Consider the following 144,179-nt stretch of genomic DNA (forward strand, 5'->3'; position numbering starts at 1 on the left):
GAACTCCTAACCAGTGTTTCTTCCAGACATGTTTTTTGGGGCGCACTGCGCCCCGGAGTTCTGAGAGTGCCCTCCTGGAAAAGACTAAAATAATACGTCTATAATATAATAATAAATAGAATAGTACCAGTAGTGCCCACCCGGAATATTACGTGTGCCCCCCGGAACACTAAGTTTGCTTCCCCGGAACATTGTTTCTGAAAGAAACACTGCTCCTACCATGTTGACAATTTAGTTCTACTTTCAAAATCCTCCTTGTGGGGTATACATAAGACAATTTTATATTTGTAGCCTACATGAATGTATGTCCGAGGCACATATTCATGTGTTAATGGCTTTGTACAGAAAAAGAGAAATATACAAGTATAAGTTAATATTGTAAAAGTTAGCAATTAAATTGATTTATTTTCATTTTATCAAGAATAGAAGGAGTTAACTAACGGATGACATATTAAGCAGAAACCGGTAAAAAAAATAACAGTTAATCTTAACTAAGTTAAGTAAACAATTCGTTATTGACGTTTGAATTTGGCAAAATGCTTTTTAAGGTTAGACGGATTGTTAGTTTGTTGTGAATCCTTTCAGGTCCTCGTGTCTCTCTAAATTCTGGCAAAGTGTACATTATTAGAGTATTTCACACTTATCATCAAAATTCTAGTTTAAATGAAGTCTGGGCGAGGTTGCCTAATAATTTGACGTATATCGTATGTATGCACACAGTAAATAAGGAAAATACCAAAATTTTGTAACAATGTAAAATTTCTTGATTAGGATGTTATGTAAAAGATATATGTAAGTTCGAGTAAATTCTCTTACCGTCTGGTCAATCTAAATGGTTATATGAAAATTCTTCCTATTTAAATGTTTTGTAAAGATTAGAAACTGCCTATAGTCCCAAAGGAAATTTATTTATTTATTTTTATTTTCTTGGACTAATAAGTAGAATATGTCTTGACTTTACCATTTTGGAATAATTACAAGAAAGGTTTCTAAGTGTTATATAGTAAACGTTATCGTTTTTAAACTTGTTTCTGCAAATCAGCAATTTATTTGAAGAATGTTTTGGTAGATACCTGACTGACTTTCTTTGCAGGTAAAAGTGGTTCAGTGGAGTGCTTGGAGTTTACACGTGCACAAACAAAATTTCATTTATACTGGTGTTAGCTAGCTTTGTTATCTATCATAATTTAAATCAAGCTTTAATTTTTCCTAAAACAAGGAGCACTAAAGTCTCACTTGTTTAGACAAAGCACTACACCACAAAATTTCTTCTAAACCGGTTAACTAACAACATCCACACATACAGTAAGATGCTTGTATTAACAGAAATCTTGCTAAATACAGAACCTGTTTGGTACACTAGTATTCAGAAGTAAATCCTTCCTGTCATCTTTTATTATTGGGTCAATCCATGCTAAGTGATCGAAAAATACAAGTTGCCGCTCGACCTTTCCAAGTTCCTTTTAAACAAGATAACGTGCCTAGCGAAGGCTTTACATTGTGAAGATTATATTAGTGAAAATTAAACGAATATAATTTTACAACTTAATATACATATTACTAAATGTTGAGCTCCCCGTTGCTATGTGGTCAGCGTATGCGCCTTTCTCGAACGAGGTTTGATTCATGGTAGGAGCTCATGTGTTTCAAATACGACGTTAAACTGTAGGTTCACGTCTTGTAGAGCTTTGCTCCTAAACTATAATCTAATTTAATATTACTAAATATTTAAAAAATGAAAGACTTACCAAGATGACGTCAATTTGGCAGTCATCAAATCAATTTTATACTTTCACTTAATCCAGTGGATATTAATATAACAATTACAAGATACACGCGCATATAAATACTCAAAAACAAGCACATACACACGTACACACACAAATATGAACACTTCAAATCTATTTACATGTGGTGGACTGCGCTGCATCAAGCACTCTCATCTTCGCCATCATCTTCTCATGTATCTGCATTATTTGATTCATCCACAGATTTGTTATTTGTACGCATGATTCATTTTAGCATTTTCGGGAGGGTTCAGGGTTCTTTCTTCATTTAAAGAGTCGGTTCTTTGTATTGGAAAGAGAAGCAGGGGAGGAAGGGGGAATTTATACTTTATGAAATGATAACATTTTAAGAAATATATACAAAACATGCCGCTTCCGACGCAGCACTGAAGCATTTCTTTTGGCGGTGTATTACTAGTGGACGATCATACTCCCTCCCCTCTCAAGTTGTAAAGTGAGAAGAAACAGAAACATCCCAAATAACCTCACACTCAGGGTTTAGTTGACAATAATAAGACTATGGGTAAGTAAACATCTTGTGCAGACTCACGTTTTGCTTATTTTTAAACATTTCTGTGCATTCAACAATACAACAGCGGAAATACTAACTGGTTTTATTACTCTAACCATCGCTTCAAGTAAAAGGTATAATTCCCAACGGTCAGTGAACCATCTAAATTTTCGTTCTTTTTCTGTTCTCCAGAGGAAAGAATGAGATTTTGCCAAGATGCTAAAGTCAAGATGCTAGATGCTAAATGGGAGTGAATTATACTAGATCTAGCACCAAGATGCTAGATATGGCTTCACTGGCGGGCTTCGATATCTACTGAAGTTTCTGCCAAAGCATACAAAGAAACAATAGCACAATAGTTTCGATAACATCTGTGTGGTCCTTCGGTAGGCTACACAGCCGGTAAGAAGCTCAATCCTAATTGTAAAATTGGTAGGAGGAAAAAATAGTTTGGACTGCACCCGTGGCCAAAACAAAAGACTCGTAGCCGGCTGGTATAGATAATTGAATTCAATTTCCAGGTATCCATTTACTGAATGCCCATATCGTGTATGCATGCATTATTTAATAAGTAAATAAATTACACACACAATTATTTATGTCAGTGATAAACGGTGTTCATTGAAAAAAGACTTCTCCAAACAATGAAGATTAATCTTAGACTGGAGAAATGGTTATCCTTCGTTTTCATTATCATTTGGCCATGAAACAAACTCCTGACAGATATACAACCCCTATATACAACTATGTGATGTTGGAATATATAACTCATATGGTATGATGCTTTACTTTTTCAAAAATTTCAGTACTTCTAGTGTACCCCTAAAAATGTAATAAAGAACTAATGGCCATGTTTTTTTAAAAAATATATTCAATTAGAACTGGACAATTTACACAAAATTTGGAATCGACAAATGAAAATGGCACGTTTCTACCACTTGTGGAAAATGAAATGAAATCTTTGAGTTTTACGTCCCACGGTTATGCCGGTTAGGCTAAAGGAGACGGTGATGATGAATAATGAATGAAATGGTGAAATGAAGAAAGTGAGAGGAAACGGGAGAACCCCGAGAAATCCCACGCACACGGTGTTTGTCCACCAGAAAATCCACTTGGCGGGGGCTGGGATCGAACCAGGGACCCCAAGCACCGGAGGTGAACGCTCTACAACTGAGCCACCGCCATTCTTGACCATTCTTGACCATTACACATAAGGAAACCTGTACAAATATGTTATTTTTAGTTTTTAGAAAATTCCAAAATTGACTATGATCCCTCGCTACCTCGTATTCCGATAGAAAAACGAAAGATTTATTTGCTAACTTTTCTTGTTTGAGTTCTTTTCATAGCTTACAAAACTACTATTTGTGAAACGAAACATCATCCCTACCGTTTCTCTACTTTTCTTTCTTTCTTTTTTTTTGTGATAGGACTTATATTAATTTTTTTCAATAATATTGGACGTAAAAAAAAAACAGGGATAATTTTTGTTCCAGAATTTCTTAGAGGAACACTTATACTTATCACATTATAAATAATTTCATAGAACTTGTGAACAATCGTGTTAAAATCCTTCAGATATCTGAGACAGTCCGAGTTAGCCTTTAATAATTCATTGTACCCTTTAGTAAAATTTGCCTTTCTCAAGTTAAAACCATGTTAATAGTTTTGCAGTTTATCTCTTATTAATGGAATTCAAATACAATAGGCCTTCCAATGAAGCATGATGCCTGTATTCACACACCAAAGTGTGCTCTTCTCTTTTAATAGAGGCGACATCAATGTTAGTAATTAGTAAATACAACGTGCAATCATACTCATTCTGCATATTGCTAACCGAATTTAAACCAAATAAAGTTTTAGAACCTGAATTTATTTTTGGAAGATTAAAATCTCCCATCAAGGAATAATGCTTCCTACTGGGCAATTGGATTCAATAAATTGACAGAAACTCTCATAAATTATTACTATTTGTAACAAGTTTGTACGAATACATTCAAACCCATCATTATCAGAGTTAATATGAAAAATATTCCATGATTTTTAAGTACCGCTAATAATACCCATCAACCTTTTGACTTCCCAAGATGTTCAGGTTTCCTGTTTGGCTAAACACGGTATATCTGCAATCAAATCACACAGCCTACTTTGAACAATTGCAATCAGTTTTGGTTTTAATTATTTGATAGCACACTTGTAAAAAAAAAATGTTTGCTCCTAAGACAATTTACATTCTGAAACTATAGCAAAAAGGGTTTATTTCTCGTTCTGGTTTTGGTTTCATTACTATCATTACTTTTATTTTGAACATGATCACAGGTTAGATTATGTAGATGAATATTGTTGTTTTTACTTACATGTGGGTCAATCCACACGAAGTGGTCCAAAGGTGGTTGCTCGACCATATCCAGAAATTATAAAACTTTGAGTGTGATGAACCTTGTGTATGAGAAGGTCAATAACACTATTCACGTTGACGTATGTACAAGTGTTCCCGAATGGCGGCCATCTTTGTTGTCGGTGGGATGTCATTTTTTGCATTTGCAAGCGTTCACGAAAACTACAGTTGCTGAGGCTGTACGTATCACACAAACTCCAAACAAAAACGAATGTTTAGAGAAGAGACTGAGGTACACGGTGAACATATAATCTTGCTTTTAAATATGCACGCTTGCAAATCAATACATGAAATTACCAGAAAAAGGTACAGAAAATTACAGTTTTAAAACGGCTGTATTTTTAGAATGGCATAAACTGAGGGATTCATAAGTTTTGTGCTGAATACATTGATGTAAAGAGTCTGCAGAAATATCCACAGTTATTATACTACAGTTGGTGTCGTAGATTTATGGGAGTCCGAAAGTTGAAGTTTGTGATTTTGATCCATGTTTGGGGCTTAATATCTCAGGAGGGCAAAGTGCTAAAAATTGCTGCTTAGGCCACAAAGTAATTCTGTATGTGCATAAACTATTGCCGAAAGAATCATGACTGATGTTACATGGAGAAAAAAAGTGAGGGCATGGTAAAATCACGAAAAAAGCACGCGCGTCACGATGGTCCTAGCAAGGAAGAATTTAAATATTTTGATATGCTTCATGCTAGATCTCAAAAACTACACATGGATCAACAATTAATTACGCTTTTGTTTGTGTTCAGTTGTGCAAAAGCTTGCAAGTAGCGTTTGTTCCATCTTTGTAGCTCCATGATCATTGCCACGTCTACAGAGTGGTTAATTTATCTTGACCATCCGCTATAACGGTCAAACCAAAAGAGAGAGAAAAGCGAAACTTTGCACGAAGCAACTATAAAAAGTGGGACATCTTTGTCTGTATTAGACAGAAAGACTCAACATACAGTTTTGCCAACACAACATAAAGTTATATTTTTTCAAATGGCACTACGTCAGATCATTACATATTTCAAATTATCGTGTCAAATGTAAACTTAAAGGGAGCAACAGGATTGCGCACATTATAGATCCCGAATTGCGCACAAATCTCTGTTGGTCTTTCTGAACACAGATTTTTGCCCAACGTTGCCACAATGGTAGATTTAAAATCTGTGCGCAAAGAAGGTTTTCCTTCAGACTAGGATAGAAACAGAAGTTAGAAATAAAATTCATACTATATTGAGGATTAACTAAATATAATTTGGTCAGTAGATATAAGAAGTCATGATACCTCCAAATTTACAATCCAAATGTTAAAATTTTCTTGTCTCATAATCTGAATCCCTTTGGAGTTCTAGTATGTATTTTTAGGTACTAAAGTAGCGTCTTCATTATTCGATTAAAAAAGAACCAATAAAGCTTTTTATTTTTTTTTTCAAGTCTAGAGGTACTGTAGAACACGTTACGTATGGTTTCACGCCTTCCTGCGTCGAGACAGGAGGTGATGACATCATAACTTTTAAAAAAATATTTTTGTTAGGCCTATTTTCATTATTTTTTGGCGGGCTTACTTTCGCACCTAGAAGATTGAAATTTTGTACAAACATTCAGTCCACCGAGTACTATTTATTAGATTTTTTCGGATCTCTGCGTTAGCACAAGGTGGATCCAGAGGGACAAAAAGGTACATAAAAGGGATTTTATGGTTTTAAAAATCCCTTTTTCGCGATTTTCCCGCCTGAGATACATGATGGAGACATGTGAAGGGTCCGTTTGAAAGGCAGTTTTATTCTGAAGATAATAAAGGGCGAACTATGATTCTAGGATAAATAGGGATGTCTCAGGAAATGTTCTGCCTGAGATCAAGGTATTTTACAGTAATCTGGGGCATTGTGGGGATTATTGATATTTTTCCCGCCCTGACTGTTCAAAATAAACGCTTGAAATTTTGTACAGACATTTATAGCACGGCCAACAAGAGATGGTCTCTGACGTTTCTTACCACATGCGGTGGGACATTGCAGCCCCTACTTTGATACCAGTGTTACCAACCACGATCACTCTGTTTTATGCCATTAATTAAATTGCCAGTACAGTTGCACCGAAAAAAAACTTGACACGCGAGTAGTGGCAATGTCACTGCGAGCTGTCAGAGACGTTCTCTTACTGGACGCACAATAGTACACCCCTTAGTGTTTTTCAGTTGAGTTTTAGGTATCTCCATTAACACAGTGGGGGTCCAGAGGGGTTCAATTTTTTTAAAAAAAAGAAATATTTTCAAAGAAAATTTCCGATTTCTCTCAACATTTCCCGCCTCAGAGACATGATAAGGAGATGTGAATGGTACCATTTGAAAGGTTGCTCTATTGTAAAAAGAAAACGAGGTATGAACCATGATCCTATGATAAATAGAGATGATGTTGTAGCCGCTTGACTGAAAGTCTCTAATTTACCTTAAAAAGCCGGAATCTATAAGGGTTAAGCATTTCATACTGCTTCAATATAATGTTATGTTTCTTTAAATCTTCCTTTTTTTGTGTATTGGTATATCCTTTCGCAATTGATCTTAATTTCAATTTTGTTTCTGATTGTATCTTCAACAAAGAAGAGATCACCTGTTAAATATCTGGACCAAGTGAATACAATTATTAATTGTAATGTTTGTGAAAAGTTTCCGCCCTATTTTTGTTCGAGGAGATACTGAGGGTTCTGAAGCCCATATTCTAGGTGGGAACCTAAATAAAACAAAGCAAACATTTATGATGACGTTCTTAATGTTAATAATAATAATAGTAATACACTATACATACTTCCCACTACTAACCAAGTTTTATGGAAAAATTGAAAAAGAATAATTTTCTCCATTGTCGTAAAGTTTTGCTTTGGTAAATTTATTGAGGTCTGTCGTTAACGTTTTGTCATATAATAGGATACTTATTACAATAATATGTGCGATACAATAAACTTAAACCCGGGTTCGATTCCCGGCGGGAGCTCATGTGGTTCGGATTCTACGTTAATCAGTAGGTCCACGTCTCATATAGCTTGGCTGCTGAACGGGACGTAAAACTCAGTCAACTCAACTCCACAATAAACTTAAATTACAATATTATTAGTATAATACAACGATGTGAGTAAACTACTTCCTCATATTATTTACACTGCATTCCAATATAATCCTTGCAAAATTACACGATTTACTTATTAATAATATGGAATCTGTCAATATATATCTTAAATAACCTTCCTAAATCTAGTTAGAATATATAATTAGAAACAGCATGATGTAGCTATCTGCTAGTTTTATTACATGCGACTACGACTATGCACAGTAAATACTATCATTGTTCGTACCTAATGTTACTCGCACAAGTTAGGACGATAATCTTAGCTTCTTCATTTATGAATAGTAACTTTTCTCCATCATAACTAAACTCAACTTCTCTCTCAATCATTTACTAAAGCAGCCTCTGTAATATTTCTCGGAAGAACTGGTGTGAGATCTTCTTTTTTTCGAATGCAGTATATAGCTTCTCTATCCTTATGTGTTAATTCCTCTGTATTTTCTAAATTAGCTCAGTCCTTGTAATTTTATTCGACTCTTGGTTCGGGTATTCCGCTGCTCTTTACTTACAGATTTACATAACAGAAGAGAAAATATTTTTTATATGACAACATTGCTTAATTTTTCTGTGCGCAATCCTGTACATAATGACAGCTTGTCAATGACTTATCAGAAAAAAACTGATAAAACTGCAAAAGTGTGCGCAATCTCATTGCAGCCAACTTAAAATACCACTTATATTATTCAGTGTTGTAAACTAAGGATGTTATAGTATCACAAACATCCAAAGTTCGGAAGCCTCTATCGCAAATGCAGCATAACGGAGACGCACAGTATAATGAACATCAAAAGTAGTTTAGTGTTAAATACCATGGTCATGGTATAACTTGTTTCGAATTAATAGGAACGAAGTTACCAAGGCTTAAAAATTTTAATTTTTTGAAAGGATTTATTTTGAAAAATGCTGAGATAAGTATCATATCTAGTTACTTGTGTGGTTTGTAATGGATGTGTAAATTATTTTGCCGTTTACAGCACTTCGATATCTCAAACCGTTCCGGAGATACGATAAATATTGCTGAAGTTTGCAACACTGCTTAAATCGTTTAATTCTACAAAATTGTAATTACAGCTAGTAAAAACTATTGCTGTAATGCTATAGAAGAGAAGAGAAACAACAATCATTTTTTCCCCACAAATACGCCATTTTCAGCAGGATAGGATAGGTAGGTGTAACGCAACCTTGTGAACACATTAACTTCTGTAACTGGGATTGTATTTCAATGATACTTTGCTGACACATTAAGCCTTAATACCGCGGTCTAGTTCGGCGATGGGCGATGGGCTAACCCCCTTACCAAATAGACGTGACAATGATCACGGAGCTAGAAAGATGGATCAAACGCCACTTGCAAGCTTTAGCACAACTGAACACAAACAAAAGCGTGCCTAATTGCTGAACCATGCGTAGTTTTCGAGATCTAACATGAAACGTCAAAATATTTAAATTATTCCGGGCTACGACCATCGTGACCCGCGTGCTTTTTTCGCGTTTTTATCATGTCCTCACTTTTCTCTCCATGTAAAATCAGTCATGATTCTTTCGGCAATAGTTTATGCACATACAGAATAACTTTGTGGCCTAAGCAGCAATTTTTAGCACTTTGCCCTCCTGAGATATTAAGCCCCAAACATGGATCAAAATCTCAAACTTCAACTTTCGGACCCCCATAAATTACGATACCAGTAGCATCATAACTATGGATATTTCTGCAGACTCTTTACATCAATGGTATTCAGCACAAAACTTATGAACCCCTCAGTTTATGCCATTCTAAAAATACAGCCGCTTTAAAACTGTAATTTTCTGTACCTTTTTCTGGTAATTTCATGTATTGATTTGCAACCCTACATATTTATTTAGAAGCAAGATTATATGTTTACCGTGTACACTCATGTCCAAAATTATTGTCGCATGTCTATAAATATGTTGTTGTAGGAACATAGTTTGATAACAAATTCGCCTGGTAATTCTTATAATGTTAGTATGTGTATAATCGGCAAAGACATGTATTTGGCAAATTTCATGTCAAAAAAGCAGTAAATAAGAACAATAAAACGAAAATAAAACTTTCTTGTCCATTTAGCAATATTTTGTTTTACTCATTCTAATTTTCGTATTTGTAATTGTTTTCCTGTGAAATTTATTCCCGATTATACACCTAGTATCAGTATTAAAAGTAACGTGCAAAATCATCATCAAATTATATTCTTACAAGAAGACAGTTATAGATACGCGACAATCATTTTGGACATGAGTGTACTTTAGTCTCTCCTCCAAACATTCGTTTTTGTTTGGAGTTTGTGTGATACGTACGTCCTGAGCAACTATAGTTTTCATAAACACTTGCAAATGCAAAAAATGACATCCCACCGACAACAAAGATGGCCGCCATTCAGGAACACTTATACATACGACAACGTGAATGATGCTTTTGACCTTCTCATACACAAGGTTCATAACACTCAAAGTTTTATAATTTTCGGAAATGGTCGAGCAACCATTTTCCTCATCTTTGGACCACTTCAGATGGATTGACCCATGTAACAGTCGGTCGTGGTATTTTTCTCATCTGGTGTCTGACTTAGGCTTGACTAAATTTTCACTCTGCACCCGTTGTCTTGATAGGGAGGGAGATGATTTTGGGATGAGCCTATTTTGGGGTTTCCTTACTGACAGGTGAATAACCGTGACCTCCGGCTTTTCACCTGGCGACACAAGTGTCCTATTGTTTTCGCACTCCAGGTGTTTTCGATATTTTTCATTATCCAACTCCCATAATGCAAATTTCCGCCAGTCTATGTATAAGTGCTTGAATTGCTTATATGCATAAGATCTCGCTCTTCCCGTTCGTGTTTTACTTTGTAGAAGTAGTCCTGTTCAATGTTTGAGCTTTTCAGCTTGCTCCTATTTTGTAGCACATTCTTTATTTTCGGTTAAAAATTTACATATTATAGGACGATATCTCATTTCGATCTCTTTCTGCTATCTATGGTCTCGATCGGGATCAAGTTCATTTATTTCCTCTCAGTCTGTTCCGTACCATCTCAGAAATTTTATTATCCATGTTTCCCATGTTTCATTAGAACATAAATTCTAACGTAACTTGTAACGTTCTAACGTAACATAACTTAGAACGTAAGTTACGAACGTGTTTCATAATTTATCCCATAAGAAACTAAATCTTGTATTCTGCTCTTGTTTCCTAAGTCTTCTATTTCGTTTTCTAGATAACTCATGTAGTCGTGCAATTAACTAATATCCTTTGAAATTCTTTCGAACTTGCCCTCAATGTTTTCAAGTCTATCTACTAAAAGAGCCACAGTATCATTTAATCGTTTCACTCCTGATACAACACTAGCATTTGAACTACCGACTATATCTTTAATTTCTGCTACATCAGTTTTATGTGAGTTAGGAGTCCCGGGTTCTCCTCTATTCCTGAAATCATTAGCATTGCAAGAACCACAAAAGTATACGCATAGTGTACTTTGTTCGATTTTGAGTTACCACCTACACTTGTATTACTACATAATACTTTCTTCCCTACATTTCTGAACAAGCCAATTCTGGCTGTCCACGCATCTATTGATACTCCCACGTTACCCTTCACTGAACACCAGAACGTTAAGCAAATACGCAGTTCTCTGCGAAAATTCAAGATTTAATATATTTAGTATATAATAATTTTACTCATTTATTGATTTACTTATTTACATTTGAAAATGTACTCTGAATCGAAACTTATACAAGTACATGCTGCATACGAAGATTTGCTGCACCTCTGACACAGGCTGAGTTTTATATTCAGTGGACTAAGTGAGTGGTGTATTCACTAGAATGTTAGTTTATATTTTATTGATATTGCGAAATTGTTTTACTTATCATACCGATACCACATATATTTATTTACAGAAAATGTGTTAAAACTAGCTCATAAGTATTATTGGAATTTTGAAATATTGCATTTAACAGAACTATAATCTTGATATAAATTCTGTGTTATACAAGTGTGAACCATACCTTTCATCCGTTACGTCTTAATATATGATACGCGATCAGGTGCTTGGAGAGTCTTGATGTAAGTAGGTGTAACTAATACTTTATCTCATAGGTTCTTTTTATTTACAGGAGAGCCAAAATCGATGGGTTTCGTGGAATCTTCGGCAGTGTTTATGTCCGTTCTGTTTATGTTGGTGACCTTACCAGTCTCGATTTTCTTCTGCTTCACAGTGCGTATTTTTCAATTTCGCCTTCTGTGATTCAGTTATTTTTAAGTGATCAAGTTACCTGGTAATATTAATGTTTCCCAACTAATGACAGGCTGACAATTTATTTATTTGTATTATTCTATTCCACCCATATTTAAGGGTATTTTTAGTTAATAGTTAATTTGACTTCTTCCAACATATACTACAAAACTAATTGACACTACTTTCATGAACCGTCGAACCGAACATAAGCGTGTTAATAATCATTCTGCTATTCGAGACTCTTTGCTTCCAATTCATTTCTCACGATTTGCTATGGTAAAATACATTAAATGTGACTAAGAGTGGCTTTATTCCAGTGCCGTGCCATGGGGAGGAGGCAAGCGGAGCGACAGCCCCGGCATCGAAGTAAGGGGCCGCAAAATTCGGGAGGAAAAAAGAACAGAAAAAAAAGAGAGGAAAAATTACTTGGAATATTACTAGTATGTACTTAAATCCTTTTCCTGGTTTAGGAAGTGGTCTTATAATGTTACACATGTTAGAAAAATGCGTGTGCATATATATATATATATATATATATATATATATATATATATATATATATATATATATATATATATATATATAGTCTATAATGGAAGGGAAAAGTAATAAAAAGTGCTCAAAATCAAGGAAAAGCAGAGTTTAGTTTTGAAAACTTTATTACGTTTCGTGCCAACCATGGTGGCGCTTCGCAACTGGTCTGGCGACCTCACATATATATACGGGGGCGCCGTCGTATACTCTCGCCCCGGGCGCTGATTTTCCATGGCACAGCACTGTTTTATTCGTCTCAGCTGCCTAGATTACCGATGAAACTTCTATGAGATTTGGATTTTCCGAGATCATCTACAAATAGAACGTTCGTAAATAAGTTCTTACTTTCGAATCAAGATGTCCTATGTTTTAATCTGGCTGTCTTCCATCCTGACAGATTTCTTAATGACTTCCCTTTCATGTCATTAAGAAAATGCTGATATGGTGGTTACTATATTTATCTGTTTTACACTGTTAATTATACAAGTGTGGGAAAGCCTTAGATATGTCTGGCACTTTCTGAAAGTACGTAAATTTCGGTTTATTTAAAGTTCTGCCATGACAATGAGTGAGGTCTGTACATATCCAGCAGACTTAGTGAAATGTAGACATCTCAGTACGGTAGGGCCCAGTTAGGCAACTGCAAACAACTGTACACTCATGTTCAAAATGATTGTCGTATATCTATAACTGTCTTCTTGTAAGAATATAATTTGATAATTATTTTGCAGGGTACTTTTAATACTGATACTATGTGTATAATCGGGAAATAATATTTGTGGTAAATTTCACAGGAAAAGAATTATAAATACGAAAATTAGAATGAGTAAAACAAAATGTTGCTAAATGGACACGAAAGTTTTATTTTCGTTTTATTGTTTTTATTTACTGCTCTTTTGACATGAAATTTGCCAGATACATGCCTTTACAGATTATACATTATAAAAAATACCGGGCGAATTCGTTATCAAATAATATTTCTACAACGACATATTTAAAGACATGCGACAATAATATTGGACATGAGTGTACATGTCACAAGTTATCCCTCTAGCGTAAACCCTCTTCATCGAGAGACATGCAGTAGTGTCATCCGTGCGGTTCGCCCGAACCATCTGTGAAAATTTCTCACATTACCGGAACCAGTGTCTATAGCTCTAGATCCAGTGTTTGCAAAGAAAAAATGTTCTGTAATACATTTTTGAGCTGCATGGCTTAATCATTGTCACTGTTAATAGTATCGCTGAATTAATAATAATGTAAAATGTATATCGTAAGAAAACTAATACGAAATCTACTTAATATACTAATCATAGAACTTGTTAATTACTAATTATAGAATCAGTTGTTAAAAGATGTAAATGACACCACATGTAATACAGATGCACATGATTTGCAATGAGATTTGTTATTGCACCAATCACAATATTAAGTTTCTCCCATAACACTGGTCTTTACAAGCTTCAGTATGACACAACTCTCAGCTCTCATACAATGCTCTCAATCTGTAGCGTAACTAACGGACCCGCAACGAAGGGGGGCCCCCGGCAAGAGAGTTCACGTTTAAGTTTCGAAGATTAACTTCATAATATTACGATGTTAAAATCCACTTTTCAGGTTTCAGATTATTTTACACCTTTTCCTCAATACTGCTCTATGGTCTAATATTTCGGGTCAGTGTCCAGAAATCAATTCAATTTACCGCGAACACTCTGTTCAAATATAATTTTTTTTTAATAAAACATAAATCATTAAATCACTAATGAGTACATTGAACACCACATAGATCTTTAAGGCTTACAAATAATTAAACAAAATGAATTTAGCGCAGATTTCATTTAATATATACCGGGTGATTCAATAAGATGTACCAGGCCTATATCGCAGCTAATACTGCACGTAGAGCCTTCAAACAAAAAATCGCATTACCAAATCGTATGTGTCGAATGCAATAAAAATAGTAGCGAGACCAGTGGCGTCTCGTGAATACCTCCAACGGGAGGCAACTTCAAAATTTGCAATGGAAAGTGGTATAACTGTTGGAATCGTTCGAAAAGACATTAAATGTAAGGCAACTTTAAGAGGACAAATTTTGTCATATCCTTTCCCATTTAGCCGCTAGAGGCGTTGTTGCAGACTTGTATCTGACTACCTAGCAGGTCTTTAACTCAGTTAATAATGAACATAGAGCCGTCAAACAATTGAACTACCAAATCATATGTGTGGAATGCAATAAAAATAGTAGCGACACAAGTGGCGTATCGTGAATATCTCCAACACAATTTGGTAGTTCAATTGTTTGTGTGACGGCTCTATGTGCATTATTAGCTGAGTTAAAGGCCTGCTACGGGTAGTCAGATACAAGTCTGCAACAACGCCTCTAGCAGCTAAATGGGAAAGGATATGACAAAAATTTGTCCTCTAAAAGTTGCCTTACATTTAATGTCCTTTCGAACGATTCCAACAGTTATACCACTTTCCATTTCAAATTTTGAAGTTGTCCTCTCCCCGTTAAAGGTGTTCACGAGACGCTACTGGTCTCGCTACTATTTTTTATTGCATTCTACACATACGATTTGATAATGCAATTTTTTGTTTGAAGGCTCTACGTGCAGTATTAGCTGCGATATAGGCTTGGTACGTTTTTATTGAATCACCCGCTATATATATATATATATATATATATATATATATATATATATATATATATATATATATATATATATATATATATATATATATATATATATATATATATATCATTATGATGATAAAAACTTAATTCGCGGTTTACTTGATGTGTTATGTAAAGATCACGGAGAATGTTCATATAAGTTTTCAATTTATTTAATTTGTGATATGTGCTGGAAAAGGAATAAAATAAATCAAATTAGTGAATATCAAAATTGTTCTATACTTTTTATTATTTTCGAGAAAGTATACTGCTATATATTTTACTAGTTTAAGGTGTTCTATCTTTGTGAAATCTGTAGAAATAAAACATAATTTGACCTTAAGGTAAATGTAGTTTTTAGTTATATTTACTATGAATCTGATATTGTCGATAACGATTACGTAACTATATTTCGCATGGTACTTCATGACATATCCATAAAGAATATATTTAAAACTACACTACATTACACAGCTACACTATTATTCTACTGCATAATATCCACAAACTAGCGTGTTTACAACAGGTATATCTTTTGCCATAATTCGAATCTAATACTAGCTCATTAACTTCTATATCACATACTCATGTTTATGACTTATAGTGAGACATATATTTATATGCTTTTAGATTATTGAATAAACTGCTTTAATAATCATCAAATTGTATTTCTTTCGATATTACACTCCTATGTATTCCTTTAGCATTTATCTATTCCACCTTTTCTACTCCAAAGGAATATATCTCTGATCTTAATCCTGGCATTATCCTTAATCCTATCTTAATCGTTAACAAATTCTCTCATTCTCTTACCATTATTATCATTTCTTATCATTCCTAATACTCTCTTGTTTATTAGTGGTATACCATTTTTATTGTTTTCTTCGTAATCACTTGAGTCGGATTAATAATTTCTTTTAAATATTTACATATATCACCTGACTCTATTTCGTATATAAATTTATCAGTGTTTATATAACAAATATTATTCCCATACTTATATTTTATAGTATTATAACAGAAATCATACATTAATAGCTTTGATAATTCTAATACACTCATACCCACATATATCGGCTTATTAAAAGTATTTCTTTTCTCACAAGTATTTTGTTCTGTAACCAAAGTTAGGTTTCACCATTAGTTTTCCCACTTTTTGGATCACATTGTGATTGGATAGGCTGCCCCTTTCTCAAGCTTTCCATTGTCTTTCTAACTACACTATTATTCATTAAGTTAGAGGAAAGTCGGGTATTGTGGAATACCTCGGGTAATGTGGAATACCAGTGTTTCAGCGGTGGTAGTGGGTAATGCTCAGCGAAAGTGTCCTGTGCTGCCCTGCCAAGGGCAATATAGGCTTCCATGAAAGTATGAGCTTGCTGTTGTTGCAAGCATCGCAGTGCGAGAAGAAAATCTAATTTGTGAGAAATGCTAAACTTTTGAAGGTATGTATATTTCACTTACGTAATGTAACTTCTTGTGCATGAGTGAACGTTATAATTATGGTGCTAAGTAACAAAAATGTGACATAGGAAAGGAACAATGTTTGATGTGGATTCTGCCAATCAGTTGAAAGTGAAGGGTTAAAATACCAATGTGGCGGATGGCGGCTAAAGTGGAATGCTTGTAGGAAGGATAATGTGGAATACTATTCCACATTACCCGTCAGTTATCCCTTTCAGCATAGGGAGTGAATGTTCGACCTTTTCATTGTCTACATGATTTGTTTCATTGTTCTTTAAGTAAATAAACGGAAGCTTTCTTTAGTGATAGTTTATCAACGGCGACACACTCACAAATAACTCAGATGACCCTTGAAAGTGTGGCAAAACAGCCGTCGAAGATTCCCGCCAGCTTCCGACAATAGTTTCTGGGACCATTCAATCTATCTTAGGAACAAGTTCCCCTGCCATTTCAACTATGTCACGAACAAATCTTCCTCCCATTTCATACAGTTCTTCTGCGTCAACATACACACAGACACATTCAAGCAAGTTCTCTCAGTTTCGCCTCAAGCTATTTCACCGGTACCCTCATTAACGAGACGCAGCTTTACTCGAGGCAGACCAAAGTCAGCAGCAGCTGTGATAATATCATCACCTTTCAGAAAGAAAGTGGAGACAAGTCTTAAGCATACAAAACGTCCGTTAAGGGGCAAACTTTTATCTACATCCGAGCAGCGAGAAGTCTCATTTGCAACTTAGAATGAAGAACCCGATAACTGTTATGACAGTGATGCTACAGAAAGAGCAAATGCTCAGTGCCCCACTCCTATAGGAAAAATTCCGAAGACAGTTCACATGAACAATGGAATCGGTGTCTCTCGTGTAATCAATGGTGTCATACTGATTGCGCTGGAGGATACAGGGTGGACTTCATTTGTGATGACTGATGACTGCTTGTAAATTTCACACACCATGCAGTACGTGTTATTCACAATTCGTTTATTATTTTGGGTATTGTTTGCCTTTTTCAAGCTGCTTTTACATTGTATACTCATATGCACTCCTTAAATTGAACAAACGTACCAGTTGACGTCCCATACCTTCTTTGTCGATTATCTATTTCAGTAGTCATGAAAATATAGAATGTAATGTCAACAGTTATTTGGAACAGGTGAAGGACAATGTGGAATACTATTCCACATTACCCTCCACTTTTGCATGACCTCAAATTCTGTCATTTTTTGAAAATGCTTGTCAAACACAGTGAATATAACGTGTGTAGCTTCTACAGTATTGTTTTCTTAAAGAACATACATCACAGCGCATTTTAACATAAAACTCGTTATTGTGACTTCATTCATGTCTCTTGTATCATTGAAAATAAAAACAGTATTCCACAATACCCGACTTTCCTCTATAAATTTCTTTTCCAAACTTATTCATAGCTTTTGTTCTCATTTCTGTACTTAAATCAATATATCTTTCTGCCAATCTGATTTCATAAATTCTAAAACTCTGTGCATCTTTTTCAATCACAATCCAAGTGATATATGCAATTTTAACTTTCGATAGTGAATAACATACCTTCCCTTATCGTAAGGTATTGTTAGTAGTTTTGATTGTTTTGATCCTGGTGGTGCTATATTTTCTGGAGCTAATAAGGAATCTGAATGTTTGTTATGTGCTTTGAATATGCGTTACCTACTTCTAATATGTAACCAGTCTCTGAATTATCTGGAATGTTCATTATATCTTCTAAGGACTTGTCTATTTTAAGTTTTCATAAGGCATATTAACTCATAGTCCAACCATACAAGTTTATTGCGTCTAAATAAGTTTAATATGTCGAACATATCTTTATTATGATCTTGTATATATTTGTTATCTGGTTTTACACTGTGAAATTTCACCTGTTATACCCTTCCCTTTCCTATCGGTATTTTATCATAATCAATAAACATTTCTCACTTATTTTTGTTGTATTTGAAATCGCATTCGAGATACACCGCGCAGGATTTAATGCATATGCTTGAAAACAAACATCTTTAAAATTTTTGAATATGTGTACTACAATTAGTTCTGTTTTGTGTGTAAAGTTGAGTACACTCTGTGAGGTTTTAATATGAAATGATTTCCAAACATTATTTGCTTGTTCACAGACTTTATCCTTTATATGAGTTTTGGTAGGTTTATTAAAGAATTTTTCTCTTGGAGCTCTTTGTGTTTCTTTTATTTTTTCTATTGAGTTTATATAATCATATCGATACATACACTTTTTAACTACTAAATCAAATTGTTAACTGAAAAGTACTTTGACGTTTCTTTAAATTGTTCTGGTCTTAAATTACTCGCTAATTCTGCTAAATTCTTCAATTGAAATCAAATACTATCAATAAATCTTAAATGGATTTCATTTTCTTTACCTATCTTTTTGTATTTCGAATATGTTATATAGTTTTCTTGATTGATTGCAATTTATTTTATATGATTTGTGTCATCAGCTAATTCTTTAAGAAACAGTTGAATACTACTTAATTATGAATAAATAAGGGAACAAAAACCATTTTACCTATTCCGATAGTAAAAATTGCAATAACTGTGAGCTGCAATTCGAAAACATTCCAGTTAAATGATCATGATCTGTCATTCTTACTTTAATCGAATCAATTTTATACATTTTCTTAATCGTTTCTTGTTTTCTTCTAAATTAACTAAAATTTCCACTTTATTCTTGAAAATGTATGTCTTCTTTTTTTAACACATCTATTTCGCTTTTCAAGACAGTTACTAAATCATTTAGGCTTCTATGACAAGTATTCGACTAGATATATATTGTTTCTTTAATTACGTAATTCATTATTGTTTCTTCATCTTTAATTAGGTAATTCATTTTATCTTTGTCATTTATCATTTTATTTCTATTGCTTCTTGTAAAATTTCAACAAACTTTTGCAGCATCTAATACAAGTAACAGAACTTCTATAATCTCCATTTTCCTAGATGATATAATAACAAAAACGCGTTGGAAGATATTTTTGATATTTTGTCGTTTCAAACCAGGCCTTCTATTTTCATTTACTCAATAAAAATTCAAAATCAACAGTTATTGTAAATCGAACTCTTAAAGATAGAATATCAATTTCATACTCTATTAATAGGAAAAAATTAATTCGAGCAACTTCAGGCTCCTTACAATAAGTTCATCCTCTTTCAATTGTTTTTCACTTCTGAAGTATTTTGTTAAGCATCTGTCGTAGAAGTATAGTTTCTCAGTGTGTTTTTACTTGACTTCTTATTAACCTAGAGAAGTACTTTGTCATATAAAAACGATCATTTTATTATAATTGATATATACTAAATTAATATGTTTTCTTGCTTATTTTTATGATTGGAAGCGGATTCTTATATTTTTTTATCACAAATGTAAACATTTATTGTTATATTTGTTCTTTTTTCAACTTTTGATATATCTTTTAATTGTGTAGCGGACGCAATACTATTGCAGTATTTTTCTAATTCTCAAACAGTGTTTTATAATAAGAAGGTGTTTGAAGATGTGATAAATTATTTATACGTTTTAAATTAAGGGAAGTTCCCCAAAGAGTACGCACTTAGTCTTTAAACACGTAACGAAGAAAAGGGAAATCACCCAGAGTGATAATTTCTATCACAAATCTTTATTCATTCCTTAAGGTCAAAATTGGAGGCAAATATAAAGACAGTGACGCAATAGTTACAACAATAGACGCATTGTTATAAAACAATGCATTTGCGCACTCTTGAAGGACTATGCCTCTAAGAGTACGCAATGTGTCCTCCAAGAGTACGCATTTGCTATGTGAGAATAATACTATTACAAGGCAGCAAACGAAGATGATATTACACAATTCAAAGAAAATTATGACAGAAATACGAAAAGAGGTACAAAGTTTTTTGGTTTTGCGAGAAATTGACATAAATTATGTTACAAATATAAGTGTAACATCAAAAGTATTCAAATTCTTGATAATGAGGGATACCAAAATATAGCCTACAATTAACCTAGGCCTAGATTACAAAATAAAATTGAAAACTGCAATTACAATTACAATTACAAAATAAAATTGAAAACTGCCAAATTATACCAAAGTATAATTGACACTGCTTTTAAACTAAACAGAAACTTATATGCGCAAATAAAACAAATAGAACATTACAATAAAATTATGCATCTAAAAGCTGACATTTATATGATCATTAGCAGCTCTCACTCTTAAAAACCCCGAGGCCCTCATAATTTGAACAGGCCTCATGCCACCACTTCCTGCAGGCATGACACTGCACCTAAACGTTGCTTCTGTGGATGCAAGTTGCTTCTGTGGATGCTTCAAGTTTGTTTTAAACGGTGGAAACGTCATAATGTCGAACTTCTTCCCTGCTCTGTACACCTGAGTGTTTAGGAAGAGGCAGACATGCTGACAATGTACTGTTACTGGTTCATTTGGAACATCTGATGTTGTTGCACCATTCTCTTCGCTGTCAGCAGAGCAAAGTTGTTGATCAATCAGTGCCGAAAGTTGGAAGTCTACTTCACTCAAGACGTCAGGATTGAAAAAGTGAATCCCTGTAGTTTACACGAACTCCTAGCTTTCTCAATTGTTGCAATCCCTTCGTATGCAATGTGGGTGATGCCGGAAATGTCCCTTTGTGTTATTCTTCCCACGGGTGATCAATGGTTATTGACCATCCATTTGTCACATTCAGCTGCAAAGGCAGTCTTCAGAGGCCCAAACCTCTTGTCAAGGGACTGCAGCATGTGGCTTGCATGCGGAGGAAGAGAAAGAAAGGTAATGTAATTATCCCTACAATACAGTACTGCTTCCAAAGTGCAGTGTGTGGTGTGGTTATCAAGAACGAGCAACACTTCATCATTCTGAGTTGGCTTCACGAGGTGAGAGAAATGTTTCAACCAATCCGAAAAACGTTCGCTGGTTATGTATCCAAAATCTGAGACCAGAGGTAAAGTTCCTTCAGACCCATCTTCATACAACACTATTTTCATTCTATTTCTGAGAAATATGACGGCTGGAGACACGTAAACTCCAGTTGGAGACATGTAACAGAGAACAGTAATCGTCTGTCTCCTCTAACTAGGCAACTTTACCCACATGCCTTTTACCAATTGCCGAAAGTACTTTTGGAATTTTATTTGGGAGAGTTAAAATTCCATTTTCATCCATATTAAACATTCTATGAGAGAGAAATTGTTTGTCTTGTAACACTGCCTGAAAGTTTGTGAAGAATATCGTGTATTGAGTTTTGTTGAAGCCAATTATTTTTCCAAGGCTGCACTTCTCCGGTGAGCGCAATGTTATTATTCCTTTTGCAAAATAAATATATCCAATTCTTTCCGGCTTTCTTCTCTCTCTTGAAGTTGTGTTGATCTGATTTCTCTCTGCATAGTCGAACTCAAGGTCCATCAATTGTTGGCATGTGATACCGTAAAGCATAGAATCAAGGTCCCTTACGTACTAAGCCAATTCTTGTTCTTGCAGAGAGCTAATGTTGGCTTTATCCGTCGCACGGACGTTGGGACAGTTTCTGGAAAAAATTCTAAAAAAAGGAACTGTAGCTAAACAAAAACCATTAAAAAATCATTGCAGTATGTTAGACTCTTTTCCGAGGTTAGTTCGCATGCAGTAGGTTCAAATTTGCCACTTTCTGATCCTGAAAGTAATCATACCCACTTTTCTGAGATTTTATCCTACTTCATTCACTTCAGGAATAGCGTAATGCTATAATGTAAATCATTGGTGATTTCACATTAGTATTACTTCAGTGAGCCATGTAAATCGCCAGCGATTCACATCATACCTAGGCCTACCTACTTTCTCGGGCTATGCGAATCAACAGTGATGCACACTGCTATTGTTTATATTAGAGAAACCTATTCATTTTGCCTCAAAGTAATCCCGCAGTGTCAGAATTGGAAAAGAATCTGACAAGGTGATCTTCTCTGATAGTCAAATTCAATTGTCTACACAGTCCTCCAAAAGTACGGCATCGCCGGTCCCCAAGAGTGCGCGCGTACTCTTAGAGGAATCGCACTCATTTTACAAATCTATCGCAAGTGTGCAGTAATTTCCAGATATGATGGTATTATCTGTCTTATGCCCAAACTTGATTGTGACACCTAATATTTGATACTAAGTTCAGAAACAGAATACATCTGTATTCAACTAAACACAAATTAGTGGGAACTCAATTATTACACTGGAAGTATCAAAAATTTTTATTTACCAATAAAACGTAGGGCACAGATGCTGGCAGCAGACAACTTACGTACAACCACCTTTCATACAACGACGCTTCTGCAGGAATACAAACAAACAACGTACAGCGTTGCCAGATCTGGCAAATTGTTGATCGTACTCTTAGAGGCCGCGCGCTCTTACGTTAGAGGAACTTCCCTTACTTGCAATGGAATACAAGAAAAATGTATTATCTTTCTGTTTAACATTAATTACTGCTTTTTATTTTTAATTTTTTAGGAAGGTCACTATAAGAAAAAAACTTTTGGTGATACATATTTGTCTAATCTAATTTCTAAATATTTAATTTGATGTAATGTCCATCCTGAACCTCTACCTTAAAACTAATTAATTTCTCTTTAAAAAATTATCGAGCCGAAATATAAAGATTTTCGTAAATTTATTCTTATAAATATGCAACTGCAAGTATGTTTATTTTTAAATCTGGTAGTAGACAGTAGAAATGCAATAAATGAAATATTTAGGGACTTTCTACTATTGAGGTTTAGATGGGATTTTTAGTTTTACATCGTGGATAAATAGGGGGCATGTGCTGTAATATAATGGTGATATTTGAACGATTACTCTTACCTTAATGGCAGACAAGGACTCATGTCAGTGCTTTAACTAACTTCAATTACGAGAAGAACTATAGCTTTCCAAAACAAAACAAAAAAAAATGATCTTTCCACGTTTCACGTTTGATTTCGTTAATTGTATATTCTTTTGTAGTATGTGCAGGAGTATGAAAGGGCTGTTATGTTTCGATTAGGCCGCCTGAAGACGGGAGGTGCTAAGGGGCCTGGATTGTTTTTCTATTTGCCTTGTATTGATCAGTTCATCAAACGTGACCTTCGAACCTCCCACTATGATTTTCCACCGCAAGAAGTGAGTACTTTACATTACCATTTGAAATCTGCATTAATCCATGAAATATCTAAAGATATAATTGTCTTTCCGTAATAGAAATTACAGCAAATTTTATGGTAAAAGTGTAGTTGTACTTTCATATGTAGATGCTAGTAATATCAGTTTGAATAACGTGAAGATCGTTGAATTTAAGTGTATTCTGTAGTGTATTTATTCAAAGTACGTTTGTACCTTATCTCCTATACAGCAAACAATGGCTGTGCAAAGTCATGTAGTTATGCTTACAAAAACAGCTGGAAAATAACGATTTTTTTCTTAAGTGCGCACAATTCGACCACTTTCCCCTACTACTCTGTGGCCCGTTGGCGCCATTTTTTGAACATCATATATATATATATATATATATATATATATATATATATATATATATATATATAATTGAAAATTTCTACACTAAACTGTCGATTCTAGTAGATTTTATTTATTGTGAATTGTGTGTGTGAATTTTGCCACCCTTTTGAATATCAATCTACATGTTAAAATAAATGTTCCATTTGTTTAAAAACTCGTTATTAGAACTAAATTGTGTAGATTTTAACGTCATGTTGTTCTTTTTCTTTTTTCTTTCTTTTGTTTTTTTTAAAGCTTTGTGCTGGAAGTAGATGATGTTATGGATGCACACTTGGAAATTTTCTTTATTGATGACAATGTATTTCTATTTTTACAACAATTGTCTACTTCTTCTTCTAAATCCTTGTTTTTGAAGGCTGATTGTGTTTTTTGTTGCTAACAGGTGCTTACTAAGGACAGTGTGACGATTAGAGTTGATGCCGTAGTGTACTACAAAGTTTTTGATCCACTTCTGAGTGTTACACAAGTCCGTAATTACAGGTATATTTTACTACTTTTTCTCTTTTTTAAAAGTAATTATTACGTTTAGTGGAGGCTCTTGCGGGAAGCCATATTGACAAGAAAAAACTTCTATAACTACAAGTGAAGAAAACCTATCTAATGTATTAATTGTTGTATGCAATAAACAGAAAGCTACGTAAGTTTTCTTCCCTTATTTTATAGCGATAAAATTAACTTTATATCAAAGTGACTTACCTCAAGAGCCACCACTGCTTACGCTCTAAAATCGTTTTAATATGAGAAAAAATTGCGAGGAGTTAGAGTAGAAGATATAAGCTATATTTTACCTTCAAAGAAATAGTTTCTTCTTCGGGAATGTAAAATTTTATTTTAATACAAAAAAGTTTCATTTTAATACTAACTGAAACGCAAATGAAATTTTAATGTTCAGAAACTAAGTAAAATAGTTATGCAGAATTTTACTTTAAGAGCCTGACATACTAAAAAAAAAAAAAATACAAAATTCACCATTTTCCTTTTGCTTGTTTCTCGTAAGTGAAAGGAGATAATGAAATGCACTTAACACAATCATACATAATGTTATTCTACAACAGAAAGTATGAACTTGAAGAATTTTCAGTGTTGACATTCATAGATTTTACAGTATTGCCAGAATAACATTTCCTCCAAAATCTAAGTTAGAGCAGCGACTAGAGGAAGGAGCTCAATTGCATTTGATTACGAATCCTATGAACTACTTTTTAAATAACAGTATTATTAAATTTTAATGACTGTATGTTAAAACTATTTTGTTTATTACGAACTAAATACAACTATTATTTAAAAAGTAGTTCACAGGATACCAAAACAGAAAGATATGTAATCAAATACAGTTGAGTTCCCTCTAATTGCTGCCTTAACTTTGATTTTGGGGGAATTGTTATTCTGCCAACACTGTAATTTCTATGAATGGCAACACTGTATATACTTCAGGTTCATATTTTCTGTTCTAGAATAATATTATCTATGATTGTGTGATAAGTTGCATTTCATTATCTCCTTTCACTTATGAAAAACAAGCAAAAGAAAAATGGTAAATTTTGTATTATTTTTAGCATGTCAGGCTCTTAACCTAATAAAATAGTTCTACAGAATTTTATTTCAACTAAATAAAATACTTTTTCAGAATTTAAGTTTCCTTTAAAAAGAGAGAGACAAAGAAGAGATCTTCAATTTTAATTTAGTAACAGAAAAGAGTGGCACGCCATCTCGGTACATTTGCAAATTCGCTCTTAAATCCATACCGAAAATCCGAAAGAATCGGATTATCGGTAGCTGAATGATTGAATGCCATTCCAAAATACAATCCCTTGAAATGTGTAACTTTCTGTACTTTTATGCTGATTTCATATATTGATTTGCAACCCTGGTTATTTATTTGGTCTAGGAATTAATTCCTGCGGCTGGACAAGATATGGCGCAACGAACGGAGCGTCCCACAGTTCCGTGTATCCACACATGTGTTGCAAACCCCTGTCATCGCGTATCGTTCGTAGTATAGGGCAGTGGATTAAAGCGTCAACAACACCAGTTTGTAGTTAAGTGAACATGGCGCAATTTGTGCCTGATAAAGTGTTTTTGCGGGGTGTCCTGCTGCATTACTTTAACATGCAGAAAAGTGCGACTGAAAGTCATCGTATTTTGGTGGAAGTGTATGGTGACCATGCTCTAGCTGAGCGAACGTGTCAGAAGTGGTTTGCACAGTTTAGAAGTGGTGATTTGGGCTTGGCAGACCAAGAGCAAGCTGGACAGCCAAAAAAATTTCAAGACGAAGAATTGACAGCATTGCTCGAGCAGGATTCGTGTCAAACGCAGGGACAACTTGCAGCAGCATTAGGCGTTGTTCAAACAACAGTCTCCAAACGCTTGAAAGCCATGGGAATGATTCAAAAGATGTCACATTGGGTTCCACATGAATTGAAAGACAGAGACGTTGAAAGACGAAAAACCATTTGCGAATTGCTGCTTCAACGACAGAGCAGAAAGGGGTTTCTGCATCGAATTATTACGGGTGATGAGAAGTGGATCCATTACGAGAACCCTAAACGAAAAAACGCCTGGGTGAAACCAGGTGAACCAGGTCCATCACAACCAAAACGAGATATTCACTGTGCAAAGGTTATGCTGTGCATATGGTGGGATATGAAAGGTGTGGTGTGCTATGAGCTGCTGCAACCGGGTGAAACTATGAATGGAGAACGTTATCGACGACAATTAATGCGTTTGAAGCAAGCTCTGGCCAGAACACGACCAGAATGGGAGAACAGACATGATAAACTTATTGTTCAACATGATAACGCTCGCCCACATGTCGCAAAACCGGTCAAAACCTATTTAGAAAATGTCGGATGGGAAGTTTTACCCCACCCGCGGTATTCACCAGGCGTTGCTCCTTCGGACTACTACTTGTTCGATTGCATGCACAACGATTTGATTGGACAGCGGTTTACTTCTTCAGAAGATATCGAAACATGGGTCTCTGACTGGATCGCTTCCAAGGATGAGGACTTCTTTCGCCACGGAATCCGTACATTGCCTGACAGATGGGCAAAAGTGGTGGCTAGCGATGGACAATATTTTTCTTAAGGTATTTATGTATTTTGTGTTTGTACTACAGCTTCAATGTGTGCGTACCAACCGCACGAATTAATTCCTAGACCAAATATTTAGAAGCAAGAGTATATATTCTACGTGTACCTTAGTCTGTTCTGTAAACATTCGTTTTTGTTTGGTGTTCGTCTGAGTCGTACACTTCCAGCAACTGTAGTTTTCGTAAACGCTTGAAATTGCAAAAATTGGCACTCCACCGACAACAAAGATGGTCCCCCATTCAGGAACTCTTGTATCGCGGCGGACATGTCATTGATCAAGTAATGGCGACTGCTCTGAAACAAATGCAGTGTATGAGACTATGCCGAAGATTATTGACTTATATCATGATAAAAGAAATACGAAAGATGTTTTGAAATGAAGAAAAGTAACATACAACTTTGCAAGCGGAGGAAAAGAAACTTATCACAACCACACTAAAGACGAATCATTTACCGCGTAGTGATCGTGGTTCAGTGGTCAAGGCGCTCGACCAGTAATCTGGAGCTTCTTGAATCGAAACTTCGTCGGGGAAGTGTTTTTCTTTCTTACTTTAGAATTTGTGCTGCCGATGACACATGTTTTATTATCTTCAAATATTTGAATGGTCGGATGTTTCAATACTTGAACTATCAAATCTTCAGGAATAATAATAAACTAATAATTATTATTATTATCTCGTAGAAGATTAAAAGCTAGGAGCTAATTATCGCTCAGGTCATACCATTATATGCAGAAACGTGAAACGGAATTTCTCATCTCCTTCCTAAAACAAACAAAATAACATAAGCATTACCATTTTACATTCGAGATGGGACAAGGCTAACTCAAATTATCGTCTCGCTTTGGAAATGAAAATCGAGACGAGACGAACAGTATCGTAAACATTTCTCGTCTTGTCTCGATTGTCGAAATAGTGTGTGTCCATTCTTTAAGTAACAATTGCTCTGTAGACTGAATCTTATAGGCTATTTTGTTACTTTGTATTTCAGAGCTTGTTGAATTTTGGTACGTGTAGGTATTTTTGTAGCAATGCTTTCATAATTACCTCTGCAAATCCTAAAATTGAGTTTATTATATGCCTTACTGTTGAGTGATATTCAGCTGTTTTTATTACAGGATTTTCCTTAAAACATACAGTAGAATATTTTCTACATGAAACTTTAGTGCAACGCTTTCCTTCGTTTAAAATTTGGGTAGTTGCAGATGTGTGTCTTGAAGGTACGGAACCCCTTCCCCGAAATCTCTAATTTTAAGTAAGTTTTGCCAAATTTTAGGACAACTTGAAAATATTATTATTATTATTATTATTATTATTATTATTATTATTGTTATTATTATTATTATTATTATTATTACTGAATATTTGAGGCCTCAATATTAAGTCCTATTAAAATGCAAATAAGCATACTGAAGTTAAGAAAAATGAAAAGAAATTTTTTGGACCCTCTATAAGGATAAATTGCCTTATAAAAATACTTTGGAAGGAAAAGAAGGGAGAAAAGGTGTCAGCTTCTGGACAATACGAAAATCGAACCTTCGGATACCTTAACAGAAACTAAGTAGGATTTGTCTTCATCACGATACATAGTAACGCCTAGTGTTGTAAAATTTCTGGAAATTTTGAACCGTTTTTTTTTTTCGGTTTCTTTCTGGAAAAATTGGGAATATAACAAAAATCTTTGTATTAGGTTAATTTTACTAGTAATAGAACCTTCTTTTTTTTCGAACGCGTGAAAAATGTAAGTTGAGAAATTTCAATATTGTGAATATTTATAAAAGGAGCATTCGAAAATAAAACTGCTGTAATTAAAGCGCTCATTTCCTTTATGTGCCTTTTATTCGTTTACTCCTGGTTGTGCATTAATTATAGAACTTTTACAATTGCATATACATGTACTATCGTGACGCGTTTCTGTTGCAAATGTAGGGCTCTTGAATGAAACTGAGTTCTTAATGTGCTCTTTGATCTGGTGAAATTTTGTTAATTTTAACCAAATTACTTCTTAAAAGAAAGAATAGTAGATAAATTTCACTAATACTGATGCACTAAGACGTATAATTACTATTATTTAATATTCGAATAAGTACTTTATTAAACTTTATGTACAGAATTTTGTATGTAAACAAATACCTGTTTTCTAATGTGAAAATTATCTACATATATAAAAATGAAAGTGACTACATTTGTAATTTAACAACTCTTGAACCACCAGACTGATCTCGATAAAAATTTTCAACAAAATTTGGATGAGGTTCGGGCCTGGAATGGCCTTTACCGTTTCACTTTGAAAGTGCAACTTGGAGGAAGGAAGTGCGTATATTGAAAATAGCCAATATCAGTGTCGAATCCATAGTTTTTGGGGTCGCTGAAATGAATAGTAACACTTCTGATGCCGTTTAAATCAAAATTCATCCTCGTAACTTGGGGTCGGGGGAGAGGGGGGATATATATATATATATATATATATATATATATATATATATATATATATATATATATAATGATCGATATAAGTGTCTAATCCATGGTTTTTTGGGTCCTGAGATGAACATTAAAACTTCCGATGCCGTTTAAATCCAAATTCAGCCCCATTAGTTACTCGTAAAGGGGGAAAGTGACATGTAAAAGTAATTGAAAATGACTGATACTAGTGTCGAATTCAAAGTTTTTGGAGTTCCTAAGTTCATTGGTGACAGTGTTGGTGCCCTTTATACACAAAATGAAACGTATTCTCCCCGTGCGAAGAACAGGTATTCTGTTAGTTTTTAATAATAAGGAATGGCAATTTCGCATGTTAAATTCTTTAATTTGTCGCTGCTCAAATTTACGCACTTGTGTTGTGTATGTGTGTACATATGTAAATAAGATCATCTCTCTTTTTGAGTTGTTCGAAAAATATACTTAGAAATAATAAAGAGGGATTTTTATCAGAACTCAGAAAACTAAAAAGTAATATTAAAAGCTGTTGTTTTAAGTATGCTCCCTGCTAGCGAAATACGTTGTATATATATATATATATATATATATATATATATATATATATATATATATATATATATATATATATATATATTATGCGGCAGACTCGTTACAGCAAATAAGATTAGTATCAGGCGAAGTAAATAAGGTTAGTATCAATAATATATTTAAATTATATTTTCGGAGATTTGCTAATATTTCCGAACAAAAGATTTTTTCTAATGGGTTCAAAATTTCCGGAAATTTTACACAGCACAATGCCAATGCGTATCTCCATAATATATATACTTGATTTTAACATACTGGTATTAACTAAAATGATTCTCACCCTATTATTTAACACTTTCCTGCCATAAAACGGTAATTTTATAATATTACTTAAGATAATTTAAATGCGTCTATATTAATTAATCTAATTAGGATTATATTTTAGGATCTTCTGTAACCATAACTCCATTCTATTACGGTGCTAATATTGAAGGAGTGGTACAAATATATTTGTTGCCACAAAATTTCCCTATTCTAATACAAGAAACATAATTACTCAATTATCTTAACTGTAAACTAGTAAATATAAAATAGTTTTCATTTTAAAAGCATAATGTAGTAAAATATTCGAAAATTTCAATTTTTTTCAATTTTTCCGTTTTTTTCCAAGCTCGGGAAAAAACGGGTTTTTTACTCAAAATTTCCGGGTTTTTTCCAAGCATTTACAATACTAGTAACACCCTTTCTTTGGGAAAAAGACTTTGGATTATGAAGGCGTTATGTTGATATTTTAACAAAATATACATACAAATATAAAAAAGAATAGTTCCTATTTACAAATTTTGGTTGATCAGATATATGAAACATGTTGGAAATGGCGAACGAAAATATTATTTCTAGTAAGAGTGGAAGGACTACGCATTTATGACTCATACCTTGTGTATTCATGAATTGTTTTCTAAACACGCTAAGTTTTCAGAGAGTACGAATCGAGATTGCAGACTGTGACATCATGTTGTCAGTATTTCCCCTGTGAAGGAAGTCGTGTCGACTCTAACTTGTAAGAGCGAGAGAAATTGACTATTTTTCATGTTATTATACGTCAGAAATATCAACATTGTAAATGATAAAAACATTTCTTAATTTCCTCGGCGGGAGTTGATCCGCGGATCCCTAAATTACGAAACGAATGCTCAAGCCACTGCCCTAAGACTGTTCTTTTAAGTAAGAGTCAAGAAATACTCGTATATGTAGCAAATTGCAAACTTTTACAATTCCAATATTTTATTAATGATGAAACACTGATTTCGATCATGCTAAAACACTATAGTTCAGAGAATTCAGGTTTATATTTATAAAAAAAGACCGAACGTATCTCCGTAACTTATCTCTATATATTCGGTTATTTTCGTTTTACAGATACTTCTGTAATCTTGAACGACAGGGACACAAACACAGATACATCGAGGACACTTAATATTTCAAAGTCTCTCCCACAGGGAATCGAAACTCAGACACCGCCTACTAAACTATCTGATGGGTGGGGTACCTGGTCCGTTCCCAAGGCAAGTAAGCTTGAGTCAGACAACATCGTGCTCGTGGGTTTTCTCGGGAGACCCCCGTAAATGTGTCTGAAACGTGTCCCATAATTTCTGAGCTATGGGCCTTTTAAAGTTCATTTTTTCATGTTTTCGGCAGCCTATAACTCCGAAAGGAAGCATTTGTGCACCCAGATTGGTCTATACATTTTATGTTATATGGGTGTCATGAATCATCCCCAAACATTATCTTTGTTGTTTTGAAACCCCCTATATGTACAGGGGACTAGCGGGCTATAGAGCTTTTATCTCCAAATTTGAACTACATAATGGCAGTTGATTTCACGAGACAATAGTAACATCAACCACAATCTAGGTACTAGACGTGTTCCACCAGAATTAGAGTTAGTCATTTTGTCGGTGGGTTAAGTGGGTCAAGTTTTCTAAGTAGGTCAGTGGATCGTGGGTCAATATGTGACCCACTGCGACCCACCATTACCCACTTTGGCCCACCGACCCACTCTGCTCACTGCATTGTAGACAGCATCTTCTGAACAGCATATTTTTTCATCCTCGACCCTAGCCATAAACATAGGCGATACTAGAGGGGCCGGATCCCCCAGAAGCAAAACTGGCCCTTCCCAGAATTTTTCTACTGGACGAAAATGATGTTATTAATTTATCTCAATTTTCGCATTACAATTTTAGTGATGCTTGCATTCGACATATGTAATAGTCTTTATACTCGTCCGCCCATCGATTTTTTTTAAAAAAAAGAATATGGTCTCGTGCCTGGATGTAATAAAATCCTTGCACCAATGTGATCGTGGGCAATATAGGGACCTCTCAACTTGCTCTATATGCGTTTTATTTTTATTTGATAGCTTCATTAATCTAAATTATTTTTTATATTTTTCAAGTAATTAACATTATTAACGTAGTAAGTTTTTCTTGTTTATATATGTATGATAAACCAGTCTTATTGTTATTATTTTATTTATAGCATAGTAATGATTGAATAGTTAAGATTCTCAGAGCAATTTATTAAAGTATTCTTTTAAAAAAAAATAAAATAAAATAAATCAGAAGCCAAATTCTTGAACTGCTAAACTCAAATGATTGTTGCCTTCTACATACATGCATATAATACCCATTCAAAAGTCACTATTCAATATTGTTTGTTGCTTTTCCATATTATTATTATTATTATTATTATTATTTATGAACTGAAGTTTGTGGTTACATTCTTAAGATATAAACTGTAATCAGGCCCGCACCCAGAAAGTTTTGTTCAGGGTGTCGAAAGTTGGGAGGGATACAATATTGCAAGACACAGACAAGACGTTATTCTGCAGCCGATAAATAATTTCCAAGTAGCGGAAGTCATGTACCCCAGGAACACTTTTTATATTTGGTTTTGGAAAGAGTATGTTTATACTATGCTAAAGAAAAAGAAAATATGTTCCTGATAATCTGATATTTTAGTTTTATACTGTAAAAGTTACATGGGTTCCACACAATTACAGGAGCTAGAGGAATTTAACCGAGCAAGTCATGTTGTGTCTTGGTACGGTGGGAGGGGGAGCATGTACCAAGAAACTTCAACCTAAGGTCAACCATAAATCTGATGATAATCGATTATTGCCGAAGAAACCATTGCTTGCTTCGTCATTCTCAATAGAATGGAAATTTTTGCAATTGTGAAGTAACTTTGTAAATACAAGTAATATAATGTTATATAAAATAAATAATATTGCACTTTTGTAACAGTATTTGTTGAAATAGCATTCAATGAGTATGGAGCTAGGCATATTGGTTAAAAAAAAAATCATAAGTGTATTAGGGCTACATCAAATAGCTATCATATGCAAAGTACTGTCTCTTGATACATGAAAAATCGTATTGCTTGGTACTTGGATAGCCCTATTTATAAATAAAAATAAATTTAACGAAAGGAATGCATAATAAATTAAAGTCATCAGAATGTAAAAGCAATACATATGTAGATATCTTAAATATGCTGGGGCATTTACTTGTTACTTCCACTTCTGCGTAGTAAGAAAAGCTCTCCAAATGTCACCAAAAAAAAAAAAAAAAAAAACCTTTGATATACGAAAAACATATATTGCCTTCCAGTTCACTTGTTTCTATATGCAATTACGTCATGTTGCCCAAATGAAGTATAGAAAACTGAATTCAGTGATAGGAAGGCAAAATTAGTACGAAATTCAGGATGGCTGTAAGTGCCATGTCCGATGATACGTTATGTCCCTGCAACACACGACTTCCCCTACTTTACCTATATTCACAGGAAAAAATTAAGGAATTTTCTATATTGTTTTTATAAGAAAGGAAAAATACAAATATTAGTGTAAGATCAAATCTTTAAGCCACATTAATAACTACTCTGTTAAAGCTATTTCACAAATGTCTATCAACTTACTACGATTGCATGCGGTCCAGATCGGATGGACTTCCCATGAGTGCAACCTGATACAGACAAAACACAATCATTAAAAATATAATTTTTTGAGGGTCCGGACCCGGTGGATCCCTCCGTGCGTGCCCCCTGGCTGTAACCATATTTCCTGACGGTTCACGGTTGACGCTAAGAAGCTCGCATATAATTCAGGAGTATTACAAGAGTTGTCTTATATATGCTGCAAAGCGTTGAATATATTGCGTATAAAAAGTGATTTAATAATTTAAAATAAGTCCTTTTATATCATTTAATTCGCTTCCTTTTTCTCTCGGTTAAAATATTGCGGCCAACGTTATTATCAATCAATTCTGCTGGTAAAATCTTTGTTTCAGCCATTTATCATAAATCCTCCCGAAAATTTTAAATTTTAAGGTGTGCAACTTAATATTTCATTGAAAAAATAATGGAAAACAAACATCTTTTATAGGAAAACGAGTCCCTCAAGACCGTCTACAAGTATTCTTCTCTCGTATTGCTGACCTGCTTCTCTTCTATTTCATTTTTTTAAACATTTAATTGTACGGGAAGTTAGCCAACTATGTTTCTTCGATTCAGTTGTTTTACATACTATTATTTTTTAAGTTAAAATGTTTTGTGTATAAAAATGATTGTATTTCTTTGTTCACAAAGGTGTGTGTAATTAAGCTGCAACACTGGTAAACGACGATGATTTACTGTAAAATGAAAAGATTTTTACACTTCACTTCAAATACAGAAATGAATAACTATTAACCCATGACTGATTTTTAAAAATTTATAATTTTAAATTATGTCAATGCTTGTATATTTATTTGTGTTTCTATTAGGTGTACGAGTAAACTGAAAACATGATAGTTAACGTTTATGAATAACTCACTTTCGCTCAGAATTGCACGAGTAAAACAGTAATAGAAAATCATGAGTTTTCATAATTAGAGTAGATTTTAGGTAGTTATTTAGTAGCAACATAATATAGGAAATATACAGTTTTAAGCAAATTTCTGATTGAATAGATTTTCATTGAACTGTTACTTGACAGTGTCGTGTTAGGAGAACAAAACAACTTGAAGAGATAATGAATGAGGTGTAAGGCGACTCAGAAGGAAACAAGGTCTACTAAAAGATTCTTCCAATTTTCAGAACTGAGGGACCATGCCCACCTAGGAAAATAACATAGTTACGATAATGGCCATAGAAACTAAAATACGTTTCTGATTGCTTACAGTTTGCAATTGTCCAAACCTTCTTTTGTCACTTTGTTGAAACTGAAGAAGCAGTTGAGGTTAAATTTATATCATGGCAGTCAAGGTGGTACAAAACGAGCCCTGCGGGGGTTCTCACCCATTCCTACTACTACTACTACTACTACTACTACTACTACTACTACTACTACTACTACTACTACTACTACTAAAACTACTACTTATACGGTGAAATCGTATAGCAAAATTGCAAAGTAAGTAAATCACTTTTTGGAGTATTATTTTTGTTTAAAAAACTTTCCTTGGCCCGTACTTAGCTCCTATGAGTAGGTTCGAGCGTGATTTAAAAATATGCTTCTGAACACTGGTGAATTTGTCTATGTTTTACTTTCAAGGCTCCATTTCCCTTTTTCATTTGTTTCTGTTTACTTACCTGAGATGAGTATCTTTAAGTGAAAAAAGAACTTGAGGCATTTTTGGATATTGATATTTGTAATTGTAATAATACAATAGGACGTATACTACTACTTGGCTTTCGAGACACACAGCCTGTGAGTTTTAGAGGAGCTAACTACAGGAAAAATACATTTTTGAATCTATGTGTGCCTAATCATCACGGCCAAATTGCAGTCAAATGAAATGAATTTTGGTATATAGTTATGCCTTAATGCAAACTGGGATGTTATCATATTGCTTTCAATATAATAATATCCTAAGGGATAGTGGGGATCCCAAGTTTTGCGAAAAAATTGAGTATCTCACAAGTCGTTTCACTTTCGGAGCCGAAATTCAGTATATTAACTCTTTATTGAAAATGAACAGATCGTCTCCTATCATTTTTTAAACTTTTCCTTTATGGGGAGGGGCAACACTTTCTATATATAGTAAATTGATAGTGGGCTAGTTTGTAAACATAATCGAAAACGTTCGATATTTGTTGAGAAACAAACAATACAGTGTTTCGCATCATATATCTATATATGCTTACCATCAGGGGCGAATCCAGGACGCACTTCTGGGGGGACGGTGGGTTGTAATACTGCTACTTAGAGCTAGTTTTAAGAACTCCGAACTCTGGGCTTTAATAATATATAAAATGAGAAAGTTTCCTCTTCTGGAGAGCAATGACCCCCCGGGTCCGCCCCTGCTTACCATGCACTTTCTATATAATAATTGCTGAAGCTTGTTTATTATATGGAGCGCTTAGAGCACAGGGCAACCCATAAAGTTCTGAGAAAAATAAACATAAAATTTGTAATGTAAGATTCTGTACGTTGGTCTACTTATCTTGATTTGGGACTTTAAAAATTTCATCCGTTTTTCCACTGAAAAGTATCGATAATTCAACAAGTAAATAATTTGCCATTTTCTATCGTAAAGGTCATATCCATCGTTATTGTAACAGAGCGGTGCTTGAGCGATTGACCGTAGAAATTCAAACTCCGATTAGTTAGAATTTCAAAACCTGGTCGTATTACAAGTGTAAACTCTTTAGTCGGTAGAGAAGTGTCCGTGGATCATGTGTCAGAGTTGATGACGATGTGTTTTGGTGGGCCAGTGGTTCATGGATGGTGGGTCGGAGTGGGTCAGAGTGGGTTACGATAGGTGGTGGGTCATGGGTCAGAGAGGGTCACGGTAGGTGCTGGGTCAGTGGGTCGTCGATCAAATGTTCATTGGCTCACGCAATTTCTGGTCGGTTAACTGGTTTGGGTTCGGTTTAAGCTTGAAATAGAATGTGTCCGTTTATTTCACAAAACGAATGATAGTTTGGTTCAATTTTGTTTAAAAACAGACACTATATTGTCACTTTTCAGAATATCCGTATATATTTTGGAAAAGTTCAAAACGATATGTAATGGTTTCATTTTAGGTCAAGGTATTATGAGTCTGCTGTTTCACTTTTGAATAGAATTACGATTCCACATGTTTTTTTTTCTCTATATATATTTTTTTGTGAAAACACGTTAATGAGCAATAGAAAATACAACTATCTTTCGGATCGGATTGATTTGGGTTAACAGCTTGAAAATGTAATCTTCACGTTTAATGTCCCACGATTATGCCTGTTAGGTTGAGGAAGACTATGACTATGAGGAAGACCAAGTGACTTATGATGGACGATGGACGAATTGGTGGAATGAGAAACTGGGAGGGTCCCGGTTACTAGAAGTATCTGTAAAACGAGAATAACCGAATATAATAGAGATAAGTAAGGAGGTACTTTCGGTCTTTATTTGAAAATTTAAACTTGCATTCTCTGGACTATAGTATTTTATCATGACCGAAATTAGTGTTTCATCGTTAATAAAATATTGGAATCGTAAACGTTTGCAATTTGCTACATACACGAGTGTTTCTTGACTCTCACTTAAAAGAGCTGTCTTAGGGTAGTGGCTTGAGCATTCGTTTCGTGATTTAGGGGTCCGCGGTTCAACTTCCGCCAAGGAAATTAAGAAAAAAATTTATCATTCACAATGTTGATATTTCTGACGTATAATAACATGAAAGATATTTCTCTCGTTCTTCCAAGTTAGAGTTGAAACGACTTCCTTCAAAGGGGAAATACTGACAATATGATGTCACAGTCTGCAATCTCGATTCGTACTCTCTGAAAACTTAGCGTGTTTAGAAAACAATTCATGAATACATAAGGTATGAGTCACAAATATGTCAGAGACGTTATTATTTCATTGTGTAATTGTTTCTAAGTTCTTCCACTCTTACTAGAAATAATAATATTTTCGGTCGCCATTTCAAACTTGCTTCATATATCTGTTCAACAAAAATTTGTAAATAGGAACTATTCTCTTTTTATATTTGTATGTATATTTTGTTAAAATATCAATATAACGCGTTCATAATCCAAAGTCTTTTTCCCAAAGAAAGGGCGTTACTATTTATCGCGATGAAGACAAATCCTACTTATTTTCTGTTAAGGCATCCGAAGTTTCGATTTTCATATTGTCCAGGAGCTGACACCTTTTTCCCCTTCTTTTCCTTCCAAAGTATGTCTTATAAGGCAATTCATCCTTATAGAGGGTACAAAAATTCTTTACATTTTTCTTAACTTCAGTATGCTTATTTGCATTTTAATCGGACGTAATATTGAGGTCTCAAATGTTCAGTAATAATAATAAAATTAGTAATAATAATATAGAAGACAAATTCCGTATGAGGATAGATTGTACTAAAATTTGTAAAATCGCCCCTAGGATTAGGCAAAAGTTACAAAACTGTTGAGATTGGAGAGAAGTGTCAGGACCATCAGGACATACCCTCTGCATACGTCCCTACAACTAGCTGCTTCTTAAATGGTATGTTTTCAGGCAAATTTCATGTAGAAATTAGGGCCACTGAACTCACAAGAGCCATAAGAAAATTTGTTTCTAAGTAATGGTTATGCCGGCTATGCTACAGAAGACGTCGATGATGAGAATGAAAAAAATATTGGAATAAAGAAAGTGGGAGGACGCGGAACCCGTAGAAAACTTATACACTCGGCGTTTGTCCAGCACAATCTTCACTAGGCAGAAGCTGGGTGGAACAGGGTGAACCGTTAAATTCACAACACTTTAATAAATAATAATAATAATAATAATAATAATAATGGTGTTAAAAGTTTTCAAGTATTCTTCTGTATGTTTCAAGGAAAATGTAATAAAAATAGCTGAATATCAATCAACAGTAAGGTATATAATAAACTATTTTTTTAGGATATGCAGAGGTAATTATGAAAGCTTTGCTACAAAAATACCTACATACCATAACTCAATGAGCTCTGAAATACAAAGTAACAAAATAGCCTATAAGATTTAGCCTACCGAGCAATTGTTACCTAAATAATGGACATACGCTATTTCGAGAATTGAGACAAGACGAGAAATGTTTACGATACTTTTCATCTCGTTAAGATTTTCATTTCCAAAGCGAGACGATAATTTGAGTTAGCCTTGTCCCGTCACGAATGTAAAATTTAATTCTCATGTTATTTTGTTTGTTTTAGGTACTAGATGAGAAATTCCTCTTCTCATGGGCAACATTAAACAAAACCGAAATATTCTAGCCAAATACCACGTTTCTGCATATAATGGTATGATCTGAGCGATAATTAGCTCCTAGATTTTAATCTTCTATGATAATAATAATTATTATTAGTTTATTTCCTGAAGATTTGATAGTTCAAGTATTGAAACATCCGAGTATTCAAATATCTGAAGATAATAAAACATGTATCATCGCCACTAAAAATTCTAAAATAAGAAAGAAAAACACTTTCCAGACGGAGTTCCGATTCAAGAAACTCCAGATTACTGGTCGAGCGCCTTGACCACTGAACCATGATCACTACGCGGTAAATGATTTGTCTTTAATGTGGTTATGTTAGGTTTCTTTTCCTCCACTTGCAAAGTTTATGTTACTTTTCTTAATTTCAAAACGCTTTTCGTATTTCTTCTATCATGATATAAGTCAATAATCTTCGGCATAGTTTATATTAATAACTTGAGTTGTTCTTAAACCTTTGCTTTAGAAGTTTGTTTCTTCTCCACACCTAACTACAGATATGACAGATTTAATTCTCATACTCTGCATTTGTTTCAAAGTAGTCGTCACTACCTGATCAATGACTTATGTCCGCCTCAATACATACGAAAACTTGAATAGTGTTATTGACCTTCTCATACACAAGGTTCGTCACACTCAAATTTTTATAATTTTCGGATATGCTCTAGCAACCTGCTCTGGACCACTTCATATGGATTGACCCGAGATCAAATCAGTTAATGGTGAAAGAATTATGAATCGTACGAATGTGTTTAAATGGCGAGAGTTTAAAGCAAATTCATACTGATGTGAACGATGAGCAAAGGAGTGGAAGATCGTCGATTTTGACTGATTCGCTTGTTGAAAAAATTTTCAAGCTGATCGTGGCGACCGCAAATTGACTTTGGATTAGTTTTCGGTGGTTTCCACGAATGTCCAGATCTGTGCTGCATGAAACAATCACGCAAACACTCGGATTTCATAAACTATGTGCAAGGTGGGTCCCAAAACAGTTGACAGAGCAGCGCAAATTCAATCGAATTGCAACCTCCGAAGTGTTTTTGGAACTTGAAGTAGGGATGCCACAAAGTTCCGGTTCCAGCGGTGGAGATCTGGTTTTCAGAACGGGTTCCAGACCTGGATCCCAAAACCCGTTTCCGAAGCCGGATCTTAGGAACCGGTTCTAGACCTGGATCCAAAAGCACCCCAAAGACCCGTAAAGGAGGCATAAAGTTCACTTTCAAAACACTGCAAAGAGGACCACGCGCATGTGCCCTCCCCGCCCAGACTCGCTTTTGTCCCCCAGAAAAAAAATTTGGTCCACCAGTGGATGTTTAGCCAAGTGAGTTTGCCAGTTTGCCTGTTTAACCAATGAGTTTGCCAGTACCCAGTTTGTTTAGCCTGGGCGCCTGCCTATTACTTCCACCATTTCATCTAGCACACTGTTCAATGCCTGCCACCAGCTCGGGTTTAGCATAGGGATGGCCACAAAGTTCCGGTTCAGGTTTTCAGAACGGGTTCCAGACCTAGATCCGAAAAACTCGGTTCCTGAATCGGATCTTAGGAACCGGTTCCAGACCTGAATCCGAAAACTCGGTTCCGGAAAAGGATCTTCTACAACCGAATCAGTTTAGAGCCGAAAACCGGTTCCACCAGGAACCGGTTCCAGCCGTCCCAAACTTGAAGGTGATGATTTTCTGCACTCTATTGTAACAGGGAATGAAACTTGAGTTGCCCGCCTTCAGACTATCGCCTGTTCACGTTTCTGAAGATGCACATGTGTGTTTAAAAAAAATTCAACTAACGAGGAAGTGAAGATGGAGGTGATGAATTGGACAAAAGAGGTGACGACAGTCTGTTTGACCAAGGCATTAAAAAAATGATCTCTCGTCTCACTAACAAGGAGAAAGCAGATTTTGGTAAATGAACTTCGGGGCCAATTTTTGCAAGGTGTTAGTGCACAATTAAAGTGTTCATATTACAAACTAGGAGAGCGTAATGGCCTAATATGGCAGAGAAAAACGTCTTAAAGTTTTCGACTCGCCGCATATGTCGTACGTTGCGCAAATATATCAAGTAATGGCGTGGTAGAATCAGTAGCATTTCTGACTCACGTTCCAAGGGTCATGGATTCGATTTCCGCTGGAGTCAATTTTCTTTTGTTTTTTGCTCCAACCAATACAGTAGTCACTTGTAGCTACAAGTAAAATATTAATTCACCATATGTTTATAATGAATTAAAACAATAGAAATATTCAAATCAATTGTAAAATCTTTCAATGTTCCATGTTAACTAGCAAGGAAATGTAATCTATTTCGTAAATATATTGATATCATGATTTATATTATGATTATCACAGTCGTTGTGTAGACAATGTTATTGACGCTTTGTGTCTACATCAGTTGGCAGTGTGTGTATTACAAGCAGTAGCGCAAATGGCACTTATCTTGGAACTGAAATATTGCCTCCCTTCCCATAATCCGATTTAAAATGTGTTTTTGGATAGAAGTGTAATGATTTGTGTCCGATTGCCACAAAGGAAAATGAGATGAAATTGACATCCCACCAGAATAAGCCTCAAATCTGACCGCCTCCCAATGTTGAAAAAGACAACTCTGTTCCCCTGATTCTCCACAGAATTGTTTTTCAACTTCATAAATGTTTTGAGCATCGCTTTAAAAGCAATATGAGAACGGTCTTACTCGTTCTCCCCCCAATGTTCTTAAATTCGCTGATGTCCTTGAACATGTCTCGAATTGTTTTCTTTTACTATTATCTTGAAGTTCATTAACTTAAGCTGTCAAAAATTCGCGTTTCTCTCTTCTAAACATTTTGGAAGTTTCCCGTCTGATGTCAACGAAATTTAATGTAGTTATATCTAGTCCAGTCAATAAAGGTTTTCTGTCGGGACTAATTAGAAACAAGCTGAATTTTTCAGGAACGTTAGACCACAATATAAGGGATATTTTTTGAAAAGTCCCCCCTTCCCCTCTTGCTTTCCCCTCTAGCCCCCTTAACTCTTTTGGACTTGCATTTTTGAGAAAAATGTTGATTTTCAGTTAAGTAGATACTGCTTCAGTACGATTCGTCCGAGTATTATGGGTTATACATCATTCTCTTCACAATAAAACGTGCCTTCAAATGGTATCATTTGCATGTTTGCGTGATCTACAAGAAAAGGGAAATTTGGGGTAAAATAGAGAACTTTAACTCCAAATATCCCTTTTTTTGAAATTTGGTGCTCTTTGGAGCAACCCTGGCCATAGCTACCTGAAAATAATCTATAAAATACTATGGTCTATATGTAATGTGTGTTCCAAGTTTTATTGCAATATCTAGAATAGTTACGAGGGAAAAATATTTCTCAATCCTGCTCGGCAATACCGAATTTCATATATAAGTAAGAAAAAGTGGGGCATATATATAAAATAAGTTTCTAAACACAGTATTATACATCCTAGTATCATGATTAATACGTCATTCTTTTCAGAATGAAACAAAATTTTAAATGATACCATATGCATGAGTTTATAATGCACAAAAGAAGAGGATTTTTTGACAAATACAAAAATTTCTCTCCAAAAATCCGTTTTTTGAAATTTGGGGACCCCTGAAGTGGTACCAGTTACAGTTGTCTGAATATAAGCTATCTTGAAAAATACTATTTTCTTTATATAATGTATGTGCCAAGTTTCGTTGCAATATCAAGAAGAATTACGAGAGGAGAAATATTTCTTAATCCTGTTTGACAATACAAATGAGATACTTTTGGAGAATCGAATCCAGTAACAGCACTCTTACCATTCTAGTATACCAGGAAAATATGACGGACGGAACGAAATATAACTCTTAGCTTTAAAATATATACATTATTGATATGCACATAAGTTAATATTTTATTTATAATGGTTATTACAAATTTTGGTTACTATATTTTATTACTTGTATTATTGCTAATTAATAAAGCCAATTTTGGTTCAGGGAATTATCCCTATCAGGGCTATTCCATTATCCACTACCTATGGACCCGCCATCTCCTGGACTGGCAACAATCGGTAGGTGCTTAACAAAGCAAAATAATGTACTTTGTACTGTAATAACATCATCACTGAACACCCACCCAAAACACACTGAATGTAGAAAGTAGAACCAAATATTCTACTTTCTACAATATTCCTACACATTTTATACAATCGATATTTGCTTGTTGACTGATAAAAGTCAGCTCTCACTCCAATCTGGTTAAAACAAAATGCTACACTGTTCACACCCATCATCATTAAAGTCGATAGCACTGTCTACGCACGATAATTATCGCTGGATAGTCCACTACACTGTTCACACATGTAAGAACAATCTAACCCTATATTTCTACATATAGTTGGCTCAAGGTTATTCACAGCTGTGAGAAACGAGACGAAAATCAGCAGGTGTAAAGGGCTTAGAGCTTGGTACTGGTATCAAAGCATTTGTTTAACATGTTTCGATAGCACTGTCTACGCACGATAATTATCGCTGGATAGTCCACTACACTGTTCACACATGTAAGAACAATCTAACCCTATATTTCTACATATAGTTGGCTCAAGGTTATTCACAGCTGTGAGAAACGAGACGAAAATCAGCAGGTGTAAAGGGCTTAGAGCTTGGTACTGGTATCAAAGCATTTGTTTAACATGTTTCATCTTCACGATAAACGTCAAAAACGACGACAGTGACATTCCTTCTGTATGTGCTTACAATGTACACTGAGTGCTCACTGAATTGCGACCACTCCTCCACCCAGGAAAGTGTGACCAGCAGCCGAGCCGATTATATGACCACCCCGATTGGTAGTATTGCAGAGATAGAATACACTCAAAGTTACATTTTGGCAGACAGCACACTGTTATAATGGGAGGTGGGTAGGATTTATCCGCATTTTAATAGGATTGATTGTGGGTACCCGAGCAATAGGTGCGTCAATAACCCAGACAGCAACTCTTGTCGGTTGCGCCCGTCCATGTGTAACGAAAGTGTACAAGGAGTGGGAAGAAAATGGAGTAACAGTCTCCAACAGACGGAACTACGGAGGCGTACGGAAGTTGAAAACATGGGACGAGCGTCGCGTCAAACAGCTCGTGACAGCCAAATGAAGCATCAATGTCTGAGAATTACGTGACCAATACAATAGTGGATGCACAACACCCATATCCCCCGCAACTACACGGCGTACACTGACACGCATGCAGTTCTACTGCAGACTACACACTCGTCACCCTCTTCTTACGACTTCGTCGCGATGGACCATAGGAATACGCTAATTGAGCCACGGATAATTGGAAAGGGTGTGTTGGTCCGATAAATCATGGTTTGTGCTACGCCTCTCGGACGGGCGTATTCATGGGGCGGCTGTATGGTTTGGGGATGCTTTTGTTGGACTGAGACCGTTAGTGTGTATGGACCACAGCGAGACGTCCGTTGTGTACCTGCAGGTGTTAGAGAATCAGGTACCCCTAAATGCAAACTTCTATCCACACGAATACGACATTTTCCAGGACCGCAAGACATGGTGACACCAAGCCAGGACTGCATTTGCTTGGCTTAAGGAACATTTCACGGACCTGAAGCGTATGAATTGGACCCCTAAGTCACCGGATCTTAATCCTATATAACATATATGGGGTGATGGGAACAAGCTCTTTGCACCATGACACCTGCACCAACATCTGTGGGCTCATTGTGGGATGCTATCAGGAACATATGGTGTCAGATCCCAGTGAAAACATATCAGCAACTACCAGAATCCATGCCACGGAATGTTCAGACCATCCTCCGAACAAAAGTGGACCAATAAAGTATTATGTAGGTGGTCGTAATTCAGTGAACACTTAGTGTAGTTACTACTGTTTTGAATAACATTTTCCTAAGTACAAGGAACATAATAAATAAGAAATCCATCAATCACTACAACTGGTTTCATTTTCTGCTTTGATCAATTGCAATACAGCCATAATATATGTGATTGAACACTTTTTCAAATTTCTTATGGTAGTCATAAATCCGCTCCATCCTGGCTGCAACTGTAATCCAACAAGCCATATAAGGTTGAGAGGAAACAGATATTGTGAAGATTGGTCCGTCAGAGATCTTGCTTGTTAAAGTTCACTTAAGTCTTCAATGACAATGACCCTTGAAAAAAAACCTGTATTTCACTTTTCCATTGGATATAAGTACTCTTGGATAGTAGCGGTGTTAATAAGACTCAACTGGAATTCTCTTAACTGTTATCTGAGTTTCAACATAGATATCTGGCGTGACACAATGAATCCCTCCCATATTACCTTTGCTATCAAGACTTCACACGTTTACGCAGGGGTAAAAGTGGGTCTGAAAAGATAGGGGACGGTAGGTAGCGACATGACGTTACACCGCGCCGTCCCCCGTCGTAATTTTTAGAAACTGAGCGGACGTTGTACATATTTTTGGGAGGTGGGGGAATGGCGTCCCTCGCGTTCCCCTTCACTTTTATCCCTGCGTTTCGTCAACATTACCAAAAACAAGTAGGAGAAATCCATCTGAATGAATAGCTGGAGACAGAGATGGGCACTTTTGCTAACCCTCACTCACCGTCACTCTCAATTGACTCCCTCACCCTCAGCCACCCTCACCATCAGTTGACTCCGTCAAAGTTACCCTCAGCCGCCCTCACCCTCAGTCGACTCCCTTACCCTCACCCTCAGTCGACTCCCTCACAGTCACCCTCAGCCACTCTCACCCTCAATCGACTCCTTTACCCTCACCCTCAGACACCCTCACCCTCAGCCACCCTCACCCTCAGCCACCCTCACCTTCAGCCACCCTCACCCTCAGTCGACTCCTTTACCCTCATCCTCAGCCACCCTCACCCTCAGTCGACTCCTTCGCCGTCACCCTCACCCTCACTCATCCTCACCCTCAATCAACTCCCTCACCCTCAGACACTCTCACCTTCAATCGACTCCCGCACCCTCACCCTCAGACACCCTCATCCTCAATCGACACTCTCACCCTCAGCCACCCTCACCCTCATTCGACTTCCCCACCCTCAATCGACTTCCTCACCCTCAGCCACCCTCACCCTCATTCTACTTCCTTACCCTTAGCCCTCTCACCCTCAATCGATTCCCTCACCCTCAGCCATCCTCACCCTCAATCGACTTCCTCACCCTCAACCACCCTCTATCAACTCCTCACACCCACAGTTTCTTTCATGTATTAAATAAACAATAAGTAAGGTTTAATATGATTCTCATTCAAGTGCTTGAAATTTTTATATTGTAATATACGTAGATATACGTTATATCTACGGTATAATATTATTTATATTTTATATATATATATATATATATATATATATATATATATATATATATATCATAGATGACCATTTTGCACTAGAATCGCTCGCGCTCGGGTTCACTAAGACAAGAAAGAATATAAAACGGTCGCGGACATAAGGTCACTGGTCATAAGCTCACCTTTGTTAATGTAAAAGCGGACAAAAACTCCCCGGACATAAGCTCAGCACTATAATATAACTATAAGATAATTAATGCAATAAAGAATACAATAATGATAACTAAATACATTTATAGGTTAACTAATTTAATTGTAAAGGAAAATAAACCTGAATAAAATAAAAGAAGCAGTTGAAAAATGGCAAACAGAAAATATGACAAAAATGAAAACCAGATTTTGAATGTTAATATGAAGTAGATTTTGAATATTAAAATATAAATTGAAAACGGACTTGGACAAACAAAAGAGCACTACTTCCTTTTACTGAAGACAGTAATCCAACTCTCTCCTCTATGCTGAAACTTTCGGTGCTGGAAATTTTCCAGCACAGAACTATTGGTAAACGAAATTTTGGTGAAAGGATGTCTCCTTGTTATGTTTTTTTTTTTTTACTATGGCTGAAATTAACTTCAGAAATATTTCATTTTCCTTTAGAAAAATGAAATGAAATCTTTTAAGTTTTACTTCCCACGATTATGCCGGTTAGACTAAAGAAGACTTATGAATAACGAATGAAATTGTGGAATGAAGAAAGTGGGAGAACCCCGAGGATACCCACGCACAAGGTAGTTGTCCACCACAAGGTTTACTTGGCGAGGACTGAGATGTAACCCGGGATCCAAGCACCAGAAGGGAAAGCTCTACCACTGAGCTACCGCTCTCCCCCTTTAGAAAAACGTATGATGGGTATGAACAGGTATTAAAATCTAGACTTTGACTAGTAGTAGGCCTAATAGAGCTACTAATGCTATATATCAGTTGTCAGATATCACAATAAAATAATAAGGGTGTTGCAGGGTTTAATGTGTTAAACGTGGCTTTGACTACTAGTAGGCCTACCTTCTCAATAGAAAGTAGGCTATATGACTAACGCCATATATGAGTTATCAGACATCAGAATAAAATCTTAAGAATGTGGCAGAATTCAAGTCTTAAGGCTGTTATTATACTTGCAGACCAATACTCATCAAATGAACCTCTTTCTTATTTTATTTATTAAAAACAAAACAACTTATGAACCAAAAGAAAAATCTTTGTGTTAGTAAATAAGAAAGAGATTTCTTTGAGTGTTAGGCTGCAAACACGACGACAGCACTAACGTAAGAAGCAAGGCCTAAATACATCTGAGAATGATGAATTCGTTAAAAAAAAGTCACAATCCATAATCACGAATCCCGTTAAGTAACGAAATTCTATTATGTAAGTATGCATGCCTAATCATGAAAATATTTTAATGCAGTGAAATTGATTGGATTGTCCGACCTATAAGAAAAATTTGGTTCCAAATTTCCAGGGCAAAAAATTACGCCTACTGTCGCCCATGCTTAACACATTAAACTTGCAACATCCCTATTTTATTCTGATATCTGATAACTGCTATACAACATTAGTAGCTCTGCTTTCTACTGAATTCTTAGGTCTATTTGTAATTGTAGTCAATATCTAGATTTTTATATTCAGGGTATTTTGTTACAAGTTCCTCCAGGTCTGTCCACGTTTAATACTGTACAACGCAACTCCCCAACGTCCTTATTTTATTTTATTTTTTACACCTGATAAGTGATATAAGATAGTAGCTCCATTTTCCGCTTAAGAAGTAGCCAACGTCTAAATTTCAATATTCGGTGAATTTTATTAAAAGTCCCTTAAATGAGCTTATGTTTGCTATCGGTGAGCTTTTGTCCGCCCCTGTAATATAAGACTACCGATGAGCTTATGTCCGGTGAGCTTTTTGCCGGTTAGCTTATTTCCGACGGGCGGCGGCAATTTTGTCACCGGAAACTTCGTCACCGGTAATTTTGTTACTAAAATATTACCATATAGGTAATTTCGTCACCAAAAATTTTGTCACGATAATTTCATCACCAGTGTCTTTTAGAACATAATACAAGTACAATGAATGAATCGAAAAAGCTTTTGAAATTGCTTTCTTTAATCTTCAACTGAAGCAAGTCAAAATATAATAATAATAATAATAATAATAATAATAATAATAATAATAATAATTATTATTATTATTATTATTATTATTATTATTATTATTATTATTATTATTATTATTATTATTAAATAGTTATATATTTTAGACATCGTATTTAAGATAAGAGATAATAATCTATCACCGTAATTCTATCTAAATACATATCATATAGGAAATTTTGTCACGGTTATTTTTTCACCTTCCTTGAACTAAGTAGAGGCAAAGTAAATGACCTAAACAGCTTACGTTATTTTAATCAAACTTGGAAAACAATTCGGTTGGTGTTGAACTCTGCAAAATTTAAGTTTCGGGTACTCGACGCAGGAACAAATACAAGAAAATAGTGCCAGCTTCAGCAAATGTTAAAAGCAAAGGCAACGTGGGGGAACTAATGGGTTTATATATCACTATTTACAAATATTAGGTTTCGCCAATACCAAAATTTCAGAACAGAAAATTGTAAACAAATATGAGAAGATATGCCAATCCGTTCATTTTCCCGCAAACTAGACGAAAATTTGCATCGTTCTTGTACCGTTCTCCGAGCCCAAACTCTTTGACCTTCCTCCACGTTAACTAAGTCATGTGAAAAGAGTGATCTTTTTTAGAAGCTATTGAAAGAAGAATGTTATATTTCAACTCTGATTAAACATTGGCGAATTATTATTGGATATATATGTGAAGAAAACAAATTTATATAAAGGAAGGAAACATATAAATATTTCTAACAGTTTCCTTTAAAAATAGCCTTATGGAACTATTGAGAAGTGAAACATGGATGGTGGACGGAAACTTTTCAATGGCTCCTTAAAAGAAAATCACGCAGGCCCTATATGTTATTTGAGGTGAGACTTCCTTTACTAGGTGTATGCCCTAATGCAGAGCAAGACACAAAATTCATATGAAGAACTGTTTCGTGCGGTGGTGCATCAGTGCAGTGAATTTAGTGAATACCCGGTCCCTGTAACGTGGTTATGGATTTCGAGATAGCGGAAATGTAGGCTGTAAAAGCAACTTTCGGAAACTCAACTCGTGTACAGCATTGCTTTTTTCACCTAACTCACTCAACGTGGAGAAAGGTTCAAGAGATTGGATTGGTGATGGGCATTTTTGCTAACCCTCACTCGCCCTCACTCTCAATCAATTCCCTCATCCTTACCCTCATTCACCCTCACCCTCAATCGACTTCCTCACCCTCATCCACCCTCACCCTCAGTTGACTCCTTCACTCTCACCCTCAGCTACCCTCACCCTCAGTTGACTACCTCACCCTCAGTTGATTCCCTCATACTCGCCCTCAGACACCCTCACCCTCAATCGAATCCCTCACCCTCAGACACCCTCACCCTCAGTTGACTCCCTCTCCCTCACTCTCAGCCACCCTCACCCTCAATAGACTCTTTCAGCCTCACCCTCATCTACTGAAATGAGGGTGATGAGGGTGAGGGCGGCCCTCTTGAGGGCAAAAATGAGTGCGGGTGCCCATCTCTGGCTGGGGAGCCAAAGTTAAGAATCGATGTTAGGTAGATTGTGGTTTCATGGTAAAATACTGCCACTCCCATTGATGAACTATGTTTATGTTGAACCGTATAATCGACGTAGGTTTAGAGCAAGACTTGTCTATATTATATGGGTGACAGAAACGATCTAGGCCTTACAGCAAATACGAGAGCGTGATTTCTAACAACACACCTACTTTCAACTTTCTGGGATTCACTTGAAGTTTCGTTTTTTGTAACTTGTAAACATATCAAGACTTTCTGGAATAAGACTTTTACCCCCCTGAATTAATTATGTTCGTAAAATCTGCACTTTCTTAGTACGTACTCTTTCTCCGTAACTTTTCATGCACATCGCCTTTTCTTTATACACTACCGGTAGCTTCACGAATATAATGTCCACCATTTTTACAACTACACTGTCTACGTTAAGTTCATTTCCACAAATTACACAAATGAAATCAAAATTACTCTTTGTTTATATGTATATTACAAATGTTGCTCAGGTAGCCTGGAACAATATGAAATTACTACACTGTTGTCAATGTAATATACTATACTGAGTTAAGTTTCATCAATCAAAACATGGAAATTTAAGTTTAAAATTAGGAACATTACTTTCTACTTTCTGTTATTAATTACTATAAGTGATACTGACAAAAAGGAATAGTAATATTGCCAGCTCGAAAATGTATAATCACAAAACGTTATAAAGAGTTATGTACAGTATTTTAAGTTGAAGTTTAGTTTTTGAAATGAAACACATTTGAGTTTTTATCCAGGCATAATACATAACATATTTTATACATTATTTTTAAAAAATCAACTGTGAAAAATCGTTTAGTGATTAAACATTTTACTGTTTGCCATGCTCTTGAAAACTGCTATTTTGCAGTTAAACCTAACGTAAACTTGTTTGTAGATTTAAAAAAAATAATAATAATAATAAAAATCTAAATTGATTATGAGCAAGTAAATAAAATGTTACGTTCTAGTTAAAGATAACGGGCCTTATGCAGAGTCGTTTTCACGTGTGATTAGTGACCTACTAAAGAGTTCGACTAACATATATTTCCTGCAGTAGTCAAGCCTTTAGTATAAAACTAATCATATGTCAAAACGACTCTGCATAAGGCGGCACAAATCAGAATACTAAAGGCATACTAATGTATGCCTACATTTCAAATTATAAACGAAAACCTTTCACAAAAGGAGAACCTACTAGATACTCATTAAGTACTTCTCACTTCCATTGCTTTAAATCACTTAGCACATATAAGCTTTCTGACGCATAAAGGTAGACAGTGTCAAAGCTGGGGAACGACGTGCGCCTAGCCGGCCTGCCAGAATGACTTTCCCGCACCTGCAGTTATTTGGTAAGAACTCTCTGGACGTCGTTCCCATTTTTATAAACTTATTAATACGTAACACAATTTTAAAGCTAATAAAACAAGCTAAAAGTTTTATTTGAAACTTTTGTTTTTGTGTTATCAGGCTTTTAATAATAATAACAAAAATCTTGAACATTATATTAAAAGATCTACTTTTTCAGCAATTTGTTTCAATAGCGCCATATATACTTACTTTAGCTAAGAACACATAAGGACATGATTTAAAGAATGTAAGTGAGGAAGCTGACTTCAAAAAAATCACATGGATACGAGCTGGCGTAATCGAGTTATTAGCATTTCAATGTAGGTATGCAAATTTGCATGTTTAGGGCCGTGGGGGGGGAAAGAGGGGGAGGATTGGGGACTTCCCTTATGATGTTGTAATAACTGGCTAAATTTCAGCTTATTACTAATTAGTCCCGACAAAAGCCTATTTTTTTCCTTTATTGACGGTTTTTAATCGTTCCGATTTTGTAGTCAAGGCAGCTTCGCCTATTTTCCCTTTTTCGTTAGTTTGGTGCATTCCTGATTCAACCATGATTTGTTTCTACGTATTTCCGTGTGCCTCAATTTTTCTCTTGCTGAAATTTTAATGTTATCCCTAATTTGAACCCAATGCTCTCAAAACCTTCTAAAACCGAGAACCTATTATACTTCAATCTGGTATTCCCCTCTCGCCTGGTTCTGTTCTTATTTCTTTAAACTAAACGTCTCCGTTAAATATTCTCTTTATTCAACGATAATATCTCTCTCTTGTTATCGCTGCTACTAGATAGTAATCAGTGTCACTGTCGGGTCCTTTGAACGAGCGATCATCAGTTATGCTAGACTTTCTTCCTCTGTCTACTAAAACGTGATCAATTTGATTATATGTGTTTCCATCTGGCGAGGTCCATGTCCCGCGTGTATTTATGAACGACGCGATGTAGGAATTTTGTACTATTCACGATGTGGTTTTTGAATGTTCCAAAGTTCACAAAACTAACGCTTTTGTCATTACTTTCCTTATGCAGACTTTGCTTTCCCTATAACCGGTTTGAAAATATCCTGTCGCCCTACTTTCCATTGAAATCCTCTAGTAGAATTTTCATGTGGTATCGCGGGACTTGGTCGAATAACCGTGAAACTTCTTCTTAAAAAGTATTTTTTATATCTTCATCCTTATCTACTGTTGGGACATGTACACTCATGTCCAAAATGATTGTCGCATATCTATAACTGTTTTCTTGTAAGAATATAATTTGATAATGATTTTGCAGGGTACTTTTAATACTGATACTATGTGTATAATCGGAAAATGTATATTTGTGGTACATTTCATAGGAAAAGAATTATAAATACGAAAATTAGAATGAGTAAAACAAAATCTTGCTAAACGGACAAGAAAGTTTTATTTTCGTTTTATTATTCTTATTTATTGCTCTTTTGACATGAAATTTGCCACATACATGTCTTTTCCGATTATACATATACTAACATAAGAAATACCGAGCGAATTCGTTATTATATTATATTCCTACAACAACACATTTATAGACATGCGACAATAATTTTGGACATGAGTGTACATTTAAAACAATAATATCACACCAACGACCCTTAAGACTAACAAATTCAACCCGTTTAATTGGTGATATTAAAAGAATCGAACTTAATAGGCTATTTGTGTGGTCACAAGTGAATAAAATTACAAAAGTTTACAATTATTACTAGAAATTAATGCTGTCACCCATTTCGAACATTTTAAACGCACATAGTTTCTAATGTATTGAAATTTCATTTCCTATCGATAGTACGAAACGTTACAAATAGTTGCACTGTAAATTTCCATAACTTTATCAACTTTAACAAATACTCCAAAATACTCCTCTTGAAAACAGCTCTATTTGTTAAAGAATACATAATGATTTCAATTATTTCTTTTGGCTGTTGCAATGGTCTGTCGATAAAAAAAGCTTGATAAAAAAATCAACATAGCATAACAACAAAAGCTGCTTCTGTTATATGCAAAAAAAAAAGGAAAGCTTGGTGCAGTGAGTTTAGGGGGGGGCGAATTCTTCTTCGCCTCTGGCGCCGAAATTTCTAGCTACAACTCTGCGCAAGATAATAGTCTTTCTGTTTGTTTCTATATTTTGGGTATGAAGAGGTAATATACGTTTGGTAAACAATGAATCAGTGGCGTCTTTAGCTGGTAAGCCAGGTAGGCACGAGCCTATCCAAAAAATTTTCAAAAATATATAAACGCTAAAAGATATACTAAAGAGTAAATATATTTTCCACTATTTATATTAATGGTAGATAATTATTTAACAAATACCATCAACCACTAGCGTAAAATTAATTTCCTACTATCATTAATCAGTCAAATGTGTGTGTGTGTGTATCCATAAGCGAGTAAGCGGACCTACCCAAAATTAAAATCTTAAAGCCGCCCCTGCAATGGGTATGGAATGTTAATCGCAAAAGCTAACATCTAGGTTTAAAACAAGTTTCAACATTTAACTATCTTCCCTCCCTTCCTTCCGTCCCTTACCAAGCTCCTTTACTGGAAATTTGTAATTTTCCCTTCGGTACTCCAAGAATCTCTTGAAAGCATTCACTCAATCCAGCTTAAATTTATATATATATATATATATATATATATATATATATATATATATATATATATATATATATATATATATATATATATATATAAAATCGGAAATATTTTCATACTCGTATAAGAAATGCTTTCTATCATCTCCACTTACTAATCACGAAACTCTGGCCAAAGACAGAGGGAAAAATGTAATAAATGCGAAAAATCGTGCACTACAATATACGCGCAAGATGTAATGAGCAAAGGTGTACATGTAGTATTGTCTACAGAATGATTAATAAATCCAGGATCTAACCTAAACAGTAGACTTCATAATTTGACCCAAAAAGTCAGAAGACGGTGGTTAGAAAGATTTTTAGAGGTTGTTTAGTACAACCTAGTTTAGTTAGTGCGTTTTTGTTATGTGGACGAGTTGTCGTTTGTTGTAATTGTCCGTCCTTTACGTAGAATATGAGTATATACCTTTATCTGTTTAATAGGTCTATGATAGACCCCTTATACTGCTTCTTTAAAAAAAGACTTAAAATAATTTCAGTTATTTAATTTATTATGAGCCCTTCAAGAAATTGGAAGAAATTTTGATTTCAGAAAGTATTTTAAATTACTCTATTGTTCCTGGTGGTTAGAAGCAGAATGGTAACCAAGAAAGTTCTGTATTTTTTGTGGAAGTCCGTGTTTCATTGGCCCTCATACCAAGAGCTGAATGCGAATGGAGATAAGGCAAAGGTCAGGAAGGCGCAAGTTGTTTGTGTGGGTATAACCAACATACTACTTGGCTGTGGCAGTTAAGTTACATCGTGAACTTTCGTAAGGACAGAGTGAACATGGGACCTCTACAGAGCGTAGTAAGGGCGTGTGTGCTGTACGAGTTCAAACTGGGGTCAAAGGTCGCTGCAGCGGGGCGGAAGATATGCCAGGCCTTAGGTGAGGTGTTGAGACTACGCAGACACTGTAGCGGTGGTTTAACAAGTTTAAGGACGGTGATGAAACACTCGAAGACGCACCACGTGCCGGAAGACCAACACATGTACAAAATGAAAATCTTCGGGAAGCAATTGAGGCGAACATTGGCCAGACATGTGAGGAGCTGGCAGTACAATTCAGTGTGACTGGAGAAACCATTCGACAGCAGCTCCATCAACTTGGAAAGCACTACAAGTTGGGTTGATGGGTCCCACATGATTTGACTCCTGGTCAGAAGGCAACGCGAGCAGACATTTGTGTTTCTTTGCTGTCTTGACTGAGAAAGGAGATTTCTGAACAGTATGTTGACATGGGATGAGCAGTGGGTTCTGTACGAATCTCCACGGTGCCACGCCGTCATAACTGATTAGCATTCCATAAACCGATTCCGAAACAGCCGAAACTAGCACTGCGCCAGAAGAAGTTTCTCCTGTGTGTTTGGTGGACTGCTCGCGGCATCGTGCATCGGGAATTGCTACCAGCTGATGAGAGCATTGTGACTGTTCAATATATTATTATTATCATTATGATATAAGAACATGAAAACAATATAGAATAACAACAACTTCTAGCACATAATGAAACTCTTTACACAATGCCTTATCTCTTTTGGCATGAGAAGCTATACTTCTTACAAACAGATGTTTAAAAAATGTGCTTCACAAAACCAACCACATGTTTTAATTTTGCACAAGTTCTCGAAAGTCTTTAATTTTCTAGTTTCCACAAACTCTAATTCCCATGCTTTACGATTTTAACGTAGTATATGGTTTACATAGAAAAGTATTAGCGATTTAACATAACACGAAAAACAAGTTTGTCACCTAGACTGATTTCAATGCTTGGCATTCACAGCTGAGAAATGGTACCTTGTTTAATGTACTTTCTTCCTTCCCAGAAACAAAATATGAATATTTACAATGAGAATAAACATCAAGAAAACTAGGCACACATCATGATATTTGTAAGGTTTACCATTATTATGTATTTTACTTAGTTTCAGACTAGAAGGTAGGAAGAGAGTACCCCTCGTTGAAGTTTCAGACTAGAAGGTAGAAAGAGAGTACCTCTCCTTGACATTTACAGCTATGCAATGAATTGCCTGCTCGTACATTTGCATAGCGATGATTTTAGTTCAGTCACTCGCCAATAGAAGCAACACTCCGCATCCTTAGATAAGGATTGTAGCTCCTGGTGAAATGAAATGAAATCTTTAAGTTTTACGTCCCACAGTTATGCCGGTTAGGCTAAAGGAGACGGTGATGATGAGAGATGAGTGAAATGGTGAAATGAAGAAAGTGGGAGGAAACCGGAGAACCCCGAGAAAACCCACGAGCACGGTGTTTGTCCACCACAGAGTTCACTTGGCGAGGGCTGGGATCGAAGTAGCTCCTGGTGAGTACTGGGTATAGAATAGGTTACATTCTAATGTTTCTCAAGTCGATTACGTTACAGCATCAATGCAACTGCACTGAGAAAAAAAGAACTAGGATTTCCGTGTGGATACATCGTATTTACGCGGGTGCGCTCCTTAAGTAATGTAATTTCATGTATAAAAGTACAGCAGGTGGGAACACCATGCCAAGTCTGGAGTTGGGAGTCGAACTAGACTCGCTGTGATTGGATAATTTTATTCACATGATTGATGTCGTGTTAAAAACTATTGCTCTCGTAAGGTAGGGAGTCACAGATTTAGAAAGAACCAAGAGGGGACACTCGTAGGAAGGTAGTAACAACATTATATACATAAGTTACCACCATCGGAATGGGTATGGCGTTAATTCTAGATTTGAAATGGTGGTCCCACAATACAAAATTTTCGCTGGACTGTGGTGTAGATCGTACTACTGATGAAACAACATTACTTAATGTGGTGCCCCGCGTAACCTGGTAAAAACAGCATTTACATGCCGACTGGACTATGCATTTTTCTCCGTGTGTGTACTGTCATCAGTTGAGCCGTGTTCAAGAAAAACTCAAAACTTTGGAGCCAGCACTTTTGAATCGCAAAGGGGCCCTCCTGTTGATGACCCAGGACACTATTCCACGCCTTGGATAGGAAACGGTATTGCATCCTCCATACTCCCTGGACCGTCCTATTATCACCTGTTCTATTCCTTGGACAATCACTTTAGAGGACGCCAGTTCAAATCTCTAATAGAGATGCAAAATGCATTTGATACCTTCTTCGGTTCACGTCCCACCAAGTTCTACCGCCATAGAATCCATGGCCTTCCAGAACGTTGGCAGAAGGTTTCGATGCTGGTGAGGACTATTCTTGATCTTCCAGGTACGTCTCTTAGGTGACATATCGATGTTTGAAGGTGGTCGGTGAAAAAGCGATAGAACTTTCTTAATTACCTTATAATTCATAGTTTCTTGATCCCAGAAACTGGAATTAGGTAACAAGATATTTAAAAGGTATGTAAATACGATTGCATCTTACGTAACTCGAACCAAATAATAATGCTACTTGATACTTCCAAGAAATAGCATTGTCACGTTTCGCACATTGAAGTTGATAATAAGTATATTTGTAACATTTATTGTTTTTGTTTCTAGTCATGCCACTAACCTGCTAGGAGCAGCATTTTTGAGAAGTACACTTGGAGCTCGCAATTTGTCTGACATTCTCTCAGACAAGGAAGGTATTGCTAACACACTGCAGATAGATTTAGATGAAGCTACTGATCCATGGGGAGTTAAAGTTGAACGTGTGGAAATGTAAGTAAAATTGCTGAATTAATAGATTATTTTAATTGTCATTAAAATTATACAATGTGGCTTGCAGAGCGTAAGGAACGTCATTTAATATTAATCAAATTTGCTGACCTGAGACATGTTTCTACGATAACCAAAATTTAATATGCAACATATAAACTTAAAAATTTATATTAAGATGTAGCCTTTGAATGCTAAACATTGTTTGGATGGATGGAAAATACTTCAAAAACACATATGTCGAAAGAACTTTGATTTCGGATGACCTGTAATGTAAATTCGTCTTACTCGAAAAGTACGCATGAGAATTGACCCTGTCTACACAATGACGTCCTCCGTATCAACCTTGGTTCGTACTGTCTGGGAATGTGATGTTTTTCAGAGTAGAGGAATAAAGGCGACAACGGAGAGACCACGTGGTAGTTTAATGGTGGTACTGGCGCTTTCAAGCCGGCACTGGCGGTTACCAAGAGGCCACGTTGCAGTTCTGCTGGTTACATAGAGACCACATGCATATTTAAGGGCGGCACTAGCGGTACAGACGAGAACAAAGGGCGGATCCCGCTTTATTACGGCCATGGCGGCAAAATTGCGGCATTCGTGTAATTTCGTAACAGTACTGCCGCGTTAGCCGAAATCGGCCTGCGAAATTTTAGACGGCAGGTCGCCACGGTTCGCGGTCAATCCGCCTATGTCTTACACATGGGGCAGCACATTATTAAACCGAAATTAAAGTTTTCGAGTTATTGTAGTTTTGTGCTGTATCTCATTAGCAGTAATGTGCATTTCCGTCGTGCTAGTGTCATAACGTAAAGTTTGAGAGGAGTATGCTTTAGTATCAATTTCATTGCAAGAGTGGCGTCATTATCGTATAGCATAAATTTTTAGATTTACATAATATAATAGTTTTCTCGATTTTCTCAAAAAACTACGCATAAACATTTACACTTATCCATACATTTTGTTCAGCTCGAAGAGATATATCGATTGGGATGTCAGTGGCGTATATTGTGGACTACCGGCGATACCCCTAGCACATTGAGAGAACAAATTATTATAATACGTTTAAACTAATTTAGATTAATAATTTTACGATTTCATTGTTCTTCTTTCTTTTAATTGTACAGTTCTAGTCACAACAATGAGGACTGACTTCCAGAAACTAAGTCCAAAAATTGAACCTAGATCTTCACCTACCTTGGATCTCCTTTTAAGGGAAATCTATTTTCCTTCCATTCTCTAATAGAAATAGATCTTCCGGACATTGCCTCCAAGAAAATATTCAAATTGCGTCTAGAAAACAATCATAAAAAACATGAAAGAGAAACTGTAATACTACCTGATACAAAATTAAAACCTGTGGAAAGTAGACCGTCAACAGACCAAGGGACAGAAGCAAACGGAACGAGCCATGCGCTCTTGGTCGAGTAGATAACATAATGAATTCGCGTGTTAATGTTTATTTGGAACATGGTTCGAATCCTGACTAGGTAAAAGATTTTCGTAAATAAAGAATCTGAATTTTATTGACAAAGAGCATTCATGTTTGAATTAAAGAAATTTATAAATATATATCACAGCTACAGTATTTAATATACTACATTTAGAACTTAAAAAAAAAACAACTCTTTCTCCTCTTGTCTTTAACATTTACCCCAGCATCGGAGACCCATATTTCATTCCCAATTGGGGGTTAATCTGGTTCGGATTTCACGTTAACCGATGTGTCCAGGTCTTATACAGCCTTGGTGTTGAAAGGGACGCTAAACCCAAATACAACACGATCTAATGTTCACCCTTCAACCGAAAGCTCCACTTACAAGTAACACTTCTCAAGTGTAACACTCCGATTTTGATCAAATTTGGCGGGTAGATACAACATATGAAGCAAACGAATACGTGCTTTTATTTTCTGCGGAAAAACGTTTTTAGGGGACAAAAGCCCCCATCCAAAATGTTGAAAGTTGACACCCGAAAGGCAAGAAGAAGAGGACCCAAGTAAATGAAATTGTGCACAGCTATTGTAGACGTAAAATGAGGGAACGCGTGTTTCGTATTTTCCTGAAAAAAAAAACAATTTGGTTGCGCACGGACCTCTCTAAACCTTTGATCACGAAATATCGAAAGTGCCAACAACAGTATATCAGGGGCCCCTAATGAACATGAAGAATTGCAACGAAACTTTGTGTAGGCACAATACGCAAAAAATAAACGAACACGGGTCTTTTTATTTTCTGCGCAAAAACCATTTTATGGACAAAAGCCTCCACCCAAAATTTTGAAAGTTAACGCCAGAAAGGCAAGAAGAAGTGAACCGAAGTGAATGAAACTGTGCACAGATATCGTATATGTAAAATGAGGGGGATACGTGTTTCGTATTTTCCTTTGAAAACAAAAAGTTGGGTAGGGCACAGAGCCTTCCAAAACTTTGATCACGAAATATCAAAGGTGCTCATAAGTATACGTCAGAAGTACCTAAATGACATGGAAAATTGCAAGGAAACTGTTTAAAGACAATAAACAATAAATAAATAAATAAATAAATAAATAAACGAACACGTTTTTTTGTGTGTGTGTGTGCGGAGAAACTGTATTGGGGCCAAGGCTTCCTCCGAAAAAAGTAAATATTATCGTAGAAGCAGAGGAAGAACTGAGCCGAAGCGAATGTAGCCTAATTGTGCATAGATATTGCATATGTAAAATATACCAATACGGGTTTCACAAGTGTTCCCATCCGATTTCTTCAAATTTGGCAGATCAACAGAAAGCACAAGCAGAATAGCGTATTTTATAGTATTTCAGGAGGCGCCTTTAGAAGTTACAATGTTTTTCCGCATAAACAAAAACACGTGTCCATTTATTTCCTCTTTACTGTTGATGTGCCAAATTTGAAGCAAATCGTATGGGGATACTTGAGAAACACGAAAGGTTTTATTTTACATATATAATATCTACACACAATTTCATTTGCTTCGGTCCACTTTTTTTCTGCGCTATAACGTTATATTTACTTTTTTTTTTTTTTTTGCAGGGGGCCTTGGACCCAACACTGTTTTTCCACACAAACTAAAAACACGTGTTCGTTTATTTTTTGCGAATTGTCCCTACACAAAGTTTCGTTGCAATTCTCCATATCCTTTAATAACTTCTGACGTGTACTTATGCCCCCTAACACCGTTTTACCGCAGAAAATTAAAAAAAAAACACATATTCATTTATTTTATGTGTAGTATCTACCTGCCAACCTTTATCAAATTCGAAGTGTTAAACTTGAGAAGTGTTACATGTTAGAAACTAATTTTTTAGTAATTCATGTAAGCAGGTGCGTCATTTCTGGAGAGCAGTAGAGCAATTGCCCTTCCACCCTGAGTTTGATATTACATACAACTCTTTAATCAATAGTATAATAATATACTATTGAAAAACGTGAAACTATGTAGGGTCGACCGGGGCACGTTTCTTATAGGGGCACGTTTTCCAACTGGCTTTAGTTCTGAAAGTATCCGGTAGATCGCTCCGACGGGTGGACTGGCTGAAGCAGCAATGCTTGGCACGCCATCTACGTAAGTTTCAGTTGAGTAGCTGTGTTGACGTAGGCATGAGATCTTGTGAAATCATTTTTTTTTTTTTCCGAAAATGAGTAAAGTATCAGGTCTGCATTAAAACTTAAAATAAATGTACTAGTGTTAAACGTACTGCTTTGCTTAATTACCTGTGTTTTAGCATGTGAAGTAGTTGGAACACTTGCCCCTGTATAGTTTTAGTAGGTTGGCCAACTTGCCCCGCATACGGGGCACATTTTCCAACGTCATATGATCACACTTAACCATTGGGAGTGAAACTCAATATTCATTTTGTGAAAAAAATACCTGTTCCACTTCATTCACAAAGGTACAAGGAAGAAAATGATATCCTGTTTACCACTAAATAGGTTTCAGATAAAATACAACACATGCAAATTTTAAAAAAAAAAAAAAAAAGTTGGCAAATGTGCCCCGGTCTCCCCTAGTATATCGTAGAGTGTACCTGAAATAACTACTTCGGGCAAGATAAATCATTGTGTAACAAAATAAATGGTCGCTGAATTTTATCAATAGTAGCAAAACTGTCCTTTCTGCGCACAAAAAGATGTAATAAATTATGAAACCGGAAATTTGACTATTGTAGAAATTGTCCTTTTCCCCTTCAAATATCGATTTTTTAAAATGCTGAATTATTTAAGTACGTATAATGATTAGATTGTGTACCGCAGAGCACATCTCTAACTTAAGCAAATCCTAATTTTGAGCATTTCGGAATAAAGAAAAAAAAATAGATATTCTCATTCAATGGAAAAAGTAAGTTACTTTCCATTCTTAGAAGCTGAAGTTTTAGAAATACTGAAACACATATTTCCTTATTATTTAAACACCACCCACCATGAACCACTATCATCCACTGTGACCTACTCTGACTCACCAAAATCCATCGTCATCAACTCTGAACACGATCCACGGCCTCTTCTGTACTGACTAGAGTTAACACTTGTAATAAAACAAGCCTGTGAAATTGTCACTAATCGGAGTTTGAATTTCTAGTCAATCGCTCAAGCACTACTCTGTTACAATAACGGTGGATCTGACCTTTACGATATAAAATGGTAAAGTGTTTGTCAGTGAGGAAATTGAAACAGTTCCAGATGGGGGGAAATTAGTGTGTGCCTAAAATATACTTGTACTAAGAGAGTATTCTTGCAAGTGTTATTTTCTGAACGCATTCCAAAAGAAACTTCTGCGCGGGTACCCTATGTGAGAGCATCTTCATAAAGTATGCTCATAATTGTAGTTTGTGTAATCACTAAAACACCACGTTAAATTTAAGTTACAAATATGCATAATTGCAATTATTATGAATATTTATTCAAAGTAGTTTACCTAAAGCAAAGAAGAGACTTACTAAAAATTAGGTACAAAGTTGAATAACACAAATAAGCCATTAGTAATACAAGTATACATTTTCCATAATTCGTAATTTGCCACCTTAAAACAAATCTGAAATCGAGTTTAGTTCCTGTTGGTAACTTTTTCGTGGTAAATCATCCGCAGCGGAATGATGTCCATCCTTCAGCCAAGAAATAACTAGCTCGACTACTTTGAGCTTGTCTAGCAGTGGGCATTAACATTGATGAACAACAAGTTAGACAATGTTTGAGCACTTAGTCTATTTCTAATATCAGTCATCTGTAAATCCCCGTTCTCACTCTGTCGTGGAAATTTTTAATACTTCTACCCGATTTCTGAAACTCTTCATCGACAATCTGCTTGTTAGACTTAAGTCTGATAACGATTTTTCTTGGTCAGTTTTGAAATACTCAGCAAGAAGTATCATCTCTCTATCGCCATACATCTTTTCCATATCGACCATGTCAGTTGGCAATGTCGACTCATGGAGAACAGAAACTTCATCTACCACGGCTTCGATAGAGAATCTTGTGAATAAATTATCAATTAAAGCCTGATACACTGATGATTTCTTATTTGTCTATAAATTTATTTTTTGTAATTACACATGAAGGTTGTATGCTATTACCAAGTTCCCTTCCCCGTCTAGAAAGCGAAAGGGAACGAGGTTCCTAGAAAGTGTTCAGAGATGAATGGGAATTTCCCTCCTTCTTCCCCTTCAATTACCACACTGCTGTTTGCCATGTGCCAAATTGCGATGAATTTCGATTAAATTATCATAGTATAATTATTTTCTTGTTGAATTATCAATACTTTTCAGTGGAAAAAAGGATGAAATTTGAAAGTTCCAAATTAAGGTAAGTAGACCAACGTAAAGGGAAAAAAAGTGTAAAATTTTCCATATAATTATGCGTACAATCCAAACTTAAAATTTCCGTGTAATTAAGCTTACCGTACAAATGTTATGCCTATTTTTCTCACAACTTTATGGGTTGATTGCCCTGTGCTGTAAGCGCTCCATATAATAAACATAAGCTTCAGCAATTATTATAGTAGAAAGCAATGGATATATGAAGCCAAGTACTGTATTTTTGTTTCTGATTTTTTTCTTAAATAACATCGATCGTTTTCGATCATTTTTACAAACCAACTCACTACCAATTTTCCATATATAGAAAGTGCCCCCTTCCCCCACATAAAGGAGAATTTTAAAAAATGTTAGGGCACATTCTGTTTATTTTCAATAAAGAGTTAATACACTGAATTTCAGCTCCGTAAGTTTAACGGCTTGCGAGATACTCATTTTTTTCGCAGAAATTCGGATCCTCACTACCTCCTTAGGATATTATGCATTATAATAAAAGCAATATAACATCCTAGTTTGGATTAAGGCCTGACGATATACGAAAAGCAGTTTCATTCGACTTTGCAATTTGACCATGATGATCAGGCACACATAGTTACATTCATTTTTTTATATAATAATTTATATATTTCAGTGATTCAAAAATATATTTTTTCCAGTAGTTAGCTCCTCTAAAAACTCACAGGTCTCGAAAGCCAAGTAGTAGTATAAGTCCTATTGCTATTATTGCAATTAAAAATAGCAATATTTAAAAGTGCCTAAGTTCTTTTTTCACTTGGTTAGATATACTCACCTCAGGTAAGTAGACAGAAACAAATGGAAAAGAAAGGGAAATGAAGGTCTTGAAAGTAAAACGAAGACAAATTTACCAGTCTTCAGAAGATACTGTCTACAATGCAGTGAGCAGAGTGCGTCGGTAGATGATAGTGAGTCAGTGGGTCGCAGTGGGTCATGGTGGGTGGTGGGCCGCAGTAGTTCACGATGGGTGGTGGGTCACAGTGGGTCACGGTAGGTGGTGGGTCACAGTGGGTCACATGCTGTTGACCCACGACCCACTGAGAAAATTTTACCCACTTGACCCACCGACCCACTCCATCCCTGGTGTCAGTATCATATATTATACTAGCTTCAGATATATTTACTTTCGTTAATATTTATTACTTTGCTTGCAGAAAAGATGTGAAGTTGCCATATATGATACAGAGAGCTATGGCAGCTGAAGCGGAGGCAGTTAGAGAGGCAAAGGCTAAACTAATTGCAGCCGAGGGTGAAATGAACGCTTCAAGATCTTTGAAAGAGGCTGCGGATATGATGGCGGCAAGTCCAACTGCTCTACAGGTATGTTTTTAAGCTGAATGTATTTAATAATGTAATAGAAAATAAAATACATATTAATAACCCTTTGGGGATCTTATCGTACATTTTGTACGATACGCATTTTTCATGGTACATTGCGTTATTTCTCTTCTATTTGAGCTTTTTCGTCCGTTTTTTTTTGTTTGTTTTTGTTTTTGTTTTTCAAGTCCAAATACATTGTAGAAGACACACGGTATCTCACGCAAAATAATATTGTCTAGGGAGACCGTTATCAAGACTCACTTATCTGCTTTCGATTTCCAGCCATTTAGAAAATCGGCATTTATTTTCGCGTTTCTAAATAACTGCAAACTCAAAGCTACTAGGTGACTCGTGATAACGCTACCTCATGCAAAATAACATCGTCTAGGGAGGTCTTGATCCACTTTTCGATTATCTTTTATCTATTTGAAGATATCTCATAATTACTGTAAAATAAGCGGTATTTTAATTTCGCAGTGATAGGGACTCTTAATGAAATTACTCACTGCAATATAAAACATTGAACTGCAATTTCGATTTTTATATGTTTATAAATGCTGGCGTTTTTTCGGCCATGTCCAGTTAACTCTAACCGAAACCCGTTTTCTTACAGGCATACTTTCGGGTGGGCTTTATAATCTCGGAATTGGTCAACTGCCCCTTCCCCACAGAGCTTTTTTTTTTTTTTAATGCTGTCATCAATATACGAAAATATTGTCGCAATGCAACCCCTCATATTTTGATTTTGCACTTTTAACCAGACAAAATTTTCTGAAATATGACCAAAATATACTACGAGATACTGTGAGACGATAAGAAGTATATCTGTGCTCCAGCAAGAATAAAACCAATTCAGTTCTGTATATGAAACACCGAATTGCAGTTTCAGCGTTTACATTTTTAAAGAGAAGAATCCAACACAAATGTGATTTACTCTATTAAACTTAAACTGATCACAAGTAGCATTTCGTCAAAACACTAACAACTGCTTTTTTGCCTTCATTCTTTTTTATATACATTCACATTAGTGGTAATCAATTGTACTAATTCCAGCCGACATATCCATGGTCCAACCTTTAAATTGCTGCTTTACCATTTGGATGGGTGTTGTTGTTCGTTCAATTTTACACGTTAAGTTATCCTTTATAGCAGTGATGTGCAGTTCACCCAAGCAAACAAAGTACTGTTTGGTTAAATGAAATTGAAGACTTTGGGGCAAAAACCAGTCAAGTTCAAAAAAGTAAAAGTGTAAAGGAGACAGCTTCACAATAGTTTCTCGTCGTCCGATTTTCTTCAAACTTGACACATATATACTAGACCTAAAATAAATCGACACATTTTTTTTTTTGTTTCTTTCGGAAAATAGGTTAAGGGGACAAATGGCCCCTTTTAAAAAAAGGGTAACCCTGATTAAAAAGACCACATTAAAGAAACAAAACTCTGCCGATGCAGAGATGACTTCAAAGTAGGAAATATATGTTTTGTCGTTTTTGCGAGAAGAGGGTTGCAGGGAGAAATGACCCTCTTCGAAATGACAAAGGAAAATCTTTGAGTTTTACGTCCCACGGTTATGCCGGTTAGGCTAAAGGAGACGGTGATTATGAGAAATGAGTGAAATGGTGGAATGAAGAAAGTGGGAGAACCCGAGAAAACCCACGAGCACGGTGTTTGTCCACCACAAAGTCCACACGGTGCGAGCTGGGATCGAACCAGGGACCCCAAGCACTGGAGGTGAACGATCTACCACTGAGCCACCACGCCCCCCGAAATGACAAAGGACTCGAACAATCCTTACGCAAATTGGATTCCGGTGGAATGCTTGAAACCATGGTATGTTGTAGATATTGAAAAAGTCTCAATCGGCACAACCACAAACCACTGGCCGTTTGGCTTCTACAGGGCCACTTTTTTTTTTTTTTTTTAAACAGCCGAAGATAGCGATATTTTGGATTTCGGTAAAAATGACTCAAATCGTGATATGTTGTAGATATTGTGATCCTGATAAAAAGTCTTAATGGACATAACCACCAATCACTGATCGTTTGGTCACTTCGGGTCACTTTTTTGAAAGCAGCCGAAGATAGTGATATTCTGGATTTCGGTGAAAATGACTGAAACCGTGATATGTTGTAGATATTGTGACCCTAAGAAAAAGTCTCATGTGACACTACCACAAATCATTAATCATTTGGTCATTACAAGGCTACTTTCTTGAAAACAGCAGAGTATAACAATGTTTTGGATTTCCGTAAGAATGAGTAAAACTGCCATGTGTTGTAGATCTTCTTATCGTGAGAAAAAGTCTTAATGGATACAACCATCAATTATTGACCGTTTGGCCACTACAGGTCCAGATTTTTCAAAAACAACCGGATATAACGATATTTTTGATTTCGGTTAAATGAATGAAACTTTGATATGTTGTGAACGTCGTGATCCTAAGAAAAACTGTCTAGGGCTTTCCAGGGTTTTCCTTTGTCCCGCAAGATGAACATCGAAATGTTGTCTATGCTTAAGTGATGTTGGTCGCTACTCTTCCCATCTCTTTTCTCGGTTGTGAGATAGGACTTTTCAGGGTTTCATATAATTCTACCAAAATTCCAGAATATCCTTACCTTTTGCTGTTTTAAAAAAATGTGTCCCGGTAGTATCCAAATGGTCAGTGATTGCTGGCTGTGTCCATTAAGACTTTTTCTCAGGATCACAATATCTACAACATATCACGGTTTCAAGCAATTACACCGAAATCCAGAGTACCGTTACGATTTGCTTTTTTTTTTTTTAAAAAAAAAAATAGAAACAAGTGTCCCTGCCAACAGTGGCGAAGCGTAATCGCACAAGTACGGTGGGCCCGATAAACTGATAACATAAATAACCTTTAATATATTATAAAATGTTTCAAATTATAGTCAGAATTCTATTTTCCTTATTAAATTAAATAAAAAAACTACCAAATCTATTTATTTTAAACAACTTTCTTAGCTGTATTTCTAATACTGTTCAGAGTTAATTTTATGTGCATGTATACATAGTACTGTAGTTTTTGTTGTTGTTTAATTTAACAAGAAAGAATAAGAAAGATTAAATATTTATATAAACAAAAATAGACAGAAAGTAGTCTATTATTATTATTATTATTATTAGTTGTAGTAGTAGTAGTAGTAGTAATAGTAGTAGTAGTAGTAGTAGTAAACAAGTATTTACAAGAGGAAAACATGCAATATGTATTAATGGAATATTCCCATTTAGCTCCACTACAAATATTTTGAAGTGTATCTCATATTTTCTTCTGTCTGGGATGTGCAGGGGGCTGAGGGGAATTTCCTCCTCACTTGCTGCATATTTGAAAATGGAAGTAGAGAAAGAAAGTGCATTCTTCCAGTTAGCTGTCAAATTTCTTGGATAAGTGTTTGTTACGTGCATCTCCCAGTTCAAAGTAAGTACAATACTGCATATAATTAATGCATCAAGTGATAATGAATAAAGCCCGGAATTAATGTCGAAATAAAAGCCCGAAAATGGCTGGCAAAACTGCAAAATAAATACCCAAAAATGGCAGGTAAAATTGAAAAATAAAATAAACAAGCAAATTACGAACTTTGGGGGAAAAATAGATACTAAAATATGTAAAAGCTATAATAGGCTATAATTCGTTTACTAATACAATAAAATGTTTCAGTTTGCACTTTGTACTTAAAGCTTAAAATTCTGGAAACTTGCGCAACCCATGAAGGGACGACATCTAACAATTCATTCGCCATTCTTCAGTAGTAACAATGAAACAATAACTTAAAAACATATCATATTTTATTCACACGCGGTTACATTAGTACAAACATTCAAAGCACAAAAAATACTAAAGTGAAGTCATTTTACACTAATCTAGCAGTTTATTTTCACTTGCGAAAGGTTTTTTCATATTTTTGTTCTCTGAAATTATTAACATCTTTTTAAGATTTTTCAAAAGAAAGACTTTGTCTCCTGTCAGAAAGAATTCGCTTTAGATGTGAAAATCATTTTTCCACATCTACAGATGTCACTGGAGCATACTTGAAACATGTAATTTGGGAACGACACATGTCACTGTCAACAGTTGTATCAGCATCACCTTCCATAACACTAGCGATGTCCTTCAATTTTCCCAAACTTGGATTAACACTTTCAACACGATCACACTTACGCCGAATGAACTCTCTCTTGTCACCAGGTACAACACCCAGATCGTTGAATCATTGAAGATTTTCAGAAAACTAGCGAGAGTCTGTTCTTTTTTTTTTTTTTTTTCAAGCTTGACAATAGCATCTGGTAATTTTGCAAAGTGTGTTGCAATGAAGACTAAGTCCTTTTTCAAGGAATTCTTCTTCAGCAAACTTTGACCAACTTTAATTGAAGACGCATCATCCTCATCAAAAGTATCAATGAATCTTTTGATGGGTTCAAAGTTGTTAGATAAATAGAGAACAGCTATAATCCATGCACCCCCTCTCGTTAAGACAGGTTGTGGTGGAAGCGGAAGTTCAGGGGCTAATTCGCAAAACGCACTTGTTCGCGAGGGAGCTTTCAGAAATACCTTTTTCACATTTGACACAAGAAGGTCAATGTTAGGAAAATGAGAACGGACTCCCTCTGTAATTCTATATAGCGCATGTGCCAGACAGGTGACATGCAGCATACGTGGGAATAGAACCTTAAGGGCTTTTGCTGCACTTTTCATGTATGCAACTCCGTCTGTGACGAAAAGGACCTTATTGTATTTTACACATTCTACCCACAGAATACTCAGCGATTTTGTAAAAACCTCTGCAATTGCCGTGCCATTTACTTTTCCCAGAACTTCTGATGCAATCAAAAGTGTTTGTGTGCCTTCTTCCTCTCCCAAAGTTCCAATTACAAAGTTGGCAATGGAACGTCCTAGAATATCGGAAATTTAATCAATTGAAATCCGTATATTTTTGTCAGCAATACTTTTACGGATATTGTCAATAATTCTGCTGTACGCGCTATCAACGTTAAGTCTTTTTCAAAGATGATTCACTTGGAGGCTCTTAATTTTTCTACTTTTTTTCACGAATATGATTAACAAATCCTTTCCCTTTTAAATATGAAATCCTCCTTCAAAGTTCCGAAATAGAAGAGGGTTTATGTTCAAAGCTTAAACCTGATTTATCTTTTAGCTTTAGTTTAACTTCTTTGAGTTTCTGCCATTAAATTTATGAGACCAAATGGAAGCTTGACTTGAGAAGGAAAGTGAATAGCGTCAGTGACTGACTCCTCTATAAATTTAGAATAAAAATAAAAAAATACCAAAAGAGGATTAACATAGAGGAACCTTTCACTAACTCACCTACTTCTTCCGTGATCCACACATTTACAGTTAAAGCTTATGAGGTTCTCAAAGATGGTAATAACTTACTCTTAGTTTTTAAATCAAATACCTGTTACACAGATTTAAGTCTTATTTCCACCTTCATTTGCTCTCTTTTCAGTCTTCCAAAGCCATAGAGTCAAATACAACTAATATTCAACCGTTAATTCATTAATGTATAATACAGTTTCACGTTCACATTCTCTTTTTTAGCACAGCTATTTTTCCCCTACATTACACTCACCAAAATTCCAGTCAACAGGAAGGGTATCTCGTGATCCACGAGGAGGAAGCCTTCACTGTGACATCAGCTACTCACTCGCGCAGCCGGTCTCGGCAGCAAGCTACTACGTAGTAGCGTGATAAGGCAGGGTTGCCACCTACTTTTACGGAAACATTGAAAGGGGGTTTCATTTACAAATTGATTTCAATACAATGATAATAATTAATCGTAACAGTAAATGGTTTGAGGCTATCCATAACAACTCAATGACACCACATTTTGGGTATACTAAGACATACCAATCGACACTAAGAAAATACTATTTTCCTAATATGAAAGCTTACATAGCCAATAGAATAAAGACATGCAATCTCTGCCAAAGACTCAACAAGTTACCAGTTAAGACGGCGGGCCAATTGCTTCATCATCCTCCCAAACCGATTGCAACAGCCTGGCAGTATGATTCAATTGGAAAAATTCCAATCGGAGAAGGAAAATTCAAACACATACTAGTTGCCATTGAAATGTCTACGCGATACTGTCTGAACAGGGTTGTAGACAATATTACAGCAGAAGAAATTGAACAATTTCTTATATATGACATTATTCTTAAATACGGAGCTTTTTATTACCTGTATTTGGACAGACACCCGGTACATAACGCTAAGAGGCTGCAGAACCTAGCGAAATTATACAACTTTAAATTTAAATGTTGTCCAGGTATGACCACAAAACCTTGGGTGTAGGGGAAACATTCCACAAAATCATACAGAACGCTTGAAAATTTTTTGTACAGGAAAATCAAAATCGTTGGCCAAAACTAATTCCGAATATAACATTCGCAATTAATAAATTTGTACAAGCTGGAACTAAATATTCAAGTTTTTTTCTTATGTACGGATACGAACCTAAGACTATCTCTGATATAGCATTAGCATCAACTCCGACGTTATGCGTCGACAAAGAACACCTGAATAAGATACGTGGGATCGTACAGGATGATTTAATCGCAAGTTATAACAAACAGAGAAGATATTTCGACCGTAAACATCAACAAACTAATTTTGATAAGGGCCAGAAAGTACTTGTATTTTTTCCCAATCGTCAAATTGGGATACCAGAATCTTTCTTATCTAGATATATTGGACCTCTAGAAATTATCGAAAGAGTTAATCCTAATCTTTATAAAATCAAATTTCCAGATTCATATCGTCAAACAATACAGGAGATTTCAGTAGACAGAATTAAGCCATTTTATGAACATAAGGAGGATATAGAGCAAGAATAAATAACTTCTTTTTACTTTCTACACGAGCGAAGACTAAAAAAATAATAAAATAAAAATAAAAATGTATATAATAGCCTGAGCAGGGAGCAAGATATACTATATGATCTGGAATATCTAATCTTTTACATATTTCTCTTCTTACAATTAGCAGCACAAAAAGAAAAATAACGAAATAAACACATCTAAATTGTTTAACTCAATTGGCAAAGAACATTGAATAGCATAAAAATTTTAATCATTCTCATTTCGTACTTTTAAAAAAATTAAAACACACCACTAGGAAGAAGAAAATATTGAATTATTTATTGAAATACATATCTTAAGTGCAAATATTTTAGAAATTCTACACCTTATACATTGTGCCCAAGAAATCACGCCGTTCGCATAACGAACTTCCCAATATAAATTATCTTTATATCTCTGTCTTAGTAGCAGTGAAGTGACATATTAAAATGCACCGATCCTGCCTGTGATTGGGGCACAACTTTAGTGCTTCCTTCCGCTACCTTCTAGTGCTCCAAAAAGTGATTTTTCCACTGTTACCACTGTTGCTAATGTTTTCAGTGATTTTTTGTGTGATCCTTCAGTTTTGCCAACCCTCACATCTAAAAAATATCCCTTCGGCTTATTTTTTTAAACAAGCCAGGGGGTGTAATAAAATAGAAATATTTCCCTAAACATTAGAACCAAATAGAGAAGATTGTACGAAATTTCGATAATATCGAACATATTAACAAAAACATTTACAAAGAAAGTTTACCTTTTTGTGCTGACTGGATTCTTCAAAATATAGCTCTTACATTCGCACTTTCTCAACTGGTAGTTTTAAAAGTTTACGTCAAAAATTTTGTCGTCATTTCGATGAACGTCCTCTTAAAAACAAGTTAATCCTTACGTACAGTTAGTTGTCCACAAGGCAAAACGAGATTAGAAATGAACTTTTCTCATATCATCTCTTAAAATATTGTCGAATTCTCATCTTGTCTCGATTTTTGAAAAGTTTTTTCTTGACTCGCTGTTTAAATTTATGTACAAAATTTATCCCCAGATGTTCTTCTTAATTCCATCAAAAAAGTTTATCAGAATCTTTATGCGTCGCGAGAGGTCCACGAAGGATGTGATAGAACAACACTTACACTATATTTATTATTGAATTATACCGTGTAATGAATTACGTATCTTTAAACGATGATAAATGATTTTCATTGTGTTTGTAGAATCATATTTTCCTTGCTACGAATAATCTAAATAACTGTTTGAGATCTAAGACTTAGGTTAAATACTATTGGTTACTAAACTTGAGCCATTTCTCGTCTTGAGTCTTGACACCTGTTCTAGTAATGTAATTCGTCGAGCATCAAATGGCGTTCTTCGTTGTAAGTAAGCCGCATTTAAGTCTCTTGAAGAAACAAATCAAGATGGACCATTTATGTTGAAATAAAAATGTGTAGAAATGTGAAGTAATAAACAAATGTATTAATATTAGAGAAAATAAATTAGTAGGCTGCCACCTCTTCACATTCCTACAGCTAGCTGCACATAATTGCGATTCGTGCTTCGGGTTTGAGGTTAATAAATCTAGTGAGCAGTAATTAGTTTTATATGGATTTTACTACAAGATTTTAAAAATTCGAACTGTATAGACATATCATGCCGTTGTATAGTGAGCTGTTACTTTCAGAAGGAAGTTATGCGAAATTGTAATACAGTAAGATAGTATAATTTCAAATAGTATGTTAGTGTGTATTCTGTGCAACAACAAGAAATTTTTGTTTATGATTACTTACATTCTTAGTGTCATTGTGAACTAATTCTCTTGACAATGCTGATATGATTTTTCAGATAGTATATAATACGACACTAAACGGCAGAGTGACGAGTACTTTTTTCAGCTTATTGACAGTACATTAGGGGTTTATAATGATTTATGGTGCTTGGGATTTTGTTTATTTTCTCGACGCTGTAAATGGATATTATTTTTTTGTTATTTCAGTTGCGGTACCTACAGACCCTGAACACAATCTCAGCTGAAAAGCATTCCACAATCCTCTTTCCACTTCCAATGGAGATTATGCATCCGTTCAAGAAATGAAACAGCTGGGAAGCAAAAGAGAGAGGTTGGTTGCCTTTTGCCAAGTATTGTGTGTGTTTGTATAATCAGAAAACTGTGGATCATTAAATTGCAATGAGTGATTTTATGAATTACCATAACATTTTAACAACAAAATGTAGTTGAAGCAATAATAATAATAATAATAATAATAATAATAATAAAATTTTATCATTCACAAGTGGATTTACAAAAGTAATTAAACAATATTTATATTAAAAACTTTATTGTATATAATTTACATAACACTCTGGAAGAAAACTGGAGTTAAATATTGTTTAGTAACGTGAAAAGAGCGTGATTTTCTTTTAAAGATAAAAGATTCATTGTTTTAATTAACCAACAAAACTCATTCTGGAGATGTTTTCAAAAAATGTTGTTAAAAAGTGTATAAACTTCATTTTAACACTTGTAGTATACAAAGGAATAACGAATAATAGACTAGATTTTTGAAATGGTTGTTTTTTATTAAGGAGATTGCACACGAGAATTCAGTTGCATTTTTGTAAGATTTTTCACTCTAAGCTTGTCTGCATCCTGAAATCACGAAATATAGTGTAATGATGTACTTGAAAAATTTTGTACTACTGCTATCCAAATCGGTTTTTGGAAAAACAGAAAACCGAGTTTTTAAAAATTGAAATTTCAAAGAATTGATTTTGATTTTCGCTTTTCAAAATCAATTTTCTGTTTTCGGGATTCAAAACCGATTTTTCGTTATTAAAACCAATTTTTAGTTTTCGGTTTTTAAAATCAATTTATAGTTTCGGTTTTCAAAACCAATATTCATATTTTTTTTATCTTCACCGTGCAAACGTTATTTAAAGTGAATTTTAAAAAGTGCTACAAAGTGGACAATGTTCAATGGTGACAATGTTCTGAAACACACAAACAAGTTACATATATATGAATGATATGGCATTTTTTGCGTAAAATGCAGCTATGAAGCTCATCTTCTGTGCTTGGAAGGTCTGGTTCGAATCCCGAGGTTCATTATCTACACCACATCTAAGATTGTACTTGCAAGAAAACACACTGTTATGGTAGGAAAAAAGTCTAGAAATCTGATTTGAACACGAATCGCCTGGTTAATAGTCACTACTTGCTCTTACTCCGCACCGAGCAATGGCATTTCCTTGCTGTTGAACACTTGTTTAGCCATCTGCCATGTGTTAATCCCATATTGTGAACAGTGGCTCTACAGGTAGAAATTCAACGGTGTGAGATCCAAAGAAGGTAGTGACAACTTCATCATTACTCGATGCACCGATCCATCTCCGACAAAACGGAGGGCAGAACCTCTTCATCCAGCAGCCGCATATGTTTGTCGGTATTCAGTGTGTCGTAAATAAAAAATAAGCCAATGATTATCGTGGTAAAAATTCCACGTCAGATCATAGCCTAATTTTTTTCCACAAACTATTCCTGATGTACCAATCCAATGAAATTTTGCGGATTGCTGTCACTCCAGTAAACGTAGATTTATTTGTTTACTTGTTTGTTCACGTAAAAATTTTCCTCGTCGGAGAACAACAACACGTTCAAATGGGGTTACGGGTTGGTTGGCAGTTCCCTTGTTGCCCGTTCATTAAACTGCATCCCATGGTCTGAATTGTCCTCTGTCAGAGCTGGTGATCTGGATTTTGTAAGAGTGATTTTTGAACCTGCTAATTAATGAAAAGAATCCTCCTTTCAGACGCTCGACTTACTCCACATTCTTAATAAGAAAGCCGTGTAACACGTCGGGTGTTTTTGCTCAAGAATGTGATGGTGGCGACAGTAGTTGCTTCATCTAAACGTTTTTGGACGACCACTACCAGTCCATTAGACGCAGATTCCGTCTCTCTGAATCTGCTGATGAGTTTGGCTACACCATTATGGAAACAGGATCACTATCTGGGGTAGAACATTGAACACTGTAGTTACCACACAGGAGTTGCGATTTTTACAAACTCCTCCGTCATAAGCGACATTGTTCAGACAATGACACCTGTAAAGAAATAACAAGTCATAATAAGTGAATGGTAGTTGTCGGATAAAATAGTCAGCGGTATTAGTAGAATAGAGATTGAATAGAAGGTCGAGTCAGCAAAAACTTATCTTGCTTTCCTAGAATTCGATGTCTTTTCCTAGAATTCGAATTCAAGTTTCAACAGGCCTTTAGTTGTTATGCTCATAGCCTTTTAGGGCTACCACAAGGAGCCCCATGGGAAAATTTTGGTTGTGGGAACCTGCTCTTGCTATGCTCATAGTCTTGGACGCCTACGATGTAGAAACAAGATGAAACATAAGTGTTCTCCAAGTGTTTAATGCTCTCTTTCTCTCTCTCTTTCATCGAGAGTCGAATCCGGACCAAAGTGGTATTAAAACGTAAACAACAAACATAAAAATAAATTTTAAAAATGCAGCATCACATTATTATTATTATTATTATTATTATTATTATTATTATTATTATTATTATTATTATTATTATTATTATTATTTTGGGAGTGAAACTGAAACAGATAACTAACCTCGATTGTAGCTTTGCGATACGATAAGTTACGATATAAAGGTTCTTTACACAAAAATCAACTTTGATGGGGAGCTGAGATCGAATTTGGTACTTCACGATTTTAGAGTTGAACTAGTACTTGCATGAAAAAAAGAATTTCACGTATATAGCACTTCATTCTCACGACAGAAAGGAACGAATTAACTTAATGTCTTAAAGTATTCAATACTTTCTCACCGAGAATCGGACCCGGGCCCTAAATATGCTTTCAGTTTGAAAGCTCTCTCACTGGAATCAAACGCAAGACCTGTACTTCACGACCGTTGAGCTGAATTAATCCTTGCATGAAAATAAAGAATTTCACGCATATACCACTTCGTTTCACGACAGAAAGGAACGAATTATCTTAATGTCTTAAAATATTTAATGCTCTCTCACCAAGAATCAAACCAGGACCCTAAATATGCTTTCACTTTGAAAGGTCTCTCGCCGGAATCGAAAGCAAGACCAGTACTTCACGATTTAGAGTTGAATTAATCCTTGCATGAAAAAAAGAATGCTTTCTCACTGAGAATCGAACCCGGACCCCACGAGTCGTGATCCTTCGTAAGTGTATGGTACATGTATAAACAAGATGAAACATGACTTCCTCTTCGTCATCCCCTTCCTTCATCTTGCATGCATGCATAGATATCTGTATGCATAGTGTCATTAGTCTCTGTTGATCAGCTACTGAAATAACATGGCTATGTAAATCATAAGTTACTTTATAATATTGAAAAACTCTTATTAACTGGAAATATTTGTTTTCATAGATTTCGAACATAATTGAACATAGAAACATAAGCAAGATTTCATTTAAGCAGGCGATTAGAAAAATACGAATTGTGGAAGATTAAGAATGGAACTGCGACCGAATTCTGTATCTGAAAGGATACCATTCAAACAAATGCCAGAATTAACATATATTACTGATATAAACAAGATGAAACATGATTTCCGCTTCATCATCCTGTGACCCCATGCACCAGAAGTGAACGCTTTACCAGTGAGCCACCGAGACCAATGATGAAAAAAAGTATAAAAATATGGTCAGAAACGCGTCCACCGAGCTAAGATGCACTCCAGAACAGGATTTTGAACTTGGGTCCTGTCAAGTACACGGTGTTTGTCCACCACAAAGTTCACTTGGTGATAACAGGATTTTGAACCTGTGACCCCATACACCAGAGGTGAACGCTCTACCACTGACTGTTATTATATGTAGGAATTTATTTCTTGTTCTTTGACACTACTTGCTGAAAGCAATACATATTCACGTCCAATCACTTAGTGAACGTATTTTCTGTGTAGGAAACTTGATTTCGACTCTTGACGGATTCCAAGTTAATCTGTAGATTCATGTTTCGTATAGCCTCGAGATATTCTGATTCTTGTAGAATAGAATGAATTTTAATTGTAATATTTACCTGAATATAGTGATTAGCATTGTATTATATATTCCGTAGCTAGTTATTTAGTTACTATTACTGCTAGTATATGCAGGGCTTTATTTCTTGCTCTTTAACTTCTAGACTAGGTTTTTCAAAGAATTGATAATGTTTGTGGAATTTAATCACCTCTAATGTGGTACCTAGTTCCTATAGATAGTGATTATTTAAATTCCTATACGTATTATCATTTGAATTACGCTTTTCTTTGTTTTAAAATAGAATTTGAAATGAAGTCCCTCTTACATAACTATTCACAATCGGACGGAACTCCAGCTACTTTGTTTACAAAATCTAAGTATTACCAAGGGAATTATGGAGTCTTATGTTCCTTTAAAGAGTATGTAACATTATATTCAGAAAAAAACGATATCGAAATTAGAAATTTGTACACGCAAGCCCGTTATCAGTGATGGTTTTTGATTTATATTACCCCTGTTAGCATTGACTTTGGGCAATTGCTAGAGTTAGGTAGACATAGATATTTTTTATCCGTAGTGTCATCACTTATCAAAACTTGTTGACCATTACGTGATGCAACTTTTTTTCGCATTAAAGGTCATCTGAAAAATTTCAGATTTGTGCAATTTTTCGAACTGTGGGTGGTCAGATACAGTTACAGATTCGATTAACCGGATATAAGTGTAGGTTCATCTTTAATAGTGTAATTCAAATTGCGGACCTGATGTCAACATGTGCAGAGCTATGTAAAAATGCATCATGTATTATATCACAGAATACTACATTTCAGATTTGTTCAAAAACCGTAACTCAAGACTATTGTAATTCGTCATCTGAATTACCTTTTCTTGTTTGTCTTAAAAAGCAATACATCTTCGCGGATAATCATTTAGCGCACGTACAGCCAGGAAAAATATTCTTCAGTTGAGAAAATTTCTTTTCCTATTACAGTACCGACTTGGCAAGTTATCAAATTATAACTATTCCAAAGATAACGTGAAAAAACAGATTAATTCATTTGTTCACGAGTTAATGCGAAAAAGAAAATTGGTCAACTGTAGAATACTTTCTTTTTCGTGTGTACAGGAAGATTATATGGCTATACGTAATAGTGATGCTACTGTATGTCCAACAAATACAGATCAAAACTTATTGGCTATTACGTGATGCAACCTTTTTTCACATTAAAGGTTCATCTGAAAAATTTCAGATTTGTGCAATTTTTCAAGATGTGGGTAATCAGATACAGTTACAGAATCGATTAACCGGATATAAATGTAGGTACATCTTTAATAGTGTAATTCAAATTGCGGACCTGATGGCGACATGTGCAGAGTTATGTGAAAATGCATCGTGTATTATATCACAGAATATTACATTGCTACTCCTTCCGTATATAGGATAGGTCAGTGTTTCTTTCTTTAGATATATGTTATCTTTTGTTGTTCAGCATTACGTCACTTGATGTGATAACATCACGTTAACACTTCTCCCTTTTGTTGATGAATGTCTTGGTTTAATATTTATCTTCACACTATGTAGTTCATTCTTTTTTTTTTAAAAAAAGTAAACTTGCAATGTTTAAAGATGATGATGAACGTGTACAATAGATTTCAATCTTTTAATGGAGTCATTCGATTCATTTTTAATGTTAGACTTTCGTTTTGAAAGTAATTAATTTTCAGCAGCGGGAGAGGAGCGCTGCTGCATTCTACAAAACTCCTCAAGAAGCCATTATTATCACTTTGAGGAGAAATTTTCTCAACTGAGGAATATTTTTTCCTGGCTGTACGTGCGCATTCTTCCGCGCTAAGAAACGATTACATGTTACTCTTGTGCAGATCATATCTTTGCAAATACTATCTAATATAACCCACTTACATTTTGAATCAGGTCCAGTTGGGACAAAATTTTCTAAAAGAGAGCATGGATATGCCACTTTTGGCTGCTAATCATGGGTCCATCCTCGCCAAATATTAGTAATTTTAAGCATTACCTCATTAGTCATTGAAATAATGATAATTTTGGCCAATATATCATTAGTCATACTGTCTACTGTCTCCTTGGTATTATCACAATGGAAAGCTTGCTGACAGAATTCGTAACTTTTTGTAAAAGAGTGATGAGTAATCACAATTTAATTTTTTAACGGTCATGATGGACCGATGGTTGAGTCCCAATGGTAGATTGGTAGCAGCCAGCCCCAAAATGTAGGGAGAGGGGGAGTAGAATTTAGGAGAGACCCAATTCAAGCATATTTTAGTTCATTTGCAAGCCTACCGTGAAAATTTCAGGAGCGCTCGTCATTCCTGTGGATAAGGGCCTGGGTAGAGTGATCACTTCTGGTGCTTGGGGTTCCTGGCTCAATCCGAGTTCATGTTAATAGGGAATTGTGGTAAACAAATAAAACTGTGAGCATTAGTTCTCCTGTTTACTTCTACTTTGTTCATTCCTGTATTTTTTATTTTTATGTTTGTTATTTTTCTTAAGCAATTATGTCAGGTTAGAAGAACATGTATCTTTTCTATTACTTGTATTGTTCTTCTACTCACAAATTCAATGGATTTCAGGATGCATGATTACTCACTGATATAACGTTTATTCACATTGTCATTCTATCACCTATTATTTTTCGGCATTTACTTGTCTTAATCATGTGTCCTTTTACCGAGAAAGGGCATATTTGTGGGACGTACCTTTATTTCTCCGTGGGTCTTTACATGATGTACAAACCTATTACATTTTAGGTTTGAGGAGTGTAGTGGCTCAGTGGTAGAGGATTTACAACCAGTACTTCATTTTCCAAATGCTGAAACTTCTTGGTATGCATCCTGTACAAAGCAAGTGCCTTGTAAATCCCTGAATATTATTAACTGGCTTCAAGAAGGAATAAAGATTCGCAGCTCTTTCTCCTGAAAGAAAAAGGAAAACGAAAACAAACAAAAAAGCTCTGATTTTCAAAAAACCTATTTGCTGATTTCCTCTGAAAATGTTGGAACTTAATGGCGCTCCGTGCCTCAGACTTGTCAATCATCACACCTTCAGTTAATTACTCTAAAAAAAAGAAAGAGAAAACAGTTCTAACGAGTTCAGAATTTGCTAGATTCACGTTTCTCCAGGGCTGATGATGATAATGCTGGTGTTAGGTGTTCAGTATAATAATAAGGGCGTCAATGCATCTCTCTTTGTTTCAGACCATTCTCATATTTCGTGAAGAAAAATTTATTACTTTTAGATTCATTTGCCAACGAATCGAGAAACTTTTCGGTACGAAAAGAGGTAAGTCGCAAATCGACTAGTACATTTTTCAAATTCGCAATGAGACAGAAACATCCGAGACTCGTAGTATTGTCAACTAGTGTGCCTGCAAACATGCTATGCTAAAAGGAAATGGCAACGTTGATCTGCACTGAAGAGTGGAAATACGAATTAATTCTGTTAGGTGGGACATTAAACTGAAATATTTCATCTCTCTCTTTTCTCTCTCTCTCTCTCTCTTACGAAGGGCATGATGTCTCATGTTCTTATTCCGTAGCAAATACGAAAACTCAATTTAGAGGTATGTTCAAAAAGTTTGTGATACCTTCATCCAAGATCCAATATATTTTGAATCAAAAAGTTTCTTGTACGTCTTATATCTGGACAACTACATAAAATGTAGCCAGATTCAGATTATCACTTAACTCACTATGATAACCTTATTCACTTAAAAAATACTAAAAGTCGATTTAGGAGGGGGCCTTTCAAAAAATTTTGTGATCCCTGATTCAAGATTCAATAATTATATTTCACTCAAACATTATCTTGTACGCCTTATGTCTGGAGAACTACATGAAGTATACGATGTTGTTCATTATAAGCTTACTTGTTCGGAGATCGAACTAGGGTCCGCATGCACTGGGTTGCGGAACGTTGCTGTACTACACTAAGTAGCCATCTGAAAGAATATGACGCTGCTTTACCGACGTACCAATAGAAGTGTACAAAGTGATTTACCACTGAGTCTCCTTATATAAAAGTTAAAGGAGATCTCCCTCGTGAATAAGCGGTTAGCGCAAGTTCCTTTAGCATGGGAGATCCAGGGTTCGATTTCGTCTAAGAACTCCTGTGATTTGAATTCAACGTTAATTAGCAATAGTAGACCTACGTCTCATATAGCATCGCTGTTGTATAGGACGTTAAAACACAAATCAACACAATCGAATCGTAAGTTATGGGATGTATTTTTTCAATGATGAGCATGAATAGTAAAGTATGATGATGTTGTAAACGCACCTTGAATGAGATATTTCTGGGTCTTCCTCATACACACCATGCAAACGCCTGGGATGGTACATAAATTTTCACAAAATTAAGATTTCCTGCTCGAAGTGATTCTACTTAAGGAACGTCTAAGACGATTTTTCGCTTCTTTTACTTTTACTAAAATGTAAAACTTCCAAACAAATGTACAAGATTAAATCCAAACCTAATAGCTCTCTCTCTCTTCAATTAGATTTTTATTGGTGACATCATTTTTATTTGATATCATGATGTACCAATAGAAGTGTACAAAATGATTTCCCACTGAGTCTCCTTATATAAAAGTTAAAGGAGGTCTCCCTCGTGAATAAGCGGTTAGCGCAAGTTCCTTTAGCGTGGGAGATCCAGGGTTCGATTTCGTCTAAGAACTCCTGTGATTTGAATTCAACGTTAAGTAGCAATAGTAGACCTATGTATCATATAGCATCGCTGTTGTATAGGACGTTAGAACACAAATCAACACAATCGAATCATAAGTTATGGGATGTATTTTTTTAATGATGAGCATGAATAGTAAAGTATGATGATGTTGTAAACGCACCTTGAATGAGGTTTTTCTGAGTCTTCCTCATACACACATGTACCATACACTTACGAAGGACCACGATCCTTGGGAGTTCGGGTTCGATTCTGGGTGAGAAAGCATTCTTTTTCCTCATGCAAGGATTAATTCAACTCTAAATCGTAAACTACTGGTCTTGCGTTCGATTCTGGTGAGAGAACTTTCAAAATAAAATAAAAGCATATTTAGGGTCCGGTTCGAATCTCGATAACAAAGCATTGAATATTTTAAGACAATAAGTTAATTCAATCTTTTCTCTCATGAAAGGAAAATCAATGCGAAGTACTATATACGGAAAATTCTTTTTTTTTCATGCAAGGATTAGTTCAACCCTAAATCGTGAAGTACCAAATTCGATCCCAGCTCCCCAACCAAAGTAAATTTTTGTGTACAGAATATTTATATCCTAAGTTAACGAAGCTACTCCCCCAAAATAATAATAATAATAATAATAATAATAATAATAATAATAATAATAATAATAAGATTCAAACGAGGAATTGAAATGATATAAGGAAATGCAATGTGTTTTCTTTACTTTTAAAAATAATTACTTTCAAAACCCCTTTGTGCTTTCCTCTTTTATCATTTCATTATATACAAACCTATTACATTTTAGGTTTGAGGAGTGTGGTGGTTTACTGGTAGATGATTTACATCCAGTACTTTGGGTCCCTGATTTGATTACAGTTCGTGTCGTGTGGACTTTCTGATGAATTCAAAAAATCTACAAACACAATGTTGTTCACCGTAAATGTACATTGTACTGTGATCGAACTAAAGACTGACGCAATATAGAGATAAGTGTACAGCGTTTCCTTAACACTGTGTCTGTGATTGTGGCGTGCATGCACTGCACTTCGTCTTTCATCTGCATTATATTTATTCCTCAAAACACAACTCTCTGTTTATACACTCTTTTCTCTAAATAGTCATTAAAAAAAGTGTTTCTACTTGCAGCACTTATATATGTATGTTTATTGTATGTATATATTTTTCTGCACTCATATTTGATGTTTTTCTACGCGATTTCACATTTAGATATTTTTTCAACTTTTTAATTTCACAATTGCACATAGTCCATTAACCAATGCAATAAAACTAATGTGTAATAACACCTGTGCCAAAGAGAGGGCGTAACCCTCTAATGGCTAGGGTTAGGAATATTATCCCCATGACAACAAATGATGAATAAAGAATTCCCTAAATCCCTAACCTTTTACTATTTAAAAAACGCTTTTAATGATACTATGCCAATTCCTAGCTTTGCTTATAGCTTTCGGTGCATAATACAGTGATCAGATAGTGCATATGTATCTGTGAGACACATGTTATTTCAAAGTATTACTACACCGGGAGTGGTTCCACTTTCGGGGCGTGTGGGTTGTAGAATGTTAATGAATGATGTATTGGTAGTTAGCAGGAAGTCTTGCAAGCGTTCTTTTTGAGCTGCAGTACGAGAATGATAATTAAGGTCAGCCAGTAGAGCGTATGTCTTAAAATGGAGGTCCAGATATATATATAAGGAAACGATATGGCAATGGCTGGCTTGATCGGACATAAATAGTTGCGACTATGATAGCTCGGTTTGGAAAATAGACGTTGGCAATGACGTGTTCTGGATATTGTGCAGAGTCAGGTTGAATAATGGAACGTTTCGGTAGGGAGCACTTGAGACCTAATGCTGCATCGCCTCGAGCTACTACATTCTGCGGTAAATCGGCACGATGTAAATGATAATTTGGTAGATAGAAGTGGTTGGATCTTTTCAGAAATGTTTCATTAAGAACTATACAGTCGACATTGTGAGCTGCTGCCATCGTTTCCAAAAGTAATCGGTTTGTTGGTAGAGAGCATATTGTAGCTTAGTTCAGTTTCTGAAGTTGGTGGTTGAAAAGTGGAGACATGGATATTGACGGTGTGTCGAAATTGAGGCCAATCAGCTTTATCATATCAGTGGGATAATATTAGGTTCTAATTTTTGTAGAGATAGACGAATCTTTTTGATGGTGAGTTTGATGGGACAGTGATCGCTCCCGATCGTGTCAAGAACCTTCACCTCACAGTCGTTCATAAGCGTAAGGGATGTGATTACTACATCCGGGGTTGTCCGGGGTCGAGTAGGACCAGGACGATTATGAATATGAAGTTGTAATGTACTTGAAACAAAGTCCGTAAAACGTTGTTTTTCTCTAACGCTTCTGATATGAATATTTATGTCAGCCATGATGATTATATTTTTAAAATTATGGGCTATATAATCGAAGAAAGTAAATGGTATTGGATGACCAGGGTGTATATATATAGTAGCTACATTAACTGTAAGAGAAGGATAATATATGGAGAATATAGGTGTTCAGGAAGGTGTGTAAATGCAGTAGGATTGTACTGTTGATAAGGACGTTTGGGAGAGAAAAACCAATTAACACTCTTCATTGAGCATGTGCGTGTATATCGTGGTAATTACATCGTTGAAGTTGGTAGCCAGAAAGTCGTGCTGAAGAGCCTGGTTTTAAAGTTGTTTTATTAAGGGCTACGATATCGATTTGTTCTTCTAACAGAAGAGGCTCCAGAAGTACTTTATGTTGATGGAAAGATCTGATGTTAAGAAAAAGTAAAGTAAAGTCAGAGCCATAATGTGTACTGCCAAATTGGTTTTACACTGCTGTTTCTAGAGGTGCGGTGTGGAAGTGAACGAAAGGTCCTGAATATGTTGCAGTAAAGTTGAGGTTAAAGAAAGATTTGGCTGATGAAATGGCAACACGAAGTATGTGCTCACGCTGAAAAGGAAAAACATTTTGTAACACATTTGTGATGTAACGAAAAAGATCTTCGACAGAGAGAGGTTGTGCGAGAGACTGTGAGGGTGGAGTTGCTTTGTCAAAGCTTTGTACTTGCACTGTTAGTTCTGGTCGTTCCGCTTCTGCGCGAGGTTTTCCCTTACAGCGGTAGCTGTATGTTAGGTGATTTTCGTTACAGATGGAACAGTTTGGTGGTTGTTGTTAATTTTTATATGATTTTGTGTCGTGAGGTTGACCGCAATAGCCAAATTTAGATGGATTAGGGCATTGGTTTGTAAAATGAGCGTTATAGGTTTGACATTTCTCACATCGAAGTGGCAACGGCCCTGGTGTCTTGGAAGGCTCAACACGACGAATTTTCTTATAAATAGGAGCATCATGAGCTAACAGATAGTCAAGAGAGGTCTGATTTTGCGACTAAACGCGTACCATATAAGTAGGGCAGTGTTATTTTTAATCCGAATGCATTTGTTAACCTTAAATCTTTCTTGTTGATTTAACCTTTCATCGCTGATTTCAGGTATCAATCCCCGGATAACAACAGAAAACATGGGTGGTTTTCGATGAGGAGGTGGTTGTTTTGTCTTCCGATCTACTTGTTTCGTTAATTTAGCTGTTTTACCAAATATTTCGTAGGACGCTTTGTTTCGGAGTGTTATACTGAAATTGGGGTCTTTAGAGCGAAGTATCCATTTCTAGTTTTAACAATGTTTTCCATACTAGCTCGAGGCAGATACTTGATTGTTTGTAAGAACACCATTTTAGGGTGAGTATACTTGGTATCGAAATCGGTGAGTAGAAAAGAATAGATTGGTTCTTTGGCTGTATAAAAAGAAGTGCCAGAACCAGTGTCCATAGCAGAGTCCAGGTTAGAAGGCAGAACAGAAGACCGATATCTATCACGAGGTCGTTTACTTGATTGAACAGAATCACCTGAATCATTACGATCTCTGGGTATAGTTGTTCGTAAATTGGGTTGACTTACCCATGAAAGATGCCTAGTACGACCGGAGGAGATACATTTTCACGGTCTACTGCAGACGAGCTAGGAGCCGGTGGCCCCACAAATTGGGGTAGGTTCCTGTGCATTGGTCCAAGGACCAGCACAACCTATCCGTGTGATTTAACAACAGTAGTGATGAAAATAATAATGAAGATGATGATATTCCAAAAATACAAGTGACCTTCCGAAAGTGTCAAGTTTCGTCAATCCTCTAAATAACGTATGTCTGTGATGCTAACAAGTCCGTATGCTACACCTGATCCTAGTTAACAGATTAACAGTTATAAGAGGCTGGGTTCTGTTTAAAAGTAAAGATAAAATTAAAAAACTTTTTTTTCTTTAGGTGAGAGAGTAAAGGTATAAAATAGATATCTTTATTCATCATTTTTAGAGCATCCATTTTGGGGAAGAGATGTTTCACTCCCAGCCATTACAGGGTTACACCCTCTCTTTGGCACAGATTTTAAGACAAGTTAATTGAATTTAAAGGATTGTAGTTGGTCTAAGTGCGACTGTGAGTAGATTAATATTTAACACAAAAAACAAAATACGTTAATCTTGATGAGAATATATATATATATATATATATATATATATATATATGTGTGTGTGTGTGTGTGTGTATGTATGTATGTATGTATGTATGTATCTATGTTTAAGTGCAGGAATACATTCAATGTACTAAGGTGGTGGATATGAAAAACAATACATATTTTGAAATTGTAAATAAATATAATGTGGATTAGGTGAAATGAAGTGTATTCATGCCACAATCACAATGGGTAAGATTGTTTAAAGACATGAGGGTTATCTCTTCTGTCTCGGGGCGACTCCAGACTGGTGTAGACAGGATGGAAGCCAAATGTTAATTATGAATTAAAAACAAGTGCTAAGATGGTAGAATGTGAGGTAAATGTTCGTGAATCATGTAAATGGCAAGGATTCTGCTGCGTACAGATTCGATGTTTGAATATATATCGTTGTTAGGATGTTGCGTGGCGAGGATAGAAATCTGTACGGTGCGTCGGTAGGGCATCAACTCGTAATGTATCGAGATATAAGGGATGAGAAGTAGTGATGCGAGTGCGTACATATCGTGCCCTAAAAGAAGAGTGATGGTCAATGATGTTGGGAAAATCAATGTGTTCATACGTGAGGTAATTTAGATATGGTAAATACGATATGCAAGGCGAGTAACATGACGTTCCAGAATTGCAAGCTTTTCGTATAGCGTAGGTAAGGCATGGCACCAGGCAAATGTGACCAAATGTTAATATAGGCAGTAAGAATGCTTTATAGGTATTGAGTAGTAACTTTGCATTTAGCCCCCAAGTTGTGCCAGTGAGACGACGGAAGAGATTTAACCTGCGCTTTGCTTGCTACGCTAGTTTTTGGAAATGTGGTTTCCACGAGAGTTTTGAATCAAAGACCACTCCTAAATATGTTGCAGAAACTGCTGGTCTAAGGAAATGACCATCTACTGACACACGAAGATTTGCAGGATTTCTGTGTATTTTACTGTGTCGTTTTGAAGCGAGGAAAACAAGGGCTTGTGTTTTCGCAGTGCTAACAGTTAATTTCCATTTACTGCACCAAGTAAGAAAGTTGTTTAAGGTTATTTGTAGGTTTTTGCTGACCTGAAGTATTGTTGTCCCAAGAGATAAAAAGGCAGTGTCGTCTGCGTATTGAAAGCTGTACACATTAGGCGGTGGGCTCAGCATGTCGGAAGCGTATAATATATACAATAATGGACTAAGAGCGGATCCCTGTGGTACACCTGTATGTAGGAAAATGGGCCTTGATAGTGCATCTTCTATTGAAACATATGCGATTCGGTTACTTATAAAGGAGTATATGAGTCGAAGGTAACAAGTGGGCAGACGGAGTGACTGTAGTTTACGTAGTAAGCCATAATGCCACACTTTATCGAATGCTTTTTTCTAAGTCCATGAGGACTAGACAAGATGGAAGGCCCTTATTGTACTGATTTGTGATGACTGTAGTTAAGCGAAGCAGTTGATCACTGATAGAGAATTTAGGCTGAAAACCTGCTTGATGTATTGGTAATAAATCATATGCCTTAAGATGTGCATGAAGTCGATTTACTAGAATCTTTTCGAATAGTTTACTAAATACAGAGGTCAACTGAATCGACCGATATGAACTGACATCATGAATGGGCTTATTTGGTTTATGGAACATACATACTTTGAAACCTTCCAGTGTAACGGGTAATAACCAGTTGAGAGGATGAAATTATAAACGGAAATTAACAAAATGATAAAAGAAACCGGTGATTCTTTTATCATCTTATAAGAAATGCCGTCCATGCCTGGTGCTGTGTTTCGTTTTCTACTAAGAGCTGAATGATATTCAGTCGGTGTAATAGGCCTTGTAAGAGGATGATTGTGATCAATGTGATGTGATGTAGAAGGTTATAGAGAACAGATGATGGAGAGATCAATCCGCTCATCACGGCAAGGCGATTCTGTTAGAGTAAAAACTGTCTGTAATTGGTCAGCGAAAGCATTTGCCTTATCGATATCAGTGTGAAGTGGCACACCATAAAGTTGTAGCAGATACGTATTTATTGTACTTTTATCCGTTAGTTAGTGAAATTTCTTCCAGTATTGGATTGGATGTACTTCGTCTCGCAGTTTGTTGCAAGCACTAATCCAGTGCTTCCGTTTGTATGCAATAAGGTAGTTCCTAAGTGCGCTTTTTTGCCATTGCCTGTGGTAAAGGAGCACTTCCTCGTTACCAGTTCGGTGATATTCTCTAATGTGTTGACGTGAGCGCTTTACAAGTGCAAAATATTGAGGTGGCAATTTTGGTTTGTACGCACATATTTTGTCTTCAGGAATACTTACACGTGAATTTGTTGTTAAGGTGCCAGTAAGATGAGTGAGAGTATTATATAATTCGTGTTCGTTACTCGGTGCAGCAATATCCGTAATAATATCTCTGTCAATATTCTGCCTATATGTGCTCCAGTTTGCTCGATCATATCGTTTGACAGTACAGTATTCGGTTTTAGACTGTGGACAACGGTCCCTAGTCAACGATAGCTTAATTGGTGCATGATCACTGCCTATAATGTCAACAGATTAAGAGACGTTATCACTACATCGGGTGTTGTTTGGCTAATTGGTCGTGAATGACTAGGTAAACGATGTACATGTAAATTCAAATTTTGAGTTACATAGTCAAAAAAGTGTTGTTTCTCTCGGTCGCCTCGAATATGAATGTTCATATCGGCCAAGATTATGACATTTTGGAAGTTATGTGCTATGTAATGAAGAAAATCAAATGGGATCGGGTGTCGCGGCCGTATATAGATTGTAGCAAAATTGATAATAAGTGATGGGTAATAAATTGACGAAAGATGCTCCGTATGATTGGTGAAAATCTGTTGATGATATTGACGAAACGATATCTTAGGGGAAAACCCAACTGCGACCTCACCATGTCCTCTTGCACCATGCCCTGAATAGTCATGGCGGTATATTTGATAACCTGGTAGACGTATTGTGGTGGTAGGTTTGAGTGCAGTTTCATTTAATGCAAATAGATCAATGTGTTCCTCTAGCAGTAGCTGTTCCAGTAGAAGTTTATGCTGTAGAAACGATCGTATATTAAGAAATAGAATATTCATAATTGCCATAATGAGAAATACGAGTGCCATGGTTTTATACGGTTGTTTCAAGTGGTGCGATTTGAAAATGGGCATATTGTCTGGAGTAGGTAGCATGGAGATTGATATTGAAGAGTGATTTAGCTGTGTCACTAATAGTGCGAAGGATATGATCACGTTGAAAAGGCAGTATGTTTTGAAGCACCATAGTCAAACAGCGAAGATCCTCAACACTGTCAGGGTGTAAGATTGATTGCGCTGGTGGCGTTGGTTTGTCAGAACTTCGGAGGGGTGCTGTAAACTCTGGACAAGTAGGTTCTGCCTGAGGCTTTGCCTTGCAGCGATAGTTGTAAGTGAGGTGTGCGTCTCCGCACGTGGCACATTTTGGAGGTTGCTGTTGGTTTTTACACAACCTAGTGTTATGTTGTTCAAAGCAATAGCCACGTTTAGGTTGATTAGGGCAGGAGTTTGTAAAATGAGAACTATAAACTTGATATTTCTCACATCTCATAGGCACTGGTCCAGTAGTTTTTGACGGTTCTACCTTGTGGATCTTTTTGTAAATTGGTGCACCGTAGGCTAATAAGTGATCAATAGCTTGTTGGTTTTGGGATAATACCCGAACCATATAAGTAGGTCCTGAATTATTCTTGATACGAATGCATTTGTCAACATTTATGCCCTCTTAAATAAGTTCTTCACGAACTTATTCATCTGTACATTCAGGTAGGACGCTAGGAATGACCACAGACAGCATTGGTTTCTTCTTCGGAAGGGAAGGTTGTTTGATCGTAGAATCCTTTTTCTTAGCATGTTTGGCAGTTTAACCAAAGATTTCGAAGGATGCCTTGTTTCTCAAGTAGGTGCCAAAATTCGGATCTTATGACTTGATGATATAGCCATTTCTAGTGTGAACTATTTGCTCAACATTAGCACGTTGGATGTATTTAATGATATGCAGAAAGATAATCTTCGGATGTGTGTATTTAGAGTCAAAATCAGTAAGGAGAAAGTTATAAACCGGGTCTGGAATTCTGCCGAGAAAAGCTGATGATGATTCTGAACATGGTGGTCCCGTGTCCATGGCGTTGTCGACATGAATTGCTTGAATGTTTGTAGAACGGGATCCACCGCGGAATCTTTTTGCAGACTGGGTAGAATCAGTGGATGGGTGTCTATCCCTAGACGTACTCGCTACCGGTTGACTTTCCCATGAGAAATGTCTAGTGCAGCTGGAAGGCTCAACTCGTGTAGCTTGAGCAAGCGAAGTGCTTGCGTTTGTAGGAACTGAGGCTGGTAATCCTATATGTCTACCGAAAATCGATTGCCCGTTAGTGATGCCAGAGTCCGTCATCGTAAGAAGTTAACCTAGGGCCGAAGCCCAAATGAAGATGAATGTGAAAGAAAAAATGACGAAATGAAGTTCAAAAAGCAAGTTTACCCTCCGAAAGTGAAAACTTCTGTCAATCTAAGTCAGCGTTTCCTTGGTGTGCCGTGAATGGGCCTCATGGCTGGTGTGCCGTGAGGAATCGAAACAAAATTATTAATTTTATAGCAATCAAATTGCAAAACGTAGGAAAAATTTATATTTCACATTACTATGAACATCTACTATGTACCTACAATTTTAAGTTTCATACCGGGTTACTGTTCTATACATTTCTAGTGTTGTAAAAAGTATTTGTTATCATTGTTATTATTTGTTATCATTGAGTGCTTCTTTATTGCTGCAGACTATTTCGTAACTTAAAAATTTAAAATATCATTCAATTCTTTCGACAAATTACTTACATTTGTGTTTTAAAAGTAGCTATAAAAGATTTGTTTGTTCGTTCGTTATTTAGTGATCTAAGGTTGGATACAGTTTTTAAAAAGAAAGCGCATTTTAAAAATCTGAGTGCAATATTTCATTGCAATTGTTTTATATTTTTAAATTAGAATGAAAAATAAGCATAATGATTTACCGCGGGGGAAAACCAGTGATCTAGATTTCTCCTTTGTCAGGAGATCAATAATCAAAGAAAAATACCACTGTGTTTTATATTTACAAATAATAATATCTATAAGTGTGTCGCGAAAATCCAAGTAACACTCGCAGTGTGCCGCAAGTTCAAAAAGGTTGGGAAACGCTTCTCTAAGCGTTGTATGCATATGACGGGAAACGCCGCTCACAAATGCATATTGCAACACTTGGTCTTAGCTATCACATTAACTGACACAAGAAAGGTTAGGCTCCTTGATTCAGTATGCATTAAAAGCGACTGAGCTCCAACCTATAACTTTGGCTTTCAAATCTTTCATTTAAGGTTATATGTCATTTCACGGTTGACAGAGACAAACATTTTGAGTATGTGTACTTTAAATAAGTTAGTTAACTAGATCTTTTTCATAAAATTTATGTTTTAAAATTATTGTTCAAAGCCTTTGTATTTTAATAAGTCTTCTCCAAAATCAATGCAATTGAATTGTGCTTCCATCTTCCGAGTTCTTTTAAACTATATGTTGTGGACGTTTATATGTTTGTGCTCAATCCTTTCGACAATGAGATCTCGGAAACTACAGGCTCTACAAAGACGACGTTTTCACTGATCGATTGGAAATTTTGCGTAGATTGTCCAGTTCTAATTGAATATTTAAAAAACATGGCCATTATTTCTTTATTATATTTTTAAGAGTACACTGGAAGCGTTGAAATTTTTATTTAAAAAAAACTAAAGCATCATATCCTAAGTATTATACATCCCAACATCACACTGTTGTATATAGGGGTTGCATATGTCTCAGGTAAGATGAATATTTTTGGAGTGTTTTTCCCAATGAACACAATATATAACTGCCATTATAATTAATTGTGTATGTAATGTATTTACTTATTACATACTGCATGCAAGAAGAAAAAAACACTGGTCATGCATGAATTAGAAAATCCAGACGGAAGTACTTCAGTTCTTGCAAACGGTGCGAGATATTGAGAAAAATAATCGAAAAATCTCCCCTTTTTGATACCGCTTGCCGATTTGTTTTTTTAATGAAGTCTTTTACTTGTGTCTGTAAAGGGACATTTACAGATGTGAGGAACGAGAGGGATATTTAAGCTCATATGTGAATGATGCGCTGTGTAGAGAGCACAGGTTCAGCTAGTTAAATATTAAAGTTATCTATCTATTAAAATGCTACAATAGCAATTAAAAACGATTTTTGGGGGGTTAAGCCGGTCAAAGAGTTACGCTCTTTCCTCGGGACGAGGATTATAGGTATGGGGAATTATCTTTATTTGTAGGGGGCATTGAGGGTTGGGAGCATTCTTTTATTTTATTTTATTTTATTTTATTTTATTCTTAGCTGTGGGCATCATTTATTTTTAATATATCCTTGGAGACATCAATTTGCAGTAGGTAGGTGGCATTTATTATTTACTATTGCTGTAATTCGAGGCCGGGCTATCGGTATGTTATGAGAGATGAGGTGAAGTGCAGGTGGACGTCACAGACACAAGGGTAATGCTAGTATGGATGAGTGCACGGTTATCTTCTGCCCTGGGGCGTCACAGGGCTGATGAAGACAGATGAAGCGCGCTGCTAGCAACATTGATGGAACACTAGTGCAGAGATGGATAAATGCATGGACTAAGATGAGGTGGATGGTATATGGCAAAGTCGGCCTTTTGAGGGTCATTGTCGTCTAAAGTGTTATAGTAGAGTGAGAAGATGTTGTAGAGGAGTGGCTAGGTGACGTGGGGGCGTATCATGTATTATGTCCTGTTGAAAGGTGTCTAGGAATATCGGATTTCCTTTTGCAATGACTTTTGTAATATATTTAGTGCGAAGTGTTTCTAAGTGTGGAACTACGGTTGGAAAGTTGATTCGCCGATAGAGGTCGGCAGTCAGTGCTGGTAGTTTGATACGATAAGCAAGTCGGAGAGCATGTCTTTCGGAGATGGCGAGTCTATTATATAGTTCATCAGGGGCAGAGATCCAGCAGATATGGCCATGTGTGAAAGCAGGTCGGAGGAATACTTTATAGGTCGTTATGACTGTGTCGGTATGTAAGCCCCAGGTTGTGCCCACTAGCCGTCGGAGGAGGATTAAGCGGTTCGTTGCCTGTGATCCAATCTTCTGTAGGTGGAGTTTCCAACTGAGTTTAGAATCAAAGATGATCCCAAGGTAGGTAACTTGTGATGATGGGCGGATGAAAGTGCCGTTTACATGAATGTAAAGAAGTGAAGCAATGGGATGGATTCGTGAGCAGCAACGAGGTGGGAGAAAAATAAGGGTTTGTGTTTTTAGAGAATTGATGGTAAGCGCCATTTTGAACACCAGGAGGTAAAGGCGTCTATTGCCTGCTGGAGTGTTCTATTTATGTTTTGAACAGTATTAGACGTGGCAAGAAAAGCGATATCGTCTGCATATTGGTGTACTGAGACATTTGGTAGGAGAGAGGGCATGTCTGCGACATATAGAATTATAGAAGAGGTGAAAGGACAGATCCCTGAGGGAAGTGAAGAAAGATCGGATAGGAAAGGGATTGGTTGATATTAATATAAGCCATACGATTGAATAGGAAAGAATGTATACATCGGATGTATGAGATAGGAAGATTGAAAGAGTGAAGTTTTGCGATGTGGCCGGCATGCCAAACTTTGTCAAAAGCCTTCTCCAGATCGAACAGTAACAGACAAGATGGTTTTGAGGTATTATAATGAATTGTTATAACAGTGGTGAGGCGCAGAAGCTGGTCAGAAATACTAATATGTGGACAAAAGCCTTCTTGATGTAGTGGGATGAGATTATGGTCAGAAAGATGGGTATGCAAACGGCTGACTAGGTGCTTTCGAAGATTTTGCTAAGGACTGGTGTTAGTTGGATGGATCGGTATAATGAGAGTGCAGTAGGGGTTTGTTTGGTTTAATGAAAAGGAGAGTTTTTGAAATTTTCCATTAGGGAGGGTAAAATCCGGTGCGAAGAATGAAGTTGTAGATGGTTGCGAGAAGTAAAAAGAGGAAGGGAAGAGATGGTTTGATGAGTTTATAGGTAATGTAATCAAGGCCGGGGGACGTGTTTCGTTTTGATCGGATGGTGGAAGAGATATCTTCAGAAGTTATGAGATCGTTAAGAGGGAAGCCGTAAGTTGGTGGTGAAGATTGGATTGGAGTTGGGGAGCGTGCGGGTTTGCAAGATGTTCCACACGGCGGGTGAGAGTTGGATGAAGTGGTTGTACGGTTGGGGTAAAAACGTCTTGAAAGAAAGAGGCGAAAGCATTTGCTTTGTCAGTATCGGTTTGAAGAGGGTTGTTATGTGAAATGATAGGGTATGAAGTATGACGGTTTTTTCCAGTTAACTGATGAAATTTTTGCCAGAATTTGGTAGGGTGCGAGGTAGTGGATAGTGTTGTAGGCTGAGATCCAACGTTTTCGTTTATAGGCATCTAGGTAATTGCCGAGCATGCGATTCCAGCGACGATGATGTTCTAATGATATAGGATTACGTGTACGTTGGAAGTCACGGAAAGAGACGCAGCAACGATAGACTGATATTGTGGGGGTATTAGAGGTTTGTGTGGATGGCATATACGAAGAGGGATGTTGTTTTTGGTGGCTGTGTCAAGGTATGTTGTGATTTGGTCCACAATGTTATAGAGTTCTTCTTGACTACTGGGCTCCTGTATATTTTGTAGTGAAGTTGTGAGGTCGGTTTGAAAATTAGCCCAGTTTCCATGGGTGTAATCAAAGAAGTGAATCGGTGGGGGTTGTGTTTTAGGGTGCGTGGTGATAATAAGATGAAGGAGTATCGCAGTATGATAGCTGCCGAAAGGTGGTAGAACTCGGAGATTGTGAATAGTCAGAGAAGGAGCACTGATAACTATGTCGGGTGAAGTATTGCTATTGGGCGTGATTGCGATGGTATATGATGGTAGTCAACGGCTAGAATATTAGAAATATAGTTTTGAAAATGTTGTTTCTCTGCCTATGGGCGACTATGAATATTGATGTCTGCCCTGATTATATAATGTCTGAACGTATTGTCAATGTATTGAAAAAATTCGTAGGGAATAGGGTGGCCTGGCCTATATAGTATGATAGTATGATAGGTTCCAATTGCTGTGCCACCTGTTGCTCGTTGATAAGGTCTAAGACAGTCATGACGTTGTAATTGAAACTGAGAATGCGGATATAATCGGTAGGTTTGAGATAAGTTTCATTTAGGGTAAAAGTCTGTACTTTTTGCTCTCGGAGAAGTTGTTCAAAAACTGCTTTGTGAGTGAGAAGATATCGAATGTTAAGAAAGAGGAAGGTGACTACCATTGTGATTGAGAACATGAGAAAGGTTGTTTGGATGGGTTTTGTGTTTACAGAGATGGACATTCTGGATCTGTTTTGGTAGATGTTATGGAAAAGTGAGCATGTGGACCTGTATAAGTGGCAGAAGGTTGTAGACCAAATAGTTGTATTAAAAGCGACTGAGCTCCAATCAATAACTTTAGATTTCGAATCTTTTATTTACGGTTATGTGATTTAACATTTAACAGAGACAAACATTTTGAGTATGTGTACTTTAAATAAATTAGTTCACTAGATCTTTTTCATAAAGTTTATGTTTTAAGATTATTGTTCAAAAACTTTGTATTTTAATAAGCCTTCTCTAATATCAATGCATGTGAATTGTGCTTCCATCTTCCGAACTCTTTTAAACTATATTTATGTTTAAACTATATTTATGTGTTTGTGGTCAATCCTTTCGACAATGAAATCTCGGAATTTACAGGCTCTACAAAGACGACGTTTTCACTGATCGATTGGAAATTTTGCATAGATTGTCCAGTTTTAATTGAATATTTAAAAAAAAACATGGCCATTATTTGTTTATTACATTTTTAAGGGTACACTGGAAGGGTTGAAATTAAAAGCAAACTAAAACATCATATCCTAAGTATTATACATTCCAACACCACACTGTTGTATATAGGGGTTGCATATGTGTCATGTGTTTATTGTTTCACGGCCAAATAGTAGTGAAAAAGGAAAGATAACCATTTGTCCAGTGCAGGACGAATCTTTATTTTTGGAGTGTTTTTCCCAATGAACCATATACAACTACCATTATAATTAATTGTGTATGTAATATATTTGCCTATTACATGCTACATGCAAGAAGAAAGAAAACACTGGTCATGCATGAATTAGAAACTCCAACCAGAAGTAGACTCAAATCTTGCAAGCTGTGCGAGATATTGAGAAAAAATAATCTATAAAATCTCCCCTTCATAATACGCCTTGCCGATTTCTTTAAATCAAGACGTCTTTCACTTGTGTATGTAAAGGGACATGTACTGATGTTGAGAGGAATGAGAAGGATATTTATGCTCATATGCGAATGATACGCTGTGTAAAAAGCGCAGGTTCAGCTAGTCTACATATTAAAATGCTAGGTTTATATGTTTGACGTCAATCCTTTCGACAATGAGATCTCAAAAACCACAAGTGCTAGAAACATGACCTTTTTTCACTGGTCGATTCCAAATTTTGTGTAGATTGTCCAGTTCTCATTCAAATTTTCAAAAACCGTATTGTTATTGGTCTATTCAACGTTTTCGAGGCCATTTTGAGCCCATAAGATTAACATTGTTGCAGGCCGAAACTACTGTTAGGCAACCACTAGAGAAGTTAGGCAACCACTATGGCGGGTTGACAGACATTGCAGGCGCTTTGCTTAAATATGAATAGCAAAACCTATTATTGTATGCTGGCAACTCCAAAATAGGGATGCCCACAAAGTTCCGGTTCCAGCTGAACCGGTTCTTTGAGATCCGGTTTTCAGAACCGGTTCCGGCACAGGTTCCAGAACCGGATTTTAGGAACCAGTTCCAGACCTGGATCCGAAATCCCGTTTCCAGATCCGGATCTTAGAAACCGGTTCCAGAACCGGATCTTAAGAACAGTTTCCAGATCTGGATTCGAAAGCCCACAAAGACCTGTAAAGGTGCCACAAAGTTCACCTTCAAAACACTGCAAAGAGGACTACGCGTTTGTGCCCTCCCCGCCCAGACCGTTTGCGCCCCCCAGAAGAAACGTTGGTCCAACAGTGGATGTTTAGCCAAATGAGTTTGCGAGTTTGCCTGTTTAGCCAATGAGTTTGCCAGTTACCCAGTTTGTTTAGCCAAATGAGACAAGCGGCCGCCACACAGTGTGACATTTTGATGATCTAGGAGAACAAAATCCATTTTTCCAAGTTATTAATATACATATAACTGCTAGTTATTTCAATAATAGAATAACCACAGTTTATCAAAGCAACATTTGTTTCCAATTCTGTTATTTAATCTAGGTCATAGAGAAGCCCAAACTTGTCGGAACACCTCCTCGTGGTTTCGCAGTGCGCGTTCGAAAACCTGTGATGCGACTTTGCTTGCCCAGTGTGAATCACACGAGTCATGTAACAACAAAAGGAAAGTGGTCATGTATTAGTGTTCATATTACGTCTGTTCTGAATTGTGGTGTTTCGTTTCAAAACATTTTGTTCGTTCTGAAAAAATGTACGGAAAAGTGTAAGGGTTAAACACACAATTATATTGAAATGTAAAAATGAGCTGTGAGTTTTAGTATATTATTCCGCATTATTCCAGTGTTAAATTGTATGTAAGTTATTGCTGAGAATTCAGACTTTTCAAAAGTGAAAAGAGTTGTTGCGGAAATTTGCGCACTTAAAGGATTTTGGTTTTTAATTACAATGGCGCTACAAATTCCCTATCACACTTTATTTGAGATATGTGTACAGAATTCAAGTTCAACGAGATTTGATGCCTTACTGACGCATGTTGAGCAATCAATTGGTTACTCCCCATTATCTGATTATGATTTATCATCTATTAAGGCGACACTTAGGACTTTTAGTCACAAACTTGAAGTGAACTGGAAGACAGCATCAAGACATCTCGAACGTTTTCTGCAAAATAATTCCTCCTGGCTTGTAGGAAGTCTTCAATTCCCTGACCTCATGACATTGCAGCCTAGTACATTCCAAGGTCATGTTGGAAGGCAACAAAAAAATTCTTCAGTGACTGCAGCCAAAATTCAAAGAAACGTAGAGTGAAGATTCTCATTGAAGAAACGAGTCACGAGGAACTGTCGTTGGTCACTTAACTAAAACTTAGACAAAAAGAAAAGAGGGATTCTGCTTCAATTGTGAGTGAACTTTCAAGTGCCTCTCCCCAGAGAGGAACTAGGATGAAAAAGTCTCGTCTTGTATTCTTCCTATTGGCGAGCTTTCGGAGGAAGAACAAGAGACCAGAAATAAGCACCACAGGTAATACAGGGAATTATTAACGAGGATTACATCAAGAACTAATACGAATAACGATCTGCTCCACAGATTTATCGTCTCTGATCCAGTCATTGGAAGTTGCCGATTTCCTCCAAAAACAAAACACAGTCGTATCGACGGCAAGGTACTTGATTTATTGGATAAGCCTTCTTTGCATACTTCCAACAAACATCGATCTTCATCAGATGACTCAACGGCCAACTAACTCAGCAGTAGCTGTTCAGAGGGTGATATATATGAAGAATTTGACTGTCCAAATAGTTTTATAGTCCAAATTATGTTATATTTTGTTGTGTTATATTTATATAATGTGGAATATGTGATATATGAAAGCACAGGGGAGAAACAATTAATAAATATTGAACAAAAATGGTGAGCAACAGGAAATCAAAAAGTAGTCAGTATACTAAATAATTGTTGGTTTTTTTGTTTGTTTGTTTGCTTGTTCATTTGTTTCTTTGTTCTATTCTCAGCACGTTTCTTTTTTATTCTCAATTATGCGAGTCCACTTTGCATGACGAACTTTGTGTTTTTCCTTTTTCTTTTGTAATAAAAATAATAAATTATAAATTTAAAAAATGAGAAAATAAATGGCATGGCTTAAACTAATAAGGTATCATGCCAAAAAATAAAAATAATAATAACTTAGCAGCCGCGCCCTATCCTGTTGAGGTTTCAAAACAAGAAAAGAAGAAAGAAAGAAACGAAATAAAAGAAAAAGTAGGAGAGAGAACTGTCATGAATAAGACCAAGGTCAAGGAGGGGGAAGTAGAGGCTAAAAAAATAATGTTTCCATACTTTGTTTTAATAACTAATGATTATTACTGTTTTTTTATAGTCAACTTTCCTCTCATTGTCGTTTTTCTTTATGTGAACAACCCTTTCTTCCTTTTTATTTAACGCGTGTCTATGAAAGTTGTTATTGTTGCCGTGGATTTGTTACTACTTCTATTTTTTTTTAAATATAGGGTTTAACCCTTTTAAATTGTTGCCTTTTTCGGCGTTTTTCTTGAGTCTCACAAGTAAGGGACCATATGGTTGTCGCGCAAATCAGATGCACACATACGCCATCTGATTGAGCATGAAAAGATATGGAGAACACAGAAATTTAAGGTGCTAAGGGCCATAGGGAGCGGAGCAAGGAAAGAGGAAACATTGAATGTCGGCAAAATTGAAGAAAGTCAGGAATGACGGGAAAAGTTAATTTCGTGCAAACAGTGAAAGAAAGTAAACCAAAAGAACGAAACTAAACATAACAAGGCATCAAGGACGAAGAAAGATGATAATCAGGGTTGCCATCCGGACAGCAGTGTTGCCAGCGCTGCATAACACTGATATGAAAGATATAGCACAGTATAGCAATTCATGCACAAGGAAAAATATTAGTAACACAAAAGACAATTGAAAAGACTCAGTACACGTGCGTAAATAGGTTTAACGTAGTCGTGAGTGAATATTACACCCGCGTGAATACAAATGGAGAAAAATAGAGAACAGTACGCACCATTTGTAGTTTAATTGCAGTTAACGTGAAGATCACGAATGAATGCGTGCTCAACACACAAACATTTCTCGCAGTGAGCACAGCGAATGAAAACAAGCTGGTCACACGAGTCTTTATATTCAAGGGGTCCCGGGTTTGATTCCCGGTGGGACACAAAAGGTTCGGATCCCTCGTTAAAGTGTAGCTCCCGTCCTTTATACGTCATTATCATTCCATGGAAGGTAATAGCAAACCACCATGGGTTCATCCAGCCCAGGGACCTTCAGGTCAAAACCTGCCTTCGGGCAGAACACCGATCATCATCATCATCATGGAACGATGCTCCCAAACACTTTCGTTTCTGTGTTATCATGTGTACCCCCTTCACTTTCATATCTATATTTGTCCTCCCTCATGTACATTATTCACTCACGATTATCGTTAATCCTTTTTAAGCACGTGTACAGAGTCTTTTCAATTGTCTTTTGTGTTACTAATATTTTTCCTTGTGCATGAATTGCTTTACTGCGCTATACCTTCCATATCAATGTTAGGCAGCGCTGGCAACACTGCTGTCCGGATGGCAACCCTGATTATCATCTTTCTTCGTCCTTGATGCCCTTGTTATGTTTAGTTTCGTTCTTTTGGTTTACTTTCTTTCCTTGTTTGCACGAAATTAACTTTTCCCGTCATTCCTGACTTTCTTCAATTTTGCCGACATTCAATGTTTCCTCTTTCCTTGCTCCGCTCCCTATGGCCCTTAGCACCTTAAATTTCTGTGTTCTCCATATCTTTTCATGCTCAATCAGATGGCGTATGTGTGCATCTGATTTGCGCGACAACCATATGGTCCCTTACTTGTCAGATAAGCAGCGACAGTGTCATCCCTATTTACCCCAGGATCATGGTTCATACCTCGTTTTTCTCAGAATGGAACAGCCTTTCAAATGATATCACTTAAATGTTTCTATGATTTTGCCAAAAAAAAAACTTCTTCAAAGTTTTGGGCCCCCTGAAGCTCTACCGGGTCTGCGCACAAACCTCCAAAAATTTGGAAAAATACTACATAGTATACTAATTACTTGTGACAAATTCGAATTTCCTGTCTTGAATAGTAAGGGCGGGAAAATTTTTTACCCATGTTGAGAGAGCATCAAAAAAACGTCCAAAATTTCCCTAAAATGCACCCTACAAATTTAAAAAAATTTTTGACACGTCCCTAATGATTGTAAAATTATGGTTCATACGTCGTTTTGTTCAGAATGAAGTAGCCTTTCAGATGGCATCATCCGCATGTCCCTCGGACATCCCTGAAGAGGAAAAAATTGAGGAAAATAGGGATTTTTGCTGAAAAATCCCTTTTCTCCCGGTTTGGAGCCCTTTGGCGCGGCCCTGGGTAAACATAGAGATCTGGAAATCACTTTCAACTACGTAGTGTACTGATTGCTTGTGTCAAATACCAATTTCCTATCTTCAACACTAAGGACGGGAAGAATATTTTCCTCTTCTGCGAATATTCCCAGAATGTCCCAGAATACCCTATATAAATTTCAAAAATTTCTTGACAAGTCCCTAATTATCGTAGAATCATGATTCATACACCATTCTCTTCAGAATAGAGATGGCTTCCAGATTTTATTACCCTTATGTCCCTCGGACGTCCCTAAGGAGGGAAAAACTTAGTAAAATAGGGATTTTTGCTGAAAAATCCCTTTTTTCCAGTTTTGGGGCCCTCCGGTGCAGCCCTGGGTAAACATAGAGATCTAGAAATCACTTTCAAAAATACTACGTAGTGTACTAATTGCTTGTGCCAAATACCAGTTTCTTATCTTCAATACTAAGGACGGGAAAAATATTTTCTTCTTCTGCGAATATTTCCGAAATTCCCCAAGGATACTATACAAACTTTAAAAATTTCCTGACACGTCCCTAATTATTGTAGGATGATGATTCATACGTCGTTCTCTTCAGAATCGAGTAGGCTTTCAGAAAGTGCCATTCAAATGTCCCTATCGTGTAGCAGAGTGGAGCAAGAATCGCGAAAGTGGGATTTTTGGTAAAAAATATCCCTTTTTTACCCTTTTGTCCCTCTGAACCCCCCTTCTATGTTGACGAAGAGATCCGAAAAAATTCTCATAAAAACTAATGGGTCCACTGATTGTTTACGGAAAATGTTAGGATTCTAAGATTAAAGAGAAGCTCACCAAAAAATGTTGAAGTTAGACCTCAGTAAAAAAAGGAAATTTAAAAATTGATGACGTCATACCCCCCTATGTTCTGACGCTCGGAAGCGTATAGACCCTTCCAAGGCTTTCTTGAATGCCTACTCTCTTGGAAAATAAAAAAAACGAAACTAAATAGCATTCTTAGTTCTCTTTTAATCGAATCTTTAAGACACTACAATATCGGTCGAAAACGACCGAAAAAACTTAAAAGGGTTAATACCATGGGTTCAGTTATTTCTACCACTGTACCCCAGAAACATACGTTACGTCACTTTAATGTGACAGATTCTTGATATAATAATTTTGTCCTCCTAGATTGGCAAAATGTCACACTCTGCGCCGCCTGGGCGCCTGTCTGTCGCTTTCACCATTTCATCTAGCATACGTACTGTTCACAGCCTGTCAGCGTAGGGTTAGCCTCGTCCCTCGGGTTTAGCGTAGGGATGGCCACAAAGTTCTGGTTCCGCCGGAACCGGTTCTTGCAGATCAGGTTTTCAGAACCGCATCCAGGCCTGGATCTGAAAACCTGGTTCCGGAACCGGATCTTGGGAACCGGTTCCAAACCTGAATCCGAAAAACCGGCTCCGGAACCGGATCTTCTAGAATCGAATCCATTTAAAGCCGAAAACCGGTTCCACCAGGAATGGTTCTGGCCATCCCTACTTCAAAGGCCTCAAGAGACGCAATGAGGCGTACTCGGACGAATATGAATTTATTAGACAAAATATTTCCACTTGATATCGTGTTACTTCTAGAAATTTGACACAAACTCACTGCAACATTTATACATAGCAATTCACTTCCTCTGTAAGTCTCCCATCGTTTACTTGTGTGAGTAAGAAGAGATGCACAGTGGGAAGGAGATTCATGATCATAACAGAAGGATGCGCTGAGTAGACAGCGCAGGTTCAGCTAGTTGTATTATAAAACTTAATTTTCACAAGTTAAGTAGATTTCAAAGAGAAACCAATACAATAATACTACTAAAAATTAAATTTCACTTCAAACAAAATAGCAATATTTCCCCGTAAAAATCACTGGGCTAAAAATAACGAAGGCGCAGGTATTCAACACCGTTAAAACGTCTCAAAGAAACATATTTTAAGAAACAAGCTGGAGAAATTAAAAGAGACCCGTTGGATTGAAAGCAAAGACATTTATTAGAAAACATAAGTATATGCATAATTGTTTTTGACAGCAAATCTATCCAATTTTGAATTAAATGTTCTTTTCATTCTATTGATGATAACAGCTTTCCATTCACTAGTACTTCTCTGATCTTCTTCCCTCTCCTTGGATTCGCATTTCAACTTGGCTTTAAATCACGAATCTCTTCTAGCATGACTTATCTTCTTAATGGAAGGGTATTTCCTCTCTTGGACATTGATCCTCTTCTTTTCTTCCATTGCTTTTATTTCAGTATTCCTTTTCATTAGGCCAACTTTAGAACAGCTTTCCTCCTTCAGCTTCAATGGGGTGGCTGAAAGAATGGCTAGATAGGGGGAAGACAGACAGAGGAGCGCGAAAACTTCAGGAGAGACATCTGGGCCATAGGACATCGGGTCAGATGAAAATGTAGGCATCAGACCAAGTGTTAGGGCGCTGATAAAAATGCCATAAGCTATGAAGAAACATACATAACATATGGAGAGACAGATAAGGTATGGTGTCGTGTAAGTGTAATTGTTCATATAACAATCAGCAATAGGAGAGGGTACACAAAAGTAACCGGAATTACAACACAGTATGGATACGTTTTGTAGTTACGGAATGTGCCGCTAGACATTATAGCTTGGGATTTCCTCGCCAATGTCATGAGTAGCGTCAGTCTTTGTGAAGTGGTTCCTTCTTGATACTACATTGTGTATCCTCCTATTCTTAATATTCTGCGATTATTGTGATGTATGACAACAAGGAATAAAGAGGATGGAAAGGATTTATGGGGAAAACTGAATATCACTCTTAAACCAACTACTGGAGGTGCATACCAGTATAATTAGTGCCTATTCAAAGCCCGAATAAATGGTGAGGATTAGCGTTAGGAAGTGCATGCGGACGTAAAAACATATTCCTAGCCAAAACCAACATTTTGCCTAGGAAAATGATAGTGTTCTCCGGAAGCGACACGTAAGAGCCTGCCTCCTGTAAGAAATGAGGAACGGCTACCAAGTAATGCGCGAGAACTGTTCAACAAGCTACTCCATTTACAAATAGGAACCTTAAATGTAAAGTCAATGAGCAGAAGAGGAAGGAAAATGGCAGATCTAATGGCAAGAAGAAGAATAGAAGCACTGTTTGTTCAGGAAGCAAGATGGAGAGGATATACAGCGAAGAACCTAAGAAGTAGATATAAACTACTGTATGGTGGAGCAACTCAACAAGGTAGAAATGAGAGCAGAAATTGTCCTGACTAGTGAGCTAATTCAATGTGTAGTTAGTGCAAATAGGAGTGATAGAACAATTAGTGTCAAATCGCGTCTTGAGGAAATGTTTAGTATTATGAGCCTGTACGATCTGCAAGTTGGATGCGAAGATGATGATTTGGAATGATTTGGAGTGAACATAACAAAGAAAGGAAGAATAATTGGCGATCTAAACGGGTATGTTGATGCAGAGGAGGAGTTATATCTTCAAAAGTCCACGAAGGTTGGAATGCTAGAGAAAGGGATGGGTAAGGGATGAGAATACTAAATTTTGCACAGGCATGTGATTATACTATCTATATATGTAACACATTATTCCAAGAGAATACAAAGCAATTAGTTATATATAAAAGCAGAACAAGGGAGAGCCAAATAAATTCTTTCTTATGCAGAAGACAACTTGCAAAGAATTGTAAAATCAACCACAAAGAAGCAGTACATCACAGAATCCTAGTACTTGATTGCAATTCTAATGCAAAATGAAAAGAATCGCTAAGAGAACTAGAGCTAACATTAAGTAGTAGAAATTCAAAGATCCAAATCTAAGGTGCGAGTTCAAAGAAGCTTACTACACAAAATACAACCCATGAAAGGTGTCAGCAAATGGTGGGAGATAAATACTGTACTCATTAAAAAGATAGGGGAAGAAGTATTAGGTAAGACTTCAGAGAAAGGTGGTCTAGTAAATAAACACACTTGGTGGTGAGATGAAGACGTTCAGACAGCAATCAAAGAGAAAGGAGATGTGAAAGTAAAATGCGATAAATTAGAAATTAACGAGGATCGAGAACTATTCTGGAAACTTAACACAGTAGCTAAAAACAGAGTAGAACAAGCAGTCAGACGCCTAGCGAAAAGTGTACGAAGAACTTGAAACTAGTAAAAATGAGAGGGAACTCCTATAGAAAGCCAGGGAACGAGATGAAGAAACAGAATATTTTTCTGATATTTTACAGATAAAGAATGAAAAAGGAGAAGTACACAGGAAGAATAAAATCAAAAGAAGATCGGAGACTACTATAAAAAGCTGTTAAATGAAGAAAACTTGAAAGTAATCTCGAAGAACAGTGTACTAAACAAAGGGGTTGAAGACAACATAAGGGGAAAAGAAGTAACATTAGCGGTACTCAAAACAAAGAATAAGAACGCAACCGGCCCGAATGAAATATTTGTGGAAATATGGATATGCCTCGGCGAAGAAGAAAAAGTCTATTGTTAAATTTGATGCAGGGTATTCGCCGAAGAAAGAATACCCCCAAAGAATGAAGAGTATAATAATACCAATTTTCAAGGAGAAGGAAGATATTCAAAGCTGCGATAATTATAGTGGGATTAAGCTAATGTTCCATAAAATGAAGATTTGGGAAAGAATCCATGAGAGATGGCTTCGGGAGGAGACATCAATAGGAGAGGAATAATTCAGATTGATGGATGTCGAAGAACAACAGGTATGATTTTTGCAATTAGACAAATGATGGGAAAATATCAAGAAAACAAGAAAGAACTACATGTAGCGTTTTTCCACTTGAAGAAATCTTTGACTGTATATCGCGTCAAGAGATCTAAAGATTCATAAGAAGTAGAGTTGTACCAGAAAATTTGTTCGCCTCATCCAAAACACATATAAGGGAGGTATGAAAGACCAATCACTTTTGGGGTATGCTATATGCAGATGACACTGTTTAATATAATATCAACAGAAAAGAGTTGGAACATTGAAAAAGACCTTTGAGAATAGAGAATCAGAAACCAGTGTGGAGAAAACTGAATATATGAACTTTGGAGGAAATGAATACGAAACCGTACAGATGGAAGGACAGGTTGTAAAGAAAGTAAACACATTTGAATACCTAGGTTCTACAGTGAATAAGAATAGTAATTTAGATGCGGAAGTAGAGCAGAGAATTAAGATGGGGTAAATGAAATGGAAGAAGATCTCAGGTTTTGTTTGTAATAAAAGAGTAAGTTTCAGGGTGAAAGGAAGAGCCTACAAGCATAATAAGACTCACAATATTGTATGGAACATGGACTTCGGAAATCAAAAAAGATGTAGGAGAAGAAACTAGACGTGGCCAATACGAAAATGCTCAGATAAATTGTGGCGTTACTAAAAAGATCAATGTTGGACAAGATCATAAACGAAAAAATAACAGATAGCTTTAAAAAGACTGAGATATCTAATAAATAAATAAATAAATAAATAAATAAAAATTATGAGAGAGAAGATTCCAGTGATATAGTCATATTATGAGAGAAAAGGATGTTTATGTTGATAAGAAAATGGGAAGCAGAAGCCAAAAGAGGAAGAGAAAGACCAAAAGGAAGATGGATAGATTGTATAGCTCCTAACTTAGAAGAAAAGAGGTTAATAGAGACGGGTTTGCAACTGAGTAAGGTGGAATCAAATTTTCAAAAATACCGATTCCACATAAGCAGAGAAAGAGTAAAAGAGAAAAGAAGACAGTATATCACCGTCCAAAGTTCATAAGTAGAACAAGCGCTTTCGTGAAGAACGGACGTCGCTCGGGGATGACAAGCAGCATGGTGCACCGAAGCGTGTTACAGGCCAGTATGTTGCTAAAGTGGATGAACTCATCAAGGAAATGTAACAGTCGTCGAGTAACAACGAAATTTCAGGCTCACCCTTCAGTCCTTGTAGTCATACATCACACTGGACGCTATGAGCAGGAACATACACAATGCAATATCAATGCTAAACAATTCCAACTCCACACAGAGGTGACGCCACTCGGCTAGTGACATGCTTTCCGTAACCACAAAATGCGTGCATGTTGTGTTGCAATTCTGGTTGTTTTTGGGTATTCCCTCTTACTTACGAACTGAAGTGCTAGAGTGCGCGTATTTGGAAATATCAGTGTAGTGTAGTGTAGTATATTTATGTAAAAGAATGCGGCGAGGTTCAGTGCTAGAGCGCTCACTTCTGATGCGTAAGTCCTTGGGTCAACCCCAGCTCCAGCCAAGTAAGCTATATGATGGACAAACACCGTGTGCATGGATTTTCTCAGGGTTTTCCGTTTCCTCCCACTTTCGTCATTCCATCATTATCATCCATCTCATCATCACCGTCTTCCTTAGCCTCAGTACATAATTGTGGGACGTTAAACTAAAAAAAAAAAAGTTTAAAAAATCTCTACAAATTGCAGGTGTCTCTGGTTCCACTATCGGTGGAAGATCAAATGGTTTCGATTTCATGTTAAGCTATAGATCCACGTCTCATGTAGTATCAGTCATTAAGGAAGAAAGAAAAAGACTTGAAAATAATAAGTTGTTACTATGTATATAACTTTTACGTATGAAAGGGTGTTATTATGCGTAGTACGCATGTTGATGAGTACAAATATGTAAAGTCAAGATTACGACACGAGATGATAGAGACAGTGATTGAATTAAGCCGGTATGAGTCTGTATGGCACACTGGCGGTAAATTGAAAAGCCAAAAGCTCATACCAGCTGTAAAAAGTTAAAAATAAGCTTTGTAATATTGAAGTATATCAAAGACATATCTATGGATATAACCATACGGGTAGTATTTTATTTCCAACATAACTATTGAATTACGGTGAATGTCGGAATAAATGAAACGAATAGTTAGAAAAGAACAGAGTATTCGGAATGAAAGAAGAGCGGGATAGAAATTTGATTTAAAAAAATGTAGAAACAAATGATTATAAGAAAGATATGGTGAAAGCTTCAGGAAGTAAAAGAATTGGAAAATAAACTATAGAAAAGTGATTATATCAAAAGAATAGAAACAAAAGAAGATAACACCTAATTCATTTGGAATAAAAGTTGTAGAAAGCGAACGAAAAAAAACAATTATAGATATTATAAAGAATATAATAAAAAGGATAACAAATGCATATTAAAAACTTAATGATAGGAATAACACTGGATTTGGTAAAGAATGGACCAGACGGTTGTCACTGTTTCCGAAGTTCAAATTAAGATCAAAACAAGTTATGATTTATACTTCATTTATGGAATTTGGTGGATGAAAGAGAAGACTAATTTACGACATCATTTCTCTATATTATGTAAATTGAATGGTGTCCTTGTACGGTTTTACGAATGGAGAGAAAAACTGTAAGAAGCAGACTTACTCTTAAAAAATAAATTCATAACTATTTATAGATGCGATTGGAATGATATTAATGTTTGATTATTGTTGGCAAGAAGCTGTAAGGCACAGTCATCGAAAAAGTTAGGATTACTTGGATATCCCCAGGATTCAGTTAACAAGTATCTTCTAGAAATGACGTAATGGATGTGGGTGTCGCAGTTTCAAATGTGTGTGTGTGTGTGTTAGATTTTTGAGTTTAGCATTCTTTCGTTAGCAATGAGGCTATATGAGACATGGACTACAGTTTAACATTAGATCTAAATAACTTGAGCTCCTGCCGAGAATCGGACCCGGATCTCCCGCGTCAAAATGTGTATGTGTCATATCTATCTATCTATCTATCTGTCTATATATATATATATGTATGTCTGTCTATATATATATATATATATATATATATATATATATATATATATATATATATATATATGTGTGTGTGTGTGTGTGTGTGTGTGGATGGGTAGGTATTTGTGGGGGTGGTAGTGATGTAGATGGGGGGCGTGTAGTTTAATATATTTATACATATGTACATGTGTATGCGTGCATGGAAGTGGTATCGTATGTGTATATGTTTATGTGTAGATGTGTGTGTGTCAGAGTAATACCGGTCTGCCTCTTAATTGGGATGTCTCTTAGATTTAATTGGCATTGCCTCTGTAAGACATCCCACGCACCCAATCTAATGCCACCCAAGAAAAAAAAAGATCAATATGTAAAGTGCCGATTTTGAAAAAAAAAAATACGTAACTACATCCGACCGTCTGCCCAGCGGCCCAAACGCCCTCCTTCCACTGCCTGTTCCCCTGTCTGTTAATCCAGCCACCATCAATCTTCACCTTTGACCCTTTGAAGTCTCTGAAGATTGATGGCACACTATCCCCACCCACCCATTGATCCGACCACCCCATTTAATCAAAGCTACGTAACCTAAAATCAGTTCTGCATACCCCTAGTGATCTGAAAATTTGAAGAAAAAAAATAGATTTAACTCACCAAATATTGAGAACTATGTTTTAAAAATTATAATGAGAAACAAATAGAAACAAAAGAAATCTATTCTTAATTCAAACCATACATAATATATAGTATATATGTAAAAATTAACAATTGCTTGCTTATTTATGTGTTATATATTATTTTGCGAAGGTTACCAAATACAAACTATCATCAGAAGGGGCAAAGAACTAATGCAGATTATAATTGAAAGCGTTGAAAGAAAACCAAGAGAAAAAAAGATAAATTTACTTTTTCACGAACAAATCTTTTTCAAACAAGGTAGTAAATCACTGAATGTTTTAAAGGATTTGTAGTTCAATGCATGGACAATCCACTCTATTCACTATGATTATAATTTATTTACTAACATAGACTGAAATTTTGAGAAATTCAGAAATTATAAGTACAAAGAGTAGTTTTCTGCAGGCCAGATCAAGTTATTAAACACTAATGCCCTAAATAACTATATCTGTAGATTATTCCCTTTTTTGTCACTTCTCAACCTCTTTCGTACTCTCAATACTTCTTGCGGTTAAATTATTTTTTAATGTTAACTAATTTTATTTGTTTGAATTTTACATTTCACATCTATACCCTAAGGAACAAAGAAGATGGTGAGAAATTATGATTATGATATTGAAATAAATATTATCATTTTATAAAACTGAGCCCATGATCTCTTAGTCTTTTACCACAGAACACTTAAATATGTACCTAGTACAAAGTATTCAGTAACATTAGTTAACATATGGACTTATATGCTAAACTATATATTTTAAGAAAAAAAAAAGAAAAGAAAAGAAAAAGAGTGAGTGTCAGCTCGGGGTAAGGTTCGTCATCTCTGTAATATTACGAAGTTTACTATATTTTGTTACTACATCAACCACCACTGAATTTTGTATATTATGGTTGATTATTACACTGGTCGGCATGAAAATCCTCTCACGAGGGTGAAAGGGTGTACCGGATAGATTTCGAGATGCTGATTACGAATATCTCATCGAGAAAGTTCCAGCACGTAAGTTTTTTTTTTTTTTTTTTTTTTTTTTTTTTTTTTGGCGGGGTACTGTTTCCATAATTGACAGAAAAATCGTATTTTTCGTATTTAATATGTGTTTTCCATGTTTGGAGTGCATAATTCTGAATTTTTATCTTAATCCAAGAACTGTTACTAGGCTACATTCCAGGAACATTCTTTTCTCTAGCTCACGACCCCCCAGAAACGTACCCCCTCCCCTTGGGTTGCAAAGATTTATTGTCGTTCCACACTGCATACACTAAAACCTAGGTGTTATTGACGGAGAAAGGATTCGTAATCAACTTGCGATCATTTGTCGGCTCCCTTTTGTCTTGACGACAGACAGATTGTTGAGAAAAGACGCCAAGACATACACCACGTTGCCGCGTGAAACAAATATTTCAGTTTCGAGTTGAATCTTCGTGTTAGAAGGTGGTATTATGCTATGTCTGTGTATACCGTAGGTGAAAAATAAATATTTCTGCGGGCAGGTTAATTATTTCATTTCGTAACATGGGATGTAATATGTCCCTTAAGTTACACTTCCTGCATTGCCACCTGGACTTCTTCCTTGAAATGTACAGCTCGGGGGAGGTCTCTGGCGAACACGGGGAAAGGTTTCACCAGCAAATAGCTACCATGGAGAGGCGCTACAGTGGTAAATGGAGTGTGAATATGTTGGCAGACTTCTGTAGGAATGTGACACGCGAGACACCCTGTAGTAATTACAAGTGGAGTAGGAAAACCAAGTGACACGTGAGTGTTAAACTTTAACTTTTTATGCAATTTTATCTGCATAATTTATATTAATATTTAAATTATAACGTGCAAATTATTATGGGTGGACAATAGCATCTTTGGGCGGATATTGAAACATCCCCCTCCTCCCTGAAAACTGGTACGTCCTGGAGAAAAACAGGTTATGGATTCGAACTCAGGAGCTCAGTCGAAAACTATAGGAATCACCTATTTTCGTTCGTCGGAGCGAAAAAAAGTTTCATTTTGCCAACCAGTGTTATTACTGATGAATAACCTTACTTATATTTATATACTAATTGGACGATGTCTATTGCTTGTAAGGTTTAACAGCAATATAATATTTCATTATATTCTCTTCTATATCTAAATTCAGTACTGAATGTATATATTATTCAAAGAATACTTATGTTTGACTGAAGTGACTCACAGAATGTACTCTGTATTATACGTTTATTCAGTGGAAATAGTACATCGAAAAGTTCTACGGTGGAATGAACTGAAAGAGGAAGATAAGATTGCTCAGGATGAGAAAGAAGATTGTATACTGCGCGCTGAATTTGACAAGACCATAAAGAAACAGAAGAAAGGAGGTATTGATATCATTCCAACAAAACTTATCAAGGACACAGGTTGTCAAATACATAATCTGTTTCGCCAGGTGCAAAAGGATCTATGCCATAGAACAACTTCTGGAAGGATTTAAAAAGTGTCTTACTGAATCATTACGCAAAACAGCGTCTGGCGTCAAATGTGAACGATATAGAACCATGAGTTCAGTAACGTGACGAAAGTACTAACGGCCAAAGTTCTATGAACAACTGAAATAAAGCTGTAATCTATCATTCAGATGATCAATTTGGATTCAGAAGAGGAAGGAGAAACGCGAAGAAGTATTGGGTTTGCATTTAATCTTGAAGAACAGGATACGAAAGATAAATATACGTATATTGCCTGTGTCGATGTGGAAAAGTCACTTGGTCGAGTTGATTGGAAAATAATGTTTAGAATGCTGAAAAGGTTGAGCGTAAATTATAGAAATAGGCGGGTAATACAACGGTTGTATAGAGACGAAACTACTGTGATAAAATGTGGCGAATATATTGAGGAAGATGCTATCAAGAAGGTGTAAGGCAACCTGCGAGGTTCCCGGTAAGGTGTAAGCAAGGTTCTTCATCACCTATTCTATTTAATGGATATATTCAATAGAATGGACGGATTACGAGAGAAAAAAAGTAAAATAATAATAATAATAATAATAATAATAATAATAATAAATAAATAAATAAATAAATAAATAAATAAATAAATAAATAAAGGAGTGAGAATACATAGTGAGAAAGTGGACTTCTTTGGAAGTGCCGGTGACAAGGATGTGTTAGCAGAAGATAAACAAGAGTAGGAAGCCATGCTTAATATGATTGGCTGAAGTACTCAAAAATTATAATATGAAGATCAATTGATCTAAGACAGCTAAGACAAAGGTAATGGTACCAAGCAAGAACAAAACAAAGTTAAGATGTTTTATTGAGAAGTTGGAGAATGTGTCAGCTTTCACGTGCCTTGGTTGTAACATAATACCAGATGTAAAAGGTAAAAGTTGTTAGTAGAATAAATCAAGCTAAAGCCACCTTTAACAGTAAACAGAATATATTTACTTCCTGTAATATTGATACGAGAATTCACAAGAGCTTTCTAACTACCTTTATTTTTAAATGGTAGCGAGACCTGGATGCTCGGCCAAATAGATAAGAAACGCATAACAGCCTTTGAAACGTGGTGCTCGAAAGTAACAAATTCCAAAAGTGAACAAAGTAACAAATCAGAAAATATTGAAAAGGATTAGATATGAGAAAAGAGGAATATCTGGTGTGAAGACATGATGACTAGTTAAAACGCTGCTAGAAGGATTTAGAGAGGGAGAGAATCCTAGAGTAAAACCTAGATTATAGTACATACACCAGATAATTGAAGATATCGGTTGCAAAAGCTACGAAACACTAACAAAAGGCACACTGACAGGGGCTTCCAAATGACCGTGCATTACGGACTGGTTCACACCAATCATACGACTAAATACAAAAGAAGGAGATTCCGTTTAATATACTACCCAATATATTTTCCATGGGACGAGATGTGCTGCAGAAAGAAAATGGAATAAAAATTTTTAGTTGATAGATGCAAGTTAATAAATTTGGGGGAAAAGTTAAGAAGTGGAAGAAAATAGGAGAATCTGAGGAAATGATGTCATTAATTTGAGCACACATGCCCCGAGATTAAAGTACGATACTTTAAGCCAGAAGAGAATATTATACCACCGAGATGCTATTCTCACAATTATGTGGAAGAAAACTAGAACTAGAAATATAAAGCAAAGTTTTATAAGAACTAAAACTATAAAACCCACACAATGTTCCTTTTGGTTCCCTATAGCTAATCCAATTTAAAGTATGAGAACATAGTTTATGATCAATCCAAAAATTCCAAACGAGATTAGTTCTTTGCATTATATTTGTTATAAACAATATTTACTGCTCGCCCAAACACGGAAACGACGGCGATATATCTGTTTTGAAGATGGTGCAAAAAAAAAAAAAAATACCATGTAAGAACTTCACTGCTGACAGACGTCATGACTCAACACACACATATGCATATATACATATGTGCTGCCCGATTGCACATATGTACGAGGGCTATCCAGAAAGTAGATTACGTTTTGGAATAAAAAATCAACAAAGTATAGGAAACAAATTTTATTATATACAGATGAAAGCCACACACAAATACTACTTTTCGACATAGTCACCATTCAAATTAAGGCATTTATCGTAGCGATGTACGAGCTTGGAAATTCCTTCGTCGAAAAATTCGGCCGCCTGCGACTTGTGGTAACCAAGCTTTTCGCTGATGATTTCGTGCAACAAACTTCGCGAAATTTGTGGAAAACTCAAAGAAAGTTCCGTTATTGTGAACTTTCGATTTTCACGGACTTTAACATCGACTTTTTCGACAAGTTCGGCAGTCACTTTGCTGGGTCTCCCACTTCGATCTTCGTCGTGAACATTGGTTCGGCCATTTTTAAATCTTATGACCCACTGTCGCACTCCACCTTCAGTGATAATGTTGTCCCCATACACTTCACACAGCTGCCGATAGATTTCTATCGGTTTACAGTTTTTTGCTGTCAGAAACCTTATTACTGCACGCACCTCGCAGCTCGCGGGATTTTCAATTAACGCAGACATTTCAAACCGTCACAGTATCTTAACGGAGCACAGCACGAACCTCTCACTAGCACGGCTAGATGCCGACTGAGCTGCGCAACGCTCTGACCCCAAGATGGCCGCGCTAGCCCCGCCCCTAGCGGACACAGACGAAAACGTAATCTACTTTCTGGATAGCCCTCGTATATATGCATATGCACATTGCACCGCCCGATTGTCATGGATTCCCTGCCAAGAAGGGATCAAGATGCCAGAAGAGACGATTGTCGATAGGAGAATCGTCAGTAGAACAGTAGAATATGATTGGCGAGGAAGGGTTTCATACTGCAAGTTATAGAGAGTCTGCACCGTCCTTCAAGCGTAACATGGAAGTTCATTTTCGTGAAACAAAAAGATATCATGTTTGTCACTCATTGCTGGATGGTTGTGGACAAGTTTTCGGTGATTTGATGGAGTTCTCTACTATAATGTTTAGCAGTGACGGTTTCACCTTGATGGAGAAAAACATGATGCGGGCGGAGAGGTGAGTTTGGACATTGGTCACGATCCAACCAGTTCTGACCGTCTGTGGTTGTCGCAGCAGAGCCATTTTTCATCCAATTGACACTCTGATGTAGCAAACCTTCCCGGTTATTAAGTACACTCAGAGAACTGCACACTACCAGATGAGGATCCTTGTCGCCCAGTGTCGACTCTTGTGACACCCACTCCAACTTTTTCACCTTACCGATTACAGGAAGCCACCAAAAGTCGCTGATACGAGTCTACGTCCAACTCGTCTGCAATGGCACGAATACTTTTTCCAGGGTTCGCTTCCACAATATTGCTGAGCAGCTCATCAGAAATCCCTTTTGTTGATTGCTATAGTTTTCATTTATCAATCCCTAGTCACAGGCAAGAAAATGTACTGTTGATGTTTTTCGCGACTAGATAGTAGAATGTCTCAGTTTAAGCTCGTAAAGAGTAAGCACTCACAACTGTGTGCTCTCCATGATGCATTTTCAAACGACCCTGTTGAACAATACACTTCATCTTGACTGACTGGGCACCTCAGTTTGTTTCGTGAACATCTACTGAGTTTGTGACGTCATACGCGTGATTTCGGCTCATCCATTGGCTGCATTATAGAGAGTGGTTTCCTTGCAAACATAAGAGCAGACATTCCGGTCGTACAACCGAAAATATATTGTATTTCGTCTATTCTCTATTTTTTTCACATGTTTTCTATCTTTCTTGGAAAGTGGTTAAATTCTTTCCAAACCCCTATACTATATAGAATCAGTGATTTTAATAAAGTCCCGGGTTCGATTCCCGGCTGGAGATCATGTGGTTCGGATCACACACTCTAGGTTCATGTCTCATATAGCTTCGATGCTGAGGGACGCTAAATCTAAACTCAACCAATTAATAACATAGCTAAATTAATAATAACCACTACTATTTTTTCTTTCTATTATTTCAACCCAGGAAGTATTATAACCGATTAGACGGATTTCAGTTGGTTGGTGTGTAGTCAGCCCTTCACCCCACTTCGTTGTTGTCTCGTTCTGTAAAGACTGGAGTTCGTTTCGTTTTAATCAAATGGTCCCGATTGTATCACGATGGTGTGACAACAAAAGAATGCTATGCATTCGTCAGGAATCGAGCTCGATACCATATTTCATGGAAGACATTGCAAGAAGGCCCTGTGGTTCGATGGGACCATAACAAATTAGTAAACCGTTAATAGAAAGAAACATAAAGCACTGAGATCCTCGAGAATATGAGTAACATTTTAAAAATATACATAAGAATTACATCCTTTGTAATCGAAACCAAGATTTCACGTTTAATGAGAGATTGGGAGTAAAAGGAATGCCTATAATTAAACAAAGAGAAAGAGAAAGCTTACTTTCTTGAGAGGGAAGAGATATATTTTGCTCTTCTCTATGTTGAATTTCAAGGTAGTTCGCAAGATTAAGGTGAGTCAACCATAGTTTCTGCTCTGAAGACATCTAAAACCTGAAAAGAATGAAGAATATTAAAGTTTTGTTCACTTTATTCAATGATATTTAAGAAGTTATACGTTCTCTGTAAGAGTTTTCTTACCTTGTTTACTACAGTAAAACCTGGCTTCAACGGACCCTTTATTAGACGCAAAATTGTCTTAAATGGAAATCTTTCATGGTCTCATGAATTTTGGACTAAAAACGCCTAAAAGTCCCTTCATTAAGTGAAAACTGTGTTGTGTGGACAACAGAAGGCAAAATAAACCTTTAACGGAAAATTCTGAGTTCCAGACTGCAAGTTTAGAAATTTTTTTTAGACATCCTGTGAGGGACAAACATATACATTATACTATCTGCAAAAAATTCTTCGTTCCTTTGTTAAATCTTTCTGGACAATTTTCCTTACGAAAAAACGTCTCTGATTTACTAAAGTGTAGTAACTGAGGTTAAAGTGTGTGCGGAAAATGGAGCAGCCAAGCAGCAATATATACAGAAATTCCTACTTGACTATTGGAAAAAATAAAGGTAACGTGTGCATAGCATATATTATGTTTATTTGAAGATTTTATGTATTAATTTATAGAAAAAAGAAGTACTGTAATTGAACAACGTACATACAGCAATATATTTTCCCAGTATATCCGTTATAAGCATATAATTTTAAGGAAAATTCTACCTCCATTAAGCGGAAACCTGACTTTAACGGAAATTTTTACGAGTCCCGCTCGATTCCACTAAGGATAGGTTTCATTGTATTAGATTTAAGTTGGAATTCAACATTCTCAATATCAACAATTTAGAAATCAACGGATAACTCCTTTCATATCATTTTTTCATTGCAGTTATTTTTACTTGCTCTTTTTATCTTGTCAGTCAAAATCATGGATCATACAATTCAATAAATGAATAACTATTAAACATAACTAATAAATGTAAACTATAAATAATTAAAAGACCATCTCCAAGAAACAACGTGTGTAGTTAGTTCAAAGCATTGAGTTCACTCCTCCTTCCACTCCAGTACAGAAACGGTTCATTTTTCCATCCAAACAACTTGAATACAGTGATACCTGTCAAATTGGGTTTTACAGAGCAAGAAAACTGTACGCAACGTGAATCAATCTCTCACTTATGTAGCAGAGTGATGGTCTTGTAGTAGGCAAAATGCCGATAAGAAGATACGTCATGGCTCTGACTATGGAAACTTTAACATATCCTTCATAGTAGAACAGTGTCAAAATAATGGCTTTATCATGAGACGGGCCACTGTTAGTGATTTAATTAAACGTTATGCGCAGCATTCTTCTCTACAACTCTTACTACCAAAGGTATTACATCCAAAGAGGACATCAGTGGAACTTACAAGATCTGTACTAAAGAAGATCTGAGATTTGGCTGCCTATGAGAATCCACTACCTCAGCATGTTATGGTCAAACGGTCACATATGGCCTACGTGCAATCCATCACAAATTGAGGCTGTAAACCGTCCGCAAGGGCAGCTGCATGCGTTAACATTATGGAGCCAAAGAACAAGGGCAGATGGATGTACGAGCGCCACCTATTTAGACGTTTGTCAAGTCAAAATCGCCACTTACTAATAATTAAACGAAAAATATACTAATCGTTAGTACTACGTTAGTACTGGTTAGTACTCCAAGCACAACGTTAGTACTCACACCCATATAAAGTTATTAACGAATTAAAGTGGCGATATTCACTTGACGTCAAGCCAGAATCGCCACTTTTGTAAATCTTCTCCAAATTATACAAAAGTAGTGTCAATCGTTAGTACTACGTTAGTACTGGTTAGTACTCCAAGTACAACGTTAGTACTCACACCCATATAAAGTTATTAACGAATTAAAGTGGCGATATTCACTTGACGTCAAGCCAGAATCGCCACTTTTGTAAATCTTCTTCAAATTATACAAAAGTAGTGTCAATCGTTAGTACTACGTTAGTACTGGTTAGTACTCCAAGCACAACGTTAGTACTCACACCCATATAAAGTTATTAATGAATTAAAGTGGCGATATTCACTTGACGTCAAGCCAGAATCGCCACTTTTGTAAATCTTCTCCAAATTATACAAAAGTAGTGTCAATCGTTAGTACTACGTTAGTACTGGTTAGTACTCCAAGCACAACGTTAGTACTCACACCCATATAAAGTTATTAACGAATTAAAGTGGCGATATTCACTTGACGTCAAGCCAGAATCGCCACTTTTGTAAATCTTCTCCAAATTATACAAAAGTAGTGTCAATCGTTAGTACTACGTTAGTACTGGTTAGTACTCCAAGCACAACGTTAGTACTCACACCCATATAAAGTTATTAAAAAAATTTAAAGTGGCGATATTCACTTGACGTAAAGCCAGAATCGCCACTTTTGTAAATCTTCTCCAAATTATACAAAAGTAGTGTCAATCGTTAGTACTTCGTTAGTACTGGTTAGTACTCCAAGCACAATGTTAGTACTCACTCCGATATAAAGTTATTAACGAATTAAAGTGGCGATATTCACTTGACGTCAAGCCAGAATCGCCACTTTTGTAAATCTTCTCCAAATTATACAAAAGTAGTGTCAATCGTTAGTACTACGTTAGTACTGGTTAGTACTCCAAGCACAACGTTAGTACTCACACCCATATAAAGTTATTAACGAATTAAAGTGGCGATATTCACTTGACGTCAAGCCAGAATCGCCACTTTTGTAAATCTCCTCCAAATTTTACAAAAGTAGTGTCAATCGTTAGTACTACGTTAGTACTGGTTAGTACTCCAAGCACAACGCTAGTACTCACACCCATATAAAGTTATTAACGAATTAAAGTGGTGATATTCACTTGACGTCAAGCCAGAATCGCCACTTTTGTAAATCTTCTCCGAATTATACAAAAGTAGTGTCAATCGTTAGTACTACGTTAGTACTGGTTAGTACTCCAAGCACAACGTTAGTACTCACACCCATATAAAGTTATTAACGAATTAAAGTGGCGATATTCACTTGACGTCAAGCCAGAATCGCCACTTTTGTAAATCTTCTCCAAATTATACAAAAGTAGTGTCAATCGTTAGTACTACGTTAGTACTGGTCAGTACTCCAAGCACAACGTTAGTACTCCCACCCATATAAAGTTATTAACGAATTAAAGTGGCGATATTCACTTGACGTCAAGCCAGAATCGCCACTTTTGTAAATCTTCTCCAAATTATACAAAAGTAGTGTCAATCGTTAGTACTACGTTAGTACTCCAAGCACAACGTTAGTACTCACACCCATATAAAGTTATTAACGAATTAAAGTGGCGATATTCACTTGACGTCAAGCCAGAATCGCCACTTTTGTAAATCTTCTCCAAATTATACAAAAGTAGTGTCAATCGTTAGTACTACGTTAGTACTCACACCCATATAAAGTTATTAACGAGTTAAAGTGGCGAAATTCACTTGACGTCTAGCCAGAATCGCCACTTTTGTAAATCTTCTCCAAATTATACAAAAGTAGTGTCAATCGTTAGTACTGCGTTAATAGTGGTTAGTACTGCAAGCACAACGTTAGTACTTTCGTCCATGTAAAGTTATTAACTAATAAAAGTAGTGATATTTAGTTGACGTCAAGGGAGAAACGCCATTTTTGTGAATATTTTCCAAATTATACAATAGTGCTGTCAATCGTTAGTGTTTCCTCAGTGCTTGTAAGTGCTACAAATGTACAATTAGGGCTTTCACGTACTTTAAATTGTTCACGAATTAATGTGACGATATTTAAATAACAATGGCAGAATCGGCACTGGGGACAGTTTCGTAGTGGGATATGGAGATGTTTTTTGGGATATACTTTAGCTATGTTGGTATAATCTGGAAATTGTTAAACACTTTTAGTCGATAATTTAAAATGTATATTTATTTTTAAAAAATATTTATCTTTTTACATTCAATTTCTTTTGCCACTTAACCTTTTTGGTTTGTTTGATAATATTTATTTTCTATAATTTGATATTTTAAGTACATATTTCGTAATCTGATGTAAACTCATTTATAAACGCTACGCAACAATATATAGAATAACACTAACTCGTTCGATATTATTAAGGCATGTAGTATTGGCGAAAACTACCAAATAAGTGAGGACACACATGTGCAATTCACATTTATTTTCTTTCTTTTGGGGTGACTGAGGAAGATTCTTGTATTGGCTTTCAATATGAATGTCAACCATATTAATCAGTACTTGGTGTGGTGTAATTATCGATAATAAACTTCAATTTCATGGAAAATATAAAAAATGAACTCGAAAATTTATGTAGAGCAAGAATGACTTATGAAAAAGAAATTTATCATATAAATGTAAATTTGTAGCATTTTTCCTTGTTACTAAATAGTGTTGAATTTTGCTATCTTGAACTTTTCTAACTGAAGTGCGTAAATAATAGACTACTAGACACTGACAAATACTAATTCTTCTAACTAAATGTGGGTGATGAAAGAAAAACACATAATGAATTCAAGAATTTCCTCAAACTTCCAAAATATAATTATAGAAAATCAATAGCACAAATCATGAAGAGAATTATACAAAATTCTACAAACAGTTAAGTAGCTGCAAAATGTACACTCATGTCCAAAATTATCGTCGCATGTCTATAAATATGTTGTTGTAGGAATATAATTTGATAATGAATTCGCCCGGTATTTCTTATAATATTAGTACGTGTTTAATCGGCAAAGACATGTATGTGACAAATTTCACGTCAAGAGAGCAGTAAATAAAAATAAAACGAAAATAAACTTTCTTGTCCATTTAGCAATATTTTGTTTTACTCATTCTAATTTTCATATTTATAATTCTTTTCCTATGAAATTTACCACAAATATACATTTTCCGATTATACACATCGTATCAGTATTAAAAGTACCCTGCAAAATCATTATCAAATTATATTCTTACAAGAAGACAATTATAGATATGAATCAATCATTTTGGACATGAGTGTACATTTTAAATCTTTAACAGTTGAAGCAAACATTACCCTACCCCCATCAGATATACATATGTATTCGAAACACCTTTAAGCTCCGTACTTTCTTTGTATGAGATAACAAGTGTAATATTGAAAACATTGTTTGAATGAGTGGTAAACTTCTCATTGTATAGGTACAAAGTATTACATTTTTTTTTAGATAATCAGTCGAACCTGGTAAAAAAAAAGTTTCAAATAGAAGAAAATGCTAAGAATTTTACCATTTTTTAAAACATTGATTGACTGTTTTCATACTAATGATGTTACATCAGCTTACTTTATACATTTTCAACGATTTTTCATTTACAAACCTTCAGACTTTATGTTCTGTTGGCCTAATTTTATCCCCCCCAATATAGATTATCTAATTCGCACGCTGTATATATATATATATATATATATATATATATATAAGACGACGATTCAAGAGGAGGGTTATAGGGGCTATAGTTCCCTTGGGGCTTTAAGTTTCGCTTAATACCTCCTAGCTATGCAAATGACAAATCAAAGCGATGACACAGAGTTAATTTCCTTGTTAGGCGAAAGTTTAACTTTTTTTTTTTTTTTAACTTGGTTTAGCTCACATACGTTGATAGTTCTGCATCTCATTAATAGTTAACCTTTCCTATTTTCGCGCTCTTATTGAATAATACAGTATGTAGGGGAAAATTTTGACAAACCTAGCAAAAATTAGTATCTTAATGAAATTTGCAGGATAATTTCCTTTCATCAAGTATAGTAATATCCTAAAGTCCCCGAATATCCTTCTTGAGCTGCATCCAATTTGGCTTAAATTTCCAATTTGACCGCCACCGTCTGTAGAACAATCATGTTTTAATTGATTTCTTAACTTATGTTCAATTCTACAGTCTTGGAACTTACAACAAAATATTTTGCAATTAAAATTTATTTTGTTTAATATAGAGTTCATATTTGTAGGTCAGGTAGACAAAAAGTTACAAATGATAGAGAAGATTTGTATGATTTAATCTTGTATTTATTTCAAGCGTATTTTTCTGATTTCCTTATATTTTTATACACATAATATTGATATAAGGATAAAAATAAAGAAAATGTGTCAACATGCCATAATTACAAATTATATATACAAAATATGGGACATTATACGGAACATAACTTATCAAGCAAAATAGTCTGTAGGGAAAACGTTATTTAAGCAAAATTCAGCTTTTTATAAACGATAGAAATAATTTATATTATATAAAGCACACAAAAATTAACCCATACCTGGCACGGTGCACTGTTAGGACATAAACGATCCGGTTGAATCAGACCCACTGCTACTTCAGATGAAAAAAAAAAAAGTAGTTGAAACAACGAGTATTAAGGAGAGAGTTTATATTTTAGTAATTTAGGCTTCATATAATAATCTCTACTTCTTTCGGAACAGAAATGGTACCTATTACACTGAAAAACTAAAAAAGAAAACGAAAGGAAGAACTTCGAAAGATTCATAGAAATAACGCATAATTCGAGGATAGTTCAACACTATAAGATAACGCCAAAATGTCACTTCCATTCTGTTGTTTTCTGATTCCCAAAATATGATTTCGCTACAATTAATGCACATGTCTGAGTAAAACAATCTCGAAGATGAACAGTTGAACTAAGTACATGAGAGCTTTACATTTTCAATACACCAGCTTCAGAAAAGAGTTTGATGCTGGTATGTCCAAACAACTAATTGGGTAGCATTCTTCATTTTCCTTGGGACCACGGTGGCTCAGTGGTAGAGCGTTCACCTCTGGTGCTTGGGGTCCTCGGTTCGATCCAAGCTTACGCCAAGTGAATTTTCTGGTAGACAAACACCGTGTGCGTGGGTTTTCTCGGAGTTCTCCCATTTCCTCACACTTTCTTCATTCCACCATTCCATCCACTTCTCATCACCGTCTCCTTTAGCCTAGCCGGCATAATCGTGGGACGTTAAACATCTCATTTCATTTTCTTCATTTTCCCCTCCGATCCTCAATAAATTGCTGGAATATCTTGCTCCAATCAAATTTGCTTATTATGTACACCTTCAATACGTGTCGTCTGCTCGCACTTGCTCTTATGGGTAAAACTGAAGGATAAGTGACTGGTGTGAAATAAGTCTTCTGTATGGGAAATATCGACAAAAAGCTAGTGCGTCACCACCATGCGATGCATAAATATATAATTGAAAATGTTATTCCCCTTTTACTAGTCATATTGGGTAAAGCTTAAGGCGGATATCTAAGCATTTTAAGATATACATATACTTCATGGAAAGAAGCTGTCCTGCAAGTTTCATTAAGTTACTAATTTTTTCCGGATTCAGATCGCTACATACCGGTACTGGACTAAAAAAATATATATTAATTTTTCAAATTTAGAAAATAAAATTTTTTGTGTCGTTTCTTGTCGGCACTACCAACATAATTTCACATTAGGCAAATCTGGAAAGTTGAATCTTGAATTCTAGAATCGCCTACACTTTCTCTTGAGTTAACATCTGTAAATTCCATTGCTTGAGGTTATTAGGCGAATCTTGAATAGGCGAAAGTTGAAGTCACCGCCTCCCTTGACGCTCAGGTATACACTGGATAAAACGGAGACTTTAATTCTACTTTCTTAACACTGGATAAAGCTATGGTTGAGCCCCGCCCTTGATCATATAAGTTTCCTCTTCTGGGGGGCAATCGCCCCCTCCCCCTGGATCCGAAACTGCGCGGCTATAGCCTATATATATATATATATATATATATATATATATATATATATATATATATATATATATATATATATATATATATATATATATATATATATAGGGCCGCATTTAAGGGATGAATCGGTGCGCGTGCACTCCCCTTCGTTGCAAATATACACTATCTAAAGTGAGAAGTTAGTAGTGAAAATAGCAACGTTTTCCGAAAATGTCTGTGGCCTTAAAAGAAAGCGCAGTTTTGTAAAAGCAATAGTTTAAGTTAATTTGCTGAAGGTTGAAGGAAAAGGATTCGCCGAGAACAGACAGCATTTCCGGGGCATTTCCTCACTCATATCACAGATGCTTAAAGGCATTTTAAAAATTCATATTTAATTCAAATGCACTGCTAGTTATTGGTGCACCCCCCGTCAGAAGATCATGGATGGGGGCCTGTATATATATATATATATATATATATATATATATATATATATATATATATATATATATATATATGCGAGAGAGAGAGGGGGGGAGAGAAGGCTATATACATTAGTAGTGGATTTTGTTTCGAGAGAGGCTTGAGGAACGGGTAAGAAAAACATTTGTGTTGTACGTGCAATGCGAAAAAAAATATCATAAATTTATTTCGGAAGGGGTATGAGCCCGATAGCCACCACCTAAATACGCCACTGTACATTAGTCAATCGTTTCCATATTATCTAACACAGCAACGAAACAAATGTTGACTACACTGACCTAAGTCTCGTCTCGATTAATAGATGTCTATTTCGGTCTCGGTCTGGTATCTGTTATGTAAAAGTCCGTCTCGGTCTCGGTACCAAACCCTAATAATGATTTACCACCTGTTAGCATCCTCCCACAAACTATTGTTTGCTGACAATCTAAAAATCTATCGCAGTATCTCCACGGAATTAGACGCTTTTTTTTTTTTTTTTTTTTTGCAAAGCGACATAAATTCTATTTTCCAATGATGTGAGTCAAACAAGTTGTTAAATATTCAAAAATGCAATGTAGTATCATACACCAGGAAAATGAACTATGTACGCAATGTGTGCACTATTAACAAACACCAATTGAGATTATATAACCGATCTTGGAGTCACTCTACAGTCAAACCTATCATTCGATATTCATTTCAACAGAGTAAGGAGACTAATTTTTCCGAAAATCATCAGCGTTTTACTGACTCTAAAAATGACGTGTAAATAAGCTCAACAACAATTGATTTATGAGTGTGTTAACCCAGTATTTGAAAACTACGTAATTAATTAACATCCTTCGAGAAAATTACTTGAAAGAATTATGTAATAAAGAAAATGATAATCAATGAAATATTTTTTAATTTAACGTCGCACTCGTATACCGGCTAGGCTAAAGGAGACGGTTATAATTAGAAATGAAGGTAATGGTGAAATGTATCGTGGGAGGGAACGAAATAATCCCAAGAAAACCCACACGTACGGTGTTTATCCACCACAAAATCTACTTCACTAGATCTGGGATCGAACAAGTGAGCTAAAGTGCCAGTGGTGAACGCTCTACCACTGAGCCACCGCGGCCCCCTTCTTTAAAAAATAAATATCACAGAACGTCTCGTATAGTTTTGAATGTTGAAATTTCCTGATTTGAGGAGAGAACACTACCTGAATTTTTAGCTCCGTAATAATATTTATAATGAACACAAAATTTGATGCTTTTATGCGATTCTCAGGTGCACTTTTATCATAAAAGAGATCGATGTTATAGGTCTTATACCTAGTTTCGGTATCGGTTTTCGATTACGGACACTGACTGCAAGCACCCACCAAAGATAATAATACTAATATAATAATAATAATAATAATAATAATAATAATAATAATAATAATAATAATAATAATAATAATAATTATTATTATTATTATTATTATTATTATTATTATTATTATTATTATTATTATTATTATTATTATTATTATTATTATTATTATTATTATGTTCACCATCTTTCTTCCTAGCACGATAAAGGACTAAATTAGACACCCTTGTGACACGAATGAGCTATTAAAAAAATAGAACTATGATAAGTGATAGGAGTAAATAGTATTCTTCTCTCTCTTCTTTATGTATATCGTTTAGTGCTCTTAATATGTTTACTATTTTATTTTTGGATAGAAAGTACACCTCCGGAATATGTCATACGTATTCTCATGAGAATTTCGTGAAACCAGAATTGCTGAAAACTGAAGACCAGATGGTACAGGCTTGATCAAATCTACGTGACATTATCGAAAGATTCGTTCTGCATAATGGTACGAAGCGGTAAACTTTGTGTACTGCAATTTTTGTCCTAATTTGTTCGTTGTTTTGTATTATATGTATAGGAGGATCAGTATGATATTTATTTTTCTGATCATTGAAACAATAGAGTCGCCCGTGTGTGTGAATGTGGGTGTGCTAAAGCGCAAAAGTAACAGATTTGTTTAAGGAACATCAAATTCATGTCACGGTGCGAGTAAAATTGTAGCAAAGCGAAATTACCTGCTGTCTTCTCACGGTCAGTTCGCAGCAGGAATCCGTAGTACTAGACCTTTTGTTTTATTGTGTTTTTGCCGACTTTTATCTCTTCCTTTCCAGCTTAGATGTATGCAAAGTTCGTCAACCTTGAGATGAGTCAGTGAGAGAATTGTGCGTGAGGGAGCCTGATCAATAGGGAAAATGAATTAATTACAACGCATAATACAATATATGAGAATGTCAGAATTTCCTGTTTACAGCCGATTTGAAATAACAATTCCCGCCAACTGTCATCACTGCTCTTGAATCAGGAAACTCAGTAGATGTAAGTTGTTGGCGGGAGAAGGGTGGAATAAGGATCTATCCATTCAATGTAATCTCTTGAAAATTACAGATGTTTATTCCTTTTTATGTGAACCGTATACATTGATGTCTATGCTGTCTATTCAAATTCATTTTCTACATTTGCACATTTGGTTGGTAGATTTATGGAACTATACATTCCTTTTTCCCCTTCTTTATAAAATATCTCTTTCGGAGAAGTTAAAGGAAATTTATGCCACCTGGCCGTGTGATTCAAGTAGTAAAATGCTCGATGCTAATCACTTTTGACCACACCCCACTACACTCAGTTTCTTTGCCGGTCAGTTTTTCCATATTTAAATCACCAAGTTGTGGGAAAGAGTTGTTTTCTTTCTTCTTTTATTTTGCTTCTTGAGGATGGAACAACATGAGTGTTTGGTGAATTCTCAATACATACCTATATCTATTTTTATTACATGAATGAGAGAAAAGATGTATAAGCAATTTTGCACATTAAATAATAGTTTTGAATGAAATTTAATATTATTCTTCGTGCGTTATACTGTACTGACTGATAACCAGGCCCGCAACCAGAGGTGGGCTAGGGGATCTGGTCCCCTAGACTTTTCATGGCTTCTCCAGACCTCAATACAAAAAACCCAATTTAGATATTTGTAAGAGAATTTTTAATGACTTGGCACCCCCTAACATACTCATGGCCACCCCAAAGCTCTGTGGCTGGTTTCGGGCTTGCTGATAACTCTACCGTAAATTGAAATTATTATGAACGCATTTCATTCTACCATGGACGAATTTAGGACAGAATGGCAGGAAATAAAGGCAGGAGGACGAAATGGCAGGAGGACGAAATGGCAGGAGGACGAAATGGCAGGAGGACGAAATGGCAGTGGACAAAATGGCAGGAGGACGAAATGGCAGCGGACGAAATGGCAGAAGGACAGAATGGCAGGAAGTTAATTTGGCAAAAAATATAACACTTACGGCTCGTATTTTTAGGTTTTACCTATTGTGTTTGTTAGTAGGTAACGGTTCTCGATTTAGTCATTTCTACCTCAAATGTCCAAAGCATATAAATACAGCTAAATTGAACCAAGAGCGTAAAAGAGGGTAAATATCAGTTATCCATGTCTTAAATTTTTTCTTAAATTTATTTCTTTTTAACCATCTTCCAATTGATATCTTCGTTTTATAACAATTCTAAGTAGTACAACCTTTATTTATGTCGAAAGAATTTTCCCGTGGACTCCCTCTGAATTTCTCTCAGGGTCTAGCTATCATGTGACAAAGAATTAAATCTACTAACTGCTTTCACACACAGTATAATTTTGAAACTTGGGAGCCTAGTGGTATCTTTGTGTCTGTAGTATGTAATAATAATGATACGTTATTCTTTTGAACATCTTAATGGTATTTGTCGTTTGACTTCAGAAGACTGAGTTTAGCCTGCAAGTACAAGTTGCCTATAGTTAAAACATATCAGATGTGCGATCTTGTTTAATAAAACCTGCCCCTCCCCCTCCTCTATCTGAAAAGCCCTATATTGTTATTCACATATGAAATTCAAAGACAAAGGCAATCGTCTTTATCCAGTCATATTTTTATTTCAAGTGTAAGTCTTAAAATGTGCTACGTATGGTTGCAGAGGCTGGGTGTTTTTTTTTTGTTTTGTTTTGTTTTGTTTTGTTTTGTTTTGTTAATACTGAACTTCGGTGCCTAATATTGGAACTAATTTTCTTCATGAATTGATGTAAGAAGCGGCCGCGTGATTTTCGACCAATTATTTCATCACTAGTATCTATGAGCAATGAGAACATCAGTGGAAGACAAACTTCGTTCTTCTCAAACTTGATACTTCGAAAAACTTATGAAAGTAGTTTCGTTATCCAAATACATATTCAATCAAATCAGTTTCAGAAGTAGCATTAATCTTATAATAACGTAATGGCTGTAAGAGTTACCCTGAAAATGTATTTTGTATGTTTTCTTTTTTTCGTAATTCAGAGATTTTTTCCTGAATTTCACTGGAGTTATGAGGAACCTTAAATTATCAGGCATTCCACTTTAATCGCTCCCCTTTCACCCCAATGCGATATTGGGTATATTTACAGCTTAGTGCAGCTTAAAGGAACCATGATCGTGCATATTTGATTTCTAACTTACTTGCTTATAGCGTTGCCCTCAAGACGAGATGAGAATTCAGGTTTTCTCGTCTCGTGTCGTAAATGTTTGTGAAAGTCCTGTCTGGAATCAAAATTTTCTTGTCTCGTTTTGTAAATTTATGTACAAAATGTGTACTGATTTCCGTCTTAGATTCATGTAGAATTTATCAGAATTCTTCAAGGTTACGACGAGTCCAAGAAAGATTGATATAATGACACTTAAATCATATTTATTAATGAAGTAAATTGTGGAATGACTTGCGTATATTTAAACGTTGCTAAATGCTCTTTCTTGTGTTCATACTATTACCTTATCAAATTGCATATGACATATATACAGTTAATCATATGACATATATACAATTAATCATAAGGCATATATACAATTAATCATATGACATATATACAATTAATCATATCCTATATTTTGAAAACGGGAGATCCTATGTCTACCGAAAGGTCTAGTGTTTCTTGTGAGTACTCCACAATTTGTTTCCTCCAAAGATTTTTGCCCCGAGCTTCCCTTGAATTTGTCCTTATGCATATTTTATAGACTTAAAAATACTAGAGACAGTCACCAGAAAATAATGAGTACAGATCCTACATATCCTCTCGTCAAAAACTTCGGAACGAGTCGAATCGACCAATTTTAATTCGTTTTCTTTGCCACAGAAAGTATCTGATCCTTTGTACAATACCGAAGTTAGTTTATTCGCAAGTTAATATGGAGGATGTATGTATTTTCCTTTTTTTTTTTTTTTTGCTTGTTACTTAAAATGTTTTGCAAATAACTTCAATAACTTTTGAAACTGTTTGTCTTCACTTGAGCATATACAGATCACAGTGCAAAATAAAGATAAAAGCTGCTTCCTTCTAGTAATACCCGAAAAGATCTTAAATAATATATATATATAAAGAAAACAACTAAAACTAATTTCTTTCATTAAGACACTACTGGTATGAATAGAAAGCTTGCAATAGTAAGGTGTTTGTAAATGACTGTCAATTAGAATTGAAATATTATTAGCAGTTCGAATTTTGGAGCATAATGAATAAATCGAAAATTTGTGTTGAAATCTTCATTTATCAAGCAAGAAACAAAATAGTTTAAAACCCGACAATTCAACTTCCTGCCATTCTGTCCTCCTGCCATTTCGTCCTCTGCCATTTCGTCCGCCTGCCATTTTGTCCCCTGCCATTTCGTCCGCCTGCCATTTCGTCCTCTGCCATTTTGTCCTCCTGCCATTATTTCCTGCCATTATGTCCCCTGCCATTTTGTCCTCCTGCCATTCTGTCCGTTCCCCACCATGGACACATGATTTTACGATTCTATAGTTACCTCCTAGGGTTGTTCCGATAATCGAGTAATCGATAACAATTTGATAAAATTTCTAAACCGTTTCGTGGTTAAAAATTTTAATTTTATCTCCTTATCGAACTTTCGAAATTCTCGAAATGTTAAACATCTGAAGTGTTCGAGATTTTAGAAATTTTCAAGTCACTCGGCTCGAGATTCTGGAAATGTTTGAGACACTCGAAGTGTTCGAGACTCTCTAAATGTTCGAGACACTGGAAGTGTTCCAAATTCTAGACATTTTCAAGACACTCGAAGTGTTGGATATTGTGGAAATGCTTGAGACACTCGAAGTGTTCGAGACTCGAAATTTTCAATACACTCTAAGTGTTTGAGGCTCGAAATGTTCGAGACACTTCAAGTGTTCGAGACTATGAAAATGTATTAAACACTTTAATGGTTCGAGACTCTCGAAATGTTCGAGACATTCTAAGTGTTCGATATTCTCTAAATTTTCAATACACTTCAAGTGTTCGAGACACTTGAAGTGTTCGAGACTCTGTAGGCCTAAATGTTTCAGACACTCTAAGTGTTCGAAACTCTCGAAATGTTCGAGACACTCGAAGTGTTCGAGATTCTCGAAATTTTCAATACACTTGAAGTGTTCGAGAATATGTAAATGTTTTAGACACTCTAAGTGTTCGATACTCTCGACATTTCCAATACACTTGAAGGTTCAAGACTCAAAATATTCGAGACACTTGAAGTGTTCGATACTGAAAATGTTTGAGACACTCTAAGTGTTCGATACTCTCGAAATATTCTTGAGTGTCGGATTGTTTGAAACAGGCTCATAGCCAGGGAGGGGCAAGAGGGGGCACTGCTCCACATAAATTACGTTTTTTTCCTCTAAAAATAACGCAGAAGAGAATTTTCAAAGTGACTCAAAACCACTGAAATTCTTCCGATTATATTTACCAAATTAAATTCAACTTTACGAATTCTACTCATTTCTGTGTAAAATCAAGTGTTTCTTGCTAGATGCACCAAATATCTTTTACTGCCTTTACCAATTTCAAGAATTTCAAACATTACCCTATTATTGCAACCAAGACAAGCATCCAAGGATACCAGGTGCACCTCCAAACAACAATATCATAGTCCATAATGTTAGTTATGTATAGTAATAAACAGCAGTGTTCTGCTTATTTTGGAAGGTAGAAAATTGAGTGCAAACGTTGAATAAAGCATATATTTCTATTTTGAATTTTTATAACCTAAAATTGATTTAATATAATTTTGTTCTAATGTTAAAAAAATAAATACTTCCATTTTCATTATTAATATGAAACAAAGTACCTCGCAAAGAGCTTGTATTATGCACACAAAAATGAAACAAAAATTTACTTTTGCGATAATTTAAAAATGGAAATAATAAATAAAAATAAACGCACGTTTCAAGTCTTCCGGGTAGGTTGACGTTAAGTTGGCCGGGACATAATCTTGAAATTTTAAAATTGAATAATATGACTATGCCAATCGTTCCTGCTTCATTTCTGCTGTAAACTGCTCGAATTTGAACGTTATTGCTAAGTAAATAATGCTGTTATTTCTATAATTACGTATTAATGTTAGGGGAGTCGGGAAATTGAACAAAATTGCTAAATTTGAAAATCTGACTACGGAAATCGTTTCTGGTGTGTTGCTGATGGACACTACTCGTATTTATTTGTTACTGTTAGATAAATAACGCCGTTATTAAAGTTTCTATTATAACGTATTAACTTTAAGTGAGCTGGGACATAGAAGCACAATTAGTAAATTGTCAATCTGACTTTGCAAATCGTATTTGTTTTGCTCTCCACTGAAACTGCTCGAATTTAGACGTTGCTGCTAGATACACAACGCTGTTGTTGTAGTTTCTATTTTCAGTATTTGTGTTAAGTGAGCCGAAATGTAAGAGCAAATTTACTAAATTTGATAATCTGACTACGTGAAGATTTACTTCTATGTTCCTGTTAAAAAGTGCTCGAATTTGAACGTTACTGTAGGCAAATAACGCCGTTAATCATGTTTCAAATTACCCTGTCAACTTGATGTCAAGTTAACAGGAACATAATCTTAAAAATCACAAAATTGAATAATATAAGTTTGCCTACCGTTCTGCTGAAAATTACTCAAATTTGAATTCTATTGCCAGGTTAATAACGCCATTATTCGTATTTCTATTATCATGTATAAACGTTAAGTGAGCCGAGATATAGGGGCAAAATTACTAAATTTGGCAATCTAACTAAGCGAATCTTTGCAGTTACGTTCCTGCAGATAACTGCTCGAATGTGAACGTTATTGCTATGTAAATAACGATGTTATTAACATTCCAAATGTACTGGCCACCAACTTTTGAGGAAACAAGAGGAAGTAAGAAGAAGTAAGAGGACTCAAGTAGCGAATCTCTGATGTTTTTTGGCCATATCGAGTTAGGGGGATAAAGATAGGTAACTTCAGATCCTCTATATTATAAGATCCTTGGATAGCACTAACGCTGGTGTGTAGTACATTTTGCAGTGTCCGTGGGGTGTATAGTACATTAATAATAAGTTTGGATATTTTGTGCTGATAGGAATAGCATTTTCCAGAAGAACAGAATTGTTGGTCACTGCAATAATAATAATAATAATAATAATAATAATAATAATAATAATAATAATAATAATAATAATAATATTTCCACTATGGATTTCTTTTCTTATAGGTTAATTCCCATTTTCTTCCTTTTTCTCAAAAATTTGAAATTGTGGGTTAACATTGTCTTTCAACGCCCCTCAATTTCAAGTGTAGAAATGAAGCACTAACGTTAGGATTTGTAATACTAAGAAAAAGTAAAGAAATACTACCATGATATTACCTGTATATGTGATTGCTAATCCTAATATGCGATGAATCTGATTCTTGGACGTGTTTAAGTAAATAGCTAAAATCTAATGTCTCAATTTTTCCATATTATAACTGTGTCCATACCCCTACTTTACCAGTCCCGATTGTCATTAAGTTTTAGTTTCATTCGAGCGTTTTGTACATTTTTAATATTTTTAAAAGGTATAAAAAAGCCTTTTATTTCTGCGGATATCAGATAAACAAATAAAAATTCGATATAAAACAAATTGTTAAAGAGAACGCTTTTAATCTACATCCATCGTAGGAAGACTAATTACATTGGACACATCTTGCGAAGAAACTGTATGTAAGAAACGCCATAGAGGGAAACATGGAAGGTATGACAGGAGTAGGAAGAAGAAGATTGCAACTGGTTGAAGATTTAAGAAACGGAAGAACGTATTGGGAGTTGAAAGAGGAAACTGAAGATCAATAAAAGTGGAGGAAACATTTCGAGACATATTTAGAAAAGTGGCAATTTTGGCTTGACGTCAAAGGAATATCGCCACTTTAATTAGTTAATAACTTTACATGGGTGAGAGTACTAACGTTGTGCTCGTAGTACTAACCAGTACTAACGTAGTACTAACGATTGACACCACTTTTGTATATTTTGGACAATATTTACAAAAGTGGCGATTTTGGCTTGACGTCAAGTGAATATCGCCTCTTTAATTAGTTAATAACTTTACATGGGTGATAGTACTAACGTTGTGCTTGCAGTACTAACCAGTACTAACGAAGTACTAACAATCGACACCACTTTTGTATACTTTGGTCAATATTTAGAAAAGTGGCAATTCTGGCTTGACGTCAAGTGAATATCGCCACTTTAATTAGTTAATAACTTTACATGGGTGCGTGTACTAACTTACTGTTTGTAGTACTAACCAGTACTAACGAAGTACTAACGATTGACACTACTTTTGTATAATTTGGAGAAGATTTACAAAAGTGGCGATTCTGGCTTGACGTCAAGTGAATATCGCCACTTTAATTAGTTAATAACTTTACATGGGTGCGTGTACTAACTTACTGCTTGTAGTACTAACCAGTACTAACGAAGTACTAACGATTGACACTACTTTTGTATAATTTGGAGAAGATTTACAAAAGTGGCGATTCTGGCTTGACGTCAAGTGAATATCGCCACTTTAAATTTTTTTAATAACTTTATATGGGTGTGAGTACTAACGTTGTGCTTGGAGTACTAACCAGTACTAACGTAGTACTAACGATTGACACTACTTTTGTATAATTTGGAGAAGATTTACAAAAGTGGCGATTCTGGCTTGACGTCAAGTGAATATCGCCACTTTCATTCGTTAATAACTTTATATGGGTGTGAGTACTAACGTTGTGCTTGGAGTACTAACCAGTACTAACGTAGTACTAACGATTGACACTACTTTTGTATAATTTGGAGAATATTTAGAAAAGTGGCGATTCTGGCTTGACGTCAAGTGAATATCGCCACTTTAATTCGTTAATAACTTTATATGGGTGTGAGTACTAACGTTGTGCTTGGAGTACTAACCAGTACTAACGTAGTACTAACGATTGACACTACTTTTGTATAATTTGGAGAAGATTTACAAAAGTGGCGATTCTGGCTTGACGTCAAGTGAATATCGCCATTTTAATTTTTTTAATAACTTTATATGGGTGTGAGTACTAACGTTGTGCTTGGAGTACTAACCAGTACTAACGTAGTACTAACGATTGACACTACTTTTGTATAATTTGGAGAAGATTTACAAAAGTGGCGATTCTGGCTTGACGTCAAGTGAATATCGCCACTTTAAATTTTTTTAACAACTTTATATGGGTGTGAGTACTAACGTTGTGCTTGGAGTACTAACCAGTACTAACGTAGTACTAACGATTAGTATATTTTTCATTTAATTATTAGTAAGTGGCGATTTTGACTTGACAAACGTCCTATTTAGTACCGCTGGAAGTTTGTTGTGACAATGCAGGAAGCTTAAATTTACCTAAAGGTCAAGGGTTTATGGAAAAGGTCGGCCATCACCTACAGAGCTATTCGTCAAAAAGGTCTATTTAACTTGGTACATCAATTCAAAGTTTCTCGAAGGGTTTTATGACTTTTGCTTTCTCCTGTTGTAGAGGAAAGGTCGAAACACAAGTCAAAATTAATGCTGCTTATTCACAACATGTTCTATCCCCAATTTATACAAATGAAATACGACATTGTATGGCTACGACATGCATTGTATGGAACTGGACCAGGACCATGGCCACCGGCAAGGGAAGGATAAACGCTAAGTAAAAGCAACACTGCCATCACCATCTGCTTTCCCATTCATCTCATCTAAGTATTGCCCAAGTTCAGCAATGATTATACAGAAATCGATACATCAAAGAGATTAGGGCGTTGGACTGTGCTACTGGACAATTCTAAGGAAGCTTTTACTGGTGAAAGCAAGGTGTGTGTAAAATTGACTAACATTTTTTAACTCGTGTCTTCTGAATTATTTCTTTTGATTCAGTGACGTACCGAAGGGGCGTTCGGGGGGTCCGAACCCCCCCCCCGAAATATTTAATGTTTAGTTTAAGTGATGCAATTTGTTTGATAATGAGAGCTTATGTTGAAACAACTGTTCTAATTGAAATAGTTCATTATATAATGTATAGTTACAATAATTACACAAGGAAAATTATTATGTTTATTCTATCCCAAATACATATTTTCCCTTACCATTTCTCTCCGTAAGAATAATAATTAAAAAAAACATTGGCGGTGGTGGAGTAAGTACGAGAGGTGGAATTTCTAACCCTTCCAATATAACAGCTGGGATACACCACTATTCTGAGGGTGGCACGGTGAACACTAACTGCTATTCATATTCTTGATTTTGGTTCTTCTTTATGTCTCCCTCCCCCTCATCTACGATGAAAAATGTGTACTGGAGCGAGATGACTCAGAGAGAACAAAAATTGGCGAACACCCTTCCTCCTGCACAAGTGTCATTGTTCTGAAACGAGCTTTGACCTACGCGTTGACCTACTTTCGGCTTCCAGCAGAGAATTCCACCAGTCAACAACTCCCGAAACTCTTAACGATCAAATCTTTGTAAATTCCGAAAGAGGCGCGGAACTGTTCAGATTTTACTTCGTCTTTTCAGTTTTCATTTTCATTCAACAGTTGGATCTTGTGTGCGTGTGTTGTCTTGTGTTGGGTGCGAAAATTTGTGATTCCGTTAATTTACATCTAATATTGTGTGAGTTGTTTTAATGTTCCTGTTTGCGTTTTGAGTGGAAGAGAAATGAAACGCAACGCAAAAAGAAACGAGTTTTTTAAGCCGGTAAGTAAAATATTAAAAGAAGGTAGTTTTACGGATGTTGCTCCTGCTACAGCTACTTGCGATAATGAAACAGAATGGACACATGTTGAATCACACAATACGGTACGTTTACATTCAGAAAATGTAGTTTCTCAAACTGAAAATTTGCTGTCGAATTTTGCGGAACAAGATGAAAATGACATTGAATGCATAGCTCAAAACACGCGTAGCACATGTTTATCAGAGCAAAGAAAGATTGAAATATTGTGCCACGAATTTCGGCCTTCACCTTCATTCGCATTTCCTGTTCGGACTTTTGGAAAACGAAATTTAAAATTTCAGGCGAAATGGTTGGACAGATGGAAATGGATTACTTACTCCAAAGTGTTAGATGGTGCTTTCTGTAGATACTGTGTTTTGTTTTGTAGTGAGTTCGTTAGAAAAGGCTCTAATCAAATTTCGGGTTCTTTAGTAAGTGTTCCATTTGTAAGATGGAAAGATGCTATTGAAATGTTTACTGAACATGAACGGAACGACTATCACAAAAAATGTACAGTTTTCGCTGATAACTTCTTGTCTGTGATGCAGGGTAAGGAAGATGATATTGCTAAGAAAGTAGACTCTCAACGCCGAATAGAAGCAGAAGAAAATAGAGCTGCTCTGCTTCCTATAATTAAAACCATCATATTGTGTGGACAATACGAAATACCGCTTAGAGGCAATAAGGACAGTGGGTTTTTTAGTTTAGAGAAACCAGCTGAAAAGGATGGGAAGTTCAGGGGCATACTGCGTTTGCTTGCATCCAGTGACGAAACTTTGAAAGCTCACTTAACAAATGGTTTAAAAAAAAAATGCTTCATAAGCCCTCGAATTCAAAATGAAGTCATAGAAATTTGTGCTAATCTCATTCTGAAAAAATAGTTTCCGAAGTTAATGATTCAGGTGCATTTAGCATTCTAGCTGATGAGACATTCGATGTTTCTGGTACCGAGCAGTTTTCTCTATGCGTGCGATATGTTAATTCGCAAAACATATTGAGGGACAATTTTCTTTCTTTTGTTCCTGTTTTAGACCTTACTGGAGTAGGGCTATATGAAAGTCTTATCTCAAAATGTTCACAGTTGGGCCTTGATATGTCCAAATTGATTGATCAGGGTTACGACGGAGCTGCTTCTATGGCAGGACAGTTCAAAGGTGTGCAGGCAAAAATTAAAGAAATCTACCCTAAGGCTGTTTATGTGCATTGCGCTAATCATCGCTTGAACCTAGCTCTGTCATCATCGTTTTCAGTTCCTTATGCGCGAAATGCACTGTCAACTGTTCAAGACATTTGTAATTTCTTTCGCAATCATCCATATGCATCGCATGTTTTAAAGGAAAATATAAAAGAGTATCTTCTTGAGAGCAAAAGATCCAAGTTGTTAGCTCTATGTGAAACAAGATTTGTGGAGAAACATGATGTTATTCTCATCTTTGTAGAATTTCTAACCCCGATTGTTTCTAGTCTTCAGACCTTAACAGAGAGCGACAAAGGCATATCACATGAGGCTAATGTCTTACTCTCTACTGTTAGCAAGGATTCTTTTCTGGTATCACTCTTGGTCTGTGAAAAGTTACTTGGTTTCACAGTAAACTTATCGACATACTTACAGAATCCAGAACATGATCTGAGTTCTGCTATATCTTATGTGTCCGATATTATTGCTCAATTTAGAATTTTGCGAAGCAATGCGGAACATAGGTTTCACGAAATATTTGTGAAAGCTAGTATGATGACGAAAGAACTTTTTGATGAAGAGATTAAAATCCCACAAACTTGCTTTCAGCAAGTGAATCGAGACAATCACCCGGCAAGCACTCCAGAAGAATTCTATCGTAGAGCTGTTTTTATTCCATGCTTAGATGATTTAGTGACCCAACTAGAAAATAGATTTCAAGAAACTGCTGAACTGATTGCTGCTTTTGAAATTCTTCTGCCTCGCAAACTGGCGAAAGAAAGAGCAGAAATCTTGAAAGAGCTTGAACCCTATTTGCAAAATTGAGTTTCTTCGTCAGTTCTGGAAAATGAATATCAACTTTGGTGTTTGAAGTGGTCTTCAATACCATTACAGTTAAGACCGAAAACCGCTGTAGAAGCATTTGTTTCGTGTGAGATAACATTTTATCCCAACATTCACATGTTGTTGAAAGTGCTCGCATCTCTACCTGTGACGACAGCTGCAGTTGAACGATCTTTTTCTACAATGAAGAGGTAAAGTCTTTTGTTCGGAACAGAATGGGAGATGAAAGATTGACGGGCCTTGCATTGATGTCAATACATTGGGACATTAATTTATCACCGATTGAAGTCCTAGATGTGATGAGTCGGCAATCACGTCGCATTAACATGGTTCTTGAACAATTCTATGTGTGTGTTTATTTTATTAGTGTGGTTCGATACGTGTAAATTGTGTAGATATTAAGGAATTGCTGCTTGTTGTGTATATAGTGAAACAGCGTGTGTTGTGTCTATTTAATAAAACAAATGTGAAACTGTGGGTGGGACATGTATTTTATAACCACTAGTTTGATATGAAGACTGAAAACAAGTATGTGGATAATATCTGCAACTTTCTGGAATAAAATTACCAAATGAGGTAAATACATAAAATTATTTTAGTAATTTGCTTTGTTAAGAAACTAAGCACTACTATATTCTACAGACAATTTGTGACATTTTTAATTAAAACATAAGTTGCATACAGTTACTCAATAAAAGATGTTTCTCCTGTGTTTATTCGTTTAAATTACGTTATTTGAAAATTTACCGTTTTTCTGCGCCACCCTGTATTATCAATGACAGCGATGGGGCTCACACATGTCTCAGCTAGTTTCAAATCACTGGCTGGTTACATTAGGACCATGTAATAGGTTATTATTATTATTATTATTATTATTATTATTATTATTATTATTATTATTATTATTATTCTAAAGTGAACTCTATGAACCTTTAAAGCTGTAGCGTGACATTAAAAAATTAAATATTCTATACAGGGATCAATATAAACTTTGACGTGACCCCCCCCCCCCCGAAACAAAATTCTTTGCACGTGCTTGTTTTGATTGCCTAACAATTACCACCAAATAAGATGAATTCACATCTTTCGGGCAAGTGATAGAGATTTAAGTAACTCTTGACTTCGGGAAAGTCATTTTGAAGGAATTTGTGAGAGTCTGAAACTGCGATAAATTTGAACTTGCTCAGCGAGTTTCCTGAAGCACAATTGAAACGATTATATGTATATAATTTTGACTCTTCAACAAGCTTGTTTCTTGTTCTGAAAATAAAGAGAAAGATGCTACAGTAAACTTAATGTTTAGATCTAACATTATACTTACTAACAACCATAGCATTTAAAGTAGGCGTAGACAGCAGTTCTAACGTAGAAGCTGGTTGCAAAATCCACAACTGTAACCATCCATCAGTAACAGCGACACTTCATTGCAGGTACTGGATATTTCAGTTCTTTGAACATGTAACGTTAGAATCTTCTGCTAATTGCATGTAATATTGAGTATGATAATCTCAAATGCACTATAAAGAGTTAATAGCAAAGTCTTGAAGAGGATAAAGAGTGTTGAACAGTCAATCATTAGCGCTGAAACATTACAGAATCTTCCTTAAAATAATCATGGGAAGTTGTTCGATGTCTCGACAATCATTTTGTTGAGTATTGAGAAGCAACTTTGTAGTTTAGATTCTTCTTTGGATGAACATTGCTAGTTAAAATTTGAATTTCTTTGTTTATTCACAATTTAAACCCCAATAATTTTTGAGTTTTCGTGTATACTGCTCACATGGAACTAGTCATAAAATATTTTGTACAAAATGTTGTCTTGGTGTAAGTGTATTATGAAGTTTTCGAAGTATTCCATCTCATATCGGGACTTCCTGTCCATTTAGTTCATTATTGATTGAGTATATATTTTTCCATCTTCAACAACGTTATGTCCATGGAAAAAAGAAGAAAAATATAGTGTTGATAAAGGTTGTATACAATCGTATATTCTTTCAACTTCATCTTTTCTACATTCTTCTGGTCGTTTATTTGAATTGACTTGTTCTTCACTTTGCATTGACATTTATTGAGTCTTGGTGCGTGATAGATATTATCGATTTACACAGTTTTAGTTTCTTTTATATTTAAAACCTGGTAAGTCCCTTTGAAATTAGAAGAGCAACTGTTTTTGCAAATGCAATGGTTTTATATTGAATGTTTCTTCTCAAAATTTAGTTCCATGACAATCTTCTGATAAATGGATCACAAAAGTTATGGAACCCCTCTTAAAATTAACTTTAAAAAAAAAAAAGCATATTAGAAGTACATAAGATCAGTGCATTCAAAGCAAGGAGTTATCGTATCTGTTTCATAGATGTGTTACTCATGATCATGTCGAAGCTATCTGCTTTATCGAACTGTATTTTTCAGTATATTTTACTAATTTCTTCCTATAATTTGAAATTAGGCGACATATTATTCTCTTAATCATCCAACGCAAGCATTTCTTGAAGATGTAATTAAGGACTATACGTACACAATTTCCCTCTGCATCACAAGTTATCTCTGTAGGTTTTGTATTCATGGCACAAAAAAATTTTTTTTTTTTTTGTTTTTGTTTTTCAATTCCATAATATCAAGGATGTAACCAGGATAAGTTTATATTCATTAATCCTTAAAAATACATGTAACTTCTTCTTTCATCCTTTTTGATTCCTCAAGAAATCATTTATTTTTGTATCCAAACAAAGACCTTTGACTGGTAGATCTGACGAATGAGAATCTGCCTGTAAAAATAGAACGCTTTAAAGAATCTACACATCTTAAAATATTGGACATTTCAATTATATTGTCTATTAATCAATGTACTATCATCACATTTTGGAAGAAACTGATTACTAGCTGAGAATTGTGCTTTGTTTTATTGTACTTAAGATTACATAGCTCATCAATAAGTATAAAACATCAAAGTTATGTTGTGGATGAGTATGCAACACAGATATGTTGCTAGTGGAGAATATCTTTTGACGAGAAAACACACTTGTTGCTAATGTTGGAGCAAGCCTTCATAAATTCAAGTTCTTAAAATTTATTAATGTCTGAATAAATTATTACTTCCTATATTCACAATTTCAGGCTAAGAATCTAATAAAAAAAAAATCAATAGTAAATATTTACTTTAGTAGTTAATATTGTGCGAAGTCTTTGACAGGAAGACAGAATGTACGTACTAATCGCCCAACATATCAAATTTTAATTTGTTCTTAAATACTATATTTTCCGAAACACTTTTCGCATTCAAGTATGATAATCAGAAATAAACTCTAAATGACTCAAGTACAGTAATTAATTGTAAACAAATAAAACATCAGTTTCATATTTTTTTTAAAAAAAAATTTAAACTTTTGTTTCTTGGGTATACGTTTCTTTTAGTTACGTCACAAAAATTATACATAATTGGGCCTGTACACAGTACGGAAAAAGTAGAAAAAATAATCGTGCCGATAAAATAATTGTTCCTTCCATCGATGTACGTATTCGTTTCCTAGCTACTTTGTACTCTATACAGATAGATCTGTTTGTATGAGTCATGTAAACAAAATCTCTATAGAACTATAGCAAAAGCTATAATTTTCATAACA

The 144,179-nt window shown here is 35.8% G+C and overlaps 2 protein-coding genes across 5 annotated transcripts; both read left to right on the top strand.

Moving 5' to 3' along the window:
* Positions 1-339: 339 nt before the first annotated feature.
* LOC145688902 (band 7 protein AGAP004871-like) lies at positions 340-74,873 on the top strand. Of its 4 annotated transcripts, none has more exons than XM_081763069.1 (7): positions 340-465; positions 11,944-12,044; positions 23,741-23,896; positions 24,672-24,769; positions 58,131-58,292; positions 65,267-65,432; positions 74,302-74,873. In XM_081763069.1, exons 2-7 carry the CDS (start codon positions 11,958-11,960, stop codon positions 74,398-74,400), a joined length of 768 nt encoding a protein of 255 aa, XP_081619195.1. In that variant the 5' UTR covers positions 340-465; positions 11,944-11,957; the 3' UTR covers positions 74,401-74,873. The 4 variants fall into 4 exon arrangements, with proteins under 4 accessions (XP_081619195.1, XP_081619198.1, XP_081619196.1 ...); XM_081763072.1 differs by lacking the exon at positions 340-465 and adding an exon at positions 526-548; XM_081763070.1 differs by lacking the exon at positions 340-465 and adding an exon at positions 561-704.
* A 64,756-nt stretch (positions 74,874-139,629) lies between these two features.
* Positions 139,630-140,538, top strand: LOC145689240 (52 kDa repressor of the inhibitor of the protein kinase-like). Its single transcript, XM_081763379.1, has one exon. The coding sequence runs from the start codon at positions 139,630-139,632 to the stop codon at positions 140,536-140,538; it is 909 nt and encodes a 302-aa protein (XP_081619505.1).
* The last annotated feature ends 3,641 nt before the right edge of the window (positions 140,539-144,179 follow it).

Source organism: Thermobia domestica, chromosome 7 (genome assembly GCF_964235325.1).
Source record: "Thermobia domestica chromosome 7, izTheDome1.hap1.1, whole genome shotgun sequence".
In the NCBI taxonomy this organism is placed as follows: domain Eukaryota; kingdom Metazoa; phylum Arthropoda; class Insecta; order Zygentoma; family Lepismatidae; genus Thermobia; species Thermobia domestica.

What these genes read in the sequence shown, in the direction of transcription:
- LOC145688902 (XM_081763069.1), top strand. Translation starts at nt 11,958, where the DNA reads ATGGGTTTCGTGGAATCTTCGGCAGTGTTTATGTCCGTTCTGTTTATG. An exon ending in CGATTTTCTTCTGCTTCACA is followed by an intron (nt 12,045 to 23,740) that starts GTGCGTATTTTT and finishes ATTCTTTTGTAG; the next exon opens with TATGTGCAGGAGTATGAAAG. An exon ending in ACACAAGTCCGTAATTACAG is followed by an intron (nt 24,770 to 58,130) that starts GTATATTTTACT and finishes TTTTGTTTCTAG; the next exon opens with TCATGCCACTAACCTGCTAG.
- LOC145689240 (XM_081763379.1), top strand. Translation starts at nt 139,630, where the DNA reads ATGTCCAAATTGATTGATCAGGGTTACGACGGAGCTGCTTCTATGGCA.